General features: G+C 55.9%; 4 protein-coding genes, 1 long non-coding RNA gene and 1 other non-coding gene across 17 annotated transcripts; 2 read left to right on the top strand and 4 right to left on the bottom strand.

The window, feature by feature from the left end:
- Positions 1-24232: 24232 nt before the first annotated feature.
- LOC103561599 (uncharacterized) lies at positions 24233-29857 on the bottom strand. The gene is made up of 3 exons (XR_547478.2): positions 29680-29857; positions 25918-26027; positions 24233-25765 (listed from the first exon to the last, which is right to left on the bottom strand). It is a non-coding gene; the product is annotated as an uncharacterized lncRNA (long non-coding RNA).
- Positions 29858-30115: 258 nt separating this feature from the next.
- On the top strand, positions 30116-30241 carry LOC139079785 (U6atac minor spliceosomal RNA). Its single transcript, XR_011533719.1, has one exon. It is a non-coding gene; the product is annotated as a U6atac minor spliceosomal RNA (small nuclear RNA).
- Positions 30242-32267: 2026 nt separating this feature from the next.
- WDR5 (WD repeat domain 5) lies at positions 32268-59732 on the bottom strand. Of its 5 annotated transcripts, XM_070596009.1 has the most exons (18): positions 58399-58707; positions 57896-57983; positions 54757-56824; positions 54160-54451; positions 53480-53557; positions 51099-51281; positions 50251-50359; positions 49818-49891; positions 49147-49236; positions 48829-48918; positions 48527-48610; positions 44279-44334; positions 40269-40315; positions 37770-37845; positions 36678-36711; positions 36272-36346; positions 35446-35533; positions 32268-34231 (listed from the first exon to the last, which is right to left on the bottom strand). In XM_070596009.1, exons 6-18 carry the CDS (start codon positions 51177-51179, stop codon positions 34131-34133), a joined length of 1005 nt encoding a protein of 334 aa, XP_070452110.1. In that variant the 5' UTR covers positions 51180-51281; positions 53480-53557; positions 54160-54451; positions 54757-56824; positions 57896-57983; positions 58399-58707; the 3' UTR covers positions 32268-34130. The 5 variants fall into 5 exon arrangements, with proteins under 5 accessions (XP_070452110.1, XP_070452112.1, XP_070452109.1 ...); XM_070596011.1 differs by lacking the exon at positions 58399-58707 and adding an exon at positions 59611-59732 and having other exon boundaries at positions 54160-56824; XM_070596008.1 differs by having other exon boundaries at positions 54160-56824.
- On the top strand, positions 57536-126207 carry BRD3 (bromodomain containing 3). Of its 4 annotated transcripts, XR_011533480.1 has the most exons (13): positions 86091-86319; positions 101695-102020; positions 102870-103007; positions 104433-104580; positions 105512-105726; positions 107713-108084; positions 111309-111437; positions 113615-113806; positions 115132-115373; positions 119062-119354; positions 120503-120631; positions 122800-124924; positions 125033-126207. XR_011533480.1 is itself a non-coding variant. In XM_070596007.1 (12 exons), exons 2-12 carry the CDS (start codon positions 101808-101810, stop codon positions 122913-122915), a joined length of 2187 nt encoding a protein of 728 aa, XP_070452108.1. In that variant the 5' UTR covers positions 57536-57709; positions 101695-101807; the 3' UTR covers positions 122916-126207. The 4 variants fall into 4 exon arrangements, 3 of the variants coding, with proteins under 3 accessions (XP_070452108.1, XP_070452106.1, XP_070452107.1); XM_070596007.1 differs by lacking the exon at positions 86091-86319 and adding an exon at positions 57536-57709 and having other exon boundaries at positions 122800-126207; XM_070596005.1 differs by having other exon boundaries at positions 122800-126207.
- LOC139079651 (skin secretory protein xP2-like) lies at positions 85740-86866 on the bottom strand. The gene is made up of 2 exons (XM_070595808.1): positions 85987-86866; positions 85740-85927 (listed from the first exon to the last, which is right to left on the bottom strand). The coding sequence occupies exons 1-2, from the start codon at positions 86864-86866 to the stop codon at positions 85740-85742; spliced, it is 1068 nt and encodes a 355-aa protein (XP_070451909.1).
- Positions 126208-127949: 1742 nt separating the features above from the next.
- On the bottom strand, positions 127950-131315 carry BRD3OS (BRD3 opposite strand). 5 transcript variants are annotated; one of them, XR_011533481.1, is made up of 5 exons: positions 131185-131268; positions 130716-131037; positions 130112-130156; positions 129879-129974; positions 127950-129766 (listed from the first exon to the last, which is right to left on the bottom strand). XR_011533481.1 is itself a non-coding variant. In XM_070596013.1 (4 exons), the coding sequence occupies exon 4, from the start codon at positions 129151-129153 to the stop codon at positions 128899-128901; it is 255 nt and encodes an 84-aa protein (XP_070452114.1). In that variant the 5' UTR covers positions 129154-129766; positions 129879-129974; positions 130112-130156; positions 130716-130807; the 3' UTR covers positions 127950-128898. The 5 variants fall into 5 exon arrangements, 1 of the variants encoding a protein (XP_070452114.1); XR_011533484.1 differs by lacking the exon at positions 130716-131037 and having other exon boundaries at positions 131185-131315; XR_011533482.1 differs by lacking the exon at positions 131185-131268 and having other exon boundaries at positions 130639-130763.
- Positions 131316-137290: the final 5975 nt, after the last annotated feature.

The following is a 137290-nucleotide window of genomic DNA, read 5'->3' as shown; positions in this document are numbered from 1 at the left end:
GGTAACACACGGGTAATTAGTGCGTATGGCACCCGGTGTTAACACAGAGCCGGTCGGCTCCCAGTCAGCGCGGATTACGACGCGTTATGACTGGAGTAATTACCTGCAGTAACACGCAAATTGAGCTAAATGGTCAATTGAAGGAAAGTGAATGGCTTTTTATTCTAGTCCCTAAATAATGTGTCTGCTTGGCTGAGTAGTTCAAGGTAAATAAAACTCTCAAATTGATGGCCTCTCCCACCCACCCCCCCTGGGTTGGGGGTGGGCTTCCTTCCAGACAGGTATCCCAGGCACCGTCTGCTGCTCCCCCAGCTTCCCCACCCCTATAAGGGGCAACCCTGTGAGAGGGGGACGCCCGGCCCCCTGTCTCTGCAGAGAGACCCCCGGCCCCGTGTCACTGCAGAGGGGATCCCTGGCCCCGTGTCACTGCAGAGGGGATCCCTGGCCTTGTGTCACTGCAGAGGGACCCCGGGCCCCGTGTCTCTGCACAGGGGACCCCCGGTCCCATATTTATACAGAGCTCTGGCCCTTAGTTAAAAGTCCCGAGGCCTCGCACAGCTGTCTTGCTCATCCCCCAGGGAAGAGGGCACAGAACATTCCAGATAGAGGACAGGGTGAAAAGGCAACAGCCTTCCTCCCAGGGACGTTTCCTTGCCCCTCTGGTAGGTGGGGCAGAATTGCTGGCTTCCTGCTACAGGATGTAAGGGGGGAGGGGGGTCAAAGGTTCCTTCTGCCTTTATTAACAGAGCGTTTCTCACATTCCACAAACTTAGAAGGTCCTCGAACAGGAAGTGGCTGGGCCTCTCGAAGAGCCCTTCCGGGCGCACATTCCAAGTGGGAGCTGTGCTTGCCTTCCCTTCAGAGAGGGGCAGAGAGGGCAGGCGAGAGATGTTCCGAGTCAGCGGGAACGAGGCTTGTGCGGCCAGGTGCCCAGGGTGGAGAGAAAGGGCACAGAATCAGTCTTGTTCCAGTCCCCCAACCCGCCCCCCGTAGACGCAGCGTCGGGGAATGGCGAGGCTTGGCGAGTCTGGGCTCCGATCGCCGAGTGCTGCATTTGATGGATGCGGAGTGGCTCCTCCAGCAGGCCTGGCGCCCAGCGCTGGCCTTCAGGACGATGACCACTGCCCTTCGGGCTGACCGCCCAAGCGCACCAAACGCCACGAAGCCAAAGGACAGGACGCCAGGGGAGCACGCTGGGGCCGACCTGGCTGGGGGCTTGTCTCAGGAGCCACCTTTCTGCTGAAACTGGCAGGGTGAGGGAGGCGAGGGAGGAAGGCCGCGGTCAGGGAGCCCGCGCGGGCCCTGAGTCTCAGAGAAACCGAAAGAAGTCCACTCGATCTTATCAGTATCCTGACATGCCACACACGCAGAGATGCACAAAGACAAATATGCGTAGAGGGAAGAACAGCGCGACAGAAACCCACAGCTGCGTCACGCTGCAGGCTAGCGGGGCGGCCGAGTCTCTGGGGACAGTCGTTCTGATTTCCGGGAAACACTCCACAGGGCTGAGGGTTTCAGGGCGAAGCCACCTCGTCCGCTCTGGACCGGACAAGCCGAGACAGGCGAGGGGGCAAACAGCTCTCCAAAACAAAGGGGTTTTGGGGCCCAAACAGCTTGTGGGCGCATGCTTCCTCACACCCCACTGCTCCAGCCCAAGGCAGGGACAAATGCAACCTAAGAGAGGGGACCCAAAACATACAGCGTGGCTAAAAACAGGACAAAGCTCTCCAGAGATGAGAAACTGAAGGCAGAGGGGGTGGGCCCTGTAGCCTGCTGGGCCGGCGGAGGAGTGGTGGGGGGCGTCTGGCCTCTCGGCACTCTCTCTGGTAAATGGGGACCTGAGTCCAGGTCGGGCCAGGACACAGGTTTGCAAAAGGAGGCAGGAAAAGAGCAGGGTAGCCCGGCCATCAAGGTTGTCATTTAGAAGAGCTGCAACCTATGGGGGTGGGGGCGGAGGTGGCAGAGGAAGGCCAAGGCCACGAGCTCAAAATGCGAAGCCCGGCCAGGCTGGCTTGGGCCTCCAGGACCAGATCTGCTTTCTCCCTGGCGTCGCAACACAGCAGAAACACCACCTCACGATCTGATTCTGGACTAGGGGCCCAGGGGCTGGTACACAAACACAAAACCGGTCAGGGCTGGTCAGGGAGGGAGAAGGGGAGAAAGGCACGTAAACCCAGCAAAACGCTGAGTCCGCCCATTCAGAATGAGCTCGCAAACCAACATTTTAAAATCATAAGGAGAAATGGGAGAAAGAAGACATGAAGTTTGTGTAGCAGTCTGACGAAGATCAAATAAGAGCATGTAGGTTCTGCAAAGACATAAACGAAAACCTAAAATGTACGAAGAATGAACAAGACACCAACACTTTTGAAAATTGTATGAAATGAGACGAAATGGGCAAATCGTTAAGAATAAATAAAATAATTCATTGAAACAAACTCAAGAAGAAATAGAAAACTAACAGAAATAGAAAAACTAAGTAGTCCTATAGCCATTACATGAATTTAATCAGTAAAAACCAAAACAAACAGAAAACTTCCCAGTGAACATCAGGTCTAAATGACGTCACCGGTTTTAGTTCTACCAAATGCTGCAGTAAGAAATATCGCAATTCCAACTTTGCATAAACTCTCCCTGAAAATAAAGAGGGTGCTCCTCAGTTCATTTCGTGAGGGTGGCATAAATTTAAAACCGAACTCCAACAAAGCCATGGGAGAAAGCAAAGGCCAGGACTAGAGCGAGGTGAGTGAGCTGCCAGGGGGCACAAAATTCAAGGATGCGAGTTCAGGGTGAGAGTGGGTGTCCCTGACATTCTTCACCACTGGTGCCTTGCTGACCCCACCCCAGTCCCAGCCTTGGAGAAAGGAGACCATCACTCAAAAATAGAGGCCAAAATAGAACAAGATATTAGCAAATTGAATTCAGCAATAAAAAGGATAGTGCCTAAGGAAAGAGTTGCGTTCATATCAGAAATGCAGATTTGGTTATCACTAGGAAAGCAATCAATATAATTCACCATATTGATACATTAAGGAGAAAAATCAGAAGAGAATCTTACTGCACGTAGCAAAAACATTTGAGAAAAATTAACATCCATTCATGAATAAAACTGAAACGACTCTTAGCAAACCGAGAATTAAGGAAACTTACTTAATCCGTGTGAGGGCATCTAGGGAGGGTCTTGGCAATCATCGGACTTGATGGCAACGCTCTGAAAGCTTTCCCTCTGAAATGAAAAGCAAAGCAAGGATTTCTCCTCTCACCATTTCTGTTCAACACTATACTAGCAGCCCTCACCAGTGCAATGAGGTAAGGAGAAAAAAAGGGTGAAAAGATTGGAAAGGAAGAAACAAAAATGTCATTTTTCACGGATAGCGTGATTGTGGGCGTAGAAGAGCCAAGGCAAACTGTAGATCAAGAATTAGAACTGCTAAGGGTCTAACAAGGCTGTTGGATATAATGTCAACGTATGAAATCAGATTCATTTCTATATAATGAAAGCAAATGAATAGAAAATGAAAAATTTTAAACAATACCACCTACAACAACATCAAAAGGTATCAGGCACCCAGAAATAAATCTAGTATAATATGCACTGGAGCTCTAAAGAAAAAAATAATGTAACTGCATTAATAGACATTAATAAAGACCTATACAAATGGGGGACACATAGTGTGGTTTTTTCTGTTTTGTTTCTGTTTTTTATTTTTTTTAATTATTATTATTTTTTTTTTGGTGAGAAGGATTTGCCCTGACCTAACGTGTGTCACCAATCTTCCTCTACTTTATATGTGGGTCACCACCACAGCGTGGCTGTTGAGTGGCGCAGGTCCATGCCTGGGATCCAAAGCCCGTGAACCCTGGGCCACTGAAGCAGAGCGCACCAAAATTAACCACTACACCATGGCGTGGGCCCTACACAGGGTGTTTATGGTTTAGAAAAGTCAACATTATAAAGATGTTAATTCTCCCAAATTGATTATTTTAAAGTCAGGTTTATTGAGGTATAATTATCTATAGTAAAATTCACCCTTTTTTAGTGTCCAGTTCTGTAAATTTTGACAAATTTAAACAGTCTTGGAACTGCCACCACAATCAACACACAGAGCAGATCCATCGTCTCTCAGAATTTCCCAGGTCCCTTTGCAGTAAAACCATCCCCCACCCTCAGTCCCTGGCAACCATGGTCTATTGTTTGTCTCTATATTTGTGCCTTTTCTAGAATGGAATTTAAATGGCATCAAGCGGTATCCAGCATTTTGAGTCCGACTTCTTTTACTTAGTATAATTCATTTGAAATGCGTCCACGTTCTTGCATGTATCAAGAGCTCATTCATTTTTATTGATGAAAAGTACGTCATTAGAGGGCTGTACCATGGTTTGAAGAATACTTGAGCTGCTTCCAGTTTGGGACAATTAAAAATCGAGCTGTTATAAACATTCATGCACAGATATTTGTGTGGTTTCTCTTGGGTAAATACCTAAGAGAGGAATTGCCAGATCAGATCATAAGCATATGTTTCACATTGTAAGACACTGCCAAACCATTTCCCAGAGTGGCTGTACCATTTTGCATTCCCGCCAGTAATGTGTGAGAGTTGCAGCTGCTCTGCGCCCTTGCCAACACTTGGTATTGTCAGTTTTTAAAAAGCCATTGTAATAGTCGGATGGTGGTATTTCATTCAGAACTGACATAAGGACTAATTATATTGAGTATCTTTTTCTGTACTTATTTGGCATCAATATATATTCTTTTGATGAAGTGTCAAAATCTTTTGTCTGTTTTTAAATTGTTTACTTATTATTGAGTTTTGAGAATGTTTTATATATTCTGGCTACAAACTCTTTAACAGACTTGTGGGTGGTTGTTTTTCTTTTTTAAAGATTGGCACCTGAGCTAACATCTGTTGCCAATCTTCTTTTTTCTTCTTCTTCTCCCCAAAGCCCCCAAGTACATAGTTATATATTCTAGTTGTAGATTCTTCTGGTTGTACCATTGGGACGCCACCTCAGCATGGCCTGATGAGTGGTGCTAGGTCCAAGCCCAGGATCTGAACTGGTGAAACCCTGGGCCACTGAAGCAGAGTGTGCAAACTTAACCACTCGGCCACAGGGCCAGCTCCCAGACTTGTGTTTTGAAAATATCTTCTCTGAGTATGTGAATTATATTTCCATTTAATTTTTTAAATTTTTATAAAGTCTAATTTATCAAATTTTAATGGATTATGCTTGTGTTGTCAGATATAAGAAATCTTTGCCAAAACTGAGGTAGCAAAGATTTTTTTCCCTATGTTTTCTTCTAGAAGTTTTATAGTTTTAGATTTAAAGTTAGTTCTATATTCTGCTTTGAGTTTTTAATTTTTCTATGTGGTGCAAGGTATATGTCACTTAATGTTTTTGCATATGAATATCCAACTGTTCCAGAATCGTTTGTTTAAAAGACTACCCTTTCTAAACTGAATTATTTTGCAGCTTTGGTGAAAACCAATTAACCATATACATGGGGGTTCTATTTCTGTGTTCCATATCCTCTTCCACTAATCTATGTATACATTCTTTGGCCAATACCACGCTGTCTTGCTTACTGTAGCTTTAAAGTAAGTCTTAAAATCAGACAGTGGGAGTCCTACAAGTTTGTTCTTTTTTTCAAAGCTATTTTGACTTTCCAGGTTCACTGCCTTTCCACACGAATTTTAGAATCAGCATGTTGATTTCTACAAACACTTCTGCTGAGATTTTGATTGGGATTATATTAAACCTCAAATTTGGAGAGAATTGACATGCTAACCATCTTGAGTCCCCCAGTCCGTGCATATAGTACATCCTTCCATTTATTTAGGTCTTTGATTTCTCTCATTAGTGTCTTACAGCTTCAGCATATAGACCTTGTACATGTTTTGTTAGATTTACATGCTGGTATATATTTTTTTGATGCTATTGTAAATGTGTGGGTTTTTTTTTTCTAATTTCAATTTCTAGTTATTCATTTCAGGCACATAAAGTTACAATTAATTTTTTTCTATATTGACTTTGTATCCTGTGACTTTACTAAACCGACTTGTTAGTTCTAGCAACTTTTTCATAGATTCTTTGAGATTTTCTGTATGGATGACCATGTTAAAAGCAAATAAAATCAGTTTTACTTCTTTCTAATCTGTCTATCTTTTCTTTCTTTTATCTTGCTTACTCCATTGGTCACACTCTCCAGTACAGTACTGAGTGAGGGTAATGATACTTCGTCCCCTTGCTTGGGTCCTGATCTTAGAGGGAAAGCATTCAGTGTTTCACCATTAATTATGATGTTAGCTATGGGGTTTTTGTAGATGCCTTTGTGACATTGAGGAAGTTCCTTTCTCTGATTTGCCGAAAGATTTTTTTTTTCATGAATAGATGTTGAATTTTATCAAATGCTTTTTTTGTTTTTTTACATTTTTTGATGTTTCTTTTGTGTTTCTTCTTTAATTTGTTGATATGGTGAATTATATTGATTCGTTTTTGAATGTTGAACTAGACTTGCATTCATAGGATAAACCCAATTGTTCTTGATGTATTATCCTTTTTAGATATTGTTGGATTTCGTTTGCTAACATTTCACTGAGGATTTTTGTGTCTATGTTCATGAGGAATATTGATCTATAGTTTTCTTTTCTTGTAATGTCTTTGTCAGGTTTTGGTATCAGGATAACGCTGACTTCATAAAATGAGTTGGTAATTGTTCCCTTCCCTTCTATTTTTTGGAAGAGATTGTGTATGGTCAGTATTACTTCTTTCTTAAGTGTTTGGTAGAATTTTCCAGGAAAGTCATCTGGACCTGGGGTTTGTCTGTTTTTGTTGCAGGATTTTTTAACAACAAATTCAATTTCTTTAACATAAATGGAATTACCTATTTCTTCTCGAGTGAGCGTTGGTACCTTGTGTCTGTCAAGGAATTTGGCTATTTCATCTAAGTTGTAGAATATGTGGGCATGAAATTTTTTGTAATATTCTTTATTATCCTTTTAATGTCTATAGGAGCTGTGGTGATGTCTCCTCTTTTGTTCCTGATATTGATCATTTGTGTCTTCTGTCTTTTTTTCTTGGTCAGTCTGATTAGAGATTTGTCCATTACACATAGTCTTTTCATAGAAGCAGCTTTGGTTTCATTGATAATTTTTTCCTGTTGCCTTTTGGTTTTCTATTTCATTGATTTCTGCTCATTACTATTTCCTCCCTTCTGTTTGCTTTGAATTTAATTTGTTTATTATTCTAGTTTTCTAGGGTGGAAGCTTAGATCACTGATTTTCTTTTTAATGTAAATATTTAATGCTATAAATTTTCCTTTAAACATTGTCTTAGCTGCATCACACCAAGTTGATGTGTTGTGTTTTAATTTTCATTCAATCAAAATGTTTTGTCATTTTCTTTGTTCTTAACCACTCCCTTTACTAGCTGTGTGGCCCTGGGCAAATGGGGCAACCAGGGATTGGGGAGCATCTAAGGAGGGGCACATCACATGTGGATCCTGGCTGAGATGCCACACTGCCCCAGGCCAATCCCAAAATTGCTGTGCAAAGGAGAGGAAATGAGTCAGGAGCCGTCAGGCCATCCTGGATGTCCCATTCCAGCTTAGTCCTTCTCAGACCATCCTGCCCAGTGCAGCATCCAGCCCTCAGCCTTCCTGATGCTCGGGCAGCTCTTGGTACCCAAGGGCCACTTACCCCGTGCTCCAAGGTGAGGGACATCTCACCTCTGCATCTCTGTGCCCACTGGCTCAAGCAGATAATAGTGACAGCAGTCAAGAAGCCCTCACTACACGCCAGGGACAGTGGGCTAGTGCTTCCTGGTCTCTGTCTGCCCAGTCTCCAGGACCCCTCTCCAGGTAAGGAGTACCATGATCCCTCTGCCATATTCCCTCTGATCACCAGGCCAGGAGGGTCTTATGTCAGAGTGGAAGCTGCAGGGCAGGGGTCTTGCCTGCTTGATTCACGGAGTTCTCCCGAGAGCCCAGGGCAGATTGTTGCAAGAAGGGATTATGTGGGGAGCCGGGATCGGAGCCCAGCTTTCTGGCTCCCCGGGGAAAGCTCAGAATCACCCTGCCCACTGGTCCCCTCTTTCTTTCCTTCCCCTCTAGAAGCTAGGTGAGTGTTTGTGCTTCTGAACTTAGGGCATGGAAGCTTTTGAGGAGAAACGGTAAGTCCTAAACCAGCAGCTTCACCCTGCAGCCGGGTGTGACCCAGACACGGGTGCAGACACCCAACCCGGGGGACCGGCTCTGTCCCCCAGCCAAGCCCATCCCAGGCTGAGGCAAGGGGATGACCCCCATGTTCCATGGTGTCCCTGCCAGGCCTCTCACACTATGCTCGCCCCCAGGACCCTCCTGTTCCTCCCCATGCAAGGGAGGGGAGCAAGGGGGAGAGAGCTAGCATGTGGGGACCTGCTCAGGGTGCCAAGGTGGGCCCGGGGTGGACAGCTCACAGGGGCCCCTGGCAGACAGAGTCCTGGAGCTCTGCCTGCCTCTGACCTGTCAGCATGCTGGAGCAAGTCTGCCCTGTCCTCTGGCTGCAGGAGCCCTTCCCCAGCACCCCGGGGCGGATGTGGCTGGCGGGGCCTGGGCCTCCGTCCTCTGCACACACACACCAGACCCCTCGCACAGCACCTGCCCAGTCCCACTTCTTGCTGCGTCTGGAACAGGCCTCATACTGTTCCCTGTTTTCTCCAAGATGCAGAAATTGCATGTGGCATCCGTGTTCTTGTACCAAATTAGCCACACTTCACTCAAGTGCCCGCTGCCTGCCCACGTGCCTGCCCGCCCGAGCCCGTGGAGGGCCTGACTCACTCGCTTGATGCCACTGAAAGTTCACCAGCAGTCTCGCCCTCGGCCCTTGGCCCTCACCCACTCCCATGACTCCTGGGCTCCAGGCCCAGGTTGGCTTAGCTGCTGTGTGACTTGGGGCAACATGCTTCCCTTGTCTGGGCCTTGCTTCCCCGTCCCTGAAACAGGAGTTTGGGTAAACCAGACGTCTGTGCTCCCGTTGAGCCCACCTGTTGAGGAGGAGACAGGGACAGCCATGACCCAACAGCCGAGACGCAGCAGCCAAGAGCCCCGCTGCCTCTCCCGCGCCCAGCCCACCTCGCAGCGAGACCCCTGCCCACCCGACCCACAGCTTCTTCTCTGGAGCGCCCACTGAGGACCGCACTGAAGAGGGGCTGTGTGCCCCCCCACCCCAGAGAACCCCCGATGTCACTGAAAAGGTGGCCAAAGGCTTCCTGGTTGGGGCCAAGCCACTGAGGGGGTGGATGTTTAAGAAAATGGGTTTGGGGTGAGACCTGCCGGAGTCCAGGGCTCCACTCCACCACTCTCTGGCTGTGTGACCTTGAGCAAATCTCTTACCCTCTCTGAGCTCTGGTGTCCTCTTCTACAACACGGGGACCATGATCCCTACATCACTGGGTATCGAAGAAGCTACCACTTAAAGGTTTTAGCACAGTGCCCGGCGCACAGCACAGGCTTTGGGCATTTGTTGAAGCACTGAATGAAAGAATGAATGCATCGTGCATGCCAGCTGACAGCACAAGGTGTGCTCCATGCAACAGGGCTGGTGGCCTCCTCAGTCCTTGGGACGCTCCATGGGGAAGGACCCAAGATGCAGTGCATGGCTGTACCAAGGGCACTGGATTGAGAGTCTGGAGACCCGAGTCTGAGCCCAGCTTGGTCTCCTCCCACCTGTGACTCCTGCCTGTTCCCTCACCTGTCACCCCAGCTAATAACCCAGGTGAGGACAGCTGGGCGGGGGAGCAGCCGGGTTCTCAGCCCAGGAGGCTGGTCCGGGGCGTTCTCTCCTTTCTTCCTGGCACAGGGCAGGTGGTTCAAGAAGACGCTTCTGGAACCTACATTTTGTGACATTTTAAATATTATACTTGAAAAGTCTGTAAAATCTCCTGGAGCTGTAGGCTTACAATCGGCGCACTTGACTGCATGTAAGCTAAACCTAAATTTTTGAAAAGATAGTTTTTATATAAAAATACCAATACAGCTCATTGGACAAAAACCCACTCGAAAGCTGGACAGTGCAGCAGGGTGCCGGGGAGAAATGGCGTGGAGGAGAGGTCTGCGGACCCCCGACCGCCAGACAGACGAGCAAGCGGGTCCTAGAGCAACTTAAGGCAAAAATGGTAAAACTGTCCTGCTTTGGGCACGTCATGGGAAGGCAGGATTCCTTGGAAAAGACAAAACTGCTGGGGAAAGTGGAAAGCAGCAGGAAAAGAGGAAGAGAAAATGTGAGCTGGGCTGAGGCCAGAGAGGCAGCCAGAGGCGTGAGGACCCGGGGCGGGGGCTGCTGAGGATGGGACATGGTGACATCGCTCATCCACCGAGTGGCCCGGAGTCGGCGCCGACTTGATGTCTCGTAACAACAAATGATACGGTTATGCCCACCCAAATCCCATTTCCCAGGGGGAACCTGCGTCAGAGAGACAATAGGGGACCCAAAACTGGGGGCGAGGGGTGGTCCTTGAGGGGCTGGAGGCAGCAGAGACACACTCTGTCACCCTGTTTTTTTTCCACTGCACACTTTTCCCTGTTGGGACATTAGGGACCTTCAAATACCGCTTGGGGAGGAAGCTCAGGAGAGAGAAAGCCCCAGCGATGGGCTGGGTGGGCAGAGCGGGAGCGGCCAGCTGGGCTTGGAAAGGACAGGCCCGGGGGCCTGCCGTCTATTGCTGTGAGCGTGTTCCTTGTACACAACATCAACGTCGAGAGAAAGACCCCACACCCAGGCAGCCCCGAGGGGCCGAGGGGAGATGATGTGGCTCCCGCCAAGGACGCCCAGGACCCTCCGCTCTCTGCTGCAGGATTCCAGGAAGCCCTCAGAAGCCCGCTGCTGAGAGCGAAGTGTGTCAGCCACAGGCACTGAGCCCTCCGCCAGGGACCCTCGAGAGCCAATTAACCTGGGACTGTCACGGAGAGCGGGCAGCAGAGTCGCGCCGGGCCGTAAGGGCTGGACCCTCCGTCCTGGATCCTCTCCATCCCCGGCCCTTCTCCTCAATCAAGAGCAGAGCGGGGACTTCAAGGTGCCGCGGGAGGAGAACAGCCATGTGGGAAACGGCTGGGGCGAACTGGCCTCCGCTGGCCTGCTTTCCGGAAGCTTCCGTGCAATGCCACAGCAAAGGACAAGGGAGAGTCTCTGAAGGGTAGAAACAGCACAGGCCTGAGCCCTGACTTCACCCATCATGACCCACTCCTTTGCCTCTGAGTGTCCCTCCAACCCATCTTCTTCCTGCTCCCTCGGCCCTCCTGGTCCAGGCCATCACCCCTGGTGCCCACCGTCCCAGCCTCAACCCCTCGCCCACAGCCAGCCTGCAGCTCCAGCCCCTTCACCTCTCACCTGAGAGTTTCTGTGCCTGGTTCCTTCCCCCAGGTAATGCCCACTCAACCTTCAGGAGCCACCTCCTCCTGGAAGCCTGCCTGGATGCCCCAGCTGGGCTGGGAGGTGCCTCTATGCTCTGCAGACCCTGCACTTGTGCCTGCTCAGCCCCCTCACTCGGTCCTGTCATTGCATGCTCTCTCATCTGTCCCGACGGCTAGCTCAGGCATGGCGGACACGTGTGGCCCCTCCACGTAGGTCAGGGTGGCTCCAGTCGGTGCTCAGGTGAGCAAGAGTGCGAGGGTGGTGATGGGAAGGCGTCTGGAGAGGCAGACCCCGCGATGGTAAGCCCTATACTCCCTCTCACACGTCCTGACACGGAGCCTAAGATTCATGGATTCTCAGAGGGCTTCCGAGTCCCTTGTGCCCCCACCGTGTGCCCCCACTGTGTGCCAGGCTCACCGAGCCCCCGGGGCCCCACAGCACCCAACACGCACATAGAGCCTGTGGGAACCCCGGGGAGGGCCCCACCACCCTGTCGGCGGATGCAAAAGGCACCTCCGGGGGAAGACAGGGTCCCCCCACTTCAAGCTCTGCGGTCAGGGCCCCGCCTGGGCATCCCCAGTGCCAGCGCATGGCGAGCCCTGGTGAATGTGCGCCAAATTGTGAGGAAGCCAGGTCCTAAGGGAACAGCAGCAGACAGACTTGCGAAGGGCAATAAACAGCCCTCATGGAGGCACAGAGGTGAGGTGGAGTGGGTGCCATCTTTTGGGGTCTGGAGGGCAGAGGGGAGACACTTGAGCTTGGCTGTGAGGGCACTGGGGGTCCACGGAGGGCTGGAAGCAGCAGAGGGCCACAGCCCAGGCAGCTGCTGCTCCTGCAGAAAATAAATAACGAATTAGCACGTCCCTCTCCGAAACCCCCTGACCCCGTGGCCCACCTCCGTCTCTCTGCTTCTTTCCTCTCCCCTGACCTCCTTCTGCCTGTGTGTCTGTCTGTCTTTCTGCCTCCCTCCCTCCTTCCCTCCTTCCTTTTCTCCTGCTCTCCCCCTACCCGCCCAATAGCACCGGTGGAGAGGGAAATGGAGCAGCCGCTGTGCATGGTAACAAATCTTCCACATTATTCCCGCTCCTTTATTTACACCGGGCGCACAGTAGCAATTCAATCTGAAAAAGTGCCGTGTTTTCGGAGGCGTGCAGCCCGAGAAATTGATGTTTGTGTTAATCAATCTTGTAGGAGCCTGTGGCGCTCAGAGAGGTGTGACACGAGAGATTTCTTCTATTGATTAATTGGATCCTCGCGGGAGGGACAGGAGAGAAGCGAATACGCCACGTGCCTGGAAGCTTGGGAGATGGCCGGCGTTCTGTCCCCACCCCTGCCGGCCCGGGGTGTGTTTGGGGGTCCCCTGGGCTCTGGGCCCCCATAACGTCCTCCTTCCTCAGTGTCCAGTGACCCCCTTCTGGGGGTCAAGATTCCCGGCTCCAGGACCAGCTCTGCCTGAGCCCTCGTGGCAGTGTGGGGTCACCTCTCTCCTGTCGGAAGGAGCCGCCTGTCCGCTGGCTGGGCTGGTGGAAGCGAGGCAGGCCCTGGGGCATCAGAGCCAGCCTCCGTTCCCCGAGACAGGCTGGCAGTAAACGTGGAGGGCAGCCTCTCATCTCAGGACCCCGAGGCCCAGACTCCACAGAATGTTTTAGGAGCATCGGTTGACCTCGGTCCAGGGCCTGGGAGAACCAGGAAGGAAGGGGCAGGTGAGAAAGACAGAGAAAGTGTAGAAATATTCTGCACTTGCATATGCTTACGGGGCTAACCCGCAAATGGACCCTGCCCCAGGGTTCTCGCTGAGGGGGTGGGACGGGCAGACCCATCTCACAGACCAGACGAGAACACTGAGGCTCCAGCTGGAGAAACACAGAGCCAGGACCTGAAACCAGGCCTTAGGCTCCCAGGGCCAACACTCTGTTCCAAGGTGCCTGGTCCCCAGGCATCCAAGGACCTGGTGCCTGGACGCGGTCCTTGCCTCCCAGGGAGGCGGTGGGGACGTGCGAGGTGGGCCCCGGTCCCGGGCACCCCTGGGAGGTTGGTCCTCTGACTACTTCTCGGTTGGCTGAAGTTTCACACATTTTCGGGGAGAGGTGGGTACTTGCCCCAATGAGCTCATATGAGATCCGTTAAATTATTCCTTCCTCCCCAGGCCAAGAGCTTAGGGAATCATTAATGTAAAAAAAATCACAACATGACATGAATTCAACCCTTTTCTATTCTATCATCATCATTGATTGAGTGCCTACAGTATGCCAGCGACTATGTTCTCATTATTTAATGCCATCCTTGCCATCGTTTCCCTATCCTGGAGGCCCCTTCCCCATCCCATGGAGGGGGGAATTGGGGACGAGACTGACCACAGCTGAGCAACGAGAGGGGTCTGTTTTCCCCGCAGGCCGGGGTGGCGGGGCAGAGACCAACCCCCCCACACCCCCCCCACACCCCACACCCCCCCACACCCCCCCACTCCCCCACCCCCCCACACCCCCCATCCCCCCACACACCCCCCACACCCCCTTCCCCCGACCCCCAGCAGGAGCAGCATTCCAGGCCCCCCCGAGGCCTTTCACTCGCTCTGTGATGGTGGGCCCCTTGGCCCCATCGCCTGGTCTCAGCTTCCCCCTCTATAAACGGGCCTGAGAAAGACCGCAGCAGTGGCTACTGCCCCCGCCATCGGTGCTGGGCAGCTGTCGGCCCAGCGGGGCGTGTCCTGAGCAAAGGAGACCTCCATCCAGATTGACAGAATGTGCTGGAAACGGATCAAGGACCCCCACCCCTGCCTGCCTTTGGGGCCCCAGGGGGCAGAGTGGGCCTGGGCGCCCCCAGGGTCCTGTCCGCCATGGACACTGGCGTGACGCCCTCCATCAGCGCTCCTCGTGCTCGCGGTGTCCCCTCGGGAGGGACTCTCCAAGACGCCCGGAGAGCTGAGCCCTCGGGGAGCCCAGGCCCTCCGCTCTGGGAAGGAAGTGGATTGTTCAGGAGAATCAAAGGCTTTTTTTAAACTGCTAATTGGATGTCTTGCCCCATTTCCCTACACTCGCTCGCACGCACGCACGCACACACCCGCTCACAGATCTTCATTTCCAACAAACAAACAAACGTAATCTCTGTGACTGCACAGAACGTCCTGTTTAGGTTGACAAGAGCCGCCAGGCATGACCCCAAACCGTCCCCCCACGAAATGCACTTCCAGGAAGGGGTCAACGGCACAGGAGCGGGAGCCTGCAGGAAAGCCCCTCGCCACCCAGCGCCCCCACCCAGCCTGCAGTGAGACCACCACCGTGGAGGACAGAGCAACTGGGTGTGGAAAACAATTAACGTTCAAACGTGAACCTCAGTTACAGACAAAGCGGAAAGACAAAAGACAAGCTCGGAAAAATATTTGCAACTTATACGGCTGGGAAAGATTTTATGTGGGTTCCGGCAAAAGCACAAAAAAGATGGTTATCCCATTAGGGGAAAAAATGAGCAAAGGACGTGAACGCCAATTCGCAATGTAATCAATAAGCATCTCGAAATGTTTTTAACCTCACAAAATCCAAAGTGAACAGTCAAGAGAACAAAGACAACTCTGCACCCCTACCACATTGGCAGAGGCTTTTGTTAACACCTAAAATTAACGAGACGAGGGGACAGACACTCAGGTTCCCCGTGTATCCTTCTGGAAGGAAGTGTGCAGTCTGCACACCAAGAGTCACCCGTGGGCACACCAGGAGCTTCACTCCAGGCTTCCTCCACCAAGGATGTCCGATTGTCTGTCCGTTTGTTACGGCGGAAACAGTGAAAACAGTCCACGGCGGGGTGAGTGAATTCTGGCATTTCGTACAGTGTGGTGTGGTGCCTCCTGGTTGCTTAAAGTCGTGTGTGGATCTCACGATGCATTACAGGAAAAAGTAAGACAGAGGCAGGAGTACAGGACCATCCCAGCGACCTGTGAATACAGATTTACGCCGCACACACACGCGCGCACACGCACATGGAGAGTGGCACTAAGATAAAAAGGAGAATGTTGACCGGGGCTCTCTGGGTGGTTAAACTGATTTTCTCTATTTCACTTTCTGTTCTTTCTATCTCTTGTACGCTGAATCTGTTGGATGCTTTTTCACAACTGAACTCTACACCGACTGCCTCTCCGAAGTTCTCCTCGGGGCCCGGACAGGGCTGGAGAAGGCCCCGCCGCTCTGTGACCGGCTGCGGGATCCTGGCAGGCGGCTCCAGCCGGGGCCTCCCGCCTGTGAAGGGGCGGTGACACCTGACCCCCGCCGCCCTGGGGTCTCTGAGGGTGAAATCGGAGCACGGCTGCAGCCTGGCCCCCCAGGGCTGGTGCTGTGTCACCGGCTCAGTTACAGGCAGTGGCCTTTGAAACCGCCAGGTGACCTCCCTCTACTCAGCCTTCAGGACGCGGCGCCGGATGCTCAGCCACCACCCCCGGCACACGAGCCGGACCCTGGGGGAGCTGCTCCCACATCGCAGCTGGGAAGGGAAAGGAGGACCCGCCAAGGCCCGCCCCTCTCGGGGGGCCCCCCGCCACTGCAAGAGGAAGTCAACCCCCAGTGCCACCCGCCAGGCCCTGAGACCCTCCAGTGACCCCAAAGCGACATGAGTCCTGGGGAGACATTGCCGCGGAGAGGAGCTCACTGAGGTCGCACCGCGTCCCTCTGGTGCCTCGGACGCCTGTTCTCCCTCAGGTCCTCGGTCCAGAGCAGCAAGGGGACAGGCTTTCTCCCCCTGCCCTGTTTGCTCACATCTATCTGAGACAGGGAAGCCGGGAGCTGGTTGGGGGCGGCAGGCGGGGGGCGTCAAGACCTCAGCACTGGCCACGCTGAGCTGGAGGAGCCCACAGGCACGCAGGGGCAGGAGCGGAGGTGGCCGGTGCTGGAGACGGAGGTGTGGCGTCGTGGGCCCATGGAAGGAACTAGAAGTGTGGCCTGGAAGAAGCCTCTCAGAGTGAAGACAGCTGCAGAAGGGCCGGGTCCGCCGGTGCTCGGAGGCCAGGGAGGGCATGGGCAGCCTGAGCAGGAGTGGGGTCCCGGGGGGGAGGGCCCCGGGAGCCACAGGGAAGACAAAGCGGAGGGGCCCTGCGAGGTCCTGGCGGAGGCCTGGGGACACTTGCCAGCCGCGGCCAAGCAGAGGCCACAGGCCACCTTGGGGGAGCTCGAGTTGGGGGTTCCTGGGCTAACAGGGACGAGAGACGGGGTGGCTGCGAGGGACACAGCTCTCAAGGGTCTCTCTGTAAAGGGAGTGGTGAAGTGGGGTGATGACCAGTGCGGCATGGGGTCCAGGGGTTCCAGGTGTGGATGGGAGCTATGACAGCAGAGGACCCCATGAGAGGGAGGCGGCATGATGGGGGGCACCACAGAGGCAACGGACAGAGTCCAGGGCCCAGGGGACGGTCACAGTGTCACAGAAGGGAGCCAGGCCCGTTGGGTGCATCTCCCCTTCACCCTTGGCATTGAAGCTGTGCAGGGGGACAAAAGGCACCAGATGTGAGGAATGATGAGAAGTCAGGGGCCGAGGACAGGGCCACATTGCAGATACCAGGAGCCCAGGGCCAGGAAGGTCAGAGGTGGCCCACTTGGTGTGGGATGAGAGAGGGGCTGTGACCCAAAGAGGTCCACAACAGGAGGCACCGATGCCCTCCCTGAGCCCCCCTCTCTGGCCTCGTCCAGTTCCTGGATTCACTACCAAGCTAATTCCACCTCAGGGGCTTTGCAAAAGCTGGCCCCGGGATCTGGAATTCCCTTTCTCCAGATCGTTGCATGGCTGCCTCCTTCTGGGCCTTCAGATGGAAGCCAAATTGTCACCTCAGGAAAGGGCTTCCCTGACTGCCCACCCAAAATCTGCCCCCAGCCTCTCCGTCCCAGAACTGTCCTCATCTGTCCACATGTCATCGTCAGCCTCCTCCTTCTAGAAGGTGCTGCCCATCAATACCACATGTGCACTCACCTTCCTGCCGTGAGTGTCCCTGTGGGAGGGCTTGCTCACCTCCCTAGAACCCGGAGATGTGCCCTTCACTCAGACAAAACCCCCGCAGCCATGCAGGGGCATGGCTCACCATCTCCTCGAGCACCTACTGTGCCCCGGGCATCCCTCTGACTGCGCACACCTCATCTCATCAAGCACCTACTGTGTGCCGGACCCCCTCTGACTGCACCACCCCTCTGACTGCACACACCTCATCTCATCAAGCACCTACTGTGTGCCGGACCCCCTCTGACTGCACACACCTCATCTCATCAAGCACCTACTGTGTGCCGGGCCTCCTCTGACTGCGCACACCTCGTCTCATCAAGCACCTACTGTGTGCCGGACCCCCTCTGACTGCACACACCTCATCTCATCAAGCACCTACTGTGTGCCGGACCCCCTCTGACTGCACACACCTCATCTCATCAAGCACCTACTGTGTGCCGGGCCTCCTCTGACTGCGCACACCTCATCTCATCAAGCACCTACTGTGTGCCAGACCCCCTCTGACTGCGCACACCTCATTTCATCGAGCACCTACTGTGCACCAGACCCCCTCTGACTGGGCACACCTCGTCTCCTCAACTCCTGCCAGGCCCCTCGTGGCGGGCAGGGTCACCCCAATCTTAAAGAGGAGGAGATGGTACAGAGGAGGGTCTGGCTCCCCTCGCAGCGCCCGGCCACGCTTGTCCACGCTTGCAGCCTGGGGCGGTCAACGCAGAGCCTCGTGGACAGCTCCCTCGGGCCCACCCTGGACACCAGCCTAGAAGGGAAGAGGAGCTCGCCAACCAGAATCCCGGGTCGCAGGGCCAAGTGCGGAGGACACTGGCTCCCAGCTGAGCAGAGGCAACGGCAGGGGTTACTTCGGGCTAAATAAATAAGAGAGCCAGGCAGGAAGAGAGCAGAGGACACAGCACGTCAGTTAGCCAGTCTGTGAGCCGGCCCTGCAGGGAGCCTGGGAGCGCCGGGGGCTGGCTGCTGCTGAGGGTGGGCGCTGCTGGCCCGGGGGCAGGTGGGGGCTGCTGGCCAGAGGGGACTGCTGGCCTGTTTGGCCGAGGAGCCTTGGGGAGAGCTGCAGCCTAGCCACAAGCCCCTCCTCCTCCCTCAGACCCGAAGATCAAAGCCTGGGCAGTGTCCGTCCCCATCTCAAGGAGCGGCCCTCAGGGCTGGTCCAGTGGCATAGCAGTTAAGTTCGCACACCCCGCTTCAGCGGCCCGGGGTTCACCGGTTCATATCCTGGGGGCAGAGCTACGCACCACTTGTCAAGCCACACTGTGGCGGTGTCCCACATATAAAATAGAGGAAGATGGGCACAGATGTTAACTTAGGGCCAGTCTTCCTCAAAAAAAAAAAAAGTGCAGCCTTAGGCTGGGGCTGGGGGCCATGTCTGCCTCCCAACAGGCCTGGGGCACAGTGGGCCTGGGGGGCCCTGGCAGGAAGGATGCTTGTCCCACTCACGCGGCACTGAGGACTCCGCTGCGCTCTCAGCCTGGGCCCAAGTGGACACAGAGCCCACGTGGGCAACACCTGTGGCTCGCAGAGGCATCCCGTCCCACCACCCAGGGTCAGGCCTCCCTCTCCGGACTCCTGGAGCCCCTCCTCCCTGCCTGCACTTGGCAGGCAGCCGCTGGTTGTGCCCCCTCCGGCCAGGAGCAGGGACTCAACAGTGGGCCCTGCCCAGGGCTCAGGGAGGGGAGGCTGCAAACCCGCAGGCACAGTGTGGCCACCCAGAAGGGGACAGCGCAGGGATGAGGGTGTCCTGGAGGGAGAGAAGGCACCGGCGGGGGAGAGGGGGTGCAGGCAGAGGGAGCAGCGCGCGCAGATGGACGCAGACCCCGAGGGTGAGGGTCGGGGTGCTGCAGGGGCGGCGGTGCGGGCATGTGGTCGGGAGGGCTGACCCCCCGCAGAGCCTTCCCGGCCTCCACATTTCCTTCTGGGCCCGATGGAGAGGTTGATGGTGCATTTTAAGCCCGAAATGAGTCCAGATTCTCAGGTCTATGAGCCCCTGGAATCGTGTGTGTGCACGCACCATACTTGCATCTTTCTGGAGACAGAACAGGCTTCTGTCAGAATTTAAAAGGCCCATGATCTCTCCCCAGCAAGAATCTTCTTGTTTTGGAGGCTGGCCCCTTGGCGCGGCGGTTAAGTTTACACGTTCCATTTCGCCAGCCCGGGGTTCAGATTCCGGGTGCAGACACGGCACCGCTTGTCAAGCCATGCTGTGGTAGGTGTCCCACATATAAAGTAGAGGAAGATGGGAACGATGTTAGCTCAGGGGCAATCTTCCTCAGCAAAAAGAGGAGGACTGGAAGCAGATGTTAGCTCAGGGCTAATCTTCTTCAAAAAAAAAAAAAAAAGAAAGAAACTTCCCATTTCACAGATGCAGGAGCAGCTTCTCCAAGGTTGACAGAGAGGGTCCCAAATCCAGTGCTGACCCCCAGGGAGGGGCTGCTTCACCTGGGAGGGACCCAGCTCCCCATGGGTCGGGCGGAGATGTCAGGGCTCGGGCACAGGAAAAAAACAGCCACTGCTTGCTCTCCCCAGGCCCATGCAGCTTTCACGACATCCCCATTTCACAGATGTGGAAACCAAGGCTTGGAGAGTGCAGTGGGATGAGTGGTGACCCCAAAAAGACACGTCCCCTGGAATCCGGGAATGTGATCTTATTGGGAAAAAGGGTCTTTGGAGATGTAATTAAGTTAAGGGTCTCAAGATGAGATCAACCTGGATTAGGGTGGGCCTTAAATCCAACGACAAGTGTCCTTATAAGAGACACACAGAGAAGAGACACAGGGAGAAGAGAGGCAGAGACTGGAGCGATGCGGCCACAAACCCAGGAGTACTGGGGTCCCCAGGAGCGGGGAGAGGCAGGAGGGCTCCCCCGTGATGCCTCCAGAGGGAGCTGGGCCCTCCTGACAGCCTGATTCTGGACTTAGGGCCTCAGCCGCTGGCAGAGAAGAGATCCCTGTTGTTTTCAGCCGTCCAGTCTGGGGTCCCTCGTTACAGCAGCCGCAGGGACCTCACGCGGAGTATCACCTGCCCCAGGGACAGGCAGGGATTCAGCCTGAGTCTGAGCTGCAGACGACCCTGCCCCGTGGATGGAGAGCAGACCGGCCCCTTCCTGCCTTTCTTTTAAGTTCCAGCTGCGCCCACCCCCAGCCCCAGTGTCTGGGCCGCAGGAGGTGCCCGGTCCACTCTGCCTTTGCCGCGTACCCAGGGGCTGGCGTGGCCCTTCTCCCCTCTGCGGGCAGCGGCTGAGCGTGAAGCGGCAGGGAGCTGGGGACGCAATCAGGCCCAGGCTCAGCAGGGCCGGAAATAGCAGAGGCTGCCGGGGCCTTGGGCCACACCAGGGTCACGGGGTCAGGGGCAGGGCACTGGGGGAGCCTGAACGGGCTGGCCGGCAGCACCCAGGGCTCCTCCTGTGCCCACCCCCCCAACCCTGTCCCCATGAGACCTTCTCAGCCACGCCTGCCTCAGGGCAGTGCCCCCGCTGTCCACAGAGAGTCCAGGCCGGGGCCCAGGCTCGCGACCTGGAAGATGACCCCCACCCCCATCTGCCGTGACCCCACCCTTCGCCTGCTTCCTCTCCTGAAGCAGGAGACCACCCCCTGCCTGTGGCTCCAGGGAAGCCCGAGCCAGCACAGAGCTGGACCCAGGAGCGGACGCTGCTGCCTCTCGACACCAGCACGGTCGGAGGGAGACAAGCGAAGCAAGGCAGTGGGACACACCAGTGACCTCTGGCCTCCCTCTCTCAGGGTGGCCCTAGGGAGGTGCCTCCTGCTCAGTGGTCCCCAGGCTCTCTCATGGCCCCCTCCAGGCCTGGCACAGGGTGGTTCACGTCTGGGCCACTGGAGTCCGGCTTGTGTACCCACAGCTGCACCCCCAAATCTCTGACACACACTGCACTTCTCGCTGCTCCCGGGGCAGCATCGGCCAGGCCGGGCCGGCGGGGTCGGCTGGGGAGGTCAGGCTGCTTGGAGAGGGCTGGGGGATGCACCCCTCGAGGAGACGCACGGGTGGAGCACGCTCCGACCTCCTGAACCGCAGCACCCGGGCCCTGGACAAGATGGACGGGCAGGGCAGGGGCTGCTGGACACCTGGAGGGGCGTCACGGTGCTGCATCCACCCCTCCCAATGCAGGCCAGCCCCGCATCCCACCTGGACAACCACAGCAACACACTGGGCCACCTCCTCCGTGCTGCCCATCTTTGCCCTGTGGACTCTGATCCTATCGCCTGCCCCCTCCCCCACTCCCTCCCCCCGCTCACCTCTGCAGCCTCCCAGACCCCCACCAGTCTTGCAGCCTCCAGGCCTTCCTATGCTTCTCTCCTTCCTTCCAGTCCTGGGAGAGTGCTGCTCTTTCTTGTCCCAGGGCCTTTGCACAGGCTGTGTCTTCTTCCCAGAGCCCTCTCCTTCCCCTCTTTCCCAGGCAAACTCGGCCTCCAGGCCTTGTCCTTTCCTGCCCACCTCCAGATGAGTTCCCTCGGCCCCTGGAACTCCCAGAATCTAATCCAGGAATCATTTCTTCACCGTCAGCTTCTCTCGGGGCCTGAAGCTCCAAGAGGGTAGAGCCATGTGCCTTCTGGGGATGGCCAGATCCCAGAAACACTGTGTGCCAGCACCTGGTTCTGGCCTGTGCACAGTAGGCACTCAGAAGGTGGGGGCAACTTTGACGGGGCCCACCTGGGAGGGGGGCAGAGAGCCACGCCTCCCACTTCCTCCTGGCTCAGCCACGCTCTGTCCAGCAACGTTTTTGAAACTAAATTCTTTCCAGTCACATTTTTAAGGGTGAGTTTTGGTGCCATGAAAGGGTCTGTAAAGGCTTCATCATTTGAGTCCCCTGCCAGCCCTGCCAAACTGGGCCCATCAGGGCCAAGAGCTGGGGGGCTGTACTCCCCACCAGGCCCCAAGTGGGGCAAGCTGCTGGGAGACGGGCAAGGAGAATGAGGCAAACACTGGTGTGGCCATTATTCACAACAGGCTATTTGGGTGCTTTTAACGGGACTGGGGACACCCGGTTCCTCCTCCAGCAGGAGGGCCTCCCAAGTCCAGCTGGAAGGACCAGCATCCATGGCCCCGGGTGCCATCCCTGTAGCCTTCTGGGAACAGCCCGAACATGCAGGCAGGGACCATGGGGCGGTTTATCCCAGTGCCACTCCTCGCTGGCTATGTGGCCCTTGGTGGGCCGTGTGTGCCCGTGTCCCTCTGCGGGACATGTGTGGACTGTGTGTAGACGAATGGGGCAGAGCACCCAGCACAGGGCCCGGACACAGTGCGGGCCATGCCGGGCGTCCTCCTGCTGGACAGTCTGTCCCCGTAATGCCTTGTTCAGTCATCTGTCTCCCCCTCCTGGCACCCCGAGGACGGAGGCCCAGAGGACCGCACAGCGATGCAGGTAACACAGACCATGAACCCCGCTCATCGCGCTCATCAGGCCCTGCCTGGCTCTCCGGGCAGCGCTCCTGGAAGGTGGGGGGATGGCAGGCCCTCCCCTGCCCCAGCCCACATCCACAAACATCTGAATGAGAAGACAAAAGAAGCAGAACCCCATGCCAGGCTGCCACCGGGGCCGATAAACAGAGCCAGACGTGGGGGCAGCCTGAGAAGGTCCTGGAACAGCCAGGGATGACCTGTGTCTGCGTCCTGCCTGGTCCCGCAGGCCCCAAGCTCCCTCCCTCCCTCGGGCCCTCGGGACTCTGGCTGGGAGCCCGCCCGGGATGTTTATATCCCGGAGGACGGGGAGCCCCCGAGATGGATCCACACGGCGCTTCCGCTCCCTCGGGGCCGTGGGGGCCAGGGCAGAACCGGAGTGGCCCGGAGGCCGGCCGGTCACGCAAGAAGGCCTCCGGTCAAACGGCAACCCTGGGAACACTCCGTCCCCACCTCCCTCCGCACGTCCGGGGTCAGCGGTCACTTTATAAATAGCGGCCCCTGAGGAGAGGCCTCACCCCCTGCAGGCTCTGCCGAGTGACCTGGGGGTGTCCCTTGGAGGGATGCGCGGAGCACCCGGGGTGACGGCCGGGGACACCGCCAGAGGCTCCGTGGACTCTGCAGACGAAAAGGAAGCAGGTTCCGCAGATGGCATTTTCTCCCTCCGGCCGGCAGCTGGGAGACGCCCCAACAATTTCATCACAGCTCAGGGGGCCAAGGAGAAATGGCACCGACTTTCTACTTCGACAGAGCACCATGCCTTGGCCCCAGAAACCTGGACAGAGAGGGAATGGTGTCTGCGCCACAAGGAATAACCCGTCTTAAACCATCAGGGCTCCTTAATACACAGAGAAAAATCTGGAAAGTCACTCACCCAAAGGCCTTATCTAGACCCCCCTCCCTCCCCTGGACCCCAAACCTCTTGACAGAGTCATCTGCTGCCGGGAACCACTGTAGAGACTTTGAGACAGGCAAAGAAGGTTGCTAGGAGTCCCCTCTAGGGCACCCCTCCAGGTCACGTCAAAGCTCTCCCGCTACTGGGTATTTATCCAAAGAACTTGAAATCAACAATTCAAACAGATCTATGCACCCCTGTGTTCATGGCAGCATTACTCACAGCAGCCAAGATGTGGAAGCAACCCAAGCGTCCATCCACTGAGGACTGGGTAAAGAAGATGTGGTGTATACATACAATGGAATACTACTCAGCCATAAAAAAGACAAAAATCATCCCATTTGCAACAACACAGATGGACCTTGAGGATATTGTTAAGCAAAATAAGTCAAACAGAGAAAGACAAACCCCGCATGATTTCACTCATATGTGGAAGATAAACTAACACATGGACAAAGAGAACAGATTAGTGGTTACCAGAGGGGAAGCGGGGGTGGGTGACAGGGACAAAGGGGCACATAAGTATGGTGATGGACAAAAATCAGACAACTGGGGGTGAGCACAACGAAGTGTATTCAGAAACTGATAAACAACATACACCTGAAATTACACAATGTCATAAACCATCACGACCTCAATAAAATTACTTGGGGAAAAAAAAGGCTATTTTACAACTCTGCAAATTAGAGGAAACAGGAAGCTGGTAACAATGCCGATGACCCTGGTCTGCAGAAACGCAAGAACTGTGCCCTCGAAAGGCTTGGCGGTCAGATGGGGGCAACCCCGCTCCGCGTGGTTCTAAGCGCACGTGTCATGAGCAGGAATTCCGCACAGGACAGACAAATTGACCTCTGCAAGAACTAACGCCGGGAGAGGGGTCCAGGCTACACTTGGATGGCGACTTTGCATGTGGGGAACACCAGGAACCCCACAAGTCTGCACCTCCCTGCACAGCCAGCAGCCCGCGGCAGCTCCCAGCATCTCCCGGTGCCTCTGGGGCCCGAGAGCCTGGGCTCCAGACCCCACCGCCTGCCACTCCCGGGGCATTGCCGGCTGGAGTCCTGTGATGTCAGGGTCCAGCTCCTTTACCTGGAAACATGACAAAAACAGCCGGCCTCCACTGAGCCCCCCGTGAGCCAAGCCCTGAGCTTCAGTCCCATCGGGGGAGGAAACTGAGGCACAGGGAGGTTAAGCGACTCACCCAGGGCCAGAGAAGCCAGACTCTGAGCTCGCCCCAGGGTCTGAGGCTTGCGGAGCGCCAGGCGCAGGGCCCGGAGCCAAGCTGGTTCCTCAGGGCCCCTCCCGGGACCCTGAGAGGTGAGGCCCCGCCCCCTGGTGGAGGCTCCTGGAATCGCCCCGCGTGGACCAGGAGGCCTGGGTTCCCCACTGCGGAGCCTTGCACCCCCGGAGGAGCGGCTGGCTGGGGCGGACGCCCAAGTTCAGGGCACCCCCTCCCACAGAGAGCAAAGCGCAGGGGAGGGCCAGGAACCCCCGGCCACTCCAGGGCCAACAGGACGGGCTGGAGGACAGGGGCACCCACAGGCCGGGCCTGCCGACTCCAGAAGCCCCGGTCTGCGTGGGAGCCATTAGACGTGGCCGTGAAGCTGAACTTCTGGCCCCCGCAGTCACTCCGAAAGGCTTGTGATGGCCCCAGGGGGGTCCTGGATCCCCGCGGCCTTCCCCTCCTAAAGGCAATGAGTCCACAGGGCCTGTCGCTGACCCTGGGAATGTCCCTGCTCTCCCCTCCCAGCTGGGCCCCTGGAAAGGCCGTGGGGGCCGGCTGGCCAGCAGGCAGAGATCTGGAAGCCAGAGGTGAGCTGGGCAGGGGGGGTGGGAGGGATGAGGGGGAGTGAAGCCGCCCCACCCCCATCCCCACTCCACTCCACCCCACCCACGCATGCTCCCAGTAAGACGTCTCCAAGACACTCCCCGAATTCCACCACCAAACCCCTCATTCTGCGGAACTGTGCTGGGGTGGGAGGAGTGCTTCCGTCGTGCTCCCGTCTCTGGCTCTGCCCTTCCCTGCGGGTACCAAGGACTCAGTTGTGAAGGAGCGGGCAGCCCCGGGGCCATCCATGCAGCTGGGTTTCTGGAGAGGGAAAACGGCTCCATTTGGAGGCCCAACCTGGCCTCAGACCTCCCTCCAAGCTGCCTGAGTCCTGACTCTGACACTTCTCCAGATCCAGGGCAGAGATGTTGCCAGAGGTCTGGAAAGCCCAAGCTCTCCCCAGCCGCTCATACCTGGAGATAAGCCCTGGATTCGGGGCTGAAGCAGGCTTTCTGCTCTGAATAATCTTGGTCTCTGCCTGAAGCCGTCCATTCAGTGCAGGTTTGTTGAGTGCTTCCTGGGCCTGGCAGGGACATGGACGGACGGACTGGAGCGGGTCTGGGTCTGCAGAAGGGCCTTCCCAAAGCTCTGTGCCTGCAAATCCAGCAGCTGCCACCAGGGGGTACCCCAGCGAGAGTACCGGCTGGTCTGGATTAACCCAAGGAACTGGGCTGCCCTTCCACATCCCTCCCCCGTCTCTGGCCTTCCTCTCCTTCTTCCTCCCCTGGGCCCTCGTTTCTCCCTCCTGCAGACTTCCAGCCCACCAGCCCATTAGCCAAGACAGATGCCTAAAGGACCCTCACCCCCTGGGGTCATTTCCACCGGCTCCATGGCCCAAGAGTAGACTCTGCTTTCAAAAAGGGGGTGGATTTTTCAAATTTTTCAAAAAGAGGATTCTGCAATTTTGTTTAACATAGAATTTCCCAAACGAGTTTCTCCTCTTTTCTCCGTAGGGCATCTCAAGGGACAACTTGAGTCGTCCAGGGGAGCACACTTCGGGAAATGCTGCTTCGTGGGCAAACGACAAAAGTCCCTCCTCCCTGTTACCACAGTTGCCAAATTTAGCAAATAAAGATTCAGGGCTGGCCCAGTGGTGCAGCGGTTAAGTTCCCACGTTCCACTTCTCAGCAGCCCAGGGTTCACCAGTTTAGATCCCGGGTGTGGACATGGCACCGCTTGGCAAAAGCCATGCTGTGGTAGGCGTCCCACATATAAAGTAAAGGAAGATGGGCATGGATATTAGCTCAGGGCCAGTCTTCCTCAGCAAAAAAAAAAAAGTGGAGGATTGGCAGTAGTTAGCTCAGGGCTAATCTTCCTCAAAAAAAAAAAAATTCAAGACAGTTAAATGTGAATTCCAAGTAAACACAGAATAAGTTTGAGCATCTGTGTCCCATAAAGTATTCGGGACCTACACTTTTTTGTGCTTGCTGTTTATCTGAGATTCCAGTTGAACTGGGCATCCCACGCTGGATCCAGCAACTCCACCATGAAACTTGAGGGGAAAGCTGACTTGGGCTGGGGCTCACCCGGGCTGCAAGGGAACGGCCCCACTACTGCCAGCATCTGGGAGCAGGGGGCTGGTCCTCACCCCAACCACTCCAGCAACAATTTGCCTGATGCCCTTGGGCAAGACCCTTCCCGCCTCAGCTTCTGCATGTGCCAAATGGGCAGGTCAGCATGGAGATCGCACCTTCTCTTACTTCTGGAACTTTCTCTGGCTATAGCCCCTGATTTCATGCAGGAGCCTTTGGGGACACCCCTGGGGATGGAGACTCAGGGTCCAAGGAACTCAGGGGGAGCCAGGGAGTCCCCCTGTAGGCGATCACTCTGCCTGCCTGGCCAGCCTCCTGCCCAGGGAGCGAGGCACACAGCTGACTCTTCCTCTGGCCCAGAGCAACTTCCTAGCGGAGGAGGATTTCCCTGCCATCTTGCTACTTGGGATGGATGTGAGAACGCGCCAGAACCAGGGCTGAAGGCATGGGTTTCACGGCAATAATACCAATCCTGACCACACATTCATTCAACAGACACTTGGAGACGCACTGCATGCAGGCACTGGGCTCACCCCTAGGTGTGACGGTGAACGGGCAGAAGGCGTCTTCTGGCGTTTGCATCCAGAAGACCCAGCAGATGCCCAGAAAAGCAACCTCAGTAAATGCAGCCTCCAAACCCAGGTCAGCTGCTGCGCACCAGTTCTGCACCAAGCCCAGGGAGGAGCTGCTGCCTCCCGGGTCCTTCCCACCTGGTCCTCCGGACCCTGCGAGGCCACCCTGGCCTTATTCTACGGCCCGCTCCCACACCTTGCGTCATTACTGCGAAGTCCTCCGGAAGAGATGCAGTCGTCCACACTGCACCCAGAGCAGCGACAGGCTGCCAAGATTGTGGGGGGCAGGAGGGGGAAAGGCATCACGAATGCAGATTCCTGGGCCTGGCCAGACCCCAGATGCAGGCTCTGGGGGTGGCCCAGGAATCTGCATTTTAACCCCAGGTGGTTCGGACTCCCCCTGAAGCTTGAGAGGCCTGGTCTGAGGTTCCTGAGGAGCCAGCTGCCCTTCTTCCCAAGCCCACAGGGACCAGGAGCTTGCAGACCGAAGGGAAGGGCGAGGCCCCACATGACCAGGCCATGGGCAGGGGGAGACATTGCTGGGACCCAAGCCACTTCAGATGGAGCCCCCCATGTGCCCAGACCCGAGGGGCCCAGTAGGTCCGGGCACACAGTCCGGGCCTTGGCACACAGTAGGTGCCCGGTAAGGACAGCAGCTCCCTCTGTGTCACAGCCTCACCCCTGCCCTGCAGCACCTCTCCTCGCAGGCACCCAGGCCAGGCAGGGGGTGAGGGCAGGGACCGCAGAAGCTGAGAGTGCAAAACAAACAGGTTTCCCTGAACGTCAAGGGCACTGCCATCCCAAAAATGAGGCCAGGTTTGGAGATTTGGCCCACGGCCCTTCGGGTAAAAGATGGCAGAGTTCTGGGTCTAGAATGGAAAATGCTAAGGCCAGGGGCGTCTGTGGACCAGAGCTGTGGGAAGTCGCCTGGCACAGCTCTGCCCCAGCTCGCCCTGAGTGAGGGATCACAGCCCCCGAATGTCTGAGACCACGGAGGCCCCGGGCTGCTGGGAGCGCGCAGGCACGTGGACACCGCCCTGACTGCCGGCAGGGCCGATGCCCCGTGGAGCGGGCTCAGCAACGAAGCCGGCCCTGCCCCGCGGTCCCCACTGCACAGTGACACCCAGGCCTCACGCTGCACCTGGGAGGGCCCGCTCAGGCCAGCTGATGCTGCCGCCTCCCCCAGGCGCCTGGACCGAGTCCCGACCTCCATACCCGCCTGTCCCCTGGTCACGCCCCGCTCTTCTCTCCCACACCTGCTCTGCAAAGGTGCGGGTTAGCTCTCTACCTGTAACTCAAGGGCTCAGCCCCAAACTTCTCAAAAGAGGACGGATGCGGGCGAAGCTGGCTTCCTGTAGGCAGTGCCCACCCCTGCCCTCCCGCTCCTGGCTGGACCCATCGGCCACCCTCTCTGTCCACTGCCCTTCTGTGCTCTCTGCACACACATACACGTATGTGGACACACAGGCGTATATGGATACTCTGAACACGCAGGTGTGTCTGCACGCGTATTCAGGAGCACGAGTGCACAGTGCACGCACACATGCACACGCGCACACATACATACGCACAGTGCACGCATACATGCACGCATGCATACACGCGCACACACACGTCTTCGCAGCAGCGGCGCCCCGGCCGTGGCCCCGCAACGTGGGTCACGCCGGGGACACCTGCGCCCGCAGCCGTGGGGAGGCGCTGCGTCACCGCCGGGCCCGGGCCGGGCTAGGCTCGGGACCGCGGGGCGTGCGAGAAAGACAGGCGGGAGCTGCCTCAATCCACTGTCTACACTGCAGGGACTGCCAGCCCCGAAACATCGATTTAAATCTTAAAACCCCGAGGAAAAGGCGGAAGGGAGAAGCAGAAGCCGGCTCCGCGGAGACTAAGGCCCGCGCTGGGGCTCGAACCCCAGGCCCATAGACGGCATACCCCCCCCGCCCCCCCCCCCACGAGGGTCGGAGCATGCGCAGAAGCCGAGCGGAGCGAGCGCAAGCATGCGCAGAACACGCGTAGAGCGGGCTCGGAGCATGCGCGGGTCGGCCCCACGCGCCCCAGGGCCCCCAGCACCCACAGTTCCACGCGCAGGGCCGCGTCCGGAAGTCCGTGGAGCGAATCTTCCTTCCTCGTCCTCTGATTCGCTGCCAACCACTTCCATTTCCGCAGAAAGTTCCCAGCCGTTTCCCGACCGCCCGCGAGGCGCGTCGCCGGAGGAAGTGCGCGCCGACCCTGTTTTGTTTCCGGGGGAATCTAGTTTTCCGAAGGACGCTCGGGACTTCCGGGTGTTCCTTTCAGCCTCTGATTGGCTGGTTTTATGAATATATTAGAGCATTGAAAAGATAGGTTTTTCCCGCGCAGTGAAATGAATCCCGCGATTCCCCCTGGATGCTGCGGCTCCCGTGGACGCGGCCGCTTTCCTGCGTGCGTCTGAGGAGTAAGCGCGAAGTCGCCGTAAGCGTAAGGCGGCGCGCGCGCGGGCCCTTAAATGGCGCGCGGGCGGAGGCCCAGACGTGTTGTATGAAAGGAGAGAAGGTTAGCACTCCCCTTGACAAGGATGGAAGAGGCCCTCAGGCCTGACAACACGCATACGGTTAAGGCATTGCCACCTACTTCGTGGCATCTAACCACTGTTTTTTTGGTTTTTTTTTTCCCCCTTCCGGTGGGTGTGTGACTATGTACAGGGTTGACACACGACCGCGACACACGTGGGTGCATATACACGGGTGTGTATGCAAGTGAGTATGTGGTACATTATACAGGGGCGTGTGACACATGGGTGCACATACACGGGTGTGTGTCTAGATACACGGTGCGTGATGCAGGTGGGTGTATACTTGTGATTATGTACGGGGGTGTGTGACACATGGATGCACATACACGGGTGTGTGCGTAGATATATGGTGCGTGCTGCAGGTGGGTGTATACTTGTGATTATGTACGAGTGTGTATGACATGTGGGTGCATATACACGGGTGTGTATGCAGGTGAGTATGTGGTACGTGATTATATACAGGGTTGTGTAACACGTGGGTGCGTATACACGAGTTCGTGCAGAGGTATGCAGGTGTGATACACCCGTGTGCAGTGTGCACAGACACACATGCGACTGTACCTTGGCTGTTCTTTGAGCCGCCTGGCATTTTTCATGATCAAGAGTCTCTCCACACCGGGGCAGGTGTGCCTTCATCTGCTCGTTGGCTGGGCAGGCAGTGGGTGCAGGGTTGGCGAAGGGACCCCCAGGAGGCCAGTTGGCCTACTCTACTGCGGGGCGGGCCAGGCGGGGCAGCCCAAAGGCAGGCAGACCAGATCCCGCGGGCAGCTTAAGAACTTTCCCGCTGGTCTGAAGCATCGGAGGCGTAAAGGGTTCCATCTGCTCCTCTTCAGCATCCCAGACATTCCAGACCGCTTTAAAAACCCAAAGACTTTCCGTTCAACTCACTTCGACCGTGCCCCCGAGGCTCCCACTCTACCATTCCAGAACCTCGGCCGACAAGTCGCCAGAGACGACCTCTGTGGGGTGGGCAGAGCAGGCAGCAGGCAGGGGGCTAGCATCACATCAAGGGGTCGAGGGGGCGCAGACGAAGATGCCGTCTGAGTCAGGCCCAGAGGTGGGGGATCGGCCACGTGGACATCTGGGAGAACATTCCAGACACAGGAGGAGGCAAGTGCAAAGGGGCTGAGGCCGATGCCACCAGTGTGGCCCAGAGTGGGGAGGGAGAGGTGGGGGTCAGAAGACAAGTCACTGGGCCGACGGGGACATTTGCAAGGACTTGACCTTCAGCTCCCAGTGAGGGGGGACAGGATTTCCCACCAGGGAAGGCCAGGCCGGGTGGGCTTCCAAGGCATCCCCCTGGCCGCCAGGCCTACCGCACTCCAGCTCTCAGTGCCAGCGCAGAGGGAACAAGGAAACGGGAGGATGGTCAACACCTCCTCAGAGACGCCCCAGCAAACCCAGATCGGGGGAGCCCACAGGACAGACGACTCGGTTCCCACAGACACACGGTGAGGGAAACAGGGGGCTTGGAGATTACAAAGGCCTGGGGCCAACGAGCCAGATGCAGGTGGGGGCCTTGCTGGGCCCCCAGTTCAAACCGACCGTGTGTGCACACATGCGTACATACGCATACGTGTGTATAGGTACACTTGTTAAAAGATACTTAGACAACTGGGGGAGTCTGGACATCAGATGTTTGATTCTAAGAATATTTTAGGTGTGGAAATGGTATTGTGGTAGCGCTTTTGCAGAAGCATCTATTAGAGAGACTGTGTGTTCACTTCTTGAATAATAAAATGACTGATTTATACTAAAATAACCGGGGAGGGGCATATGAAATAAGATGTTAGAAGTTTTTGAAGTTGGATGATAGGGACACGAGGGTTTTCTCCACTTTCTGTTTGAGATTTTCCATAATGGAAAGTTTCTGTTTTTAACGAACATGCCAGAAGATACTAATGAGTGGTAGGAGGAATGTGGGTGACTCCCTGTCTCTGCCTGTTTGTTTTACCTCACCGACAACTAGCACAAATACGTGACCGGACTCCCTGCCAGCGCACGCTGGCCTCCGGGGCAGTGCGACCCCTGAGCTGTCAAAGGCCACGGGAGATGCTCCCCTCAAGGTAACAGCTACACGTTAAGGAAGGTAAAAAATTCTTACGGGACAGTTACAAGACATGAAAATCTTTATTTTCAAAAAGAGAATGTACCTTTACACAAATCTACAACAGAGAATTCAAATGTAGAAAAAATAAACTCTATTCAAAGACTCGGCTCGGCACACACGGCGCCCCGTCCCGGGCGAGCTGTAACCCTGAACCAACGCGCTGCCAGCCCCTCGGCAGCCGTGAGCGGAGCCGGGCCAGCCCTGACGCCGGCACGTGGCACGGCGTTTTCCACTGATGCGCTGCGCCCCGGCCCCGGCCCGAGTGTTAGCGCTTCTAGAACGGAGACCCCACTGGTACGTCTGCTTCCACAGGAGGGGCCGGGCTGCAGGAGGCTCCTTTCCACATGCCTTTCTAACTGTCATTCTCCCCGTGAGCCGCGGGCAGCCCCTGCTTCCTCCGCCGGCCCCATCCACCTGAAGGCCGCACAGGCTTCGTCCCCTGGCTCGGCACTGTCCAGATGCCCGGCACCCGGGACCCCCGGAAGGCAGCAAGGGCTGAGCTCCAGGCTGGGCCTCGGACTACAGCCACGTGCTACCTGCAAAGCCAGAGCCGTGCCTGCCCGGCCGCAGGCAGGGAACACACCTACTCCACCACAAAGGTCTCGGTGCTGGCAGATCGGGCTTGAACCCCAGGTGGCCCTCCTGCACGGAGGGGTCCCCGGGGCCTGGCAGCAGTCTAGCCCCACCCCCGCGCCCCCCTCGGAGGCCACACTGCTGAAGAGGCCCCTCTTGCAGCAGGCAGGGCTGGCCGGGTGGGCAGGGCTAGCCAGGTGGGCAGGGCCGGGGGACGACACCCACGTCCCAGACCCTCCGAAGGCTCCAAGAAGCCGCCAGCCCTGAGGTCGGCAACGGGGACGGGCACCAGCCTGTGCCCCTCAGACCGGAGCCCACCACCGGGGGCCCTCCCGCACCCCAGCCTTCACGGGCACAGGAAACAGCTGTCTGCAACATGGCGCAGGACACTCCAGGGCCGCTGGCTCCTTTTCAGCTAAGAAGGGCCACCTTGTTCCCCTAGAGTCCCCTCCTGGCCCGCAGGTACACACCGTGACCCACGGGGTCTCGTCCTCCTTGGGCTCCGGGCCTCTCGGCACAAGGAGGGAGGCAGACCATCATTCCGAGAATCTGTCTGAGAAAAAGCCTTTCAACCTGCTGCCAATTGTGAGACTTTCCATACAAATGCCAAGAACAGACAAGCTCTGCGTGAGCACCAGTGGCCACGACTGTGCAAATCCCACCTTTATTACGGCCCGGCTGCTGCCGTGCGAACACCGCGACACAGACAGGAACTAGCGCGCGCCACCACCAGCCCTCAGCACGGGGGCTGTGGACTCCCACACGCGAGGAGCCTTTTACACGGAACCACCTTACAGACACACCAGGAAACACCACCGGCAAGAACTGGCGACAGTGGGAGCCACGTCGCTAGAGCATCTACAGGCAGACAAGGGGCCCGACCACGGAGGCCGGTGGGAGAGGCCGTGTGGCCACTGGTCACAGCACTTGCACTGGGGAATAAAATAGCAAAAAAGGTACAGAACGTTTACTGGAAAAAAACACGACTCATGATAAATTGAACTTCACCCTTTGTAATAGAAAATTAAAAATTCTTGTTGACTCAGTTTGAACACAATACAGACTAGGAACTCTCCTCCAGACAGTGTGAGAGGAATTGGCAAGAAATGTCACCAGCAACTTCTAGAACTTTCTGGTGGTCGACACTCCCCTCAGCCAAATCGTCTTCAGAGGCGGCTCAAATGCAGCCCCTCCCCGACCCCCAGGGCCCGGACCGAGGGGAGCCCTCCGAGACGCCTCCCGCTTGCCAATCTGCGCCGCCCTCCTGACAGTCCTCCACGGCTCCCGCGGCCTAGCAGTCGCTCTTCCAGAGCTTAATCGTCTTGTCGTTTTCCAGCGCGGCTGAGGCGATGATGTTCTCTGTCGGGTGGCACGCCGTCGAGATCACGACATCTGAAAACACAGCCAAGAAAGTTCTCTCCTGTCAGGGGCCCTCACCTCCATCCAGGGCTGCTGCCCTGCACAGCCTGCTGGCCTGGAGGGAGGACGAGGCCTCACCCCAGCGGCCGACACCGACACTCACGGCCTTTCACCGCAACAAGGGTTCAGGGCAACTAACAGTGGCAAGTACTGTGCTGCCCGCGTGTAGAGGGCACACGGAGCCCCGGGGACACAGCAGGACGGCAGGCTGACATGACAGGGGCGTCTGGCCTGGGCTGCAAGGCCGCTCTGAGAGCATCGGTCTGTCCACACAGGGGACAGCAGCACACCCTTGCAGGCCAGCAGCGGGGTCTCCATGGAGCCACAGGAGGGGGAAGTGACCAGCGAGGTTCCCCAGCAAGGCACTGTGCGGTGCAGACGCCGCGCCCATGGCATCAGTGGCAGGGGGTCTCACTGCGTCAACACCTCACCCTCTTACACCTGGACCCAGAGCGGACGCTCCCAGCATCTCCCACCACCGAGGGGCTGGCTCTGTCACTGTGAGGCAAGTCCATCCCCCAGGCAGGACTCAGATCTCATGAGCTGGCATCTGGGGTCAGCCAGGTTAATGCATTTACACCTTTTAAATAAACTGAACCCCAGAACTTCACCTCTTCCCCATGTGGCTTCAAATAAGCACTGAAGGTCCCAGCCACACAATAGGGGACGAGGAGCAAATGAGGCCCAGGGCTGCCTGCTCCGGGTGTTAAGCCAGGCGGGCAGAAAGAGGAGCAACCATGGGGGTGGAGCGCATTCCCAGGGTGGGGAGTTCTTTTCCCGGGGCTCTCTACCGACCACAGGAGACGAGCAGGGCAGGGGGGACACGAGCAGCCTCGAGGGCAGCCAGGGCAGGGGTGGGAGGCAGCCAGTCGTGGAGGAACGGGCCGTGGCAGCCCTCAGAGCTGAGAGGCGGCAGGGAGCCGGGCCTGCCGGAGACGGGGCCTCTCGAGGGGACGGCAGACAGCCCCCTGCCTGCATGAACAGAGGTTAAAGGCACCACCGGGCCCGGCCCGCTGGGAGCTCGGACAAACCACTCAGCAGCCGCTCCCACCCGGGCAGCAACCCCCAGGCCACCAGTGGGCCGAGGAAGAAGAGGCAGAAGAGGCGGCAAACACACTGTCGGTCTGTGTCCTTCCAGAAACCGGCTGCGTGAGCCAGCAGCACGCGACCACAGGACCCGAGCTCACCTGTGTGGCCCTGCAGCTTCTGTACAATCTCCTTTGTCTGAAGGTTCCAGATGTACACCAGGTTGTCTTCGGAGCCAGACACGATCCACTAGGTAGCGATGAGGAGGGGAGACGAGGTGAGGAAAGCCAGGTCAGAGCGGCTTCGTGTGGAAGGGATGGATGGACTTAGCGCCCCACTAGCACCCGCCCTCCCGGGAGCTGCCGTGTTGAAGGGAACACACTAAGCTTCGGCCCCTCTCCGGGAAGGCCGTGTCGTCTCGCCCACCTAAGGCCCGCTCTGCCCTCCCGCCCACCAACTCAGACACGCCAGAAGCCACGCAAGTCACCAGGGAGGCTTCCGGGATGTACAATGCCGTCCTAGTCAGCATTTCCTAAGTTTTTGTGTCACTCACACTTCGGCCGAATGTCATCACCTACTCTGGTCACACCCACCTGGATGGAGTGGCTAAGATGCTCGAGTGAAGATCCAGGCAGCAGGGGACGCACGCCCCTCACCGTTGGGGTGGAACGGCCTCGGGGGACCCCAACCCAGGAGGAACAGGCTCTGAGCGGCCAGTCCCTCGGGGGAAAGCTGCGGCCCGACTTAAAGGAAGCCGACCGGTCGTCACACCCCCAGTGCGGAATCCTCGCTCCGTTAGGGAAGGGGCGGGTCAGAAGCAGACGTGAAAACATGTCCCATAACTGAGAGTCACCAAGACTTTGCGTGGTGTGACTGCATTTGGTTAAAACCCAGAAAACTGACTAGTTCACTGGGCACAGACACGTCTCTAAGCAGAGAGCCGCTGGAACGCGCGCCGCCTCTCGGGGAAGCTGGGCGGGCACTCACCTTCCCCCCAGTGACGGAGAAGTTAGCGAATATGCAGTACTTCTCGTTCTTGTGGCCGGTGTACGTCTTCAGGCACTGCAAAGGCGAGGAACAGCCTCTGTGCACAGGCACAACGTGCCTGCACCCGGACCGTCCCCGAGCTGAGTGCAGGCATCTTACAGCCAATTAAACTCAGTTCTCAAAGGCCCCTAAGAACTGACCGCACACACCCAGGCAGTCAACGCTGTAACGTGAGCCTGGCCAGCTGCAAAACCCCAGGCCTTTAAGAAATCTGCACCAAATGAACTCGACGAAGACGGCTTTCTCCGTCCTCTCTCGCCTCAGCTCCCGGCTCCGCTCTACCGCCACCACAGCCAGAGCCCAGGAGCTCCGCCCGACCCGCCCGAGCCAGCCGCCCCAGGCTCACCTTCCCCTTGCTGTAGTCCCAGAGCTTCAGCGTGCTGGAAGGCAGAGAGAGCGGTGAGTCAACAGCACCTCCGAGCCTCTCCAGGGAGGCGTGTCTGCTGTCACTGCACACCCCACTCTGCTGCGCCCACATCTGGAGCAAAACCAGGGAGCCGGAACGCCCTCACCCTCCCCAAGTGCGGGGGCCAAGCACAGCGGGGGCTCAGAGTCCACTCACTGATCTGAGGACACCCAAGAGCCCTGCATGAGAACCCCAAATGTTTGTGGTTCAAGGACAGACTCTTTCTTTTTTTTTGTTGAAGAAGATGCACCCTGAGCTAACACCTGTTGCCAATCTTCCTTTACTTCATACGTGGGTTGCTGCCACATCATGGCCGCCAACGAGAGGTATAGGTCCATGCCCAGAAACGGAACCCAGACCACTAGGCCACGGGGCCAGCCCCAAAGACAGATTCTTTTAAAGGAAGCTGCTGGGTGATCCCTAAATCAATAGCGGTCACCTCATTCCCACTAGAAAGGAACGTGGGAAGTCTCAGTTCCAGAAATATCTAGAAGAGATCTCAGTGGCAACACTCCTTCCTCCTCCTTGGGCAGGAATTTTCTCGTCCCACAGGGGGCTGATGGTGGAAAGGGCTGACCATGCAGCCCTCTGACAAGCTCGGGACCCAGGCGAGGCCCCAAAGGGCTGCCTGAAGCGGGCACGGGGAAGCCGAGCTCACACGAGCTCCCAAAGGAGTCCCCAGTCTGCGCGACGGTGAACTCTGCTCTGAAGTCTGCAGGGGGAAATCGAGGTGCCCAGGGCAGAACCAGAAAGCACCTGAGGCCCCAGGAGGACGGGGGCAACGGCTGCCCTGGCCACACAGTCACCATGGAGAAAACTAGAAAATCTTCAGACCCAAGATCTGGCCCCCAGCAAAGACAGGGGCCCCCCCGTCCAACATGGTGTCTACATTCCGGAAGCCTAAACCCAGCAGGAGTCTGGATCGCGTACTGGGCATAAACATCTTTCAGGAAGTTTCCTACTGGCAGGAAATGGGCGTCCCAGCAGCTCAGCGAGGCAGCAGGACCCCCCATGGGAGGTAAGAGGGCTTACTTGTCCAAGGTGGCGGCCAGGATGTACTTGCCATTCGGAGAGAACTTCACAAAGGACACGGGAGGGTTGTCGTCATCTGCATTGGAAACAGAGATGGGCTGAGACACGGGGTGCTTGGGCCTCTTGCCCAAGGACGGAGGAGAGAACAGACCCCATCACCACGCAGGACTATCCGAGTGAGGCCACTGCCACCGGTGCCAACACCACCACCCTCAGACGGAGTCCCCAAGGAGCCCGGACAGCTCCCTTCACCCGTCACGAGAGCTGGTTCTCCACGATGCTTCTCAAGCCCAGGGCTTCGTGGGCCCTTGACAGCGGCTCAGCGACGGCCCCCCAAATGACACAAGGGCTACGTTTAGGAGAAAAGGGCCTGCAGCCACTCACTCAAGCTGCCCGGCCTCCGCCAGCACGGGGTGTGTGAGAGACTCAGGACCGCCTCCCTCACATGAAACCAAGTTTGCAAATACCCAGCTGAACCGAGAAACTACTACCACTACGAGAAGAGTGACTGGGGTGAATAATCTCATGTTTTCTTGTTACCCAGTTACAACAAAAGTTCCTAAGTTCTCTCTAGAAACAAACGTTATGACACTGAGATTCCGGGTCTGAACGCTTCCCCCGGCAGCCCTGGGAGTGCAGGTGAGAGGCGCCGTCGCGGTTAAGGAGAAAAGGAGCCGCACTCCCAGAAGGCGCCCACAGAGGTCACTCTGGGACGGTCCCAGGAGGCTCACGGTCCCAGGAGGCTCACATCGGGAGGAGTGCGCTTCCCTGGCCCGGGCGGGAAGGAGAGTCGGGTGGGCGTGCACCTCGGTGTGGGAGCAGGGGGCCAGTGTGTCAGGAGCACCGGGGAGGGCGGCACCCCGCATTACCACCGCGAGGGACCTGGGCCTGGCCACTGCGCACTGGGGGCCTCCGCACCCTCCGACTGGTCCCAAACACTGCAAAGGCACGAGAAGGCGTGAGGCCGCGCAGGGCCCTCCGCGGGTCCCAGCCCACAGCAGGAAGGCAGGCACCCGAACAAGGTGAGGGAGTGCCGACAGAGTGCCAAGCCAGCTCCGTTAGACAGCGTCCCTGGGCCCTGTCTCCCGGAGCCCAGCAAGTTCTAGTCCCCCAGACCTGAAATTAGAAACGATGGGAACACCGCCACCCACCACCCTTCCTTCCGGGAGCCGCTCAGGTCCTGGCCCAGCGTGTGCTTGCTGCCGGCCTTGGGCTCGTTAATGAACCTCTCGGGGTCTCAGTCTCCCACCCAGCTGCCGGGTGGCAGTGTTGGCGTGAGTGACTTTCCCGCCAGCAGAGGTGGCTGCACCAGGCCTCTGGGGAGAGATGCTGTGACACAGTGCAATGTCACTGTCTGAAGTAAGGACGCACCTCAAAGGGTGGCCTCGTAAAACAAGACCAGGAAAGCCACTGTGAGGGGCTGCCCTGCATTCCACGGGACCGGCGTCATTTGTAAGGAGAAGAGACGTGGACAGCGGGGCGCGGGCAGGGGAGTGACCGTGTGAGGACACCTGAGGGCCGAGGGGAGGCCTCAGGAGGAAGCAGCCCTGAGGCACCTGCCCCGGGACCTCCAGCCTCCAGCCTGCAGGGAGCACGCTTCTGAGGCTAAAGCGCCGGCCTGCGGCGGCATCGTGGCAGCCGAGCAGACCGCGCTCCCAGGACAGCAGAGAAGAGAGACTCAGGAGGGACGCCTCCTCAGGCGTGCCAGCTCCCACCCACAGCCCCACTCCCCTATTCCCTTCTCACATCCAGGCACGGGCTGGACGTGACCCAGGCGGCTACAGCGACCCCACATTCAACCCAAAACTACCAAGGACCTTCCAGGCTGGCTCGGTCCAGGCCGACAGGAGGCGGGCAGCCCTCTCCAGCAGCAATGCCCCCGATTCAAACCTTCCAGGGCTCCCGCCCTCCCCATCGCCTGCCCCGGTCCGAGGCCCTGCAGGCCCATCGCCCACCCTCTGGCCACCCACCCTGCACGCCCGGCGGCACCACCCGCCTGCCCAGGCCATGCTAAGTCTTTCTGCTCCATCACACCCCCTGCCCAGAAACGCCCTCCCCTGCTCATCCCCAAGGCACAAGCCAGATTCCGCCTGCCAGGCCTTCCCCCCGGGCCCCTCCACACCCACGTCCAGGGCACCCCCAGCAGACATCTGCTCAAGGAATGATCTGAGGGGAGAGCCCCGAGGCCGGGCAGGAGGACCGAGGGTCAGCCCAGCGCAGGCGGAGACTCCAAGGGGCTCAGAGTCCTTGAGAGGACGCTGGGGGTGGATGGCCAGGGGCCCCACCAGCCCCCAGCAGGAAGCAGCTGGTGGGCAATGGGAAGGGTCAGGAGAGGAGGAGGGCTCCTCCCAGAATTGAGGACAACAGGGAAAGGGAGGCTTCCAGAAAACCTCCGAAGATGGAGGGCTGGAAAGAGCACAGGAGGAGCCCTCCAGAGCCCACGGAGCGACTGCGACTTGGAGGAGACATCACCCTGGAAGCAAGAGCCGGCACACTCACCGATGAGCGTCTTCAAGCACTGGCCTGAGGCCGTGTCCCAGATGCGACTGCAAAGCAAATAAGAAGGGGTGTTCAGAAAGCGAGTGACTGCGAGGGGCTGGGCGTGTGCTCCCTGAACGCAAGCTTTCGGGCTGACACACGTCTTCTCAGTTCATTTGTTTCACTGTTACGCTTCACTCATTTATTCCACAATTATTCTGACATTCCAGGACCAGCATGGGCACCATACATGCATGTGCGCGCGCGCGCACACACACACACACACACACACACACACACACACACACACACACACACACAAGCACGGGGCACGCTTTAGCTCCTCTTCCACGAGGAACACACACACACACACACACACACAAGCACGGGGCACGCTTTAGCTCCTCTTCCACAAGGAACACGTCCCCCACACAGATGAAACAGGAACAGAGACACAGCTCGCCCCCCTGCCTTGGCCACAGTGGAGGGTGCTGGCCAGCTCGCGGTCCCCTTGCAGGTCCCTCCACGTGCACACAAACATTCCAAGCACGTGGTCACTCAGGGGGTATGTTCTTCCAAAGAGCGGAACGTCACACGCAGTTTTCTGGACATTCCTCTGGTTCAGCTGCAAGAGAACCTACTCCCGTCTTCGGATCACAGCCGCTGACCAGGGCCCACCCTCCACAGCAGATCCCAGCAGTGCGGGCACCGGGGCGAAGGCTGTGCAAATCGTGATGGCAGCAGAACCAACAGATGATTCTCCAAGTGTCATCGCCACGTTGCCACATCTGTTCCTACGCGTCTTTACTCGGGATGGGATCCCCTATCACTGGCCAGTGCGATGGACCTCTTAACTCCCTGACTACCAGGAGGGGTCTTTTCGTGCCTGCTCTGGGAACAGCTTCTCCGGCCAGCCAGCTCCCACCTCGGGGAGGGACTCCAGGTGCCGGGCACCTCACCCCGTCTCTCCTCCACAACTGCGTGCTGGGTCTGCAGAGTGGCTGTACCCCAGGTGTGGACACCGAGGGACAGCCCCTGTCCTTGTGCTGTTCGTCTTCTCGGTTCCCCGGCACACAGCTCAGTTACCCTCCTCCGTGAGTTGACTTTCCTTCTATGCAGGTGCAGAAACGCCGGGAGGGCTTCTAACGGAACTGCCGACAGTCTGCCAGCCTCGCAGACCGACCGCCGCCACCAGCACGCCACATGTGCCCGCCACACGCGCCCGCCGCGGCCCTGCCGTCGCTGCTGCGGCCCTGCGGCTGCACTGCACCACTTTCTCCCCGGGGTCCCGCTCCTGGTACACTTGTCCCTAGGTACCCGAGCCTTCCGTCCCTGTTACGTGGGGAACTTCTTTCCCATCCCTAACTGTAACTCCTGGTAAAGAGAAAACTGTCTGTTTTCAAGCACCTGGCCAAATGCCAAGTCACACTGTGACCAGCAGGCCCGGGGTTCAGAGCCCGGACTCTGGAGCTTGAAGTCACTTCCCGCCGACGGACAAGGGCCAGTGCTTATCCCTCCCTCAGTGTCCCAGCTGAAAGTGGGGTTGACAGCAGACCACCCACATCACAGGGCTGTTACGGGGGCTAACGAGTGGATATTTGTAAAGCACGTATCAGTGGTTTTAAATTTTGAAAACATACAAATATATCACCTACAAAGAGAGAAACCTCTATCCAGTCTCTACATAATTACTTCTGCTTCATCAAATTAACTAGAAACTCCAAACACTGAACAGAGGCAACGGCACGCCCTGCTCCCGATTCTCGTAGAAGCGGTCCCAGTGTGACTTCACTCACGATAGAGGTCGTTTCCGGTAAACAGTCCGCAGCGCTGGCCCGTTTTGCTAGCGCTGTTATTAGGAATGGCTGCTGGGTTTGATCAGGCGCCTGCCTGGCCTCCACTGGGAAGAAAGAGCCCGGACGCTTGCCTTTAACTTGCTGGTGCGGGTCATGAGATTGCGGCTCCACTGGGGCTCCTTGTGTCAGCACAGTCCTCTCACTGGTCAGGAGACCCACCTGTCACGGAACACTGCTGGCCGGTGCACTGCTGGCCTCACTTTGCTCACAGCTTCTCTGGAATTCTGACATCGCTAGCCACGGGTGACGGCTCCTCTGTGGGCCTCCTCTCAGACCAGCCACCAAGCTTGGGGAGGACGGTCACGCTAGACCCGTTAAAGGAACTGGGGGCTCCCTCCCCGTCTTGTTCTGTGGTCGCAAGAGTCTCACCAGCCCTAGCACTTTGTTATTTAACTGAATTCCAGCGTGGAATCCTCAGGCCTGGTATTTCAGACCTCCATCACCTTTTCCCACCCCTCCCCTGGTGACTGGTCCTTCAGGCTGCCCGTCCTCAGCCCATTCCGGAAACAGGGACCAGCCCGCTGGTGCAGGCAGGCTGCTCCTCGTCCTCCCCTGGAACCCGCCGCTCCCAAGCCCTCTCTCTATCGCCGTCCTGCTCATTCCTGTTCTTCATCCTCATTTGGGCTTATAAAGGCTAACCTCTTTATTGGCCTTACTGAGAACACAGCTCACTTTAACTTTGCTATTATTTTCCCCTTTCTCCATCTTTTAACTTTATGAATTTCCTCCTCCTCCTTTATTCAGTATGCTTTTTCTTTCTCTAATTTCTTTAGGAAGCTTCGGAGCCAGTCCACAAGCAACTCTGAGACCTCGTGCTCCTAGGAGAACGCCCAGTCTCTGCATACACAACACGCTCTCCATACGCAGCAAACACACGCCTGGGGTGGCACTCAGACCCGCTAAGGCCCAAGTCCTCTTCCGTCACTTTTCTAAGGGCAATGCACCGAATCGCTCACAGGAAATGTCAGTTCTTCTATTTCCAGTTTCACTCGGTATCTCTGGCCTGCTATGTTGCTTGGTGCACGAAGATTTCCAATTCTCAGTCTTTTCATCAAATCTGCCTGGTTCATTACATGTAACTCTCTCCCTGGTTAATGCTCTGTCTTTCACATTCCACTTAAGCTCACACTGCTCTCTGCTTTGTATGGACCGACATCGTCTGCCCGTCCTTCTATGTCAAACCTTTACTAACCACTTAGTTTAACATCTTTCCTGAAAACAAGAGTCAGAAGAATTTTTTAACCCAAACCTGACAGCCTTTATAAGGGTATCAGCCAATGTGGCTACGACCGTGATACCTAAGACAGTATGCTCCATTTATTCCATAGCATTTTTACAGGGAGTATTTATGGCACTCTATTTCCGCTTTCTTATACTTTTGCTAAGCACGGACCCATTTCTAGTCGCACTTCCCTTCTCCCTGGAACAGGAAAGTCCTCCTCGGGTCAGTTCAGCCGGGGGCCGTGCCAGACCCTCTCCTCCCAGGAACCGAATGGGGCGCGGAGCCAACCCCGCCAAACCCAAACCCAACCCAACGCTTCCCACCCACGCCCACCCACCACAGGTCCTGTGAGTTCAGACCAAGACATTACTTCTGCATTTCCCGTACGCCTCGTAGCGAATCCTGAACACTTACGCCACAAACGCAGGCTTTCGAGAATCTTCCATTTAGACTAAACTGGATGTTCTGCACAAGACCGTGTGCCCTCTTCCTCCTCACCGTCCCCAGGAGGGGATTTGCTTTGCTTCACCTGCTCAGGATGCTGACATTTCCTCAACAGGACCCGAGGCTGGTACACTCAGAATCCTCACGTGTCAGTACCGCCGCCGTGAGCTTGTGAAGAGAGCCTGAGCACTTCCGGGCCGCAAGGAGCTAAGTCCAGCACAGAAGCGCCTCGCTGGGCCCCGCCTGGGGGCCTCCCTGTGACAGGAGCCCAGCCTCCCAGCCACACTAAGCCACTACCCTGCTCTGTCCTCCTTCCTAACATTGTCACCACCTGACGTTGTGCTGTGTGTCTGTCGATCTGCCCGCAGCCCCTGCTGCAGTGGAAGCTTCTTGAGGATAGAGACTTCTGTCCCTTTTCCCACTGCTATAGCCCAGGAGGCCCAAATAACAGAACGCGGGGCCTTTAATAAATATTTGCTGACCTAACGCAGCAAATTTTTTTCACTTACCAGAGACCATCGTAGCTACTTGAAACTATCAAGGATCCATCACGATTAAAATGAACCTGAGAATGAAGAGGGGGAAGAAACTTACTTTTAAATCATCAACACAGATTGCTTCCTACCTGAGCGGCCCTCCTGTTCACGCACACTCACGACAAGACGTGTGGCACATCTTGCTTGCATCCTGAGCATGCAACAGAACCATCATTTGCTTTAAATTCTACTGATTTCCTGAAGACACTGATAGACACACACAAGCAACAGGGGTAAAATGATCATTTCCACCTGGCATTTCAAGCAAGTCACTTTGTTTTATGACGGATGATGGAACCATAAAAAGAAAACAACCTTGAAACGCGCCTTGGGTAGGTAAAGCACTGACTATGACATGTATTTTCGAGAGGAAAACACAACCAACCAACCCATACACCCATACACCCAGACCCACCAGCTTCCGAGAGCCTCTCTGAATCTGCCGCTGCTGTGACGGCAGCCTGCCCAGGGCAACGTGGCTAAAATACCTCCGACTTCACATGAAAAAGGAAATAAAAATCAGGAGATAAGAACCCATGTATTTAGTGACTTCTATAAGAATGGACTGCGATGCCTTCTCACTCAGGTGTCCCTGCCCGCTGACAGCCAAGAGCCGCTCCAAGCGCACAGCCACTCATCACTGGCAAGGTTCACTCTGGGAAGCTCGAGCTTCCCAGAGGGACAGAAACAAGATCTGGGCTGCTCCACATTCATGCCTCGCAACAGCAGTGACCCCTAATCTGCTGCTGGTCCCAGAAGCTGACCTACGATGTTTCCCCACAGCTCCTTTCATCTGGAGGCTGGCCGCTGCCCGCCGTGGGGAAAGGCGACATACGCCCGATGAAGACCCAAGCTGACAAGCCCTCTCGTACTGCGGCATCTTTGGGTTTTTCTTTCGTCCAGTTGAGTCTCGGTGGGAATAACAAGAACCGCCGTCAGGAGCTAGAGTCCATCGCAGATTCCGATCATTTCTATTTGAGTCCGGGCAGATTCTACCAGGGAGGAGCCTTTCCATGACAAGGAACACCTGTAGAAATGCTCTTGTTTCCCGCTACGTGTGATGCATCTCTTCTATGAACCTGAGCCACACAGAGGAGCCCCTGGGTCAATCACTTGGGGACAGGGCGGAGGCCGTCTGTCTGTCTCGGCCGTTCAAACCAGCGTCTCCACCTCGGCACTACTGACATTGCAGTCACGGTTTTCTTTGCGATGAGGCTGTCCTGTGTAGCAGCACCCTTGTCCTCGACTCAAGAGACGCCAGTAGCACCTAGTTGTGACAACCAGACACTGCCAGACATCCCTGGGGGCAAATCCACCCGCACCAGAAGCCCGAGGGCTGGTGAGACTGGCTGCCAGATGCCGAGAACCTGCACTTCTCGCACCCCAGCGGGTGCTGATGCTCTGGTCCGGGGCCCAGGGCCAGAGATCCACTGGTCTAGACTCTCAAGGAGCACTGTGAGACACATAGCTAACTGTAAATTTTCTGGCAGCTGCCACAGAAAAGTAACAGGTGAAACTAACAACAGATTTTATTTAACTCAATAGATCTGAAATACTATTTCAATATGTAGTCAACGTTAGAAATTATTAGCAAGATATTTTACCTTCTTTTTTGTTGAACTGAATCTCTGAAACCTGAAAGCGTATTTTACACCAGCAGCTTGTCTCAATCAGGCTGCACTCAAGTGCTCGCTGCCACACGCGGCCAGTGGCCTACAGGCTGGACAGCGAGGCCCCAGAAGATCCAGGGGCTCTCCAGCAGACATGAGAGGTTTCTGTAGTTTTATTCTGTTCCCACCAGCTGTACTGACAGGAGGCTCTTGCAGTGCCAGCTACTTCTCTGTAGCCACGTCTTCATTAGCCTCTCAAAGCAATTTTCCTTATAACTCACAGCAATCAACCTAACCACATTCATCTCCTTCTTTGAATTTGCAGAATATTCTTTTATCAAGGGCACTATGCTAGACGACAACGAATCAATATGGGTCCCCAACACCTGCCACAACACCCTGCAATGCACACTACGATGCTCTCCTCTGTGCCACAGCCCAGTATCACAAACGCAGCACGACTTCTCCATTCGACCAATGCTCAGGCGTGAGAGGGGCAACATGGCCCAGACAGTACATCCTAGAAGACAGCCAGAAATGTAAGTGCTGCGAAGAAACAAAACAGGTGACGAGACAGAACCTCACGTGGATGCTGAGACTCCACTCAGGTGAGCAGGCACTCGGAGCTCGCAGCGGGGGTGACACCTGGTGGCCAGATGAGCTCACGCAAAAGCACTGAGGCAGGAAGCAGGGGTGAATAAGGAAAACCAGAGGCCGTGAGGCGGTGGCCAGGGAGCGAGGGGTGCGGGATGAGACGGACAGGACTTCAGGTAAGAAGCTGACATGGGAGGAACAGGACAATGGCTGGATAAAGTGGGAGGAAGGACAGAGATGGGAGGAAATCAGCAGAGTACTGACAGACCTTGAGGCTTCTAGCTCCAAGACATATCCATGAGAAAGCTCCACGTGCATACCCTGACAACAGTCCCCTTCCAGAATTCATGCTGCAGAAACCATCACAAGTAGGCAAAGCTGTCCCCATGAACATGTTCACGGCACTCCTTTTAGTAAAAGCGAAAGTTACAAACAAGCATCAGGGGGACAGGCAAACAGCGTCAAGCACCACACGGGGCACCAGCGCGAGAGGTCCCGGCACCGCGGTGGCGTTATGCGCACTGACCCGGCAGGCGCACGACAAGCAGCTGCACAACGGTGGCTGGTGCAGCGTGAGCACCACCACTTAAGAGGAGGGAGGGAGGCTGGAGAACCCGTCTTTCCAGACCGAGCGCACCGGCGGGGAGGCTCCAGCTGCACAGTCGACCCTGCAGGGAGGCGGCTCAGGAGACTCCGCTTCTCTACTTGCAACATCTGCTCACCTTTTTTTAATGAGCACACGCTACTTTTTTTTTGTTTTTTTTAGATTTTTTTTTATTTTTTCCTTTTTCTCCCCAAAGCCCCCTGGTACATAGTTGTATATTCTTCATTGTGGGTCCTTCTAGTTGTAGCATGTGGGACGCTGCCTCAGCGTGGTTTGATGAGCAGTGCCATGTCCATGCCCAGGATTCGAACCAACGAAACACTGGGCCGCCTGCAGCGGAGCACACAGACTTAACCACTCGGCCACGGGGCCAGCCCCAAGCACACGCTACTTTTGTAAGAAACAAAGACTAAGCTGCCACCTCCAGAGATCCCTGACCACTGTAACTCAGACAGAACTGTCAACTCACGGCCGTCACTTCAATTCCTTTCCTGGTCACTGCACGCGTGTCCATCTGCATGCCTGTTTGAAAGCGCCTCTCTGAGTGTAACTCCACCCTGGAGGGCAGCCGAGCGACAGCACGGGGTCAGGCCAGCCCGTGAGCACACCACCGCGGAGTGCCAAGCGCCCTATCCACAGCAAACCACCCCCTCCGAGCCCCGAGCACTGGCGGGGACGCTGGCTCAATGATGGCTGTGCCCAAGGGCCAGAACTCCATGAGCCACTTGAACCAGCACATAGTACGTGTCCTCTATGTATCAGGGCTCTGCGTACGGTCTCAGCCGGGCAAAAACGGCCTTGTGAGGCTGAGGATGCTTAAAACTACTCTCCTACACGATCTTAGAAAGGGAAAGGACCGTCTGCTCTGTAACAATCAACAAGCTGTTTACACACGATTTCTCCTACTTTTCAAAAGGCAAACTTGGCTAAGAAACAACCTCAGGCTCTTTACTTAACAAAGAGAGGAATATTCTGGCCATTTTTTAATGGAGCAATTTAGGATACTGTGTATTGTTTATCCCTTATACGTTGATTTTGCACACTGACCACATCCGCGAAATGGCAGGACGCGGAACACAGGTGCAGCACGCTCCCAGGGCTCCACCTCACCCATGACCGGTCGTTCCGACCTCCTCTACCCCCGACCCCACCAATCAAGGTTAATGCCACTCAGAACTTACACCGCACCGCAGCCACACTCCCTATGCACGGCTCCCTCTTCCAGGCCTGGCCTCCCTACCTGTCCGGTAACATTCGGTTCGGGGACGCCTCCCCTGGCGCCGCACCCACCTGTGCTTCCACGAGCACAGTGCTGTGAGATCTCTCGGGGTCCCCGTGCCCACTCTAGACTGTCGCGTGAGCATCAAGAGCTCGGCTGGACGCCGGCCACGCGGACAGGTGGGAGGGACTTACAGCTGAGACTGGATCCGAGTGCGCAGGTAGCGTCTTGAGGCACTTCCCCGTCTTCACGTCCCATATCCTCACACTTTCATCAAACTGAAGACAGAAAAAGAGATCAGAGCACTTCCACGGGGAGGAGATGAAACGGCAGACCCTCCGGAACCCAAACTGGCTACCACCACCCCGCGATCCCCCATGAACAGCGCTGAACGACCGGCAGCTCATCAACCACGCCCGACGGTGCTGCACAGCGAGAGCGACGGCCACTCCCACGCCCCCACCGCTCCCCATGGGAGCGCGGTCGGCGCCCTTACCGAGCCTGAGACGATGAGGTTGGACTGGGGGTTGAAGTTACAGCAGAAGACGTAATTACTGTGGCCCTTCAGGGTTTTCAGACACTTTCCCTAAAATAAAGAAAGGTCAGAGTCATTCCCAGTGATTTCCCCAAATACCGCATCAGGCTAAACGCATCGAGACCTAACCCACAATAGCCTCAAAACACGTCTGACATCAAGCGAGGCCGTCCAGTGACCTGCTGGTCCCCAAGCTCAACTCAGTCTCACTCTGTGTCCCTTCTCCACCCGTGTCCCTCCTCCTCCTTCCCCGGGAGGGAGACCCGTAGCGTGGCTTACCGAGCTCACATCCCAAATCTTTAGGGTTTTATCATCTGAGGCAGAAACAAGGAGGTTAGAATCAGACGACCAGGCCACATCTGATATTCCCTGAGGAGAAAACACAGTCACCACCTTGATGGGACAAAATAAGACTAACCAGCAAATCCCCAACATCCTCTAAAGATACATCAGCATGTCAGTCTACTCTCTAGCTCACTCGTGCTGACCACACAGAGGACATGCCACATGCTCCCCAGAGGACAAGCTTCTCTGTGGGGCCTTGCAGTTGGGCAGAAACTCATCTATGGAGGTCAAAAGTGTTTGCTTAAGACACAAGAGGCAAATAACCACCAAAAGATTGTAGGGAAGGGGGCTGGCCCAGTGGCGTGGCAGCTAAGTGCATGCACTCTGCTTCAGCAGCCCAAGGTTTGCAGGTTCGATCAGGGGTGCGGACCTACACACTGCTCATCAAGCCACACTGTGGCAGCATCCCACACACAAAACGGAAAGTTTGGCACAGATGTTAGCTCAGGGACAATCTTCCTCACCAAAAGAAAAAGATTCGGGGGTTGGAGGAGGGACAGACTTACTTCCATCTTAACCTGACAAGCCCTGGAGATGGGCCCTGACCCCCCAGATTACTGGAGCTGCACTCTCCAGCATCTTCAGTGCTCAGGGCAGAAACCTACCAGCTTGTGACCAGATATGGTTTTCTCAAATTTTCCGTCATATGCTCCCCAAATTTTAATGAGTTTATCTGCAGCTGAAACAAAGAAGAAGGAACTGAGGTTGTCCAGTCATCCAGAGTCCAAGATCTGGGCCTTCCCACAACCTGAGCCCCGGGAACTGTGTGACTCACTCAGGAACCCTAAACACATGTCACCACAGGGAACAGCCAGTCCCCAGGCATCGGCCACCAGAACCTGCCCCTCTCCCCCAGGGCCCCGTCATTTCAGTGGCGATGGGCACAACTTCAACAGGCAGTGACTTCCGTACAGTCAGACACTCGCCCGCCGCAGCGACCCCGCAGCAGCGTCAGAAGGCAAGCCCTCCCGCTGTCCCGGGCCTCCTGTCGCAGCTCAGACTGCCGCCTGCAGCAGCCGAGGTCCCAGCGGTACCTACACGAACTTGCCAGCCACTCCCCGTTCGGGCTGAATTTCACGGAGGACACAGCTTTCGTGTGGCCAGCCAAGGTGAATTTTAGAGCATAGTTTGGTTTAACAGGTGTAGGCTGTTGAAGAGATAGTACAAGTCAGCAAAAAGTAACCCCCACTGTCCACGTCAACCGATGACCAGTTTGGATTTGAATGCAAGTTCAGCCCTGTCTCATGCGCCCCAGATCCCAATTTCAGGTGCCGGCCAGAACTTTCAGTCTGTGTGTCACCTTTCAAACCGAACAAATCTAAACGTGAGTTCATTATTTCCCCTCAAAACCCTGCTTCTCCCGTAGCCCCCACCTCAGCGTCACAGCTCCACCATCCTAGCTGGAAACACCAAGGACCCGCCGGGTGATGCCGGAAGGATCATCTGACCCAGCCACCTCACAGAATACCCACCAGCGCTAGCCCTGGTTCCGCACCCCCCCACCCCACACCCCCAGGGCAGCCTCCCCCAGAGCGAACCTGCACCCTGCTATCTCCAGGCGGGGCTGCAAACCCACCCCAGCATCGGAACTGTGGGCTAGGGTGGGGGGGTGGGGGCTGCTTAATACATGATGTCTCTGGGTCCCACAGAGACTCCTACGGTCAGCACGGAGGATCTACATTGCCGATAAGCCCCGCCCCAGGGGACAGGTCTGAGGATCCCCGACATGCCACATAACAAGCATTGGTGTGGGATATGGTCAATGAATAAACAATGGCAATGTTTAACTGAGGAGGGAAAACAGACCCATGGACTTCAAATGATATTTCTAAGACTCTCCCAGCCTGTGTGCCCCGGCTGTTCCCCAGGAGGCCTCAGGGCTGCACCTTGCTCTGCGTGGCCGAGGAGGAAGGCGTGGGCTGTGCTCTGGCGGCCTCGGTCTCTGGCTTCTTCTCCTCCGTTGCCATGGCTCACAAGTCCACGGGCAGGGAGACAGGGAGACGCCGATGGAGGAGTCCACAGCTCCGAGTGGAAGGCTCACAGTGGAAGAGCTGTCTGGGAATCGAAACCTACAGCGGGGGACCGAGGCCAATAAACAAACCATGTTTGAAAAAGTAATTTCCAGGAAAAGGATTGAGAAACACTTGACTGCCTTGCTGAGCTCTGTAGCAGACACACTGTTCCAAACTGAGGCACCTATTAACCTACCGCCACGCTGGTACTGCTCAGATGCTAGGATCCCCTGCTCTTTCGTCATCTCAATCAAAGACCCCACCTTCAAGGGTGCTTCCTATTCTTCTACCCACGTGTCTGAGGAATGCAGCGCAGTCCAGGCAAACAATATGCCATTTTCTTCGAAGAACCCTTGATGCATTAAAACAAACAAAGCAACCAAAGGCTTCTAATCAGGAAGCGAACACGCCAATTACAGGAGACCGAGCTGCAGAGTGTAGAAGTTTGGGAACCCATCCAAATCCTCAAGAGCACCCCAAGTGATACAACAGTGCTAGCAGCCACGTCGGAAAATACAAGAGCTTGCCCCGGAGGCCCACACCTCCTGGGGGCTCCGCTGTCACCATGTACAGGCTGCAGGCACAAGGCTGCTTCCAGAATTCAAACAGCTCGAAGGGCTCTCTGTCCCTGGTGAGAAAACTACAAGACACAGCTGAAAAGCACAAACCCGAGGCCGCCCTGCCTGCAGGAGTGCCCCAGTGTCGCCGTCCGTAGCAGCAGCCTGAGGATGCACGGATGCTCTGCAAACAACACTCACGCAGAGGGGAAAGACGCGGCTCACGGGCTTCAGTGTGGCAGTGGGAACGAGCCCAAAGCTGCACAGTAAGTGACCAGCTTCCTCATCACAGGAACAGAGAATACATTCCTCCGATATATCTCACAGAAGCACACCAGGTGATTCTGAACCCAGGGAAGCGTTATTCAAGAGGAGAGCCACCAAGCCATTCTCGCAAATATCATTGGCCACCCAACTCCTGGAAACGAGCGCACAACCCGTAATCTAACCAGTTTACACACTGTAAACCCTAGTTGGAGCTTAAAACTGAAAGCTTGCACAGGCTCCTTGTCACACCAAGGTGAAATGGAAGCCGTCAAAATACAGCACCTCTCAAAGTCTTAATCCAAGAGGAAGGAAGAGAAACTACAATGCAACAGTCTGTGCAGAGCACACGTGCAGCCACAGCTGACTACCTGCAGCAAGGATGCTGGGCCCAGGGATGGATCCTGCTGCACCCAAAGGCCGAGTCCTGAAGTGGGGGAGGGGAGGGAAAGGCCGGGTAAACCTGCCAGGGACGAAGTGCCGGCACAACGCTGATGTTCAGAAAACGCTAGCCACTTGGTGATTATCTTTAATACAACCAGGCTGTGCCAATTAACCCAAGTGCTGCCTGCCCCTGGGTGGGCTGGATGAGCAGAGGGAGAGAGGAGCTGGAAAGTCCATTTCACAGAACCTAAGGTGTGAGGAAGCCAGGCCACGGCAGAGGCTGAGAGAAGAGTGGCCCGTGGCCGCCAAGCGGAACACCAGTGGGAACAGAAAAGGCCTCTGCAGGAGTCAAAAGAACAGCTCAGGGGGCCCAGAGCAGCTCCTTTTAACATAAAAATTGAGACCCAGCAGGAGGTGAGGTGTGACTCCTGCAAACAACTGGCTGCCCCAGATGCTGCCCCAGGTGAAGACCACAGGATACAAGATGGTCCAGCAGAAAAGGTGCCCGACCCCTCCCAGCTCAAGCGCCATCCCAGGCGAACAAACAGGAACATGCAGAAAGAGGCTGGACTTTTAAGAACACAACCTCTCAACTCAGCGGCCCAAGATTCTACTTAAGAGAGAAGGGGGGCTTGGCATTTTTCATCAACACTCATGATTCCGTGGAACAACCGTTTGTGAGACAAGTGGGAAGCTGGTTAGGGACCAGCTCCTTAGGAAGGAGAACTGGAGAAGGTAAACGCAATCAGGCTGCGGGAAAGGCGACCTGGAGTCGGCCCCCAAGGCACGTGCTACCTGGCCCCTCTTGGCACCCACAGGCTCTCACCCAGGTGAGCCTGACCACCTAAGGCCGAGCCTCCCAAACCTCGGAGTGCTCTCCTGGACTGCTTGCAAAATGCAGAGTCCTCGGCTCCAGCCCCGAGACTGAGCCCAGTGTGGGAAGACAGGAGGCAACGGTGACTCACAGGAGGCAGCCCCACAGAGACTGGGGGAACCCGGGTCTCCCCACCTCGTTCTGGGACACGCAGACACGCCTCCGTTCCAGCTTACCTGTCTGCCTTCTAGACGGCCGGACCAACCTCAGAGGTAGTGTGGACACAGCACCTGCCGGAGCGTCGGTGAACAGACCTGGGGGGCAGAAACGGGATGAGAAGGCTAGGAGGGAGGCAGGCTCCTTCATATCCCCTAAAATGGCTCTCGCACACCAGACTGGAGGTGACGTCTCCCTTCGCGACGGCGGACCGGCACCCGGGGACCCCGGACTCCCGGCAGCGACGGGGCCTGGCTGCCTCGGGCCGAGGGTGGGCAGCAGGTCGGTGGGGGCGTCTTTGCAGAGGAGGCGGGCAGGCAGGGGTCCGGGCAGGGGTGGTCTGGGGCGGGTCTGGGGTCTTTCTCCGGAGGAGCGGCGGAGGCACAGGGGAGATGGACGCCGGCTGCAGCACCAAGCCGCCGTCCGGCCTCGGGCGTGTCACCCACGACGGGGAGGCGCAGCCGGGGGCGGCCGCGCGTCCGGGCGGGCTCCGGGGCAGGGGCGGGGCCGGGAGCGGCGGGGAGGAGGCGGCGCGGCGGCGGGCAGCGGCCGTCTACACGGGGGCCGGGGCCGGGCCGGCTTGGGGCCGGGGCCAGGCCCGCGAACACGTGCGGCGGTGGGGCGACGAGGGGTGCAGCGGCGCCGGCCCGCCCCGCGCCCCGCGCCCCGGGCGTGCCTACCGGCCAGGCGGCCACCTTACCTCCGGGCGCTCGGTCGTCTCGTCGGCCGCCGCCTGGGCGGGAGCCGGGCCGAGCTCGACGAGACGGCGCGGGGCTGGCAGTGCGCGTGCGCGTGCGCGAGGGGCGGGGCGGCGTCGGGGCGGAGCGAAAGCACAAAGCCGGCCTCTCGGAGGGGCGCTACGGGGAGCGGCGAGGAGCAGAATGCCTCGGGCAGGCCCAACGCCTTAAAGGGACTGTGTGCTGCGCGCGCTTCCTGCTTAAAAGCGTGAACCCCCAAGGTGGCCGGTGCGGGCTCTTCTTCTCCTGCAAGTCCTAAAAACGGAAGTAGGATGATATCTACAGGAAAGGGCTAGTGTGCCCGTCGGACGTTCACAGCCTGAGCTCGCCCTGCGATGCGCTCCCAGGGAGGAGCAGCGCTCCCCTCCAGGATTTGAGGGGCGGCGGGGCCCTAACGTTTTTTCTGGAATCGGGCACGTCTGGGATCGCGTCTCTCTTTCCTCGTCGCGCACCCTGATGGGACGGCAGCTAACGCGTGCTGAGCGTCCGGCCGGCCCTGGCCGTGCTCTCCGCGTCGTATCTCAATTAATGCTCAGACACCTCTGCAGAGGGGTCCTTACCTTCCACTTTGAAGCGAGGAACTTGAGCTCCGAAAAGTTCAGAATCCCTGCGCTGCTCCCCGCTGCTCTCCCGCAGGGCCGGCTACCCGGTTGGTGCTCTTCCCGCCTCTCCACGCAGAGAGCCCGCGGGGAGCACCTGCTTCTCTCCTGCGCCCCCCAACAAGGAGATTCAATACTCACAGTCACTGCATGCAGGCTGCTCTGCTGTCTGCAAGGGGATGTCACAGACAGGTAGGATCACCTCCCGTTACTAACCGGGAAGGGGACCCCCAGAGAGGAGAGTTCAGGGCCCTTAGGAGAACCTGGAGCCGCTGTTCTGGCCCTGAGTCCCGCGCCTTCTCACCCCGCTGCCCCACTTCTGCTGCCCACATGGGGAAGTGGTCATGGTCACCGGAGCTCCATGGCCCCAACCCAGGCCTGTGGGTAGAATAACGTGCAGTCTATTTCCCAATTAAAAATGGGAACCCCGAATATGACACAGGAACCTGTGCAAACAAAAGGACAGAGTATTTGAAATGGAAATGCCCAGGGAACGTGCAGGAGGTGTGTGGTTGTCATAGATATAGGAGCCCCTCCTCCCAAGGAGGAAGCAGGGGCCCCAAAGGCCGGTCTGGCCCTAGCATGGCTCCGTGTGCATCTCGGCCCGGGGGAGACCTAGTTACCCTGGGCCGGGTGCCCTGGAGCAGGAGCCAGTGACTGTCGAAGGTAGTCACAAAACCAGCTTAGGATGAAGAGAGACATCTCCATCCACCTGGTTGCCTGGGCCGGGAACAGAGCCATCACAGATACCCCTCTATCACTCCTCGGATAGCTCTCGTAATCACCCACTTCTCTCCAACCCCACCCTGGTCCCATCTCCCAGCTGGCCTTGCCCAAACTTCTCCAAAGCACAGTTGGAAGAACTTCTTTTTTTTTTTAAAGATTTTATTTTTCCTTTTTCTCCCCAAAGCCCCCCAGTACATAGTTGTATATTCTTCGTGTGGGTCCTTCTAGTTGTGGCATGTGGGCTGCCGCCGCAACGTGGTTTGATGAGCAGTGCCATGTCCACGCCCAGGATTCGAACCAACGAAACACTGGGCCGCCTGCAGCGGAGCGCGCGAACTTAACCACTCGGCCACGGGGCCAGCCCCTGGAAGAACTTCTAAAACCCTAGCTCTGATCTGTCACCCCCTAGTTTAAGGCTCGGATCTGGTTTCCCATCGCCCTCGGGTCCAAATCCAAACTCTGCTGACGGAGTTTACCAGACCAGCCTCCCCCTCTAGCCTAACGCCACCCCCAAACCACGCACCCCAGGTTGTGGCCCCAAACCGCAAGTACTTCCAGTCCTGCAAGCCTCCAGGTGGGGCAGGATAAGGGTCCTGACCCCAGAACTCAGACTCAAGCCAGGTTCCCGTGTAAATTGGTCTGGCCTCCCTCTTCCCGGGAGATGGAGCCTCCTGGTGTAAGTGAGAAGGTCCTCTGAGTTAGTGCTTTTGTAATCCACCCTCAGCAGTCATAGCTAAAAGCCGGAAACCAAATAACATGGCAGGTAAAGCAACTTAACAAAAGCAGGCGTTTGCTCTATTGTCTAGGTTTTAGATCCTTTTATATCCCTCCCAAAATGTCCTCGGGCTCAGAAAAATCACAAGTGGAAATGGAAAAGAGAATAAAAACTACAGAAAAGGGGAAAACATTCTGGAGATTTGTTTTTTCTGAACATTAACTGTGCTTTGGCCAACGGGAGCTAATTGGTAAAGGAACGTGTTTCCGTGAACAACTTTTATAAACACAACATTTCTCAAGGCTGTCCCATCCACCAGACAACACACACCGGCCTGGGCACCCTCCCCACTTGCCCAGGTCCCTCCAGCGGGCTCCCCTCCTCAGCGCACCCCTCCTCCTCCCCAGCCAACGTCCACTTAGGCTTCCTCCGCTGACTCCCAACCAGGTGAGTCTCCCCAACTACATTTCCACGGCCCCTTGCCCCTGCCCAGTGGAAACACTCATCTTTCATTTGTAACAACTGGTTCAGTGTCCGGCTGAGCTGGGTTACGCTCCTCATCACAACACTCTTGGCAGGTGGCACGGGCTGAAGAAGAGGCGAAAGAGGGGCACCTGTGTGCTCGATTCTCTGCTGAGTTTGTTACATGTGTTATCCCCTTGCACCTTCACAACAAGCCGGTGAAGTGGGTGCCTTTATTCCTTCTCACAAAGAGAAAGCTGAAACTCAGAGGTTGAGACCCACAGGCAGTCGGCACGACAATGGAAGTAAGGTCTGGCTAAGGCAGAGCCTACACTCCCAACCACCAGACTATACAATACGTGCTCAGGGTATTATTGGATGGATGGATGGTGGATGGATGCAGGGATAGATGAGGGATGAATGGAGAGGTGGGTGGAGGGTGGATGGATGGACGAATGATGGATGGATTGATGATGGATCGGCAGATGGGTGGAGGGTGGGTGGATGGATGGATGGTGACTGGATGGACGGATGAGTGAATGAGTGAAAAGCAGTGCTGAGAGTCTGGAAAGAAGAGAGCAGCTATGCAAATAGGAACAGTCCACGAGCGTCTAAGGCAGTGGCAGAGCTGAAATTAAGAACATCACCTTATAGGACTCGAAGCTCTTGCAAAACCATATTTTGCCATGTAGTGATAAATATTTCATCAAGAACAGTGGACTGCCAAACTAGAGCGCTTGCTGGGAGGTGGCAGAGGAACAGACCACGTGGCAGGAATGCTGAGATGCTCTGTGAAGCAGACAGGGGCTGGGTGGGGAGCACTGGCCCTTTAATGACAAGCCCAGAGCTTTGGGTTCCGATGGCAGTTGATGAGGGACACGGGGGTGCCCAGGACCCAGGGCTTCCAGGTGCTGCTCACCAGATCTCCAGACTGGACGGCCCCCTTGCTGGGCCACCATTCCAGGGAGCTGCTGACGCTACCCGGAGACCCCAAGGCTCTTGCCAGCCCAGGTCAGGGGGTTTTGTGTTAAATTCCTTTTCCCCTGGCGCCTGTGCCAGGGCAGCTGGTTGGGAAGTTTCCAGCCCCATTTCCCCTCCCTCAGGCTCTGCTCCCCTTGCCCCGACCCGCCCCTCCCTGCGGTCCACCAGGACCACGTTTGGTTCACCTGCCCTGGGTCCTAGTGGGCCGCCACCTACCTGAGTCAGGTGGGCTGCTCTCAACCCTGGCATCCGGAAGGCCTTTCCAGTCCTGGCTGAGCCGCCGGCCTCCTCTTCCTCCCCCGGCCTCAGTGTCCCAGGTACAGAAAGAGCAGGTTAGACAGGAAGGTGGCCTTAGCTCTTGACATGGGCTGTGGTGTTTCTCCTACAGCGGAATTCTGGTGCACTGGCCTTTGCCCCCTTCCCCTGGCACCCTTCCTTGGCTCCCTTCTCCCTCCCACCAGCGAGGAAGCTCCCCGGCGCCACCTCCCCTCCTGGTGCCATGCTAAGGTGACCCCTCTAGCTGTTCCATCCTCCCTAGGGTGAGCGATCGCCCCCAGTTTGCATGGCACAAACTGGTTTTAGAACTGAAAACCCTTATCCCCAGCAACCCCTCCGTCCCAGGGAAGCTGGCACAGTCACCTGGACTATCTCTGCCTCAAGGATCCTAGGCTGCCCCTGCTTCTGTCCCTTCCCAGCCCTGCCAGCACCCTGGCCCTCACCAGGGTCCGTTCATGTGTCCACCTCCCTCACGACTGTGGGCTGGAGCGGGGACAGCGCGTCAGGGCCGCAGTGCCTGCTGGGAGGGGTGCTCAGGATAGTCCCCTGGGAGGAATGAACCCTGGAATGTTTGCGCTCTCTTCCTGTTGGACTTAAACCTATCCTAACTTGCTTCAGAGTCCCCACAACTAAATCCGTCTGCCCTCAGGCCCCGCCGACTCCAGGCCTGGGCGACTACAGGGACGGCCCTCCAGGTGGTGCTGGGCGCCCCAGGCGCCGGCCCACCGAGGGGGAGGGGGCCCAGGCCGGGCGGGTCGCCGAGCAGGAATCCCTGGAATGTGGCCGCCCCTTCCAAAGCCGGGCCCCACCTGTTCCGGTCTGCAGCTCTCCCCACCTCGACCTGGATGCAATCCCCCTGGTTAGAGAGGGGTCCCACCAAGTGAGGAAGAAAGGGCTCCCGGGACAGGCCAGATGGGAATCAGGTCCAGAAAGCCAGGGGGATTCTGCAAAGGCTGTAGGTTTTCTGCGGGGTGGGGCTGTGCAGCGGTGGCTCACAGGGTCATCTTTAAAGAATATAAATTTGGCTGCTAACATTCCACCTGTGTTTCTCTGTCACGTCAAACTATTTCCACTTGTGTCGGTGTTATTAAAAACCACAGCAGCTGTTCCTTCTGAGCGCCTACTGTGTGCTTCCACTCCCCTACGGACTTTAAATACAATCTTAAGTCCCAAACCTAGTTGTGAACTATTCTAACCTTTACAGATGAGGAAAATGGAGGTTCAGAGAGTCTCAGTGATTTGCCCAAGGCCACACAGCCAGTAAATGACAGAGCGCGTGGCTTGAGCCCGCTCTTTCAGCCCCCAGAGTCTCTGTGTGTCCCTCGAACCACATGGGCCCTTTGCAGGTGCCGTTTCCACAAACGGGTCACGGCGGCTTGGCAGCCTGCCTTTCCCGGCTACAGCTGATGGCGAGTGTGTCCCCACGTCGCCCCCGTGCAGCCCTCTCCATCCCCCGCCCCCCCATGGCTGCTTGTGAGCCCTCCATTGCACGTCTGGTCATTTCCAGAGTTTCGTGACTATGAATTCTTTCTGTGGGATAAGATCCAGGAGCCCCAACTGGGTCACGAGGCTGGGACATTCTCAACAGGGACATGTAACCCAGGAGAGAGGTGACCTTCGTGTGAGTGTGTGCCAGGCTGGTGTGTACCCCTCACCTGGGCACTGGAGGGGAAGCCCACGGGGCCAGGCAGACCCAGCACTCACGGCCTTTCTGGGTTTCCCACGGCTCGCTGAGAATTCCCTGCCGGAGGAGCAGCCGGCCTAAAATAGAAAAGCTGACACAGGGGAAACACAGGGGCCGAAGTCCAGGCCTGTGCCCAAGCGCTCTCCCTGCCAGCTGCAGGCCAGCTCCCTCAAGGAGCCTGGCGGCACCTCTGCCTGCCTCCCTGCCTCCCTCCATCCTCTGGGTCTTTAAATTCCCCACCCCCCAAAGCAGCGAAGGGCTGACGTTTGCAGGGAATGTGGACACGGACAGACGAGGCTTCTGCGAGGCTGGCCAGCAGCCTGGGCTCCCTCGCAGCTGTCTTCCTGTGAGAGCCCGACCTTGGCGGATGGAAGTGCAGTCAGCAAGGGGCAGCCCCACCACGCCCAGCCCTGTGGCCAGAGCCTCTAGCCCACAGGCAGATGGGGCAGGCGCTCCCCGATGCAGGCCTGCTTTGGGAAGTGGGGGCGGGCTTGAAGTTGGCACCCTTTGGTTTTATCTGGGGCAGAGGAGGTGGGATCTGGATAGTTCTAACCCCAAACATCGCTTCCCCATCAATCCCGGGGTCTTATGTTAAAGCCGTCGGGGACCAAGGAGGAGGGACTGTGAGGGCACAGAGGCTATATAAATAATAGAAACAGCGGTCCCTAAAACGGAGATGACAGGTGGACCTCAGCGCCTGCTGAGAACACACAGACCCGCTGACAATCCCCTTCCCGGAATCTTTCCCTCAGAAGCAGCGGCCGAAGGCTCGAGGCTGCCAAAGGGTGTTCACGACAACATCATTTATAATGGTGAAATAATTGGAGACAACTTAAATGTCCATCGCTAGAGCAAGAGACAAATCACTCGTGGTCCATGGGATCCTGGAACCCTCTGCAGCCGCCAAATCAAGGAGGCGGCTGGAGAAGCCGTGCTGGAGGAGCCGTGCCACGGAGGGACGGCCAGGGCATGCTGAGAGGGAGAACCAGCGATGGAAGAATGTGCACAGAACGATAGGAGTTCTGTAAAGCAAAGCTGGATGTGGGGAGAAAGAGAGACTGCAGCAGCAGAGGCTCCGGAGGGTACCTAGACTGTCACGCCCAGGGGGAGGGAGACAGGATTGCAGGGGAGACTGTCAATTTTCCTTTTATACCACTGATATTCTCCCGATCGGAGGTCCTGCTTTTGTGATTAAAGAAAATAATAATGTCTCGTTCATTTCCACAATAGGAGAATGACACGTGATTCACAAATATGTCTCTCTCCCATCAAGCCCATTCCCAGACCTCACTCATCCCCCAGCGTCTTCATAACGATCCTAGGTACCCAGTGCTGCCAGGAGCCATGGATGCGAAGCTGGCCCCACGTGGCCCCTGCCCCAGGGAGCTCTCGTCTAACAGGAGTCAGAGCCACAGGCCGTGGTCACAGGCTGTGGTGCCAGGTTCTAGGATGGGCTGCTGGCACGGGCAGCCGTGCTGGTGGGTTGGTGGAGAGTCAAGGAGGCTTTCCCAGATGGTGTTTGACCAGAGGCACTGGAAGAGCAGGGGCTGCCCCCAGGCAGGACACAGGCCTTTGGAGGGAAGAACGGGCCACATATACAAAGGCCAGCGGCGTGGGGGAAGCGAAGGGGCTGAGGCTGGAGGAACGAGGAAGATGGGGCTGCAGAGCCGTGTAGGGCTCCACCAGCAAGGCTCGGGAGAGAGTGGGCTGAAGATGCAGGGGAGGGAGAAGGAGATGCCCAGGGCCTCCTGCAGCTCGAGGCCTGGAGTCAGCTCCGCAGGCAGGGAGGCGAGCCTGCAGCCCCCCATGCCCAGGGGTCCCACCGAGCTTGCGGAAGGTCAGGAAGGCCCAGGGATGAGAGCATCCACGCCTTCTGGGGTGGCGGTAGAAAGGGGCTTGAGAGCAGGGCTCTGGGCCCAGACTGTGGCACCCAGAGACTGGCTGGGTCTCTCAGAGTGGCCTGGACACTCTGCCGGCTCGGCTTCCTCCCCTGAAAAGTGCGAGTGGCCTGGAGACAGACCTGCGTATAGGGCCGTTTGTGAGAGCAAAGACATCGTGAGTCTGAAGCATTTAGCCTGGCTCTCGTTAGGAATGCTGGCAGAAGGAGGTGGGCCTCGTCCCGGGGGATTGGGCAGCCTTTCCCAGGTCCTGGGCAAGAGGTCACTATTGCTGTCTGTGTCACTCAAAGCCTGCTGAGAGCAGAGACCCCACGGCCCCCGGGGTAACACCAGTGGGTAGTGGAGAAGTGCTACGGCAGAGGGGACCCCAGTGAGAGCTGCCCCAGGAAGACAAGGCCACCGGGGACCTTGGCTCCTGGCTCCTCCCCGGGCCAAGAGCCTGTCAGACTTCGGGGTGCAGCAGAATCATAGGGCCCCCAGTGTGTCTGGGCTGGAGCCCAGGAATCTGCGACTCTAACTAGCCGCCTGCGGGGTCCTGGCCACATTTGGAGAAACACTGTTCCGTGTCCAGTCCCAGCGTGATTTGTCACCTGGACCGGTCCATCCCCACCATCTCTCCTCCTTGGCCAGGCCTGGTGTCCCCCCTGCATTCCCAGCTTCTGTTCCCTCTGTTGCCGGCTGCCCCCGGCCTGTGAGGTCACCCTGCCCGCACAACCTCTCGCCCCGACCCTGCTCAGCCTCAGCTCATCCTTCTAAGGGCCTCAGTCTCTCCAGAGTTTCCAGATCCCCTTCCGCATCGCAAGCCTGGAGGAGGCCGCCTTTGGCCAGGGCCCCGCTCATCTATGCTGTGGAAGGTGGGAAGTGTCCTCGCTCAGGCCTGCCCCTTTGGCAGGACCTGGGGTGGCCAAGCAGAGCTTTGAAGCAGCTGTGATGTGACCAGCTGCCTTGGCCTGCCTGACACAGCATCCAGACAGCTCTGGCCGTCCTGGAATTCTCGTCTGTCCATCCACCCGGCTGATTCTGCTTTGGCCCTCTGTCTCCATCCCCCTCCTTCTGGATGGTCTGTCTGGTGTCAGAGTCCAGATTTGTCCCTGATGAGACCACGGGCGTCTTCCCGATCTCCACAAAGCCTCCATAAAGCAAGCCTGCTGCCCATGTTCAGCTCTCAACCCTAGGAGTCAGGACCTGAACGTGGAGCTTGATTTTTACAAGGCTCTGAACTGCACAGTGGTTATAAAAGCGTGAGTTTTGGAATCAGACATACCCAGGCACCTCCCCGCACCTCAGTTTCCTCATCTGTAAAATGGGAATGGTCACACCAACTCGTCTGGTGTTTCAAGGATTCTTCTGCAATCACGTGGAACGCAGTGCAGGGCCTAGAACCCAGTAAGCACTCAAAAGGTACAGTTGTTTATGAATCTTGTTTTCTTTTTAAACTAATATATCATAAAATTGCATTGGGGGGGGCAATACAGTTCTGTGACTTTTGCACATGTATAGCTTTGTGTAGCCACCACTGTAATCAGGAGTGCAGCATTCCAAACCCCCGAACTCCTTCTGCTGCCCCTTCGCGCTCCCGTCCTCCCCGTCCCTGACCGCTGGCGATCGCTGAGCTGCTCCACACCCCTACAGTTCTGTCTTTGCCAGGATGACAGATACATGGAATTCTGTAGCGCGGAAGCTTTGAGACTGGCTTCTTCCTCTCAGCATAAAGCCTCTGAGGTCCACCCATGGTGTTGCCGCATCAAGTCTGTCCTTTCCATCGCGGAGCAGCCTCCATTGCACGGATAGACCATCACTAGGTTGACCGTTTACTCCCTGAGGACGTTTGAGTGGTTTCGGTTTTGGGCCATCGTGAATAGAGCTGCTGTGAACTCTCGCGTAGAGACGTGTGTGTGAACATAAATTTTCATTTCTCCTGAGTCGGTACAGAGGAGTGCGCTTCCTGGATCTTTGGATGAGTATCTCTTTAACGTTTTAAGAATCTGTCAAACTGTTTTCCAGAGCGGCTGTACCGTTTTGCATTCCCACCAGCGATGTTAGGAGTTCTAGACATTCTGAATCCTCACCAGAGCTCAATGTGGTCAGATTCTCGTGAATTTCCCCCCATTTTAATGGATGTGTAGTGGATTCTCGTCGTGGATTTTTTGCAAATAGGTTTTTATTGTGGTAAAATACACGTAACATAAAATTTGCCACATTAGCCATTTTTAAGTGTATAATTCAACGGCATTAAGGACATTCACATTGTTGTGCAACCATCACCTCTACGCATTTCCAGAGCTTCTGAATCATCCTAGAGAGAAACCCTGTCCCCAATATACTGAAACTCCCTCTTCCCACCTCTCCCACCCCAGCCACTGATAGTCTCCAGTCTTCTTTCTGTCTCTATAAATCTGCCTGTTCCGGGTACTTCATATAAGTGGAATCGTATAATCTGTGTCCTTTTGTGTCTGGTTTATTTCACTGAGCATGATGTCCTCAAGGTTCACCTGTGTTTCGGCATAGGTCAGTACTTCATTCCTTTTTATGGATGGACAGTATTCCAGTGAATGGATATACTACAGTTTTTTAAAAAATCCGCTCCTCTGGGTTGTTTCCGTCTGTCGGCTATTGCGAATACTGCTGCTCTGAACGTGGGTGTGCAAGCATCTGTCTGAGTCCCTGCTTCCAGTTCTTTCAGGTGTCTCCCTGTGGTTCTAATTTGCGTTTCTCCAGGGCTCATGAGGTTCTTATTATTTTTCATCTCTGTATCTTCTTTGGTGGAGTGTCTGTTTAAATATTTTCCTTATTCTTTTATTTGGGTCATTTGTTTTCTTATTTTTGAGTAGTGACAGTTATTTCTGTATTATGGATGCAGTCCTTTGTAGGACATGTAATTTATGAATATTTTCTCCCGGTCTGTGTCTTATGTGCCTTCTTTTAGCAATGCCTATCACAAAGCAAAGGTTTTTTTTATTTTGATGAAGTCTAATTTAGCATTTTTTTTCTTTTATGAATTGTGTTTCTGGCATCACATACACTCTGCCTAATCTATGGCCACAAAGGTTTTTTTTCCAAAAGAGTTATAATTTTACACCTTACATTTAGATCTATGATCTCGATTGAGTTAATTTTTGTTTTAAGGGTGAGATATGGGTTAAGGTTCATTTTCAATGCAACGAATATGCAATTATTCCAGCATCATTTGTTGAAAAGAGTACCCTTTATCTATTGAGTTGCCTCTGTACTTGTGTCAAAAATCAATTGAAAGAGATTCAGTTTACATCTAAGGATACACATAGGTTGAAAGTGAAAGGACGGAAAAAGATAGTAACCAAAGGAGAGCAGGGTTGGCTACATTCATGTCAGACAAAACAGACTTTCAGTCAAAAACTGTTAAGCGAGACAGAGACATTATATATCAATAAAAGGGTCAGTTTGCCAAGAAGATGCAACAGTTATAAACATATATGCACCAAACATCAGAGCTCCAAAGTATACAAAGCAAACTATAAACCAACTGAACCTAACAGATGCATACAGAACACTCGACTCAACAGCTGCAGAATACACGTTTTTCTCAAGTGCTCATGGAACATTCTGCAAGACAGACCATGGGTTAGCCCACAAAACAATATTTTAAAATGTTTGAATATTGAAATCATTCAAAGTCTGTTTTCTTATCACAATAGAATAAAATTAGAAATCAATAGCAGAAGGAAAATGTGAAAATTTTTTAAATATGTGTTAAATAGCACGCTATTAAACAACCAATGGGTCAAAGAAGAAATCACAAGGGAAATTAGAAAGTATCTTAAGATAAGTGGAATCAAAAACACAACATGCCAAACTTATGGATGCAGCAAAAGCAGTGCTAAGAGGGAAATTTATAGGTGTAAAGACTTACATTAAAAAGAAAGAAGAAGAGGAAGAAGAAAGACCTCAAATCAACAACCTAACTTTACAGCTCAAGGAACTAGAAAAAGAACAAGCTGAACCCAAAGCTGGCAGAAGGAAGAAACTGATAAAACTAGAATAGAGATAAATAAAACAGAGAATAGAAAAACAGTCAAGAAAAAATCAATGAAACCGGAAGCTGGTTCTTTGAAAGGATGCCCTTTGTTTCTTTTTCTTGACTTATTGCAAGAAGCCTCCAGCAGAATGTTGGAAAGTGAGAGTGGGCTACCTTGCCTTATTCCTGATTTTAGGGGGAACGCATCCAGTCTTTGACTATTCAGTGTGAAACTGGCTATAGGTTTTTTGTGGATGCCCTTCCTTAGGTTAAGGAAGTTTCTATCTATTCTTAGTTTTCAAGGATTTTTGTCATGAATCAGTGTCAAATTTTGTCAAATGCTTTTTTCTTCAACAATTGATATGATCATGTAGTTTTTCTTCTTTAGTCTGTTAACATGCTGGGTTACATTAACTGATTTAAAAATGTTGAACCAGCCTTGAATAAGCCCCACTTGATCATGATGTGTATTTTTTTGATATATGTCTGAGATTGATTTGCTAATATTATATTTAGGATTGTTGCATGTGTGTTCATGATGGATATAGGTCTATAATTTTCTTATCTTGAATTGTCTTTGTCACGTTTTCTATCAGGTTAATGCGGATTTCATAAAATGAATTAGGATTTCTTCCTCTTCTACAAAAAAGATTATGTAGAACTGGTGTTATTTCTTCTTTGTATTTGAGTAGAATTTCCAGTGAAACTATCTGGGCCTAGAGTACTTTCTTTCTTTCTTTCTTTCTTTTATTTTGGAGGAAGATTAGCCCTGAACTAACTGCTGCCAATCCTCCTCTTTTTGCTGAGGAAGGCTGGCCCTAAGCTAACATCCATGCCCATCTTCCTCTACTTTATGTGTGGGATGCCTACCACAGCATGGCTTGCCAAGCGGTGCCATGTCCACACCAAACCATCAAACCCCAGGCCGCCAAAGCAGAATGTGCACACTTAACCACTGAGCCACCAGGCCGGTCCCTAGAGTACTTTCTTTTTTTAATAAAATTTTAAGCAGAAAATTCAATTTTTTTAATAGATATGAGACTGTTCATGTTATCTATTTCTTCTCAGGTGAGCTTGGGTAAGTTTGCGCTTTTCAAGGAATTGGTTCATTTCATTGAAGTTTTTGAACTTATGTGCATAGACTTGTTCACAGTATTCTCTTATTAGCCTATTAATGTCTGTGGGGTCTGTAGTGATAGCTTTTCTTTCATTCCTGATATTGGTCATTTTTATTTTCTTTCTTTATCCCTGATCATTTTCCTTGCTCTGAAGTCTACTTTGTCTGATATTAATTTAGCCACTCCAGCCTCCTTGATCAGTGTTTGTATAGTATATCATTTTCTATGCTTTGGTTTTTCACCCATCTATATCATAGTTGAAGGAAGTTTGTTACAGACAGCCTATGGTTGGGTTATGGATTTTAATCCATTTTGACATTTTATTTTATTTTTGTGGTGTGTTTAGACCATTTATGTTTTATTTTATTTTATTGTGTAGAGAACACTTAACATGATATCTACCCTCTTAACAAATTTTTAAGTGTACAATACATTATTGTTGACTATAGGGAAGCCATTTACATTTAATGTAATTATTGATATGTTTGGATTGGGGTCTACCCTTTTATTATTTATTTTCTATTTGTCTTCTGGTTTTTTTTCTTCCTCCATTTCTCTTCTCATGCCTTTTAAACAATTATCTGAATACCTTTTAGTTTTCCATTTTAATTTACCAATTGGGTTTTTTGCCTGTGTGTTTTGTGTGCATAGTTTTTTAGTAGATTATCTAGGGATTAAAATAATCATATTTCTAACATTACTTCACAGTCTACATCAAAGTAATATTTCCCACTTCAAGTGGAATGTGGAAACCTCACCAGCATGTTGACCCCTTTTACCCTCCTGCCTTTCTGTTGTGGTTGTCTATGTATTTAGATCTAAATACACTGAAAATCCCACTAGACAATGTAATATTTTTCTTTCAACCATCATGCATATTTTTTAAAACTTAAAAGGAAAAGAATAGTCTGTTTACCTAGATATTTACAATTTCTGTTGCTCTTCATTCCTGACATTCCAAATTTCCCTCTTGCTTCATATCCCTCTCGCCCAAGAACTTCTTTAGGGCAGGTCTGCTGGTCATGAATTCTTTGTTTTCCTGCGTCTGAGAATGCGTCTATCCTTCCTGAAGGGTATTTTGGCTGGGTTGACAGTTCTTTTCTTCCAGTGCTTTTAAAATGTCGTTCCACTCCCTTCTGGCCTCCATAGTTTCCAATGAGAAATCTGCTGTCATTCCATATTTTCCCCAATATTTTTTGATAAAGCTTGTTTCTCACCTCTCTCCAGACTTTTTCTCTGTCTTTAATATTTGTCAGTTTGACTATGATGTGAATTAGAGTGGAATTTCTTTAAGTTTAATCTGCTTGAGGTTCACTCAGCTTCTTGAAACTGTAGGTAGGTTTGTGTCTTTTGCCAGATTTGGGGAGTTTTCAGCCGTTTTTTCTTTGAATACTTTTTAAGCTCTGTCCCCTCTCTCCTCTCCTTCCAGGCCTCCAGTGTCATGACTTTTTGATCTTTCGTTATAGTCTCAAGGTCCCTGAGGTTCTGTTCCTTTTTTAAAAAAAAAATTCAGTCCATTTTCTCTCTGTTGTTCAGAATGGGCAATTTCTACTGCTCTATTTTCCAGCCCATTATTCTTTCTTCTCTCCTCTCCATTCTGATGTTGAGTCTGAGCCCATCCTTTGAGATTTTTTGGTTTCAGTATTTCACAGTTTTGAAATTTCCATTTGGTTCTTCTTTATATAGTCTCCTTCTTTGCTGAGACTTTCAATTCTTTCACTTGCTTTGAGTGTGTTCACAATTGCTCACTAAAGCCTTTTTATGATTTACAATCTTTATCAAAGAATTCTACGATCTCTGTCACTTCAGCATCAGCATCTATCAATTGTCTTTTTTCATTCAGTCTGAGATCTTCCTGGCTCTAGGTATGACCAGTGATTTTTCATTGGAACCTGGACATTTTGGGTATTACATTATGAGGCTCTGGATCTTATTTGAACTTGTTTTAGCTGGTTTCCCCTGACACTGCTCCAGCAAGGGAAGGGGGTGAGGGGTACCATGTCATTGTTGCTGAGAAGTGGGGGTGGAAGTGCAGCCCCCTCTGAAGGAGGTGCTCCTGTGTTGGTGGGTAGGAGTTCCAGCTCCCCAGTGAGTCTCCACTGACACCTCCCTGGTTGGGAGGGGTAAGAGTACCTCCTTACTGTGCTCACATGGCCTCCAGGGCACTGCAGCAGTGGGGGCGGGGGGGATTACCACCCACCAGGGATGAAATTCCTGGGCCCCTGCCTGTCCTTCTTTGACACCACCCTGGCAGCATGTGTGACAGGGTGAGGTGCCCCAGTAGAGCCTGGCGAGGGTGGAAGTCAGCTCCCCGGCTGCCCTTTGCCGACCTGGGTGGGTGGTGCCACAGTTTTCTGTGGTGTGGGCTGTAGAGGAGCAGGTGTTGTCTACCAGTTTTCTGTCCTGCTAGGCTGCCCCTTTTCTGGTCCTTTGGCTCGAGAGAGCAGGCTTTTGTCGGGCTTTTGTGTCTGCGCCCAGTGTTCGTTTCCAGGTTGCTGGCTTTCCAACTACAATATAGGAGGAAAAAGGAAAACCCGGGGAACTCACCACCATGGCATTCCTGGGCCCTGGGCTCCCCAGCTGCCTTCTCTCCACTTTTCAGGGTCTCCTTACGTGTGTTTATATATAGTGTGCAGGGTTCTTAGTTGTTCTTAGACGAAGGAATAGAGAGGAGGATGTCTCTACTCCATCTTCCCAGAAGCAGAAGTCATTTAAATTTTATGAATCCCACCCAGCAGCCCTCCAAAATGGTTGCTTGTTCATCTTGAACTAGGGAAGGAATACCTCGAACTTGCTTTAGAAAGATAAATGTAGAAATGGGCTGAGGACTTACTCACATCCCAGTGCCTGCAGGTTGTAGTCAATCAATGTTGGATGGATGGCTGGATGGATGGACAGATTAGAGAAAAGGCTATCAGGAGGCCAGTGCACATCTAGGTGAGACATCCCAGCATTGGTGATGGCCGTGATACAAATAGCAATTACTGACCTCTTCCAATTTGCCAGGCACCATGGTAAACATTTCTCCCACGTGATCTCATTTAATCCACACACAAGGTATCATCCCTGTTTGAGAGAAGAGGAAACCACGGGCAGAGAGAGATGGTGCTGAGCTGGGAACCAAGCCCAGAGACCCCTGGCTTGTGGACCCAAGATATCCCCACTGTTGTGTCCCACTCAGCTGCCCAGCAGGGCTGGTTGAAGCTTTGAGAAGGAATTTCCAAGGAAAAGGAGATGCCAAAGTCAGATCATCCTGCTGATGATCAGAGGTTTTCCTGCCCAAGGAAATTGCGGGTTCTAGCATGTTCCAGAATCTTCTGCTCAAGATGGAGATCCAGGCTGCGGTAGATTCATGCATTCAATAAGTATCAATCAAGTGCTTGATCCGTGCGGAGCCCCGTGCCAGGTGCTGGGGATACACTGTAAGCAACGGGACAAACGCCGTCTTTGCCCCAGGGATGTCAGAGGGTCTGAAGTCATATTCCACCACCCTGGGCCTGATGCCCGCCAGATGCCCTGCCCCACGCTCAGCCCTTCTGTCCTAAAGATTCTGTAAGAAGCAACAAACATCGGCAGTGGGCAGCCAGGCCACGGGAAGGAAAGCAAGCCGGGGGGAGTAAGCCCAGGGTTTGCAGGACGCTCAGCTCTGGCTGCAGTTCTGGGTCGGGGGGAGAAAGCCCACCCAGTCTGTGTGTTTGTGGGGTAGACTCATACCATTTGCACAAACTCAGCTGCCAACCAAGCCAGGCAGCCAGGTTTCCGGGGGGTCCTCAGGCCCGCCTGCAGGTCCTCTCTGCCTCAGTTTCCCCAACTATTGATAAACAAGTGCACACATTCCTCCCTCTTTTCCCCTCTTTCCTCCATTCTCCGTGGCACAGTGAAGATAGAGGCAGCACTACCTCTAACACCTGAGGCTCCAGAGTCTTCCATTCATTTCCAGGGAGTCAGCATCTTACCTCGTGCTAATCCAGGATTCCCCCTGTGTGTTGACATCCCAGGTGCTGAGGCTTGGTCTCCTGAAGGAGCGCAGATCACCAGCCTGCCTTGCGTGTGGCTTCACTAGCCAGCCCCTGCTCCCTACTCTGGCGGCTGCTGCGCCCGCAGGCCAGTGCTGCCAGGGGCAGGGGTGCAGGTTGCCATGGTGATGCCCATCCACCAGCATTGCCTTCCCGCATCCAGGCCATTCAGGCACACCTGTGTGCAGGTCCCCTCCACCTCCACGTCCAAGGAGCCCTCTGTGGAATGAGAGAGGGTTCTGGAAAGGTGCTTTGTACACTGCCAGGAGCCCCGTGGTTGCTGAGGGGATCGTGATGGTGGCTGGCTCCAAAGAGTCAGTGTAGACCTGAGATTTACCGTCGCCATCTACCTCGAGGGGCTCCAAACTTTGCCGACTTCCTCTTTCGTAGACCTCCCCACTGTCCTAATTACATAGTTATTGCTGGGATTATAGTTTTAGGTCTGTTTGCCCCGCTCGAGTGCGTGTCCTGTGAGGGCAGGAGCCTGTCGTGTTCTCCAGAACCCCCCGAGCCGGGGACAGCCCTGGAGACAGAGCAGCGGCTTGACGCACTGCTTCATGAATGCCGACTGTATCCCTGGTGCCCTTAGAGCAGCAGGTATACAGCAGGTGCTTAATAAAGACCCACCAAAAGTTTAAGTTAACCAGCTGGAGAGTTGGTGTGACAGCTTTTGATCCAAGCCTGGAGCATCTTGTAGTGCCGGAAAGCAAGGAAGTTGCTCAAAAAACAGAAGGATGGGGGCATGTCACAGGGACACTGGAAGTCGCCAATGGCCAAAGCTGGAGCAACTTGAGCAAAAAAAATAAATAACATAGTATTGGATTATGACCCAAAGTATGAAACAGAGATGCATGAGTCCACGCTGATAAAAAGAAGTGATTGAATAAATCCTTCCTCACAGAAGAATCCCAAACCATATATGTAGTTACCACCCCCTCCCGGGAGCCCACCTCCAGGAGGGTGGAGCCTGCTCCAGGACTCACAACACAGCCGCAGGTGGCTGTGAAGGTGCCGTGACCTACGATGCTTCTGGACAGCATCTCTCAGCTTCTGTGGGCTTCTTCCCAAAACCCATAGCCCAGGCTCATCTTCAGAAAACACCAGACAACCCCCAATTGGAGGACATTCTTCAAAATACCTCGCCAGTGCTTCTCCAGACCGTCTGGGTCATGAGAAACAAGGAAAGATTGAAAAACTGTCGCAGATGAGAGGAGACTAACAGCTGAAAGCCAAGTGGCCGGACACGCTGGCGACATCAGGATACAGCCTGCACCAAGGTCGCTCTCTTAGTTGCGGGATGCATGTGCTGATGTGGGAACCGTGGGGAGCCCAGGAGAAGGGTCTGCGGGAACTCTCTGCGCTGTCTGAAACTCTTCTATAAATCTAAAATCTAAAAATTTAATCCCCAAATTAAAAGTTATTTAAAAAAAGAATGAGGGGTCCACCCAGTGGCAGTGTGGTTTAAGTTTGCGTGTTCTCCTTCAGTGGCCCGGGGTTCAGCGGTTCGGATCCAGGGCACAGACCTATGCACTGCTTATTGAGCCATGCCGTGGCAGTGTCCCACATACAAAATAGAATATGGACACAGATGTTAGCTCAGGGCCACTCTTCCTCAGCAAAAGGAGGAGGATTGGCTGTGGATGTTGGCTCAGGGTGAATCTTCCTCACCCCCCCAAAAAAAAGTGGGGCATGACCCTTGTCTGATCTGGAGAGCATGTGGGGGGCCTTGGCTTGGTGCAGTGTGGTGGTGCTCCAGAGGAGAGGCAGGTGGCCGTCCTTCTCTGTTTCTTTGTCTGCCACAGGTGGCGTTGCTGCCCTGGATGGCCCTGGGCACCCTCCATGGTGTGACCCCAGCCCTGCAAAGCTCTGGGGGTCATCATGATTGTGCACTGTGTCCACGCCCTGCTCTGCTCTCTGCCCTGTTTCCTGACCTGGAGTCCCTGCACCCCGACTGCCTCTCTGGACCCCTGATGTTGTGTGCAGAACTTTGCATATATGGGCGCGAGGCAGGACAGGCTCATGGTTAAGCCCTTGGGCGTCAGCCAATCCTGGCTCTGGCAACTGCTGACGGAGATGTCCTCTTAGCCCCAGTTTCCTTATCTATAAGGCAGGTCACTAACAGCTCCCGCCGCAGGGGTTTCGGATGCAGTGGTCTGGGGATGGTGCAGGGCTGGAGCAGGGCAGTGCATCGTGGGGGGCGCTCTGGTCCTGCGTGTAATGTGCTTCAGGAAGGGCACCCAGCTGGGAAGAGGAAGGAGCCCCAGGAAGGAGGGGCGGGTGTGAGGCCCCGCCTCCCCATTCACCTCCCTCCCCCCACAGCTCCTTTCTCCTCTGTCCCAAGGCTTTTAGGAAGACGACTCCTCCAGTGCACCCCGCACCATCTCCTCCCCTTGCTCACTGCAGAGCAGGTTCCACTGGGCATCACTCCCCCGCCCCCCAGGTGCAGAGGCACATGCTGGGGACGCAGCGGCCTTGAACCGTGATCTCCTCTCCTCCTTAGGGAAAGGTATGGATCTAGGGTTTGGTCCAGACTTAAAGCATCGATTCAAAGAATTTTAAAAATCTTCTTTCTAAAATGAGCAGCTATTCCAATGAAGGCAGCCACACACCGAGTCCCACCTGGTGACATTGTTTGCCCCTGGTGCCCCCGCTTCGCTGCTTGGCAGACGCTGTGTGTGGAGCCCGGGCCAGCACTCACACCCCGCAAGCTGAGGGCATACCCAACCAACCAGTTCAAACCTCCTCTGTCGAACCATCCGTGCCAAGCACGGGGGGAGGTACAGGTGGACTAGCAGCCACAGAGCCACAGCCCTGGGGTGCAACACAGCCACACGGTTGTGCTCCACAGTGGAGCCGAGTCCTGAGACTGGTGGGGTGCGAGGTGGATGTGGGAGCTGCGAAGAGTGGGGTATGCTCAGCACAGACTCCTCCAGGGGACACAGGGAAGGCAGGCAGCAGGAGCCAGGGAGAGCAAGGAGGACAGCAGGAAGAGTGTTCCCAGCACAGAGGACAGCTTCTGCAAAGGCCCTGTGGCAGGAAGGAGCTTGGGAGTGAGACAGCCAGCATGGCCAGACGTGGTGGGCAGTCAGGTGGGTGGGCTAGAGCGTGTGGGAGCTACAGGCCCTGGGCTGGGGACACTGTACAACCCTGATGGTCTGTCGGTAACAATAATGTGTTCCCTCCAGCCTGGGGAAGTGGGAGGTCGCTGTGGTTGTACAGGAGAAGAGGAGTGCATGTACTGGAGTGATGCTTAGGAGGTAGAATCCACAAGACTTGGAGGCCAACTGGGTGTGGAGAGTGGGGTGGTGGGAGTCAAGGGTGACAGCAGCTCCTAATGGGGCATTCGAGGGACGAGGAGCCATGCCCAAGGCAGGGAGCCCCAGCATGCCCTGCATCTGCCACCTCCAGGACTCCCACAGCTGTCAGGCCTAACGCCTGTTGCTCGGTCCTCCCAGGGCAGTGGCTGGGGCCCTCCTGGCCTTGTGGCCCCATCTCACTCATTCATCCATCTCGTTCCTCACAGGCACCTTCTCATATATCCCCTGGAACCCCTGTGATGTAGGTTCTGTTATCATCTCCACTTCACAGGTGAGAAGACTGAGGCTCAGAGAGGTTTAGCAACTGGCTGAAGGTCACACGACAAGGGGGCACTTAGGATTTGAACCCAGATCTGTGTGACACCAAAACTCACACCCTCCTCAGTTGTATGAACTGCCTTTCAATAGCCAATGTCTGGGGAACGCCGTTCCGAGCCCTGGCTGACCTCCCCAGGCAGCCTGCAGTGTGTGTGTGTGTGATGGAGAACGACTTATTTTCTCGTGTCCTTTCAATGGCTTGGAAGTTACCCTTTCCATTGCTATTATCTTAGCGATCACCCCTAACATTTTAAAGGCATGCCTCCTTGATGACAAAAGTGGCTCTCGGTCCCCCTGAGCGTGGAGAAGTCAGGATGCCCCGCTCGCCTCCCCGCCCCCGTCTCTCTTGTTAGATCAGTGGGGGTTCCTGTCAGTTGGAGGGTAGAAGCCCAAATCGACACCCGGTAAACAGAACCACACTGTATTTCCCTCCCGTGGAAACAAGGTCCAGGGGCCATGCCAGGGCTGGTGGGGTGGGGGGTCCCCCTCTCCTGCAGAGGGCAGAGCAAGCGCAACGGGTGGCTTCTAGTCACGTCAAGATGGCGGCCACCTGGGCCATTCCGGCAGCTGGAGGGCCCCTCTCCGGGTCTACTCCTGTCCCGCCGACCGCGCCCAGCGCCAGGGAGGCTGGGAAACGTCTTCACGTGGGGAGACCTCGCGCCCAGCATCTGGGGGGTTCAGTGCCTGAGGCAGGGGGAGCCTGGGCCGTGGGGTCAGCCCGCGTCTCTCCCCGCCGTCTCCCGTGCTTTTAGTCCCTGCTCGTCTGCGGTGACCCACAAGTTCTCCGACGTCCTCGCTCCTCATTCCTTCTCGTGGCCCTCAGTCCTTCGGGCTCAATGTCCTTCCGTGGAAGTGTACATTTTAGTGGTCCTGAGCGAGGGCTGCTCGTGCTAAGGGCTCCCAGGTTCGTCTGAACGAGCCTTTCTTTTGCCCTTGTCCCCGAGCCATAGGGAATTCGAGGCTGACAGCCTCTCTCTGAGCCTCCTTACCCAATGTCTTCCCTCACTGAGCCCTGCTGCTCTTCTCTCATTCCCTGAAGGTGACTGCTTTCCCTTCCATTGGTTGTTGTCTCTTTTATTTAACTTCTCTCCAGCCCTCCTCCTCCTCCTCATGAAAACCAGCTTCTCCAGGGCCCCATTGCTCCCGACGAGCCCCGCCCCAACCCAGAGGCATCTCCCAAGGGGGAAACCATCCCCTCCCCTTCCTGCATTCTCCCCGTCAACCAGCCAGCAAAAAGAGGGTTAGGTGGTAGCTTTCAAACATTCTTATCATTGAGGGAAAAATCACATAACATAAAATTCACCGTCTTAACCATTTTACAGTGCACAATTCAGTGACTTCCAGGACGTGCACGATGTTGGTGAACCATTGCCACTACCTAACTCCAGCACATTTTTATCGCCCCCAAAAGAAACTTCATACCCATTAAGCAGTCACTCCCCACACCCCCTCCCACCAGCCCCTGACAACCAGCCATCTGCTTCTGACTCTACGGACTTGCCTACCATGGATATTTCATATACATGGAACCATGTACCATGTCATCTTTTGTTTCTGACCTCTTTCACTCAGCACACTATCTTCCAAGTTCATCCATGTTGTAGCATGTACTAGTGTTTCATTCCTTTTTACGGCTGAATAATAGTCCATTGTATGGACATACCGTCTTTTATTTATCATTCCTCACTTGATGGACATTTGGGTTGTTTCCACTTGTTGGCTATTATGAATAATACTCATGAACATCTGTGTACAGTCTTTGGAGCACTTGTTTTCACTTGTCATGGGCGCATAGCTAGAGCAGGATTGCTGGGTCATATGGTAATTCTACGTTTAACTTCTTCAGGAACGGCCAAACTGTTTTCCAAAGGGACTGCTCCATTTTACATTCCCACTAGCAGTGTATTGGAACCCACTAGGGATCCAGTTTCTCCACATCCTTGCCAACACTAGTTATTTTCCTTTTTAAAAAAAATTATAAGGGCCAGCCTCATGGCCTAGTGGGTAAGTTTGGCACATGCCGCTTCAGTGGCCTGGGTTTACTGGTTCAGATCCCAGGCATGGACCTGTATCACTTGTCAGCCATGCTGGGGTGGCGACCCATGTATAAAATAGAGGAAGATTGGCAACAGATGTTAGCTCGGGGCTAATCTTCCTCAGCAAAAACAACAACCGAATATATGTATAGCCATCCTTCTGGGTGTGAAGTGACATCTCATTGTGGCTTCATTTTTACAACCTGATGACTAATGGTGTTGAGCATCTTTTCATGTGCTTATTGGCTATTTTTATATCTTCTTTGGAGATACCAAAAGTCTATTAAGTCTTATTAAGGTCTTAAGAATTAAGATCTATTGAAGGCCTTTGCCCATTTTTAAATTGGGTTGCTTGCCTTTGGCTGTTAAGTTGTAAGAGTTCTTTATATATTTTGGATACTAGACCCTTATGAAATATATGATTTGCAAATATTTTCTCCCATTCTGTGAGTTGTCTTTTCACTTTCTTGATAATGTCCTTCGATGCACATGAGTTTTTAATTTTGATGAAGACCAATTTATTGATTTTCTCTTATTGTTTGGGCTTTTGCCCTAAGATCTAAGAATTCATTGCCAAATCCAAGGTCCTGTAGATTTATCCTCATGTGTTCTTCTGAGAGTTTTATAGTTTTAGCTCTTACCTTTAGGTCTTTGATCCGTTTTGAGTTAGTTTTTGTATACGGTGTGAGGTAGGGGTCCACTTTGATTCTTTTGCATGTGGGTATCCAGTCATGCAAGCACCATTAGTTGGAAAGATTATTCTTTCTATACATGTCCGTGTCCACATTTTCCCTTCTTATAAGCACATTCATCATATTGGATAAGGGCTTACCCTAATGACCTCATTTTAACTGAATTACCTCTTTAAAGGCCCTACTTTGAAAACAGTCACATTTTGAGGTAATGGCAGTTATGACGTCAACAGATGAATTTTGGGGGGACACAATTCAGCCCATAATGTGATCATGTGGTTTTTTCCCTTCATCCTTCTAATGTGGTGTATCACACTAATTGATTTTCATATGTTGAACCACTCTTTCATGCCTGGAATAAATCTCATTGGCCATGCTATATAATCCTTTTAATATGCCATTTGATAGCATTTTTGTCGAGAGTCTTTGTGCCTATATCCAGAAGGGATGCTGGTCTGTAGTTTTCCTGTGGTATCTTTGTCTGGCTTTGGTATGCAGGCAACAATGGCCTCATAAATTATAAGGAAGTGTTCCCCCCCCTCCATTTTTTCAGAAGAATTGGGGTTAGTTCTTCTTTAAATGTTTGATAGCATTCACTGGTGAAGCATTTGGCTTTACTTTCTTGGAAGTTTTTGATTAGAAATCAGAGTCAATCTCTTTGCTCATTATAGGTTTATTCAGGTTTTGTGTTTCTTCTCAGGTCAGTTTGGTAGTTTGTGTGTTCCTAGGGATTTGTCCATCTCATCTAGGTTATCTAATTTGTTGGCATACAATCGTGCATAGTTTTCTCTTACCATCCTGTTTATTTCTGTAAGGTTACGTGCACCCCACTTACGTAACACCCCACTTTCATTCCTGATTCTAGTAATATGAATCTTCTCTCTTTCGTCGTAGGTCAATCTAGCTAAAGGCTTGTCAGTTTTGTTGACTTTTTTTTTTCAAAAAACTAACTTTTAGTTTCTGTTGATTCTATTGTTTTTCTATTTTTATTTCATTTATCTCCACTCTAATCTTTATTACTTCCTTCCTTTTGCTTGCTTTGAGTTTAATTTGTTCCTTCAGGTGGAAGTTTAGGTTATTGATTTGAGATAGTTCCTCCTTTTTCTTTTGTTTTTTTAGTGAGAAGACTATTCCTGAGCTAACATCTGTACCAGTCTTCCTCTATTTTGCATGTGGGATGCCACCACAGCGTGGCTTGATGAGTGGTGTCTAGGTCTGCGAATCCAGAGGTCTGAACCTGTGAACCCCGGGCCACTGAAGCAGAGAGTGCAAACTTAACCACTATACCACCAGCCCAGCCCCAAGATATTTCTTCTTTAATACAGGCATTTACAGCTATAAACTTCTCTCTGAGCACTGCTTTTGCCACACCCCCAAAATTTTGGTAAATTTGGATTTTTTTATTTGTCTAGTATTTTCTAATTTCCCTTGTGATTTCTTCTTTGATCCATTGATTGTTTAAGAGCATGTTGTCTAATTTCCACAGATTTGTGAATTTTCAAATTTTCTTTCCGGTATTGATTTCTCGCTTCATCCACTGTAGTCAGAGGAGATACTTTGTATGATTGTCACCCTTTAAAATTATTGAGATTTGTTTTCTGGTCTAACATATGGTCTGTCCTGGAGAATGTTCCATGTGCACTTGAGAAGAATATGTATTCTGTCATTGTTGGGTAGAGTGATCTTTGCATGTCTTTTAGATCTACTTGGTTTATAGTGTTAACGAAGCCATCTGTTACCTTGCTGGTCTTCTGTCTAGTTGTTCAGTCCATTATTGAAAGCGAGGTGTTAAAGTTGCCAACTATTAGTGTTGAAATGTTATTTCTCCCTTCGATTCTGTTAGTTTTTGCTTCAGATGTTTTGGGGCTCTGTTTTTATGTACACACATGTTTATTATTGTTATATGTTCTTGATGCATTGAGCCCTTTGTTATGATATAATGTGTTTCTTTGTCTCTTGTAACGATTTTTGTCTTAAGTCTATTGTGGTTGATGTTAGCATAGCCACTCTAGCTATCTTTTGGCTACTGTTTAAATGGAATATCCTTTTCTATTCTTTTGCTTTTAACTTATTTGTTTCCTTGGTTCTAAAGTGAGTCTCTTGCAGACAGCATACAGTTAGATTGTGTTGTTTTCTTTTATCCATTCTGTCAACCGCTGCCTTTTAATTGGGTAATTTAATCCATTTACATTTAATGTAATTGCTTATACAGAAGCTCTTACTTCTGCCATTTTACCATTTGTTTTCTATATGTCTTATACCTTTTCTGTGCCCCAGGTCTCCCAGTACTGTCTTTTTTGTTGTTGTTTTTAGATAGATATTTGCTACTGTACCATTTTCTCCTCTTTCACTATATATTTTTTAGTTATTTTCTTATTGGTTGCCCTGGGGATTACAATTAACATCTTAATTTATAATAAACTACTTTGGACTAGTTTCAATAGTATACAAAAATTTTGTTCCTGTATTGGGGCATTCCTCCCTCATGTTGTTATTGTTACAAATTACATCTTTATATATTGTATGCCTATTCACATAGATTTATAATTATTGTTCTACGTAGTTGTCTTTTAAATCATTTAGGAGAAAAAGAGGTGTTGCTAACCAAAAATATATTAATGCTGACTTTTATATTTACCTTCATTGTTGTTTTTTATTTCTTCACATGGATTTGAGTTACTGTCTAATGTCCATTCATTTCACCTGGAAGGACTCCATTTAGCATTTCATAAAGGTCAGATCCACTAGCAACAAACTCTCTCAGTTTTTTTCTTAAATCTGGGAATGTCTTGATTTCTCCTTCTTTTTTAAAAGATCGTTTTGCCAGATACAGAATTCTTGGTTGACAGGCTTTTTTTCTTTTAGCACTTCACATATGTCGTCCTGCTGCTTTCTGTCCTCCGTGGTTTCTGATGACAAATAAGATGTTATCTTATTGAGGACCCTTGTACCTGATGGGCCACTTCTCTCCTTCTGCTTTCAGGAGTCTCTCTTCATCTTCGTCTGTCAACATTTTGATTATAACATAGAGAGCTCTTTGAGTTTATCCCACCTTGGGTAAACTTTTTGAGCTTCTTGGATATGCAGACTCATGTCTTTAATCAAATTTGGGAAGTTTGGGGCCATTATTTCTTAAAATATTCTTACTTCCTATCCTCTCTCTCCTCTTCTCCTGTGACTCCCATTGTACATATATTGGTTTTCTTGCTGGTGTCCCACAGGTCTCAGGCTCTGTTCACTTTTCTTTATTCTTTTTGCTTTGTGTTCCTCAGATTGGAAATTCTCAATGGACTTATCTTCAAGTTCTCTGATTGTTTCTTCTGCTTGCTCAAATGTGCTCTGGAACCCCTCTAGTGAATTTCTTATTTCATTTATTGTTCTTTTCCACTCCATAATTTCTGTTTGGTTCCTCTTTATAATTTCTCTCTCTTTATTGCTATTCTCTATTTGGTGAGACATCATGCTCATGTTCCTTTAGTTATTTGTACGTAGTTTCCTTTGCTTTTTGAGCATATTAACAGAATTGATTTAAAGCCTTTGTCTAGTAAGTCCAATGTTTGGGCTTCCTAGGAGAGACTTTCTATTTTTTTTTCCCGTGTATAGGCCATGCATTCTTGTTTCTTTGCATGCCTCATAATTTTTTGTCAACAACTGGACATCTTTATAATGTGGCAACTCTGGAAATCAGATTCTCCCCACTCCCAAGGTTTGTGGATGCTGCATCTATGTGTGGTTGCTGTTGTTTGTTTGGTGACTTTTCTGAACTAATTTTGTAAAGAAGGTATTCTCTGTTGTGTGTGGCCCCTGAAGTGTCTCTTTCATTAGCTTAGTGGTCATCTGGTGATTCAACAGAGATTTCGTTAAACACTGAGATTAAACCACCTTTTTCTTGACTGTTTCCCGGTTTATGTAAACCTTCGACTAGTTCCCAGAGTTCAGATAAAGTTTATTCTGACAGTTTCTGCCAGTTTATTTGCCGTTTCTGTGAAGTTACAGACCCTTGGAGTTCTCTACTCTGCTTTACTGACATCACCTCAGCCAATTGCTTTTCAGATCGCTTTGTCTTTGATGTTTTTTCAGTTTCTCTGTGATACATTTAGATGTGGACTTACTCTTGCTCATCCTACTGTGATTTGTGCTTCCTGAATCCAAGGACTCATTTCTTCTGTCTATAGTCATGTGCCATGTAACAACGTTTCAGTCGATGACAGAACACATATACAATGGTGGTCCCATAAGCTTAGTACCATAGGGCCCAGGTGTGTAGTAGGCTATATCATCCAGATTTGTGTAAGTACGCTCTATGATGTTTGCACAACAAAGTTGCCTAATGACACATCTCAGAATGTATCCCTGCTGTTAAGTGATGCATGACTGTATTTTGTTAAGAACAGTATTTCTTTTCCCTCTTTTTAGATTAGCCCTGAGCTCACATCTGTGCCACTCTTCCTCTGTTTTCTGTGTGGGACACCTCCACGGCATGCCTGATGAGTGGAGTGGGTCCTCACTGGGATCCAAACCCGTGAACCTGGGCCGCCAAAGTGGAGTGTGTGGAACTTTAACCACTTGGCCACAGGGCCGGCCCCTTCTCCCTCTTTTCTTAATTCTATCTGTCTGGAGTTCCTCTTAGAAAGATGATCTAACACCTCTTCTTTGTTTCTTGACTGAATTTTCCAATTTTTATATTGTACATCTCTGTTTCTCTATGCTTCATCCTGATTGATTTCCTCCGATCTATCTTTTGGGGAACTAATTCTCTCTCCAACTTTATCTAATATGCTATTTATCCCCTCCTCTGAGTTTTACATTTCTGTGTAGCCTATATTTTTGATTTCTAGAAGTTCCAGGATTTTTTTTTCAAAACTTCCATATTTTTTTATTAATCTTTTTAAAAAATATTATTTATTTCATGTCTTCAATCATTTTAAACACATTTATTTTACCGTCTTGGGGTTCTTTCTTGGAGGCAGGGGATATGGGAAGGGGACACAGACAGGACCACAATGTCACAGGACATCAGTGCAGAAAGTTTTCCCATGGGTGGCATCGTCTTTTAAGCCACCAGGGGCACCTAAACTTCGAGCAAGGATCCCAGGAGACCCAGAGACTGGAGCACTTCCCAGGCTATTCTCTCCATTAGATCACAATGCTTCTTCAAACAAAACTCAACTGTCCTTCATAGTAATACTTGTTTGCCATGGAAAAAACCACCGAATGCTCAAGAAGAAATATAAACTAAAGTCAGCCACAATCCCCGTTCCCGTATTTAGCAGCCATGGCCACACTAACCCTGCTCCCCGCCTCCCTTCCTGGCTTGATTCTTGTCCACAGCACTGAGCACCATCAGGCACACTGCCTATATTACTTATTTGTGATAGTCTGCGGGTCCCCAGGAGCATGTCGGCTCCACAACAGCTGGCACTGTGGCTTGTCCCCTGTTGTATCTGCCATGCCAGGAAGCAGGAGTGGAGGGCACTACACCCTCCATCAGTACCTCTAGAGGGAATGAATGAATGAATGAATGCACGTGCTATCTTATGAATGAGTACTTCCACCTCATTTGTCCTCACAGCAATCCTATGAGGCAAGTATTCATTATCCCCATTTTACAGATGTGTAGACTGAGACTCCAGGGGGCCACCACCTGTCTTCCCGCCCCGCCTCCTGCCTACCATCTTTCTGTGACCGTGTTTATGCAGCTGCAGCACAGCCCACTCTCTCTGTTTACCTGAGCCCCCAGGTCACACCCAAGACCTTTCCACTCTGCGCTTTTAAGGACTTTCCTATTCCTTTTGTGCAAATGACCTGCTACTTTGTGGGTAGAGAAAACAGGGAAGCGAGAAGCCTCGCCTCCAAGTTCCACCCCGTCACTGGGGGTCCCCACCCCTTTCTAAGAGAACCAATGAATGAACCTGGACCGGCGTTTGCTTCCTCACATACACACCTCATCTCCCCGATCAAAATGCGGGCTCCGGGAAGGTGTCTTGCAGGGGAAATGGGAACCCACACTTGGGTTCAAACCACCGTCCAGGCTAGTAATTTAACCTCCCTGTGCCTCCCTTGCCATCTGTAACGTGGGCATGATGACCCCTACCTCATAGAACCGTTCGGGGAGGCAGTGACATTGTGTGACGCTCTTGGCACGGTGCCTGGCCACTTAGTAAGTGGTCAGTCACTGCTTGGATAACTAGAAACCTCCGCTCCCACCCTCCAGGGCTTTCTGTAGCCCAGCCTTTGCTTGGCGGGGACAGAACTCCTTTTATTTTTTTGGTTCTGAAAGCTGATCGGTCTCCTGGGGAAGGACTGAAGACTCTCCATAGCTAAACTTTAAGAGACTTATGCATAAACTATAATGCGATAACATAACCGCTCCGTGCCCCAAGGGCATGGCGGGAGAAGACTGCATGAGGGAGGAGGAGGCGGCTGAGGCCCTGGGCCCCGTCCTGGCCTGAGAATGGCGTCAAGGTTCCGTGCAAGCTTTAATGCCCTGGCTCTAAGGCCCCCTTGGTGGGGCTCGCTTGGGGGGTGAGCAGAGCAGCTGCCTTTGCTGGCGGAGACCCGGCTGCACTGAGGTTTACAGATGCAGGCTGGAGGGCAGGACAGGTGACAGGAGAGAATATTTATTCATTCAGCAAATATTTATTGAGCACTCACAAGGTGCTAGACCTGCTGTAGGCCCTGGGGATATAGAGCCCTGTTCTCATGGAGCTGGAGGGAAGACAGCCACTAAACAGGCCCAGTAAGTTAGAGATCAGGGCAGCGAGGTGAGCCATGACCACAGTGCAGCCACATGCCTGGCCTTTTGCACAAGCCCCCTTTCCCCCCCGACAGCCGGGGGATCAGGTCCTATTTTTGTCCCCCTTTGACAGATGAGGAAACCTGGGCTGGGGAGATTAAGAGGCTCCACTCCGGGCACTCAGCAGGCCCTGGAGGCCCGACCTCAGTGGTGTTGAAACTCCAGGAACCGGAGCCCGGGAAGGGACGGGACAGTGGCTGCTGGCAGCGGGGACAGTCAGGGCCACCCCAAGTCTCTTCGCAAGGCAGCCCTGCTTCCCAAGAGGCCCCAGGGAGTGACCCCTGCACTAGGCCTGAGGAGGAGTTAGCCCAGGGGCTGCGAGGCACCAAGGGGAGTTTCTGTCACATTCCTTTTACAGGTTCTGCTTCCCCGACTTCCCCAGCCGCGGGGAAGGTCAGTTCGCTGAGCTGCGTGGGCCACGTGTGAGTGGGCGAGCAGGACCCCTGGGCCTGTGGAAGTGGGGGTGGGACTGGGTCTTCCCATCAGAGCCAGGGCCCCAAGGAGGGCCCAAGGTCCTGCCATACTGCAGGGACTTCTTGGGTCAGTGGGAGGCCCAAGGAGGGTCATCAGGGTCCTGGGCATTTGGTCAGCAGCCGTGGACAGCCTGGCGGGTCAGGGGCGGCTTTGGGGTGTGCTCCCTCCGGGCCCTGCAAAGTGGACAGCAGGCGGAGCGGCTCTTTGTTTTGGGCTCAGCGGGAGTGAGGCAGGGTCTTTTTAATAGTGAGGTGGCCCATCCTGGTGGCCAGAGTGCCTAGGATGTCCAAGGGGAGGAGACCCAGATGGCAGGAAGGGGAGGTAGCCTGGGAGGTGACTGAAATAGAAGACTGTAAACCGGGTAGCAAACCTGGGCTCTGGGGGGGCGGCATCCAGCACCACGTTTCTGAGGAATCAGTCTGCAGATTCTCACGTTCCACACTCGCCTTCCCCGACTTTCTCCCACTTGGTCAGCCAAAAAGGCAAAGGTCATCCCCAGCCAGAGCCTGGCCCCGGGATGTAACAGCGTCCTGGGCTCCCAGCAAAGGGATGGTGGCGAGGGTGGGGAAGGGTTTGGCCTCTCCTCTGAACTGTCCTTCCCTGAACCCAGGGCTTTGGCATCTGAGCTCTCTGACATATCGGCTCTGTGACCCAGGGCAAGTCACTCCACCTCCCAGAGCCTCAGTCACTTGAAAGCCTTAGACAGAACGCCCGTCCCCACTGCATGTGCAGCCGAATGGGCTCGGTGGAGCCGGCCCTCACTTGAATATTCTAGAGACATGTGCATTTCCAGCAGTAGAGCTCCTGCTTGAACTGTAATAAACCCAATGACCCCAGGGGCTTGAGGTGGGTCTAGCCCACACAAGGAAACTCGACCTTGCATTGGCAGGTTCAGCGAGCACCGAGGAAAACTTGTTTGTTTTGTTTTTGACGTTTTTATGGGAGTCTAACATACACAACGTGGGCCCACCTCCAAGTTACAGCCAGATAAAAATGTACTTATGTGTACACCCGAGGATTTGCCACCAAAACAAAGACCCGAAACGTGTCCACGAGCTGGGCCTTCAAAATACAGGAAAAGGGCCAGGAAGCCTTGTTTTTACCTTTGTGGCACACTCCTGGAACCTCAGGCTAGGGACCGTTGATCTCATTCCTGCCCCTCACTGGGCAGATGGGGAAACTGAGGCTGGGGCGAGGTCTCCAGGCAGAGCCGGGAACATCCCTTGCTCCTCGCCAGCTCTGGGAACTTGGAGCCCTCTCCCACAACAGCAAACTTGGACGCCCGGGCCTCCGCGCGCGGTGGGGCGGGAGGGAGGCGGAGGGCCGGAGGTGGTGGGTAGACGGGGGCGCGGCCGAGCGCGGCTCCTCCCCGGGCGGGGCCACCCCAGCGCGCGCGCCGACGCCCCGCCCCCGCCTCCCGCGCGCGCCCCCGCCACGCTAATTAGGCGCGCGGTTTGTTTACAAACACAGGCGCCGGGCAGGTGCGCGCCGCCCCGACGGAGCGCGGCCGGGGTTCGAGGGCGGCCTCCTCGGGCTCCGGGGTCTCCGGGCGGGCGGGCGCTGGCCGCGCTCCCGCCTTTTCCACGCCTCCCAGGGCCACCAGGAAATTCGCCCAGAGGCGCACGTCCCCTGCGCGGGAGGGAGGGAGGGCCGCGCGGGCCCGGGCTGGGGGCGGCCCCTCGGGGTACCCGCGTCGCCGCCGGGCGCCGCGCCCCGCCCCCGCGCGCCCCCCGGGCCGGGCCCGCTCGCGGCCGGGTCGGCGGGGCGGGCGGCGGGCGGGGGCGCGCGGGGCGGGGCGCGGCGCCGGCGGGGCCGGGACTTGTAGTCCGCGCGCCGCGGCCTCCCCTGGGCGGCCCCTGCGCGGGCCCGGCCGCGGACTACGACTCCCGCCAGGCGCCGCGGCGCAGCGCATGAGCCCTGCTCGGCTCCGGCGCGTCTATTATGCTGCCGGGGCCGGCGAGCCAAAGAGGAGCCGGCCGCGCGGGCCGGGAGGGGACGGCCGCCGGAGCCGCCGAGGCCAAGTACGCCTTTCTTTTGCTTCCTTGCGCTCGAGGGGCGGCGGGCGGCGCGGGCGGCGGCGGGCCTGGCGGGCCGGGGAGCGCGGCCCCGTGCGCCCCGCGCAGGCCGCCGCCGCGTCCGGGGAGCCGGGCGCCCGGGCTGCCGCCGCCGCCGCCTTTGTGCGCGGCCACGATGCAACAAAGCGCGGGGGCCGCCCGGGGTCGCGGCGGCTGGGCGGGCTCCCTCCCCTCCGCCCTCTGCCCGCGCTCTCTCTCGGCCGCCCGCGTCCCGGGCTCGGGGGCGTCGCCGCGGCCGGGGCGCGCAGCCCGGAGTTGGCACGGCCCGCGCGCCCCGCGCCAGCCGGCCTCCCTCGCGCCCTCCCTCACGGAAGGGATTTTTTTCCCCCTTTCCTCTGCCCGCCATCTTTCGAAGGGGGAAAATCGAGGAGGACGCGGAGGGGAAGGTGCGCGGCGGCGTCCCGGGCCGCGCCGTGCGCTCCGGCGCCACTTTACCCGCGCGCCCCCGCCCGTCCTGGCTCCTGGCCGCCGCGGGGGCTCGCGCTGGGGCCATCGCCGCGGCCGGGGCGGGGGGCGAGGCCGGGCCCGGGCCCCGGCCCTGCGCGGCCGCCCCAGGAGCCGGCGGCGTGGCGTGGGGGCCGCTTCCTCCCAGAGTTCGGGGCCCGGAGCTGACTTTGAGCCCCTTTGAGTTGTTGGGTCGTTGCAGCTAGGCCAGGAGGAGACCCAGTTCCCGTTTTGAAATCAGCCTGAAAAGCGCTTAATCCGGGCGAGGTCGAGTTGGAGCTGGCGGAGCGGGGGTGCTTCACCTCTTTCCCTCTCGGGTGGGCACTGGCGTGACAGCATGGCACAAGCCCACCCGGGGAGAAATGCTCACCACAAACTCGCACGTCCTCATGGCCCTACTGTACTGTACTGGGGACTCGAGGGACGTCGCCTGTCTCTCTCCACTGGTTGCTCCTACGGGGTCAGGGCCGGGCTGGAGGCCTTGCGAGGCGTCCTTCCCCTCGGGGCCCGGGGGCAGTTTTGGAAAGATGAAAGTGGACGCACAGAACGGGGTCTGCTAGAAAACCCACCTCGCTCGGGTCCCCTGTCCCTGTTGTGCGTTCCCTACGTTGGGCCGAGTCCCTGAATGTCCTGCGACACCTCGTTTTAGTTGAAAGCTTTCTCCCTATAAGTGCGTAACTGCTGTCCCTCCCCCTCGTTAGCTGGGTTCCTGACTGCAGAGGTAAGGGGGGGTATTTGCATCAGTGGGCTAACCAGGGCTGGAGGGGCGGGAGGAAGGCCAGCGAAGGAATCGCTCTGGCCCCTCCTCTTCATGCACCCCCGCCCCCCTAGTGAGGACGGAGAGGAAAGTTTCTTTTTACTCTGCTGTTTTGTAGGCTTTCTCTCTTACTTTTTCCTGTAAAATGGGGGTTGTTTTCCTTGGTTCATGGAGTAGCCCTGGGGAGACGCTGAAATCCACGCAAAGTTGTGGTTGTGGCATTTTCCCCGGGGAGTATTTGTGGCTTTCAAGGGGGTCAAGTAAAGGTCTGAACCCCTGCAAGGGTCAGTCCTCGGGTTAGGGACCTCCTTCCCCGGCCCTCCCTCCCGGCCCTTCCTTGGCAGCCCTGAATGCAGCCTCTCACTTGCAAATAAAGCTCTGTGTTTGCCCTTTTCTGTCTTGAGGCCTTGATGTGTGCTGGTGGTTACAGATCAGGAAGGATAGGGCACGCGGCGTTCCTGGACGGGCGGACTCCAGGTTGGGGCATTCTCTCTGACCTTTCTAGTAACCTCGGGGGGCCCGGTGCCTCGGCCGATGTCTGGAGACCCGCCCCGCAGCGGAGCAGCTCCTCAGAGGCTCAGATCCAGCCCCAGCCCTGCCACGGGGCATCCAGGGTGGAGGGATTGAAAACGCTTTCCCGGGCAGGCGCACAGTCGGGACCGCTCTGATTTTTGTTTTGTTTTTAGAGAGTAGAGTAATTGCTTTCCTTCGACAACAGCTCACACATGCTTCGGAAGTGAGCTTTGGATAAAGGACGGGATTTGTAAACACTCTGCTCCCGCCTTTGACTCAGGAGCAGTCACGGGCGGAAAGTGAAAGTGTGTGTGGGGCGGGGGGGAACACATAAAACAGTGAACCGCCCAGTTTGCTGCCGCGGCCGGAGGCTTCTTCCTGTGCCCTCTTCCTCCAGCTTGGTGAGTTGCCAGCTGCCGGAGCCCTGTGCCCGGCAAGTGCTGAGGTGCACAGCTACTTCCTGGTTCTCAGTGGCAGAGCTTTCCCTCGGGAACGCTGGCCCGCTGGCTGGCGGCCCCCAGAGTGGAGCAGTTGGTACAAACTAAAGGACGCCGCCTCAGTGCCTAGGCGTGGTGCCTGTCTGGCTTTCTGTCCACCACTGCTCGACCCTGTTGTCTGTTGGTCCATGGGGAGCTGGGGTTGGGTCAGGGGTGGGGGCCTGTGCAGAGCCACAGCCCACTGTCCCCAACGGCTGCTGCTGGGGACCTGCCTGAAGCTGCTCTTCAGGTCACTTGATTTTCGGGGCAGTTGAAGCGGCTGGGTCAGTATGGATCAGCGAATAGCCTGGTCTTCCCCTTTTGTCTCCCCCACTGATTGTTGGGCTGTAACCGATGAGACCCTGCAGGCAAACCCTCATACCTGGCATCTGCAGGCTGGTATCTAGTTGAAGTGTTCCTTGCTTTAAGAAGAGACTGCAGGGGTCAGCCCAGTGGTGTAGTGGTTAGGTTTGTGTGCTCCGTTTCGGCAGCCTGGGGTTCACAGGTTTGGATCCTGGGTGTGGACTCATCGAGCCACGCTGTGGCAACGTCCCACGTACAAAATAGAAAAGGATTGGCACAGATATTAGCTCAAAGCCAACCTTCCTCACCAAAAGACAAAAGAGAGACTGTAGTGATTTATGGCAGAGAGCGGTGCTCTGCTTGCTGCATACTTGCCTTCTGTTGCCTTCTGCGAACTTGGGGGCCCCCGGTGACTCAGGTCTGCTTGGGAGCCCTCCCTCCCACCCACCCTAGGCTCTACCCACTTGTTTCAGCAAAGGAGATCAACAGGTGTCAGCAGCGCTGGGCTGCCTGGTGTGTTTGGTTAGGGCTACTGGTCACTGCCCAGGTGGTGCCAGGCGTGTCGAGCCTTCTCAACATCTGCGTGCCCGTGAAGCCCTTCGGTGCCCACCCCCTGGCCCTGGGTACCTGTGTCTCCTGTCATCTGAGCAGCTTGGGGGCTCTTAAAGGCAAAGTGTCACATTTTGGGATCATTCACAAGTACGTGTCTGGCTGAAGCCTGGCTCCTCTCAACGCGCGTCCAAAGTAGAAATAACAGGCACCGGCGTGTGTGCGACCAGGGTCCCCGGCTGTGCTGTGTCAGGGTTGTGGGTGAGAGTTTATTTCCTTCGCCAGCTTTTAAGTGTCTATAAGAGAATCCTTTCTCAGTTACCCTCTCTTTCAGGCCTTTGTGGTCTCGAGTTAGAGCCAGCCGAGAGACGCATTGGCGAGGAAGATCCTCCTCCTTGCCACGGTCCCTGAAGTCCTGGAAAGTTTGTCAGAAGTTAATGGGGTGTTTGGGAAAGTACTTTTCCTGCTCCTTGGAAAGTGTCGCACTGGAGCACAGAGACATTTGGGGTGTCTCCAAGTCTGTTTTCTGTGTGTGGCTGGAACTTGGGCTTGGTAGCTGGTGTGACAGCATTTCCAGCTGAGGAGCGTGTTCAGGAGGGTGCCAGTGGGGCTGGAGTGGGGCGCCCATCACAGGTCCTAAATGTCACGAGGAGCTGGGGCTCGAGCGTCCCTGCTGAGGTCTGCCGTCCCTCGGACAAGCCTCGGACTTGGGGGCAGGAGTGTCTGCACCTCCCGTGAGGGCTGACGCAGCGCCTGGCCCTCAGGTGGTGATGTCTGGGTCAGGACTGCCCGCTGCGTGAGCTCGTGCCGCACAGAGCACAGTCACATACTGAGCAGCTGCACCCTGGTCATGCGGTACCAGAAGGAGGACGACTTGGGGAGACCCTCCCTGTGGAACGTGGCGTTCCAGCGCTGGCATGACAGTGTCACGGGGTGGGGTGGGGGGCATGTGGGTGCACACGGAGAGAAGGGGCAGTATGGTCTACAGGATGGGGTGCTCCCCAGCTGACTGCTGTCTCTCGCACCATCAGACGGAGCCCTGAGAACATCGATGGTGCTCGTGGTGCCAGCCCAGTGCCAGGGGTGGGGCGTGAAGAGCTCCGGCCCTGCTGGCTGTGGACTGACAGATAAAGCACACACCCTCTCTGTGCTCTGTTGTCCTAGCTGCCTCTGGGCTGTGGCCGTTTGTGGCGGTGGGGTGGGGAGACACAGATGGCTGAGTGACTGTCTCCTGGGATGACAGCAGTCCCCCTGCAGGCTGGTCAGAGGGCCAGAAGGGGCGATGTCGAGTCGAGCTTGCAGGAAGTGCTTGGGCCATAGTGACATCCCCCTACTGGTGGTTGGTATTCCCAGAAACGGTAAGATGGGTGCCCAACCTCTGGGAGCCTGTGGGTGCACACAATCCCTCCCACCCAGGGGGAGGCTAACCTCAGTGGTGGGCAGCAGGGCAGGGCCACCTGGCTGCACTCCCTGTGCTCGGAGCCATTGCCGGTCCCTGTCCAGGGCTTCCAGGCCCTGGACAGCCTTCCCCAGGGCCGGAGAGGATGTTCACCTACTGCTCTGGAAAGCTGTGGGCCCCTGGGAGCATGTGTGCACACACACGGGGTTGGGGGTGGGCAACAGAGCCTAACACAGATCCTGGTTACCGCGGGCTGGACCCTCCTGGGTCTTGCTCTGGGCTTGCGCCCCATGGTACCCGTCATGCTGTTGATCTTGAGAGGCAGCCGGAGTGAGGAGTGGGCAAAGCCAGCTGCCCCTCACCATTGGGAGGGGGCTGTGGCCCTGGGCTCCTACATCTCAGCTCCGGGCCTCGCAGCCATGGGCCTCTGCTCTCTTGGCCTCGTTTTCCATCTGTGAAGTGGGACGATAGGGTAGGAGGCCTCCTGAAGGCCACTGCTGGGGGTCTGAGGATGAGACCCAGCAGGAGGAGAGACCTGTGGGGACAGCCAGGTTTGGAATACAGTGACTCAGTGTTTATCTCTGGCTTGGTTGCTGATGCACCTGTGTCGGGCCATAAACGGGAGGATGTTCTGTTCAGACAAGCAACAATGGGACAAGGGCTGGGCCTGGGTGCATCTGGACCCCACCGCTGAGCGGGTGGATGGTGGGCAGATGCTACGACGAGGGGTGGCCGGGTGCTCAGGAGGTGCCTCAACCCCCACCCCCAGCCATGCGATCCTGAGGGGACCAGTTTGGAGAGCAAGGACGAGGCCGTGCCAGGCAGACGTCTGGGCCGGGGGGAGGGAAGGGGGGGGCGAGTGGGTTCTGGGCGCTGTCGTGGGCGGCAGTGACCGCCCAGACTCCTGTTTGTGTGTCTGTGGAGCGCGGCTCCGGGTGGCGGTGGTGTGTAAAGTGGCGCACGGTAAAGACGTTGGTTTGGTTCTCCTCGGGCGGCTCAGAGGAGAGAGGCCCAGGAGCGCTCCCGTCTCACTTCCTGCGCTGTAGCAGAGCAGCACCTGTGGGCAGCACCCGGCCCCAGGTCGACTCCACCCCGACTTTGTTCTAGAAACTGCGGAGTTGGTGGAGCCACAGGCACGCGGAGCCTTGCTGCTCACAGGACCGCCCCCGTAAGTGTGCGTGACCACCTGACCTCCAGCGTCCTCTGCAGGACCCACTGACCCGGAGAGGACGGTCCTCCTCTTGCCTTTCTAGGACGAAGTATCACACTGGTCACACCGCTCTTCTCACTTACCGTGTCCCCTGAACTCATTCCCCTTTGAGCTGTAGGTCTCTTGCTCCTCCTAGCTCTGTGGAAGGGTCATTCAGTGCAGGGGGTGGCCTGACCTGGGGGGGCTGCCCTGCCTACTTGTATGTGGGGATCGCTGGGGCTCCCCAGAAGAATGACCCCACGTCCTGGCTTCCCGGGTATCTGGGCCAGAACTCAGCATTTCTGAAAGTGTGTGTGTGGAGCGTGTCTCCCCAAAGCCTCTTGGGGCTTTATTCCTGAGAGACACTGCCAGTGTAGAGTCTGTGCTCTTTCTGTTGGTTTTCTTGGGGGTAGGTCACAAGGCGTGGGGACAGAGCCTCGTAGAGGTGAGGAGTGCAGCTGGCCTGGCCCCCCCCCACCCCCCGGGGGAGCATGAGCCCTATTCAGCAGGGCCAGAGGCGCCCCCCATAGACGGTGTGTTGGGGTCCATGTCGAGGCTAACGTTCCAGCAGGAAGGGGGACCTTCAGAGGCCGCTTCCCCGAGGGGGGCTAGGAACAAGCGGGAGGACAAACTGGAATGAGAAAGCGTGGGGAGCGTTAGGTGCTTGGGTCCCCAGGGTGCATGGGGGCAAAGCCGAGAAGACGTGGTGAGTGTCAGGAAGGGGACCGCAGCTGCAGGTCCACCTGCAGGCCCGCCCGGTGCCTTAGGACAGCCCTGGGGGAGTGCCCCGCATGTTTGATGGGGCTGGGCTGCTGTGGTCGGGCCCCTGCTGTGGGAGCACGGGTGGGATCCAGACCCAAGGCAAGCTCAGGGCTGCGGTGCTCCAGGCACAGGCCCCTCGGGTGGCAGCACTAGTGGCACCGCTCCCTCCCCGGACAGGGTGTGCATGGGCTCAGAGTATGCTTGGTGAGAGGGAGGCGGCAGCCAGCAGGTCCCAGTGGGTGGTGGGCCCCCCCGCCCCTCCGCCCATCCCTAGGTCCCCTTGCAGGTCTGCCCCGGGCCCCCTTCCCCTGGCCCCACGACAGGAGGCAGTTGGCTCCATCTGTCACTGAAGCTGGCCCTGCCCTCACGGATCTGGTTTCTGGGAGGGCCAGCCCTGGGGTGGCCGCTGGTCAGCGTGTATGCCGCAGAGGCTGGCCTGGCCACCCGGGGAGAGGAGCTAGAGTGGCCCCTGTGAGATGGCCCTGGAGGGCGGCCCGGCCCCTTACTGCGGGTCAGCCCCCATCTCTGCGGGCTGTGGTGGGGGTTCCGAGAGGCAGGGGTGGGGAGCCTTTGCTGGGGGTGGACAGCCTTGTTCAAGGCCTGGCCCTGCCTCTTTCTGGCCGGGTGACCTTGTGCCCCTTCACCTCTGAGCCTCCCTCCCCCCTTGGAGAATGGAGCTCATGTGACTGCTGCCAGTGCTGTGCCAGGACCGGCCACAGGAGGTGGGACTGGAGTGTCGCAGCGGGGCCCCCAGGGGCATGGAGACCCTCTCAGGGAGTGGAGAGCAAGCCTACCCCCACCTGCTCAGGAGGCTGATGTTTGAAGGCCATTCTCGTTGCTGGCGTGGACGGTCGACCTGAGTGGGGCGAGAGGGAAGGCCAGGATGAGCGTGATCCGGCCCCTCACCTCCTTCCCGGCTCTCCGACTGAGATGGGGGGACTCACTCCCTGGCTTTCTTCCGACCTCTGAGCACCCTCAATGTCGGTGCCCCCACATGCCTCCTCTCCTCCCTGCACATGCTTTGGGATTCCCCCAGACCCTCAGACGCCCCAAGCTGAGAGCCTTCTGAGGATCCCCGCCCCTCAGCCTGTGTCCTCAGACCCCTGCCCTCAGTAGCCCAGGCCTCTCCCCGCCTTCCAACCTGGTCCTCCTCCGTGACTGGAGGCGCTTGCTGTGCGCTCGTGAGTGAGCATCCATCTGCCCCTCCATCCCGCGCCTGGAGGCCCACATCCCCCCACCTCTCTGGTCCCAGCTGCCCGGGAGGCCCTGATCTGCCAGCCTGTGGGCCTACCTGTGGCTCGGCACCATGGTGGGAAGGCCAGTGTGGCTACTGCTGAATTTTCTGGGTGTTTTTCCATAGTGGCGGCTGGGCGGAGGTCCCCACTCCCTCCCCGATTGTCCAGGGCCCCTGAGTAGCCCTGGACCAGGGCGTCTTCTCCCCGTGTCCCTCTGGGCTGAGTGACCTGCAGGGGGCTGGATTTCTGTGTTTTCTGCAGGATTCCAGTTCCCCACAGAGGAAGGAGGCCCGTCTTGGAGGCTGCGCCCAGGGACCGGGGGAAGCAGCAGGAGAGATGGCCACAGTGCCCCCCCCCCCCCAGCTGGGGAGCCTCGAGCCCCCTCCCCTGTCCATTGGCGTGTGGGAACCGGGCTGGGTGTGCTCGCGGCCCTCCTGGCAGGCTGGCCTCTCCTGTCCCTCAAAGTCCAGCACAGAGCTCCTCGTGGAGTGGAGTGGGTGTGCCCCTGGAGGGTAGGGTGGCCGGTCAGTGTCCCCTGCCCTCCCTGCTGGCCGCCTGTGTCTTTCCTCAGGATCCTGCCAGAACCCCAGATGTCTGGGCTTTCGCCCGGTGTCGAGGGCTTTTGTGGTTTGTCTGAGTTTCCGTTCCGCGCAGTTTCAGGATCCTCTCATGTCGAGGGCAGGTTGTGTCTGACTTTCACCTAGCTGTGCATGTGCTGCCTCCCTGTCCCAGCAGGCTGGCAGCCCCCAGGAAGTGGTGGAGGGTCTCGGAGCCTCAGTTTCCCCCGCTGGGAGACCAGGCTCTGTCTTTGCCCTGCTGTGTGCAGCCTGAGTGGGCGCTTGGTGCAGGCTTCCCAGCCGTCCTCAGAGGGAGCACCATATCCCTGCAGGGCCGCCATGAGGCAGGAGTGCCAGTGGCGCCGTGACCTGAGGGCCACCACACAAGGGAAGTGTTGTCTGTGCAGTAAACGGCCTTCTGGAGTGAAGCGGCTGCCAGCGGGCGCGTGGTGGGCACCGGGTGCTGACGGCTTGGGAGCAGGTTCGGCAGGCTCCTTTCCTGTGGGGTGGCTCCGCGGTGAAGTGGACTGCTCCTGCGTCACCTGTCCTTACAGACCTCAGGCCGTGCTCTGAAGACTGCTTCCCAGCCCGGCCGGTTAGGTGCGCCTGCAGGCTCTGATGCCCTGCAGTTCGAGCTGCACGTTTGCCCTGGTGTGTTCACTCCAGAAGACGAGACCCAGGCAGGTGCAGGTGAGGGGCAGGCTTTCCAGCTACTAGAGTTTTATATCTTGTGCCTCGTCTTAAGGTGCTGGGGCCTCTCTGGTACCTGTACTTCCCCATCCAGTCCTGGGTTATTGCAGATGAACCCCCCCACCCCCACCACGGGGGTCCTCTTCCCTGCCAGGCGAGGGGGATGGAGCAAGGTCCTGTCCCCCGGCTCTCACAGCTGCTGTGGGGGTGTGGGATGCAGGGTCCTGAGCACCGGAGGAAAAGGGGGCGTTGCCCTCTTCCTTTTGGTGGCATAGAAGCTTCCCAATGCAGACAGGTCGGGGGGCAGTAGGTAGCCCTCAGGGTGCTCGGCTTCAGCCCTGAGTGCTCCTGGTCCTGGCTCCTCCAGACCCCTGTCCACTTTCAACCCCCTCCCCCATCGCTGTGAAGCAAATGCCAGATGTAGTTCACGCGTAAGACTTTCAGTGCCTTTCTCTAAAATGTAAGGGTTTTTAAAAAGTTGTAACTGCAATCCCACTGTCCCCCCACAGTATTAACATCGAGTCCGAAAACTCATCAAGTAGTATTGAAGTGAGCGCCCCCCAGTTCCCTTTCCAGCAAGCGTTTCTTGCAAACTGGCTCAGGGCACTGGTGCTGGAGTCCAGGTGCCGCCTGCCAGCCTCACCTCCCCGCCCCACCCGCCAATTGCTGGCCCATGAAATGGGGCCGGCGCCGCCCTGTCCCCCTTCCAAGCACGTGGGGGGCCGTGTGAGGGGGTTCCCAGGCTGGGCACAGAGGCCATACACAGTAACCCGGCCCTTGTCACAGGGCTGCCATCTTCCTTTCCAACTCCAACCCCAGAAAGCTCTGAGGATGGAGTGTTTTTCCTAATTCTCTTGCAGGTGATCAGAGGCTGCCTGTGGTCCTTGTTTATCCTCAGGGTGAACATAGGGTGTTTTCCTGAAGAATATGGTATTTGGCTTGGGACATTCTCTCAGAGCCTGGGAGTGGGGGTGGGGGTGAGAGACCCCCTACCCCGGAATGGTTTCTGAAACTCGCTGGGTTCTGAAATCCAAAAGGCTCTCCGGGTCGGCACGCCCAGCTCCGAGGAGAGACGGACGATGAGCTGCAGGCCTGAGGGTGATGGTGATTGCTCCCAGCCCTTTTGCTGCCGGACACTAGCTGGCTGCTCGAGTCCTGAGTGGGGTGGGTGCTGGGGCCTCGGGGAAGTCAGGTGTCCCCAGCTCATGGCTGTCTGCAGCAGAGTGGGTGTCCGCGGGGGAGCCCTGGAGGCCGAACGGCCACGGCATCCGCTAGAGAAGAGCGCCTGTCCCCGAGAGACAGTGGGGCACCGTGGTGAGAGCTCTGAGTGCCCTGGGCCTCAGTTTCCCCATCTCTGCCCAGCACCCAGGAAGTGCTGCCATGGGCTGACCGGAGACCCTAGGAAATGGGGTCCCAGCCGGGCTTTCTCTTTTGTGACCCTCTCTTGGTGTCCCCAACCAACCACGACTGGGTTCGACCACGGTATGGGACCGGACCCTCTGGCGCCCCCACTCTGAATTTGCCTTTACTTCTTTCAAGGAGAAGGTGCTGCGGGTCCCCCGGCAGTGGATGCAGGAGCAGGGCCAACTGGCCCCCTTGGCACCTTCCTGCTTTTTCCACTACCAGCTGGAGAGGCCAGGCGGGCAGGGCAGCTGGGCCACTCTCCCCGGGTGGGACCTGGGCGTTTCTCTTCAGCCTGGCAGGGCCGGAGGAAGGGGCTGGGGTGTCCTGCGTTCCCTCAGAGCCTGGGCCCGGTGGGGGACGTGGAGGCTGGGAGAGGTGGAAGGCTGTGTTTGTTTTGGGCAGACGTTATTTAAGTATCTACATGTTCTGGGTCCATTCCCAAGTGTGACCTCGTTTTGTCCACATGGCACCCAGACGAGGGTGACCTTAGGGCTCTGGTCCCTGTCCTTTTGATGTGCTGCATCCCCTCCCTAGGTGGCTTCAGAACCAGGGGCACCTCCTTTTCTTCCAGCTCAAGGGGCCAGCGTCCCCCATCTCTCCAGCCATTGGCCCGGATGTCCCTGGGCCCCCCACATCCGTGTGGATGGCAAGCCGTGGCGCCGTGTCTGTGGTGGGGCTGGGGCAGGGCTGGGAGCACTCCATAGGTGGTGGCTGTGCCGGGCACTCTTCATTTTACAGTTGGGACCCTGGGCTCAGGGAAGTCAGCCGGTGAGGGGGAGCTGGGCTTTGAGCCCTGGCGTGGCAGACGCCCATGGGTGCTCCTCGCTGCCCTCTGCGCAGCCCTCTTCACGGCTCCAGCCCGAGGTTAGACTCAGGCCTGGGCCTCCGGGAGGGGTGCTGCTGGCCCGGGCGCCTCTTCCTAGGCTCCCCGCTTGGTGTCCTTGCTGGCAGGTGGCAGCAGGCCATCTTGTCCTTAAGTCACTAGGACCTCTCGGCCTGTGGCTGCCTGTGATGCCAGGAGCCAGGTCGGGGAGGCACAGGGTCCTGGGCTTATGTCCCTGAGTCCCCACGTGGGTCGGCCCAGGAGACCCCTGCAAGATGGAGGAGCCTCAGCCTCACGGTCTGTGCAGTGGGCACGATCACTCTGACCTCCGGATTACGTGGGTGCCTCACCCTCAGCAGAGGTGAAGGGCTGTGGCCGTGGCTGACCACCCACGTATTTCTTGGTGTTTTCTCCACTGTCTCATCCAGGGGGACAGCCAGCAAGGTCTGGGCCAGAGGGTGGTGGGGCGCAGCGAGCAGGTGGGTGCTGGCTGATGGTGTCAGCCCTGCTCCTGGACTCGTCACAGAGAGAAGCTGTTCCTGAGAACGCAGGGGCATCGCCAGGCGCTCCGGGCATCTGGGAGACTGCCGGGCACCCTGGGTGTTCGTGAGGCCACAGGCGCTCCAGGGGATCGCTGGGCGCCCTGGGGGCTGGAGTTGAGTTTTTTCAAGGCATCTTGCCCGCTTGTTGTTTTAAACCTCCATGTCGCCTTGTGGCTTTTTCCGTTACTGATTTTGGTTCAGGCCTGAACCCTGTGAGAGGGTCAGCTAGCAGTCTAAGTTTTCATTTCATTCTGGAAGCAGCATTTGCCTTCCTGGTCTCGGAATGTGGCCCTGATCCCCCACCCAGACGGGGAGGCTGACAGGCAGCACAGCTGCGCTGTGTGTCGCCAGCCTGAGCAGCGGGAACTGCGCCTGTGGTTTCCATCCCTGGGCTTTGACAAGTAGGCTCTGTCGGGATTCCTTGGGCCATCCAAGCCATGTGGGTGTGGCCGACTGGATCCCGAGGTCTGCTGTGGGCCGGCCCAGACTTTGGGGTTGTTGCAGCCCTGAGATGGCAGGCTGTCTTTGGGCAGCCGTCTTTGGTTTGTGTTTGAGCAATGTTTCGAAATAGAAATTCCTTTACCCTGTTTTCTTGTTGCAAAAGTAACGTGTTCTTAAAAAAACCTGCCCATTCAGAAATGCAAGCAGGAAATGACAATCCTGTCCTCCTGGGGGCCAGGAGGTGCTTCTCCATCACCTCTCTGCCTTCCAGCGGGAACTTCCCAAGTCGGTGTGGGTGTCCTTCCTTCTTGTTGGCGTCTGTAGTGTCAGTGCACAGATGTCTTCTGGTTTATTCGGTGTCTGTCTGGTTGGAGAAGCGACGAGGGAAGGGCAGGCCAGGTGCTGGCTGTGGCTCTGCTTGGCCTGGCTGTGATGGTGTGCATGCTCCAGTAGGGAGCGACGCAACCTCTTGCTCTGCCAGCCACCCCAGAGGGGACAGCTCGGGGTGGCCTCTGCAGTCTTATGGCCTGGGAGTCCCTCTCTTAGTCCTCCTCCCTCCCGGGGTGGCTCTGGGAGCCGGAGGTGTTTTCCCACTGGAGAGGGGTCCTGCCTGAGCTGCCCATCCAGAGCCAGCACGACCCTTCCTGGGAGGTGGGTCCTGGCGCCCAGGATGGAAGGGGCTTGTGGGGGCCCCCAACCTCTCGCGCTCTGGCTGCCCTTCCTTCCTCCCTGTTGAACTGGTGCCCAGGTTGCCGGGGACAGAGGACAAGTCAGGAGGGAGGTGTGTGTGGCTGGGGGAGGGCAGCACCCCCTGCCTCTGCTGTGGGGGAGGGCTGTGCACCGCCAGACCCCCCTGGTCATCCTCACGTTCTTGTAGGCATCTGAGAGCGTGAGGTACCCCCTGCCTCATTTCACTGGAGGTGTTCGGGGTGACGTTCTTGTTTGCAAGAAAGGGGGCTCCCGTTGCCATGTGCAACTCCCTGCAGATTAGGGGGCACCTGCCTGCAGGACATGTGCCTGGCACTTTTAGCTCAAGTCCCCGCTAAGCCTCACAGACCCTGCTGGGGTTGGCCATGTTTCCCCTGGGTCGTGGGCAGCTGCGTCATCTACGTCATCTGGGTCCCACTGAAAGTGCGAAGGGGACGCCTGTGCTGGTGGGCAGGACCCAGGAAGCCTCTCTGGCCCTGCTGGCCTCAGGCTCCTGGCTCCTGCTGGGCCACAACGGGGATAGGGGATGCGTTTCCGTGTTTGTGGCTGGAGCTGGCTTCCTGTTCGGCAGCAGGTTGGAGCAGTGTGGTCTGGCGGTCAGAAGAGGGAGGGAGGCAGAGGGCTCAGCCTTGGGTCCTGAGGGCAGTGAGCCGTGCCTGTGCATCCTTGTGTGTGGAGGAGGCCAGCCTGCGCTTGGCTGGTAGTTGTGGGCCCTATGTCCCCACAGGTCAGTTTCAGCCTGTAGCTGCCTTCTGCCCATTCCCTGGCTCCCTGGGCTGTGCAGGAGCACCAGGTACTGGGCACCCGCCCACTGTCCCATACCTGGGGGCCAACGGTGCCCCAGCCGTCTTCTAGGCACTGGGAGGCGCAGGGACACAGCACATCCTCCCTCCCCTCTGGAGCTCCAGGGTCCCGCCGCAGTGGTCACAGCAGGGCTGTGGGTGCTCAGTGTGTGTCCAGCACCGGCCTGAGTGCGTTGTGTGTTTGACTCTTTGCATCTCACAGAACCCCGTGGGGACAAGGGGACCGGATCCCGTGGCTGGCGAGGGGCAGAGCTGGGATTGGGCTGGGGAGGCTGGCCCTGGCATCTGCTCTGCAGCCCTGAACTGTCCAGGGTCCGGGACGTTCCAGGAGGCCCTGGTAGGTGGTGGCGTTGGAGCAGAAAGGCCTGAAGGAGGTGAGGGAATGAGCCTGTCCCTCTGGTGAGGGAGTTCCCAGCAGCCCTGGCAGGGGACGAGTCATGGGTCACGTTGGGTCCTGCAGGCCGGAGCAGGGACGGTGCTTTCACGCTGAGCCGGATGGAGCCACTGCAGGGTTTGAGCTGATCTGCAGCTTGATCCGACTTGGGTTGGTTGAAGCAGGACCACCGCTGCTGTGCAGGCCTGGACCATCCATCAAGGGAAGGGCAGACCCACAGGGGCTTCACAGAGACCCCTGCAGGAGTCAGCAGTGCTCGGGCCAGGCGCAGGCAGACCCTGGCCCTGCTGGACTTCGCTGACCTGCTAGGGGTGGGGCGGGGCAGTGAGGCGTTAGGGTGACCCAGGTTTGCGCCTGGCTCAGGCGGCTGCCGCCCAGCCTCCCATCTGACATCGTGACAAGAACATGTAAAAGGCTATCGTGTAGCAGAGTGCACGCCTGCCCCCCAGATGGAGGGTTCCGCGCGCAGCCCTCAGTCTGTTATGTGCCCTACACGTAGAAGTGGGGCCATTGGCTTTCCCCTGAGAGATCCGGGGACTTTGGCGTTGGGGTGGCCTGTTCATTCTGTTACTGCACACTGTTCCTCCGGGCCCTAGTTGGTCATCTTCTGATGACCTGCAGGCCCACAGTGTTCTCTTCCTCTCCAGCTCTGCGCTTGGAGAGCGTCTCCACAAGCAGGTGGGGGCCGGGGCGAGGCCTGCAGCAGCCTCCCCCCACTTACGAGCGTGCAGGGTCCGACCCGCCTTCTCTCGCCCTCCCACTTAGCCGAGGGCCGGCCGTGTCACAGGCTGGTCGTCATCACAAACCCAGAGCAGGTTCTCATGGTTACGTTAGAACTTCGCTTGGCGGGCGGACTCGCTCGAGAGGGGCTCGGCTCCGCGCCCCGAGTGTGGTTCTGCCACCGTTCTGCCTGCCTGGCTCGGCTCTTTCAGGTCGCTGTTGTAGCTGTCTGCATGTGAACCATTCCCTAAAAAACTGCCAAGGTCAACAACGGTGTAGAGTCAGTCCCAGCAGGCAGGCGGTTGGTGGGCCGTGAGCGGAGTGGCCTTGTGTGCAGCCCTCACCCGGACGGCTGCCTTCCTGCCGGTGCGCTTCCCCACCTGCCCAGGTGGCAGGTGCTCACGTTATCCCCCCTCACCAGTGTCTCCTCCCCTCGTCTGAGAGCAGTAGTCAGAGAGCGGTTCTGTGACAGGTGAGGGTTGCCTTGATCAAGGTGAGCGGCTTGAGCGGGCTGAACTGGCCTTGCAGTGACCACGGGTGTGCTCAGGGGAGCCAGCCAAGGCTGGGGCTCCAGCTGACCAGCCTGTCCCTGCCGTCCCTTCTCCCCCATAGGTGCTGCCTGGTTGGGCCCAGAAATGGGACGTCGTGCCTCCAGGGGCAGCACAGAGGAACTGAGGGCCTCCCCGAGCCGCTGCTGTGACGGCCAGTGAGCGAGCAGCCGGAGGATGTCCACCACCACGACGGTCGCCCCCGCGGGGATCCCGGTGGCCCCGGGCCCCGTGAACCCGCCACCGCCCGAGGTCTCCAACCCCGCCAAGCCCGGCCGCAAGACCAACCAGCTGCAGTACATGCAGAACGTGGTGGTGAAGACGCTCTGGAAACACCAGTTCGCCTGGCCCTTCTACCAGCCCGTGGACGCAATCAAGCTGAACCTGCCAGTGAGTCCCCCGTCCCCGCCGCCGTCCCCAGCCCCTCTGTTGCCCCGACTCCTCTGGCTTTGGCAAAGGTGGTGCCCATGATGTGGCTGGTGCTGGTAAGCCAGGTACAGCCTGTGCCTCAGGAGCCTGTCCTCCGGTGCAGGGACAGCCTAGGGCCCACTGTGACCAAGGAGCAGAGGGTGTGGGAGAATGGAGGGCGGCGGCCCCCTGAGTGCCGGGAGCGGGGAGAACCGTGCCTCGAAGGGGCCGGCGGCGATAGGGCTCCAGAGCAGAGGCTCAGCCGTGTCTTCGTTCTGTCCCCGTGCATCCTCCTGTGCTCGAGGTCAGATGCTCAGTGCGGGCTGAGGTGCGTTTTGGGGGACGGCACCCCAGCTGCACATTTCAGTGCTGACTGTCTAGTAGCTTTCTTCTTTGGACTCAAATGGAGAACCCCGAGTGACACGAGGGGAGCCCTGGGCTGGCACTTGGTGGCCTGGGTCTGGGCCCAGCTTGGCCCCTGCACACCCATGGGCCCTCGAGCAAGGTTTGGAATCCATGAGGGGGCTTGGGTCCATCCCCAGAGTGGACTCCGCTCTGGGGTATGCCCCGCTCCGCGGTGCTGGGCATCTCGGAACCTCCCCTGCACGTAGGACCCTGGTGAGGCGAGAGGTTTGGCAGGAGCCTGGAGCTGGCCGAGTGCTCGCCCCAGACCGCATGCCCAACTGCCCTCGATGACCAGAAGCTGCCTTTGGCCAGGCCCCGGGACCCGGCTTCTCTTTGAAGACCACTCTGTACAGTCTGTGTGCTTGGGAATTGCAGAAATAGGGATGCCGAATCCGTTAGTAACGCCTCTGAAAATCTCTTTCCTAGGATTATCATAAGATAATAAAAAACCCAATGGATATGGGGACGATTAAGAAGAGACTAGAAAATAACTATTATTGGAGCGCGAGTGAATGTATGCAGGACTTCAACACCATGTTTACAAATTGTTACATTTATAACAAGGTAAGAAGACCCTGCGGCATGGACCCCAGGTGCCATTGCAAGCTGCCCACTGGCCTCGGGGAGAACTGGGGGGGGGGTGAAGTGCCAACCCGGGGGCAGCCCTGGCTGGGGTGGCACGCTGGGGACCCTTGTCAGGACTGCATTGCTCCAGGCAGAGGTGCCAGCTGGGCCGGGCACTTTGCAGCAGTTCTCGGACGGGCTCAGAGTGTGTCACAGCCCTGCGCTCAGCCCTTCTCTGGCCCCAGTCCCCACCTGCGAGTCCCACTCATGGCCCATCTCAGGTGTCACTGCTTGGCGTGGGCCCACATCCCCCGCTGCAAAGAGGGAAATTGGAATGGCCTTTTCAGAGGGAGCCGATACACACCAAACACTTTAAAACATCCGTACCCCCGGACCTAGAAACCCTGCCTCTAGAAATGCGGGAAGAACCCGTCTAGGCTCCTGTCGTGGACACTCGCCCCACTGCATGCACAGCCATTGGAGGTTGGCTAAATGCGCTGTGATGTCCACGTGCAGCTGCCCGAAATGACTAGAGCGCTCCACGACAAGGGGGAACATTCACAGGATGGTTCCAGTGAGAGGAGCCAATTCGGGAGGCTCCCTACAACCCAGTCCTGTGGGTTTCTGGGTATTTTTTTTTATTTTTTTTTTTTTCCTTTTTCTCCCCAAAGCCCCCTGGTACATAGTTGTGTATTCTTCGTTGTGGGTTCTTCTAGTTGTGGCATGTGGGACGCTGCCTCAGCGTGGTTTGATGAGCAGTGCCATGTCCACGCCCAGGATTCGAACCAACGAAACACTGGGCCGCCTGCAGTGGAGCGCGCGAACTTAACCACTCGGCCACAGGGCCAGCCCCTGGTTGTTTTTTAATAGCAACGTGGTGGAGTAAAGATGAGCGGAAATCCTGAGCCGAAGGCTCTCTGCTTCCCCACGTGATGGGATGAAGGGTGGTTTTTATTCCTCGTGCTTTTCTGAACTCTTTCAAGAGTTTCCACGTTAAAGGATATTCCTTTTGCCTTCTTCCTGCCCCACCAAATCTCTTAGCAGATTTAAAAAAAATTTTTTTTTCTAAAGATTGGCACCTGAGCTAACATCTGTTGCCAATCTTCTTTTTTCTTCTTCTTCTTCTTCTCCCCAAAGCCCCCCAGCACATAGCTGTATATTCTGGTTGTGAGTCCTTCTAGTTCTACTATGTGGGACGCCGCCTCAGCGTGGGCTGATGCGCAGTGCTGGGTCCGCACAGAGGATCCAAACCTGCGAGACCCTGGGCCACCAAAGCGGACAGCACGAACTTAACCACTCAGCCACGGGCTGGCCCCTCTTAGCAGATTTTTGAATGATGTTTTCTTGAGCTGCACCCGGTGATGTCTTTTGCAAATGCACAGCTCCTTTCCCTGCATGTAACCTGGGCTCGCCCTGTATCTCCAGCCCACAGATGACATAGTGCTCATGGCGCAAGCCCTCGAGAAAATTTTTCTGCAGAAAGTGGCCCAGATGCCCCAGGAGGAAGTTGAATTGTTACCCCCTGCTCCAAAGGGCAAAGGCCGGAAACCAGCTGCGGGAACCCAGAGTGCAGGTAAGAGGGTGGACAGGCGTGGCGTCCTGTCCTGGGCCCCCGGGTGGATGGGCTGGGTTGCCAACGACATGGTCTCTTCTTTGGGGCCCTGGCCCGTCTGAGCTCAGTTTCCACGTCCATGCAGTTGGGGCAGTGATGAGATATGAGCTCCAGAAGCTGGGTCTCAGCTGTGCGTGGCCTGGAGGCAGTTGGAGCCATGGCCAGCCCTTGACATTGTTGCTGTCTGCCTTTGAGCCCGCTCTGGGAAGGAGATGGTCGTCTCGCCATGTCCCGGGGCTCCTCCTCCCAGCCCTGGCTCTGAGGCCCCCTCTGCCGGAAGCCTGGACAGAAGCTGGGCTGTCCCTTTGTCCCCTCCCTAGGACTTTGCCTCTTGAGCATGTGTTGTATGCCCTGTGACGGGAGAGGAGCTGTGTCACCTGTCAGGGAGGGGGTGGGGATTAGGGTTAGCACCGGGAGCCCCGGGGTCTTACCTGGTCCAGGAAGCTGGAACAAGGTGCGTCCCAGTGGACTGACTGGGTGGCCCAGCCCTCGAGACAGGCCAGGCTGGATCACCAACACTGCCACTGTCCTGCTTTGCAGGCAGGGCCTGTGGGTGGTCACGCCTCTGGTTCCTGATGGAGTCTGAATTAACCCTCGCTTCCTGGGGTATGGGCCCAGCTCTCACCCCCCAGACTGTGCGGCTCCTCTTGGCTTTCTCATTCAGACCTTGGTCTCTGGCCAGTGGGGAGAGGCTTCCCATTTGTTCGGTGAGCACCCATGGCGGCAGGCCTTGTGGCAGCAGCTAGATCAGGGCCAGGAGTCTCAGGAGGATGGGCTCCCTGGCGCCTGGTGTGCTCTGGCTAGAGGGGATGGTCCAGGAAGCTTCCAGAACTATGGCGTATGTCTGGCCGGTGGAGCCTGGAATGCTCAACTTCCTCTCCTTGTCTTCAAGGTACGCAGCAAGTGGCGGCCGTGTCCTCTGTTTCCCCAGCGACCCCCTTTCAGAACGTCCCCCCCACTGTCTCCCAGACGCCCGTCATTGCTGCCACCCCTGTGCCAACCATCACTGCAAACGTCACTTCGGTCCCCGTCACCCCAGCTGCCGCCCCACCTCCTCCCGCGACGCCCATCATCCCCGTAGTCCCTCCCACGCCGCCCGTTGTCAAGGTGAGCGTCCCTGGGGCGTGAGGTTGGCCAGTTGGCTGGGGTCTGAGCGCGGCCGGGGGTCCTGGATTCGGGCGGGCGCAGGGTTGGGCGGTGAGAAGCTCTGCCGCCTTTCCCCGGGTGCTGGCCGCCCATTGGGTGTTTGGTTTGTGTGACTCTGGAGGGGTTCTCTCCATGCCAACGAGGCCAGGCCGCTGCTCCTGACACAGACGAGGAGACCGAGGCTCGGGGGGCTGCAGGTCACACAGCTGGTGAGGGCGGGCTGTGCTTGAACCCCGGCGTCTCCAGCCTGAGCCCCGGCCTTTGCAGTCCACGGTCGTGTGGGGAAGGCGCAGGGGACGACAGGGTGGGAGGGCCCTGCTGGACCCCACTCACACTTGGATTTACGGTTGGCATGGGGAGGTGACGGCCAGGGCCACGTGAGGAGCCAGCCCGCAGTGTGCGGTGGCCTCCACCTTGTGCCCCTCTTAGCGTGACCACCAGCACGTGTGTCTCCCCTGCTTGGCTGGGAGCTTTTCATGGCAGGGGCTGTCCTGGCCGGGTCCGGGCTCCGAGTGGGTGCTCCCTGTGAGGACGGCCAAGTCCCCCACTCCTAGCCGGCCCCATGCTGGGCACTGACGTGTGTCATCTTCTCCAATTTGACCCTCACAGCGACCCTCTGGGCAGGCAGTATTTCCCCCATCTTACAGATGAGGAAGCAGGCGCTCAGGGGTTAAATGGCTCCCCCAAGGTAAAACGCCACCTCCGCCGCTTCCCCCTCCCCCGTGGCCTTCACTGCCTGCACTTCCGGGCGGCGCCTGGCCGGGCCGCCCCACACAGTGCCCGGCTGTTTTGGAGCATGTCCCGTTTGCCATGGCCAGATGAGCCCCTCGGGCCCTGTGCGGCACGCGCTTGGCATCCCGTGGGCCGTTAAGTGTTGGTGGGTAGCAAGCTCGTGCCCCTGCCAGCCTGGGCGCGATGGCTTGGCTGGGGCAGCGACAGTGACCATGGTGGCGCTCTAGACAGCAGAGCCCAGTGCGGCCGTTGGCCAGGGCGCTTGTGGCCCCGAGGGGCTCCTCTGCCTGAGCTGAGGTGAGGGGAGCCTGCTAAGCTGGTCTCGGGGTCGTGGTCTGGATGCCCGCGGGCCCTGGGGCTGGTCGTCGTGCCTGGGGAGACCCGCACAGCCTGGGCCACCGGGTATCGAACATGCTCTCCCGTCCCACATGAGTGTCTGCTCTGGACACGCCCCGAAGGCTCTGTTAATCATTTCGACATTTCCTCCCCTTGCGGAAAATAGTTCTCTGTGACTCCTGCTGCCTTCCAGGTTCAGTCCAGACCCGCCCACTCACTCAGCCCCCTGGAGTCCTTGGTCCCACACCTGCTGCTGCTGCTGCTTGTGTCTCCTGGCCGGGCTGCTGCCCCCGCCTCCGCCCAGCATGCTCTTCCCGCCTCCCCCCTCGTCCTACTCAGCTGCCATTGTCCTTGGAGTGCCAGCTTGGAAGCCCTCATCTGGGACTTTCCCGCTGGCATTTACAAGCAGGAATTCATTCTCTTGTCCCTGCTGTCCCTGAGCTTGGTGATGATCCCGCTCACAGTGCTGTCTCGGTCATGCTTGTCTCTGGAGACCCCGGTGTGGCCCAGCCTGGGGTGCTGGTTAGGTGCAGGTGAATTGCATGCTGCGCCTCACGCTGCTCAGGGGTGCTGAGCAAGCCCACCGTGACCACGGAGCCCTGGGGGCACAAGGAGGGGGCCCTCAGGTGCCTCCGGGTAGGTTCGGAGTTCAGCCTCACCACTACCAGCTGTGTGACCTTGGGCCGGCGACGTGGCCCCTCTGAGCCTCGGCGTCCGCCGTTCCGCGGGGGCAGCTGGGAGGATGGACGCGGCCGTGCATGTCATCGCTTCGCTCGGTGCCTGGCAGATAGTCAGCGCTCCAGAAGTGCAGCTGTGGCGGTTCATGCTCTCATGGCTGGTGTGTGTCCCTGGTGCTCACTGGGTCTTTCACTGTCACAGAAGAAGGGCGTGAAGCGGAAAGCAGACACGACCACGCCCACGACGTCTGCCATCACCGCCAGCCGCAGCGAGTCACCCCCGCCACTGTCGGACCCCAAGCAGGCCAAGGTGGTGGCGCGGCGGGAGAGCGGGGGCCGCCCCATCAAGCCGCCCAAGAAGGACCTGGAGGACGGCGAGGTGCCCCAGCACGCGGGCAAGAAGGGCAAGCTGTCAGAGCACCTGCGACACTGCGACAGCATTCTCAAGGAGATGCTGTCCAAGAAGCACGCGGCCTACGCCTGGCCCTTCTACAAGCCGGTGGACGCGGAGGCCCTGGAGCTGCACGACTACCATGACATCATCAAGCACCCAATGGACCTCAGCACCGTCAAGGTACCTCGTGGCGGGCGGGCTCCAGGCAGGGGGCGGCAGGCGGCTGGGACCCTCTTTCCCTGTCTGGGCAGCCCCTGGCGCCTGGCCAACTGCCTGCTGTGTCGAGGTCCCCATGTCTTGGGCCGTCTCAGAGGGGGCCCCAGTGCTGGGGCCTGGCCCAGCTCTGTTGGTCTGCCCACTGGTGGCCGACATGCGCCCGACAGTGTGGTCTGGCAGGCTCGGGGAGGAAGGCGTGTTGTCTGTTAGTCACTGAATTTGCAGGTTCTTGTCATCTCTTCTGCTTGAACTCAGTTTCATTGTTTCACTTCTTTCCTTCCCGTCTCCCACCCCAGTCTGCCTGCAGGCTTCTGTCACGTCAGGCAAGGAGGCCCTTTCAGGTGACCCACCCCTCACCGGACAGAAGTGGGTCCTGGAGGGGTGGGTGGCAGAGCTGAGACCAGGAGCCCAGCCTCCCAGTTCGCATGCCAGGGTTTCCCTCACCAGGGGCCTCCCTGGGCTTTTGTGGGTTTTCCTCCAGGTCAGGCCAGTTGAGTACAAGCAGAGAGCAGCCTTGTGCTGGGTCACGATGGAGAAAGTGCCCAGGCGACAGCAGTGGCCCAAGGGCAGCAGGCCTCGGCCTGGGGTAACTCCCGTGGGGTCTTCTCTGAGTGCACGCAGGAGGGGTCCTGAGCCCCGCACACCTACCCTCCCTTGGAGAGCTCACAGCCAGCCTGGCGTTGGTCCCTGATGTCCTGAGCAGCGCCCCGGCAGTTGGGCACGTGTAGCCCACCTGCTCCGTGAGCCTCCCTCGTGGCCCTGGAACAGTGCCCCCCACCGTGGAGCGGTTATTTCCTCTATCAACGGGGCCTGGGCCTTGAACGGCTGGTGTCAGATGTTCTGCCTCATTTCCCAGTAACGCCAGCCTGGGGCAGAGTCTCCTTGGTGAGGCCTTCCCCCGGCGAGCATGGATTCCAGGGGTGGGACAGAGCAGGCTGTCCAGGTGGCGGTGCTCGGTGACCCGGCTCAAGTCACGCTGGCCCGGCTGGGTGACCGAGCAGCTTCCTCACCCTCTCTGAGCCTCTTCCTGATCTGCAGGGCAGGCACCTGCTTCCTCAGACATGTTCCTGCTGCAGTGGTCCTGCCCCTACTGGAAGCCCAGTAGCATCTGCGTTTCTTTGGGCAATTTTTTCCCCTGTGAGTAGGATACGGAGAGAGTCCTTGTAAAAATTCAGGCAAACTAGAGGCGGGTGGAGAGTGGGCCTCCTCCCTTCTGCCGTTGCCCCTCATTCCAGCGAATATTCCCGGTAATGGTTCGGTTCCATTTTCTGGATCAGCTCCTGGCTCAGGCTGGTGCTCTCGTGGCAGGCTTGACGGTGAGGCAGCAGGGAGACGCTCCCCAATGTGCCATCTCTGAGCCGAGCGCCCATGTCTCGAAGGCTCTTTCTCCCTGTTTCGGTGTGCGGAGTCCTGGCTCTAGGCTGCCGGCTGTCGGCTGGCCCCCCTCAGCCCTGGTGAGGGCTGTGCTCCGTCTGGTTGTGCCCACACTGCAGCTGTGCCCATCTTGGGACCTGGGGAGCCGGGGGTGCAGGCGCTGGGCCTTCAGGATGGAGAGGGCCCTCCGGGGGCTGCTTGCACCTTGCTGTTTACAGCTGGGAACCTGCGGCTGGAGAGGGAGTGGCCCCGCCCAGAGACAGTCCTGGGGTCCAGGCCTTTGACTCTTTTAAGCTGAGCTGGGCTGGTAGAGCTCCTGTTGTCCCGAGAGAGGGGCGTTGCTGGCTGTAGTGATGCTCGTCCATCCTTCCTAACCCCACAGAACTCTCAGGAGAGTTGTGTCCCTGCCCCGTATACAGTGGAGGAAAATGAGGCTTGAGGAGGAAGCGGCTTGCCCAAGGCCATATGGCCAGTGGGAGGCAGGGCCGGAAGTGTGCCTGCCTGGCCCAGGGGTGCTGGGGCTCCCCCAGGCGCTTCTCTCTGATGCCTGCGGTGGCCCTGGGGACACTGAGGGGGGCGTGTCACGCTGGCGCCATGGCAGTCCACCCCAGTGTTGGGGACCCAGAAGGGACGTTGCGTGCACGTGACCTGCTTGCTCGGTGCTCCATTTCAGAAACATCCCCTCATCCAGGAAACGGCAAGGAGCGACACACAGAGCTGTGACTGTCCTTGGTCACCCTGTGTACACTTGCCTTTGGTTTGTTTGTTCCCAAGCCCCAGGACAGTGGCCAGTGGTCAAATTAAGACTGGAGCCTGAAGATCTCTCAGAAATTGAAAGGGTCTCAGCTGCCCATTTGTCCTCTCTGGCTGGGCCACCCTGGAGTGGGGAGGCTGTGCTGAGGACCGGAGCCCTGCAGCTCCGGAGCTGCCGGAAGCTCTCCAGGGGACAGGGAAAGAGGGGTGTGCCTAAGGCTGGAGAGGCTGCAGGTCCTGGAATCTGACCGCAGTCAACCTCTTCAGGGTCTAGAATTTTGTCATATACAAATTATATATATATAATTTTTAGGTGCAAATGGGACAGGTGGTCGGACTGTAACCCTCGGTGGCCTGCTGTAGCAGAGCATGGGCCCCAGGAAACCCAACAAGAGGTCCCTGACTAATGACCTCTACTTGAACCCATCCAGGCATGGGGAGCTCGTTCCTCACCAAGCGGTCGCCCCTCCATCTGCTCCGACTGTCAGCTCATTCTTAGCTGCCGCCTTGTGGGGTCCCTCACTGCTCACACTTCTGTCCTCCACATGCAGTGTGCCTGTTGTCTTGCCCCCACCAACCCATCCTGTCCCACTGGGGCGGCCTGGATGACCGGTGCTTCTGTGAGGGGCGGGCTGCTAACAGCGCCTGGATTCTCACGGAGAAAAAACTCCGAGTCTCACTCCGTGAGTGAGCAAAACCCCAGAGCTGCAGAAAGCAGCTTTGGACTGAAGTTCCTCGGTACCCCCCGAGCTCCTATCGTCATGACGTCAGTGTGTGAAAAATTACCCAGTGTGTAGAGTGGGAGACGGGCGAGGAAGGATGAGTGGGGGCTGCAGGAGCTGGGAGGTCTCGCTGAGCACCTTTTCCCTGCAGCCAGGGCGTCTGCCTCTCGGCGGCCTCCCAGACCCTCCCTCCAAGCCCTCAAGCCCCACTTCCACCCTCTCTCTGGGCTCCCACGTACGAGGTCCTGGGGTTTGTCCGTGGACGTGCAGAGGGTCTGGTGTCCGTTTGGCTGAGGTCTGGAATGCCAGACCTCACGCCCTGTCCCCCGTGTGTTACAGAAGAAGATGGACAGTCGCGAGTACCCAGACGCACAGGGTTTTGCAGCTGACATCCGGTTAATGTTCTCCAACTGTTACAAATACAACCCCCCAGACCACGAGGTGGTGGCCATGGCCAGGAAGCTCCAGGTAACCTGAGGCGCTCTCGGGGGCGGGCCTTCTGGGCGCAGGTGGGATCAGAGCTCAGGGTGGGCCCCCAGGGAAGATGCAGGCGTCCCAGAGAGCATCCAGTTGGGGAAGGGGACTCCGCTTCCAGGGAAGTGAACAGGCCGGCCTCTGCCTTTCGGGAGCCGCGCACTCAGGCTGCGGCAGGGAGCCCTCCGGGGGCCGGCGCGCATTCTAGCTGGGACAGGGAAAGAAGCAGCGTCTGTGCTCTGCAGCTGCACTGGCTGACGGCTCCAGCACGAGCCCGTCGGCGAGGCCTGTGGATGCCATGTCAGATGACAGTTGTTTGTGCAACCTTATGCTTTCCTGACAATAGAACAGACGGCATGCTGGGGAGAATGTGGGGCCAGAGGGAAGCCCGGGCTGGCCTCCAGTGCAGGCACCCGCACACATGCACACGTTTCTCATACAGAGATGCGCACGCACTCATGCGATGTCCTGCCCCAGTCTGGGTGCTGCCCGGGTGTTCCTGCATGGTCAGTACTCAGAATCCATTCTTACTCCTCCTTATGATCACCTGGGTGGGCTGTCGCTTTTATAAATAACAGCTCCAAGATTATGGATGTAATGTAACCAGAAGATTTTCTTTTTGGAAAAAAGAGCAAAAATTGAGGAGCTATATCCTCTTCTAGTAGTTTTTCTTTTTGCTGGACCCAGCATGTTTGTTCTGTAAGGCATTCCTAGTCCCCTGCTCAGAATCCCTTTGAAGACCCTGGGAAGTAGCTTGTGGTGTCGTCCTTGATGATGCAGGACCCAGACGAGGAATGAGGGGGACGCCTTTTTCCATGCTGCTGGGTCCTGCTGACATTCCTACCGTCCTCCTGCCTGCGGGTCCCCCCGAAGGCCTGTCCCAGGCTCTGGCTGCTGCACGCGGCCCTCTGTGTTCCCCGGGGGAACATGGCAGAGTGGTCCTAGTGGTCCCAGTACGCCCAGAGGAAGCCACCAAGGCCTGTGGTTTTGTACTGAGACCATGAGACCGTACCCACTGTGTCTTGAAGCCAAAAGACTTCTTGTGAAAGGCCACGCTGCCTTTGCTCCATGACGGTCCTGAGCCTGGTAACTTCCTTACTGGGCGGGCCGGGCAGCGCTGGCAGCAGACCGGGCGAGCGAGCAGAGCCAAGGCCCAGCGGCCCTGACTGTTCCTGCAAAAAGTGGTTCTGAGCAGTCTGGCCACAGAGGCTGAGAATCTTGGTCACCAATGGCTGTTTAGTACTGCACTGTTCTTGTGTATAAATGGAGCTCTGGGTTGGAGCCCAACACTGAAGCAGCCTGAAGTAAGTGCCCCTCGAGGCTGTTTACTGAGAGCAGGCCAATCGGTGGCTCTGTGTGTGAGCATCCCTCTGAGGGTGTCTTCACCCCAGGAGGAGAGTCTGGGGGACTAGAACCCAGAAGGGGTGCTTCCAGGAGCTGGACCCCTGATCAGTGGGGTCGCACCTTATATGTGTGAGCCGCTGTGGATTCCGGTGTGTGAGCTTGGCAAAGAGAAGTCTGCCCTTCTGGCCTCATGGCCACTCATCCCCATCTGAAATGAACCTGGATCCCAGGGGGAGGGGACGTTTGTTGAGAGTGCTCCTGAGGGCTTAGGTCCTGCTGGGAGCAGCTGGCAAGGGTGTTCCAAAGCCACTTTTGACGGGACAAGACTTCTGGCTTTTGAGTCAACTTTGGGACCTAACTCGGACTGAGAGGTAAAGCTACAGTAAAGTCACAGAGGGGAGACGGGAGACTGAACCGGCTCCCAACCCGGTGTCTGGGGGCCCCTGTGAGGGGTCAGAGCTCAAAGGAAGATGCTCCAGCTGTTTCACAGTAGGTGGCAGCCTCGCAGAGCCTCAGACCCGGAGGCTGAGAGGACAACAGATTTGTGGCAGGATGCTTGCGTGTTTAATAAAGGGAACTTGCATGCCAGTTCCGAGGAGGCTGCATCTGTGGCTGTTGGTCCCATGTCCCCTGCCCCACACTCAATGCCTGGAGCAGGAGAGACTGAGAGCAGGCTGGGGGGCGACCCAGGCCCCTGAGGAGACTGGCCGCAGTCTCCTTGCAGGGCCTGACCTTCCGAGCCGCCGGGCATCCCAGGGATGCTGGGACCACTCCAAGGGGACTGCCCCATGGGCGTCAGGACCTCAGGCGCCCCTCCCCTCCCGCAGGACGTGTTTGAGATGCGGTTTGCCAAGATGCCGGATGAGCCCGTGGAGGCGCCCGCGCTGCCCGCCCCCGCGGCCCCCGTGGTGAGCAAGGGCACCGAGAGCAGCCGCAGCAGCGAGGAGAGCTCCTCGGACTCGGGCAGCTCGGACTCGGAGGAGGAGCGGGCCACCAGGCTGGCGGAGCTGCAGGAGCAGGTGAGCGGCCAGGGTCGGGCCCGCGGACTACAGGGGCTGACGGGGGGCTGAGGCAGGACCACGGCCCAGCTCTGGCCTGGTGCTAGGCCCGCCCTGTTGACCCAAGGTCTGCCCTGTTCCTTCCTCTCCACGAGCTGCAGTGACCCTGACTGCAGTGTCGCTGGGTGGAGACCCAGGGAAGGCGTCAGCTCCAAGCCCCCCTTGGTGGTGCTGCAGGCCTGGGGTCACGATAGCCTGCCTTGTGTCTGGATGTTCCTGGAGCCCTGATGGGCCCTGAGGGCCTCACCTTCTCTAGAAAAGTCAGGGAGGCTCGTGCAGTCTGTTGCAGTGGGGCGGGCGCAGGCTCCACGGTTCCCACCTCAGCCTCTGACCACCTGTAAGCCTGCTGGGCCCGGCTTCTCTACTTCTCTCTCTTCTCTACTTCTCTCTCTTCGTTTGCAAAATGGGACTAATGCTCCCTCCACTTAGAGTTGTTTTACGATGAATTAAGAAAAACATCAATTGTTTTCCCTAGTGTCTGGCAGCCAGCAGGTACCCATTTCTGGGGCCTCCGAGCAGGGAGAACAAGCAGAGCAGACTGGCCCCGCAGGCCCCAAAGTGGGGCTGGGTGTTTGACCCTGAGCTGAGCCTCGCTATAGGGGGCGCTGCAGGGTGGATGCTTTTGAGAAGCGGCCGCCAGGCTCTGAGCGCAGTGCTCGCTCAACTCCTCTGCCTACTGGAGGCTGGAGACGCGATTCCTCACCGGACGGTGTGCTCATGATGGCCCCTGCGCCTGGGGTTGGGGGGGGGGTGGGTTGCAGAAACGAGCGGTGTGTGAGCACTCACCACGCCACCAGGTGCGTTTTGGATAAACTCAATAAACCGTAGTTGCTGGCACTGGATCCTTTTGATCCTGTGGGCCTGCCGCGTCTGATCCACACGGCTTCCCCAGAGCAGCTGTTGCCAGTTTGCTTCGTGCAGGCGCTTAAACTTCCTCATCTAGAGAGTCTTTCTCGTCTGAAAAGTAAAAACTAATCAGGAGAGCAGTAGCTCCCGTTTACCGAGTCCTTACCGTGCCCTGCCCGGGCCGCGCATCTCCCCAGGCCCATCTCGTCGTCTCCGCCACCTGTGAGCTGCGCACCTTCCACTCCCTCTGCCCAAGGAAACCGAGGCCCAGCAGACCCAGCAACCTCCCTGCGGCACAGGGGTGGGGAGGGGCGGGGCCCAGGGGCCCCAGGCGCACCTCCCGCCCAGTCGAGGCAGCGCCAAGGGCGCCCCGTGCCCATCCCCACCGTTTCCCCCTTGGGCCAGCCCCGGGCAGGCCACTCATGTCTGCTCTTTTCCAGCTGAAGGCCGTGCACGAGCAGCTGGCCGCCCTGTCTCAGGCCCCGGTGAACAAACCAAAGAGGAAGAAGGAGAAGAAGGAGAAGGAGAAGAAGAGGAAGGACAAGGACAAGGACAAGGACAAGGACAGGCACAAGGCCAAGTCCGAGGACGAGAAGAAGGCCAAGGCGGCCCCGCCCAGCAAGCAGGCCCAGCAGAAGAAGGCTCCCGCCAAGAAGGCCAACAGCACGACCACAGCCAGCAGGTGGGCTCCGGCGCCGGCCTGGCCCTCCACGAGCCCAGTGCTGCTCGCCGTGGGTGCTCGTGTGGCCGAAGGGGTGCTGCGCGTGGGACTCTGCGCTGGGGCTGCGAGTCCTGGTGGCTCAGAGACGGCTTTCACGTGGAAAACAGGGTGGGGGTGGTGGTCCTTGTCTCATCCGCCTCATGGGGCGACCGCGGGGACCAGACGAGCGAGATCTCTGCCGGGAAGATATGGGCTCCAGAGGGTGCTGCTCAGCTGTCCGTGGGGCTGGCCCTGTATCACAGCCATTGGAGTGGTCACACTGCCTGGCAGAGACCTCTGCTTCTCGAAGCTTTGGGGACATTTTCCAGATCTGGGCCCAGGAGTTTTATTTTGGGGGCATTGGGCCTTGGTGGCGTGGGCTCCTGGCACCCCATTCCTGGCTCGCCTGGTAGGCAGAGGGTTGCTGGTAGACTCGTGTCTTGGCACAGATCCAGCGCCCTGGTCCATCCACCTTCTGACTTAGCTCCTGCCGTGGCCGGCACTGCCCTCAGGAATGCCTGCCGTAGACAAGCAGGGACCATGGGAAGATGAGGACGGTGGGGAGGGCGTTTAGGGCCAGGGTGCCTCTCCCGGCAAGGTAGGGGGAAGGCTTCCCAGGAGCAAGCTGGAGAGCAGAGGGTGGGGACAGGTTCCAGGAATCAGGCACAGCAGGTACAAAGCCATGGAGGCCAGTGGACACGTTCCTTGTGGGGATTAGGACAAGACTAGCACCCCTGAAGAGCAGAGATGGGGTTGGGAGGAGCGGGGGTGGGTTGAGGCTGCTAAGGTTGGCTGGCTTTGTGGGGGTGTTTCGGTTTTATTCTCCGAGCAAATGGAGGGGAGTCAGGAAGTATTTAAATGTGGAGAGTGGGGGCTGGCCCAGTGGCGTAGTGGTGAAGTGCACACTTTCCGCTTCTCGGTGGCCCGGGGTTCGCCAGTTTGGATCCTGGGTGCGGACATGGCATGGTTTGGCAAGCCATGCTGTGGTAGGCATCCCACATATAAAGTAGAGGAAGATGGGCACGGATGTTAGCTCAGGACCAGTCTTCCTCAGCAAAAAGAGGAGGATTGGCAGATGTTAGCTCAGGGCTAATCTTCTTCCGGGCGGGGGGGGGGGGGCAAAATGTGGAGAGTGGATTAGCGGGAGGCAGGAATGGGAGAAAGGAGGCCCCTTTGGAGGCGGTTGGGGTTATGCAGGCAGAAGAGGTCGGCAAGGCGTGGAGGTGGCAGTGGGTGGCTGTGAGAGCCGTTTGGGAGGCAGAAGGGACCAGTCTGTGCCTGGAAGGAGGAGGAGGGAGGGGCACGCGGAGCCAGGGGCTCTGGCTTTGGCAGCTGGGCAGACAGTGGTGCCATCAACATAGGGCAGTGGGCATGGACAGGGGTGCCCGTCCCCCCTTTCTTCCTGCTTTTGGAGGAGGAGGCAGAAGTCAGTTTTTCTTGTACTGTCTCTGTCTGGTTTGGGTATCAGTATAATGCTGGCCTCAAAAATGAGTTGGGAGGGGCTGGCCCAGTGGCACAAGGGTTAAGTTGGCGTGCTCCAGCTTTGGTGGCCTGGGGTTCACTGGTTTGGATCCCAGGCGTAGACCTATGCACTGCTTGGCAAGCCATGCTGTGTGGTAGGTGTCCCACATGTAAAATAGAGGAAGATGGGCACGGCTGTTAGCTCAGGGCCAGTTTTCCTGAGCAAAAAGAGGAGGATTGGTGGCAGATGTTAGCTCTGGGCTGATCTTCCTCAAAGAAAAAAGAAAAAAAATGAGTTGGGAAGTGTTTCCTCCTCTTCTGTTTTCTGGGGTAGATTTATAGAATTTATATTAATTCTTAAATGTTTGATAGAATTCACCAGTGATACCATCTGGGTGTGGAGTTTTCATTGTTGGGAAGCTTTTAACCATGAATTCAGTTCTTTTGATACACATGGGACTAATCAGGTTGTCAGTTGAGTTTTGGTGGTTTGTGCCTTTCAAGACGTTGCTGCATTTCATCTAAATCATGGTGGGCACGAGTTGTTGGTGGTTTTCCCTTCTCCTTTGATGTCTGTAGGGCCTGTAGTGATGTGTCCTTTCTTTCCTTCCTGATTTTGGTAATTTGTGTCTTTTTCTTGGTGAATATGGAGAGAGACTGATCAGCATTCAACGAACCAGCATTTGATTTCACTGCTTTTCCTCTGTTTTCACTTTCTTTCATTTCTGATCTTATTTTTACTGTTTCCTTTTGCCTACTTTGGACTTAATTTGCTGTCCTTTTTCTAGCTTCCTGAAGTAGAAGTTCAGATTATTGATTTGAGACCTTCTTTTCTAATCTAAGCTTTCTGCTTTAGCTGCACCCTACTAATCTGATATGTGGTGATTTCATTGAGTTCAAAATCTTTTCTAATTCCCCTTCAGACTTATTCTCTGACCATGGGTTATTTAGAAGTATGTTGTTTAATTTCTAAATATTTGGAGATTTTTTTCAGATATTTTTCAGTTATTGATTTCTAGTTTAATCCCAGTAGGGTCAGAGAACGTACTTTATATGATTTCAGTACTTTTAAATTTGTTAACATTTATTTTATGACCCAGAATATGGTCTATGTTGATGAGTGTTCCATGTGTGCTTGAAAAGAATGTGTGTTCTCCTGTGGTTGAGGGGAGTGTTGTGTATGTCGGTTGGGGAAAAAATCTTAAAAGCAGACAAAAAACATGTAATTTGGGTTAATTTGGTTGATGGTGTTGTTGGGGTCTTTTCTTTGCTTGCCAGTTTGTTTTGTTAATTACTGAGAGAGAATCACTGAATTCTCAAACTTTGTGGGTTTTTCTGTTTCCCTTTGTTCTATCAGATTTTGCTTCGTATCTTTTAGAGCTTGGTTTTTAGATGCGCACACATTTAGGGTTGTGATGTTTTCTTGGTCAGTTGACCCTTTTATCATTTGCAGCAGCCCTCCTTTTCCTGATAATAGTCCTTTTGCTGGAGTCTACTTTGTCTGAAATTAGTGTAGCTACTGCCGTTTTCTTTGATTGGTGTTTGCATGGTGTGTTTCCCCCATCTTTTAACCTACCTCTGTCATTATATTTAAAGTAGAGTTCGTGTAGACAACATGTAAGTTGGGTCTTGTTTCTTATCCAACTTGACCATCTCTTTCTTTTACCTGGTGTGTTTAAACTGTTTCTATTCAATGTAATTCTGCTACAGTTAGATTTCGGTCTCTCATCTTCTTGTTTTCTGTCTGTTTTTTCTTCCTCTGTCCCCTTTCCTGCCTTCTTTTGGATTATTTGAATGGGGAGATCAGTTTTTGACCGGTTGAGTTTGAGATGCCTCTAGGGCGTTGAGGGGAGCTGACCCTGAAGGTTGTTTCCTGGCCGAGGCCTGGAAACCTGCTGGTGGGAGCAGCCTCTGCTCTGACCTCTGGAGCAGGGTCTTCCCTGTCTCTGGAGACACATGTGCCGTCCTCAGGCAGTTGACCTGGCTTCTTTACATGAGACATCACTTTGGGCCTGCCTGTAAGAGAGCCTGGTGGTCCTGGAGAGGAAGGGGGCCAGACAGAACAAGGGGTCAAGGGGTGGGGGCTCCATGGCGTGGGGACCGGCCCTCCACAGGAGGCAGGAGCTCAAGCTCAGCGGGTGTGGCGTAGGGGCTCCATAGGAGTGGGGGCAGGGCTCCATGCCACGATGCTCTTTGCCTTCTGCCTCAGACAGCCGAAGAAGGGTGGCAAGCAGGCCTCGGCCTCCTACGACTCGGAGGAGGAGGAGGAGGGCCTGCCCATGAGCTACGATGAGAAGCGCCAGCTCAGCCTGGACATCAACCGGCTGCCCGGGGAGAAGCTGGGCCGGGTGGTACACATCATCCAGTCCCGGGAGCCCTCGCTCAGGGACTCCAACCCCGACGAGATAGAGATTGACTTTGAGACTCTGAAACCCACCACTTTGCGGGAACTAGAGAGATACGTCAAGTCTTGTTTACAGAAAAAGCAGAGGAAGCCGTTCTGTAAGTTGTCGGGGCCCCGCCCACCCTGTCCTCTTCGCTCCTTCAGTAACAGGTGGAAAGCCGGGCAGCCCCCAGGGGTGGGAGTGGGTCGCTGCCTGCTGCCTTGCTCCCCGCCCATCCTCCCGCCTTGAGCTCTGAGGATACCTGTCTGCTCAGCGGGCGCAGCCCCCCTCCAGCCGGAGTGCTCCTTCCCCCTCTCTCGGGCAGGGGGTAGTGCTGTGCACCTTGGCCTCTGCTGGGCCAGGCAGGCACCCTGGGTTGGCCTGAGCCTCATTCATTCAGGTGCTAATTAAGGCCCTCGCCACTCGCCTTGCTGAGGCTGCAGGAGGGCCTGGGCCACAGGTGACCTCTGGTGGTCCCCTGCCAGCTGTTTTTTCCTGGGGAAGAGGGTCGAGAGTCCTCCCAGGACAGACCCCGGCACTGGGCCAGGCCCTCCCTGGAAGTCAGTGACTTCTCCAGATGGGAACAAGGCACTGCCTGGTCAGCAGGTCCTGGGGAGTGAGAGCAAGGGCAGGCCCGAGGTGGCCCTGTGGTGGCAGGAGAGCAGGGCCGCAGCCCCGGCCCTGAGGACTATGAGGCATGCCTGTGCCTGTGTGTGGCCTCTCGGGTGCTTGGTCCTCACTCACTCTGTGGGGCAGCGCCTTCTCCTGGATGGAGTGCTGCACGACCCCCTGCAGTCGCATCACGTTTGACCCTTGGTAAGTTGCCCGTGGACTCAGAGGTGGCAGCACAGATGTGCCAGGCAGCGGAGGCCGTGTGCGGGGCCGGCTCTGGGCTCACTGCTGAGGCCAAGAGTGAGGCTCAGCTCTGGTGAAGCAGGACCGGGAGTCAGAGGGTCAGGGTTCAGTCACGGCTCTGCCCTTCACCAGGGAGTGCGGGGGTCCCCAAGCCACACATGTCCCGTCCGTGCACCCGTCTGCTAGGGAGAAGGGTGTGTGTCACCTCAGGTTAGAGAAGGCTTTGCGTCTAGTGAGGGCTCAGCACGTGCCGGTGGGGCCTCCGTGTCATCCGGCTCGCTTTACCCCTCGGGGAGCTCGGTGTCCACCCTGCGGTCAGGGCCAGGGCCGGGCACGTCCAGGGGGCTGGGGCCGTGCTGCCCGGAGCTGCCCCTGTGTGGGCCGCCGGCTGAGCCCCGCCTTCCTCTGCAGCGACAGGCGGGAAGAAGCAGGCGGCCAAGTCGAAGGAGGAGCTAGCTCAGGAGAAGAAGAAGGAATTGGAGAAGCGGCTGCAGGACGTCAGCGGGCAGCTGAGCAACAACAAGAAGCCGGCCAAGAAAGGTATTTGCTCCAGGTCCACGATGGGCGGGCGGCAGGCCGGGCTCCCCACTCCCTGTGCACGGTTCCTTCCCTGAGGCTCTTCACCTCCTGAGACCCCGATTTCCTTCTGTACCTGTGAACGGGGCTGGAACCCTGGCCCTGAAGGGGCTGAGCAGACGGAAGGCGTGTGGGAGGGCACCCTCTGCCAGAAGCCCCTGGAGAGGCTCTTGGGAATGGCCCACCTGGAGTCCTGCCCTGCAGCCTCCGTGGGTCCTGGCCCCTGCAGCGAGCTTTCTGGCTGCCCCCGGGCGGTCACACGAGTTCCCAGCCTGTTACCGACACCACAGGAGGGAGGCTCTGACTCCCAGCCCCCAGGCCCCTTTGTGGAGTGTAGGGTCTTATTTTAGGTGACAGGTGGTTTGAGTCCTTGCCTCCTTTCTCTGGACCCTGTAAGAAAGGGCAAATACCTTTTTCCTGGCCCCAGGGATGGGGGACACAGGTGGTAGTCAGCATTGGGATCCCGTGTCAGTGGTCACGTAGCGGCCGGGTGCCACAGCCTTGCCAGCTCCTGCTTGCCCAGTGCCGAAACGGGGCTTGTGACCCTGCCCACTCCCACCGAAGGCTCGGAGGGTCCCCTGACATCACCCCTGGGAGGGGCAGAGCAGGTGGCTCCATGGTCACTGCTCAGCACCACCTGAGTGCTGGATGTCTTTCTAAGTCAGCCCCCCCACGCACACAGCCGGTCAGCCCCTCTGAGTCAGCCCCTCTGAGTAGGGCACACTCGTGTCTTCCCGTCTCTGGGATACTCACCTAGTCTTGGTGATCTCTGAGCTTTTACTCACACTTGTGACACTGAGTGTCTGGGGTTTCTCACACCAGCTCTCCGATCTCTGATACCAGCTGGGTGTCCAACAATTCTGTTCAGTTCTGACACTCTCTCCTCAGAGTTAGCGCAGACCCTGCAGGTGAAGGGCCCAGCCCCACAAGACCACCCCGACCTGGGACGCCAGGTGCAAGTCCCGGCCGCCCGAACCTCTGACCCACGGGCTATAAGCCGGGGGTTCCCACGACCCCCTCCTCAGGTTCGATAGTTTCCTAGAACAGCTCACAGAACTCAGGAAAGCACTTTACTTGCTATTATGGTTTATCGTAAAGGATAGAAATCAGGAACTGGGGCCGGCCCGGTGGCGCAGCAGTTAAGTGCGCACGTTCCGCTTCTTGGCGGCCTGGGGTTCGCCGGTTCGGATCCCGAGTGTAGACATGACACCGCTTGGCACGCCATGCTGTGGTAGGCATCCCACATATAAAGTAGAGGAAGATGGGCACAATGTTAGCTCAGGGCCAGGCTTCCTCAGCAAAAAGAGGAGGACTGGCAGTAGTTAGCTCAGAGCTAATCTTCCTCAAAAAACAAAAAAAAAAGAAATCAGGAACTGCCGAATGGAAGAGACACATGGGGCCAGAGGTGGGGGCGCAGAGCGTCGCGCTCCCAGCCCTGCACGTGCTCATCCGCCAGAAGCTCTCCAATCAGGTTATTAGAGTGCCCCATCTCCAGTACCCTCCCTTCCGCGGAGTTGGGAGTGGAGGGGCTGAAGTTCCCCCTCCAGTCACTCCGTCTTCCTGGGGGCTCTGGGGCCTCCACCCCGAGTCACTCATTTGCATAAACTCAGGTGTGATCCACAGGGGCTCCTTATAGATGACAGAAGACATCCTCATCACTCCGGGATTTAGGGGTTCTGTGCCAGGAACCGGGGCAAAGACCCAGTAGATTTCTTATAATGCCACAACCTCGTTAATGCAGTAATTCATTTCAACAAACATTTGTTAATATTTATTAAACAACGGAGCCAAGAAACGAGTGCGTTGTGGCCTGTGATGTGGTGGTGTGAAGCCAGTGGCTGTTCTGGAAAAGCCTGTGTTGATGAGGGCGTTGCCAGGCGAAGGGGGGCGAGTGGAGTGGGCGCTCACCTGCTGTGTCTCCCGCAGAGAGACCGGGCTCGGCGCCCGCGGGAGGGCCTGTGTTGATGAGGGCGTTGCCAGGCGAAGGGGGGCGAGTGGAGTGGGCGCTCACCTGCTGTGTCTCCCGCAGAGAGACCGGGCTCGGCGCCCGCGGGAGGGCCTGTGTTGATGAGGGCGTTGCCAGGCGAAGGGGGGCGAGTGGAGTGGGCGCTCACCTGCTGTGTCTCCCGCAGAGAGACCGGGCTCGGCGCCCGCGGGAGGGCCATCCCGGCTCAGCAGCAGTAGCTCCTCCGAGTCCGGGAGCAGCAGCTCCAGCGGGTCCAGCTCCGACAGCAGCGACTCGGAATGAACCCCGGCCTCACACAGGACAGAACAAAGCCAGTGGCTGTCGCACGCGGAGACTCTGCAGTGTTCCCTCGATGGTTAATATACTACTTTTGTCCCATGGTGTGCAGGTTTTCTTTTTAACTCAGTGTTACGGTATCTTCCAGTTTTTGCTTTCATAGGTCAAAGGTCTTTTCGTGTGTCCATTAGACTTTATGAGACGGGGGGGATCTGCATAAAGTCTGCTCTTCGTAACTGAATCCAGTGTTTGGGGATGACAACTTCAAATGCTAATAACCTGATAACCATAGAAAAACACGTCAGACGTGATCGGAAGGCTCTTGCAGTCTCTCTTTTCTTACGCCCAGCCTGGTCTGTAGCTGCAGGGAGAATTTTCTCAAAGGGAGTTTCTCTGAAATGGTACTGCATCGGAGAGCTGTTGGCTCGGCAGACAGGTGTTGTCTTTGTCATTCGGGCCGAGCTCTGACTCTAGTGTCGAGGGGTCACCTCTTTCTGCGGGGGCTGAAGACATACGTGCCTGCTGTGGGGACCAGGGCTGGGCTAAGCGAGGGGTCCTCGTGGCCCCCGTGAGAGCTTGTGCGGGTGGGCGACAGGCGGGGGTGGAGTGCAGCGGGGTGCTGAGTTCCTCTGATGTGTGCGATGTCGGGAGCTCCTGGGAGGGAACACAGTGGCTGCGTGTGCAGCGCGCAGGTTTCCATACACTGAAACTTTTACCTCAACTTAAAAAAAAAAAGAAAAGATAAAAAAAAAAGGAGACTTTTTTGTAAGGTTCAGCAATTTTCTACGAAAGTCCAGCCCAATGTGTGCCCCTAACTTGTTAGCGCTGCCGCTCACTCCGGAACCACTTCCCAGTTTCATGTATATATGAATACTTTATTTATTAACATCATTGGTCATTTTTTTAAAAAAAGAAAAGAAAAACAAAACTGCAAAAGAGATGCATTAACAAAACTAGCAGATGCAGGCCCCTGAGGCGGTTTGCAGGGAGCCCGCCCGCCGGCCCTGCCTCCAGGTGCTAGCCTCGCTCCTGCCGGTGCTCAGTCCTGTCCGCGTGCACTCGCCCTGCGCTGGGCTTCGTGCAGGTTTGCGTTTTTTGTTCTTGTGTGTGTATGAAATTTGGAGATTTACAGGTATAGACAACTTCCAGCTGCAGCACATTCTAATTTTTTTATTTTCTTGGTTTAATTCTTTTGTATTCACTTCTGGTCTCTTTAGGACTGTTTTAAAAGAAATCAATTTAGGGAACCCCGGTTATATAATATAAACTTTGTAATCTGAGAGAAAAGAATGTATAGTAAATCTAAGTCTTGATTTTTAACTTTCTATTGTAAAAAAATAATAATAATAATATACAGAGTTTAACAGAAGGGTATGTTCTGGGTCTGTTTCCTGAGGCCGCCCTCTGGCCTTTGGGCACAGGGCTGCCCCACGCTGCCTGCCTAAGCCCTGAGCACGGTGACTTCGGCCAAGAACGCAAGGGTCAGCCTTCCAGGCCCCCAGACGGGGCGCCCGTCCCCGCCCAGCCTCCAGGCGAGGGGCTGAAGCCCCCGTGGCCCGATATGGTCTTCCAGCCGGCTGGCAGTGGCCGGGCAGGGCTCTCCCTGGCCCATCTTTCTCCAGGGGTGGCAGGGCCTCTGGCCCCCGAGGGTTCCCTCTCTGAAGACTCCACGGGGCTCCCTGCTCGAGCATCTGCCAGTTAGCACAGAAATGGCTGAAGCGCAGGGACTTCTCCCAGACACCCCTGGGAGGACTTCATGGAGGTGGGGGCTGGAGGTGGAGCCAGGGGTGGCCTGGCCTTTTGTCTGGTGGTGAGTTCTTTCTGCCAGCACTTCTGGATGGAGAGATGGACTAGTCATCAGTATCCTGATAGGTGGCAGTTTTTAAAAGAGTCATAAAATCAATTCAGATTCCACCAACCCTATGGCTGTGGAGCCCCTTGATGGATATAGAACTCTGCTGAGGCAAAGGATGGTGGATTACCATTTCTCTTACTGCTGGTGATTCTGACACTTGGTGAGTTTTGAGCCAGTTTGTTAAATTTTTAATTAAGTTTTGTTTGTAATAAAAATATAAATGGATTTTAAACTTGCCATTTTTTAAAGTTACCCTTGTTTTTCAAAGGTGTTTTCTAAACAGATCTTTAATGGAGTATTTAAAGTACGACTTTAAGGAATTAATACACGACAAAATCGACAGGTCTTAAAGCAGGATCTCGTTGGCAGTACGGAGCAAGTGCACATCTGGGGCGTAAGCAGACCTCGAGCAGACGGTGCCTGGAGGCGGGGCTCCGGGGGGCTCCTCTCCAGCTGCAGAGAGTCAGGGGCACCTGTGTGAGCCGACAGGCGGGGTGACGTCTGGCCCTAGAGTTTAGCCCAGCGGGAGCTTTCCAGAGCATTCCATCACCCGCTGGTCCTGTGTGAGCTGTGGCTTCTTGAACCGCCTCTGCTCTGTTCATCTGGAGAGAACCCGCCGCTGCGAGGGCGCACGGAGGGCCTGAGTGCGTGCCGGCAGTCGGAGCCGTTGGTGCTGCAGTCTTTAAGGCTTTCTGTCCAGGCTTCGAAACCCATTTCAGAGTTCGGGGCCCCTCGGCCCCTCGCCGTCAGCCTGTGGGCGTTTGCATTTCCTTTTCTCCGCGTCGGGAAGACGAGCAGAGCTGTTCCAGGGCCGCGAACTGGAGGGCGGGCGGCTCTGTGTGCTTCTCGAGAGGGGAAGGGAACCGCGTGCGAAGCAGGTTGGCCTCGCGTACAAAGTGGCTTTGACGGACGACACTCTCCGTGACCCGAGGGGGCCGCGGCGGGTGTGGACTCAGTTCCAGAGACCCTTGCTCGCGCTGGGCAGCGTCATCTTGCTTCCAAACTGTAAGCTGTGTTTTCTTTCTGTTTGTTTGGGTTTGTTCTTTTGCAAGTCTCACCTTCTGCGGCCGCGTGGGAGCGAACACCGCCCGCGGTCGAGAACTTGTTGCGTCCCACGTAGCCTGTGCTTAATACTGGCCTGACGCGTCCGGGAAGGTTTTCTTTTTTATATTTAAAATGTTACTTTTCTGTATGATGTGCATGCAAGTTTACCGTAACTTTTCTTAAACTTTTTAGTGCCGTTTCTAGTATATTCCTGTAAATGTCAGTTACTGAAAATGAGTCCAATGTAAGTAGTTTTAGCTTGTTTATTGCAATGCTGGCCTCAACACAACAGAATAAAAATGGTAGAAAGTACTCTTCGATGTTTCTGGTAATCATGGACCCTTCTCCTGGGGCATTTGTTTTTGTTTTCATAATAAAAGCAAAAAAGAAAAACCAAAAGCGGTGCCTTTTCCCGTGCTTTCTGGGTGGCCCCGCCTCTGGCCTGCGCGTGGGGAGACGCTCTGGAAGCAGCCCGGCTGGAGGCCCTCCCTGCTTGTCCCCCGCCGCTGCCTAACGGGCTGAGCTCCTCGTTCTTCCCGTCCTCAGACTCTTGGCAGGAATATGCAAAGCATCCAGAAGAGGTTCTCAAAAGCTGTGTACGGAGCTGAGGGCCTCATCCTGGGCGGGGAGGGGGGCACCAGGATTTGGGGAGTATCGTTTTTTGCCCCCCTACGAAAGTTAAAATCCCCTTTCTTTTCATTCAGTCGGTTCTCGGGACCCAGCTGCCCTCTTCGTAGAAAGGCAGGTTCTGTCACCTTCTGGTCCCACCTGGTCGTTCCTCCTCTCTGGGCACATCCCTTCCCCCCGCCCCGTGCCTCAGTCTGCGTGGAGGTGGTTTCGAGACAAGAGGCATCACATTCTTGTCCAGCTGGCCCAGTGGTAATTTCTGCAAAGTCACGTCAAACTGGAGTTTACACTGCTAGGCTTTCCACCACTCGGTACCGGACCCGGCCCAGAGCAGAGGCATCAGTGAAGAACGAATGAGGTGTCAAGGCAAACGAGACTTCTGACACTGTTCTCAGAATAGTCACGGCGGCTCCAGCCAGGCCTCACAGAGACATCCTGGGAAAAGGCTCTCGTTGGCCCGAGTCCAGGCCTCATGCCATCCCACCCCCAGCCTGTCAGCGGGCCCCCTCCCCACATTCCCTCTGCACGTGCCACCCTCGTCCAGACTCTCCCCTCTCTCATCCAGACCCGCCTCCCCCAGGACATCCCTAGCCAGCCGCCCAGGCTCCCCTCGGGCAGATGGTGGCTTCCTTCACTCCAGGCAGCTTAGTGCCAGCTGTCCTGCAGGCAGGCGGCCCAGTGCAGACTCCGCCGTGGCCGGTGCTTGTCCTCACAGGTGCTGCCTCAGCCCTTGGGGCTGACCCAACCACAGCGTGTTCTCAGGTTGGTTGAGGTATGGTGAGCGGCAGAGAGACGTTCCAGACAAGTCTCTTAAGTTTGCTTTCTCCCAAGCAGGACTTCCACTGAAGAGCTGCAAGGATGCTAACCAAACCTCTCTACCGGGCAATGCAGGTGTGGGGGCTCCTGGCACAGGCGAGCCCTTACTGCAGACTGTAGTGCTCTGTAGATGGGCTGGCTCCCCGCCAGCGCCGGGAGGCGATTCAGGAACTCTGACTTCAAGCCCCCCGACCTGAGGCAGCAGGCAAGCCGAGGATCCACGGCAAGGACCAGGCCTCTGGCTGGACATCTGGGGAACGCCGTCTGACCCAGCAGTTCCACTTCTAGGATGTCGTTTGCTAATGAACTTGCACAGCTGCAACCAGAACCATGCAGAGGGAAGCCGAGGACGTGCCGTGTGTGTGGCAACAGTAGGAAGCATCTCTGCCCGCTGCGGGCTCCTGGGAGCGCCGCTAGTCAGGCGCCCAAGCCTGATGGAGACGCCGCTCTGTGCAGCTGAGCAAGAAAACCGCAGAGCCAGGTGCACGGTGCCAGGCACCTTGAGAATTACGCGGGATTGCATGTGCATGTGCGCGCAGCCCCAAGCGGGGGTCCCGGGGTGGCAGGGACTTCTGCTTTGCTTTATGCATTTCTGTATTGGGATTTTTAGCAGTCGTTAGATATTACTGTTATAAAAAGAACTGCAAGCCCAATTAAGTTATTATGAACAAACATGAAAATAAGAGGAAGGAAGGAGGGAGAGTCCTAAAGGATGTTTATTTAGAAAAGAAAAATCAGCTTGACAAAAGATACTTCCACATTTGCATAGCCACGCAGACTTTAATGACAGCAGACGGCAGAGCTTTTTAAAATGACTCATAGATGCTGCGTACACAGGTGGCCAAGGCTGCCTGTGCCCAGTAATGACCAACACACATAAAAGCCTGCAGACGGCGGGGTGGGCCGGTCGTGGAGCCCAGAGGCTGCAGGACTCCAATGTCAGTTGAGAACCTGCCATCTTCAGCCACCTGGTAAATCTGAAATTGCTGTAAGCAACTGATGTGGGACTTAAAAGTAATTTTTGGTTCCCTGAATGTTTCTTGGATGCACTTGCCCGCAAGCCTCAAGTACCTGGAAGCTAGCATATAAGCTACCACAGTGCGCTCATTCCACACGATGGTGGCTTTGGGAACTAGACTCAAAATACAAGTGCAGCAAAGTTCCCGTGGAAATGCTGCTGCCTCTGCCGCCGCCCGTTTCAGTTGCATCCACCGCCCGCCCCCCCCGCCCCCGCCTGCAGTGAACTTCCGACCACACACGATGCCGATTCCTCACTTTTTTCTAGATCTGACCCATTCCTTACCAGGCAGGAGTGGATGCCAAAAACAACCTAGAGAAATATGAAAAGGTTGTTTGTAACCAGGGTGTCCCTCTCGCTTGATTTATTTGGAAGCTTGACAGATAAGCAGCATCCAGCAGTGCCCCGGGCCGGGCCGGGCCTGCTATGCTCAGAAGCTGAGGCGGGACCCTCACACGGATGCTGCGAGGCAGGACGCGGGGGGCCCTTTCTGGGATCTCGGGTTCTTAGGCCACAGCTTGGTCTTCACGGTCACTATTCAGACTATCCCACTGAGGCCCAGATAGCAACAAAACAGCGGAATGAGACACAGGCCTGTTTTCCTCAGAGCCCTGGTTTTCATCTTGGAATTACATAATTGTGCAAAACTTGGACTGGCCCGTGTCCCGGGAGACCTCAAGCTTGTTTCTGTCCCGGACTAAGATGGCCTCGTTTCCATACTGTGAGTACCACATGCTTCGGCTCCTGCTCAGATATGTCCCGGGTGGCACGGATTCCAGCTTCTGCTGCTGCTGCTGCCAGATGAGCAGGGAGGTGTCCCTGTACCGGAGCCGGGCATGGCCTTCAGACAGGGCTTTCTCTGCCAGCGGGACGCGGCCACTCATCCCTGGCCGCAACCTGCGCTCTTCTGGGCTCCTGCCCTCGCAGCCTCTCTGAGCCGGTCCTGCCGTGTGGACTGCTGCCCACTGCTTTGCACTAAATTCACTGCTGGACAAGTTTCTCCACCGCTGGGTGTGAGGAGTCCCTGTGTAACTTGAAGGCAGAAATGAGGAATTCAGGCCATTTGCAGGCAACAGCCTTAGGAGAGTTGTATTGCAAGGAGACTTGAGAGGAGTATCCTGAAAAGACACCTAAGAACCACATGGAGACAGCAGGTCAGAGTGGCGCCCTGGCTGCAGTGTTCCCAGGTAACAGCTGTGTGCACTTTACTAGGTGTGGAGTTTGCAGAGATGGGGCGCCCACCTCGGCGGGCCCTTGTCAGGTGTCTGCCTCGATGCTGACACCACAGCTTGGACTGCTTAGCTTCAAAAGATGTGTCCAGTGTCCTGAGTGAAAGGACATTGTACAAGGAGACAGCAGCTCCTAGCTGCCCCAAGCTGTGTGCGTGGGTCAGCTTTCAGCACAGCATGGGGGCTCTTCTGACACACGTCGGGTTTGGAACCAGCACTGTTCAGTTCTCTTTTTGTGGCTTGTCTTCAACTCTTCCCCAAGCTGGTGCTACAAAGAAATGAACGTGCTGTCAGGTGTTGGGGAGAAAAAGGCCGCAGTGGCAAAGGCGGGTTTAGGGCACAGAATCTTAACTCTGGGTCAGAGAGTGAAACCAAGCTACCTGTACGTTTCACTGTTCCAGTCTCTCTCAGTGATCCAGATGGTGAGCCTAATCCTGCTTCTTCTGTTAGCTAAGGGGCTGATCCTGGGGAACCACCTGTTGGAGCGTTAGTGTCTGTATCAGTGAAATAAATCCTAAGAACCCAAAGAGGCACAGGTTGCAGAGGAATGCTCCCAGACAAGCCCCTGCCCTGGGAGGGTGGCTGCCCATGCCGGCGATGGCCTGGTACTCACCCAACTACCAGCGCCTTCTTTCTGCTCCAAGCATCCAGGAGGCCCCTGGACCAGGAAGAAAAATGACGTCAGATGAAAAACGGAACAGGGAACCATCCACACCCCCCAAATGCTTTCCTGGCCATGCAAATTCATTTTTCCTTCTGTATGGCCGGCTGCCACTGAGTCCCTCACCGCCCGGCCTGCGCCCTGGATCCCCCCATGACACGGCCCAATTGTCTCCCCAGCATCCTGGGTTCCCTCCCCCCCGCGCCCGACACCCGTGCCCCCCATCGCCCGCCTGCGCCCTCCATCCCCCCGTGTCGCGTCCCCATGGCCTCCTGAGCATCCTGGGGCCCCCTCCTGCGTTCCCTCATCGCCTGGCCCGCGCCCTGGCTCCTCCGGTGTCACGTCCCCATTTCCTCCCCAGCATCCTGGGTCGCCCTCCTGCCCGATCCACGTCCCTCCATCGCCCGCCGGTACCCTCCATCCCCCCGTGTCACGTTCCCATTTCCTCCCCAGCATCCTGGATCCCCCTCCTGCCCGACCCGTGCCCCCCATTGCTGGTCGGCTCCCTGGGTGCCCCCATCGGCCGCGCCCCCCATCGCCGGCGCGCCCCCGTCACCCGCGCGCGGGGCCTCCGGGACGCGGGGGCGCGGGCGCGGGGCGGGGCGCGCAGGCCGGGGCGGCGCCAGTTGGCCTCGGGGCCGCGTCTCCATGGCAGCGCCGCAGGCCTGCCGAGCCGAGTGCCGAGGCCGGGCAGGCCGGCGCGAGGAGCCGGAGCCATCGATCGCGGCGCGGGGACCGGGAGCCGGGGGAGCGGCGCGGCCTGCGTCCTTGTCCTCGCTCCGCTGTCGTTGCCCCCGGCGTTTTATTGGCAGGAATTCTGGATTGCTGCTCGTGTACTTTCGCCGCTGCTGCTGCGATTGCTATTAGCATTCTTACTCCTAATAATCGATACAATTGCTTTTAATAATTTAATGTTGTCGCGGGCATCCTCTCTCAAAAATAGGTCTGGAATTCACCCACGTCGCCCAACCGGGATGGGTCTCCATCCTGCCATGAAAATTAGGTCTGTGTCCTTGCGCACCCACCTCCAGTCATGCTCCAATCACACTGTCGTGTGGTGGGCGTCCTTTCCCTCCCCGGTTTCCTTTTTACGGTTTCCCCCGGTGCCAGTTAAGAAAATCGACGTGCCGCCCTCCGTGGAACAGTGACCCCACCTGTAGAATGCGCGTGCTGTACGAGGACGCGGAGCACTGACCAGATCTGACTACATGCCGGCCGTGCATCTGTCTCAGCACATTTCAAAGCACTTAGATCACACGTAAACAGGGCCACAGGAGAAATAGTCTATACAGCAATAAAAAGATGTCTGGAAGGAAACCCGTATATTTGATCGTTAAGAAATATATTTCTAGGGGCCGGCCAGTGGAGTAGCTGTTAAGTTCCGGTAAAGGCAGCCCAGTTCGCGGGTTCGGATCCACAGCGGACCTACGCCACTGTCAGCCATGCTGTGACCCGACCCACATATAAAGTGGAGGAAGATCGGCACAGATGTTAGCTCAGGGCTGAACTTCCTCAGCAAAAAAAAAAAAAAGAGAGAGAGAGAGAGAGAAAAGAAAAATATATTTCTAAATTTCTGATATGTCAAAGAGGAACTCACAATACAAATTTAAAAATATTTTAATTGAATGATGATAAAAATAGAGCATATCAAAACTTGTGGGATGCAGTTAAAGTCATGCCCAAGGGGGGAATTTGTACCTTAAAAGCGTATACTAGAAAATGTACACACATATGGTGCGTATGTGGAGTATGTGGAAACTGTCTGTGCTATCTTTGCTATTTTTCCATGTATCTAAAACTGTCTTAAATTAAAATTTAAAAGTTTATTTAAAAATAAGTGAAAAGAGAGTCACAGAGGTGAGAAGAAATTTGCAGTACATATCATTGATAGGGGACAGTGGGAAGACAGAAGTCACACCAATGATTTGATCAGAAAGAAATTAATAGAAGGAATTGTTTACTAGGTACAAAGTTGTTAACTAGGTAACTTTTAGGATAAAATAAGGCCTCTTAAGTGTCTCAGTACTTAAGTATTAAGTAGCAAGTGCAGGAAGCCGCTACCACCTCAAGGGCTAAAACCGAAAAGACAAGGGTGGAATTATGAAAACTTAGAGACGTAGAGGGACACCATGGAGCAGAAACTCAGACTTTTGAGGAGGGGACGCTGGTCGCTGGAGCTGGTGTCTGCCCTAAGAATAGGGTCGCAGACCCTGAGGAGGGGGCGCCTGCCAGCTGCTGCCTCTGAGTGGCTGCAATGTGATAACATGGATTTTGCACTTGTTGGAAAAACTATAGAACGGATTGAGCGGCTGCTTCAGGAAAAAACGTGAAGAATGATTCTTGAGGGAACTGCAAACTGACAGGCAGCCGGCAGGAGGTGCAAGGAGGGCGCCAGCTCCCTCTGCCTCCTCCAGCTCCCGTCTCCCTCCAGCACCCCTGCCCCCGGGCTCCCTCAGAGATGCTGGCAAGGGGAAGGTGAGGTTTGCCGAGTCCGGGGCCCTGCCTCACAAAGCAGAATATGCAGGATGTGTAGATCTGTGTTTAGTGTAAAAGGTTTCGGATGACAGGCAGCAACGTCATAACTGGCACCATCCTCCTGTTTGTTTACTCAGCTTCCATTCATACATTTCTACAGACGTTTGAACTTCCATATAAGAAAAGCAAAACAAAAAGCCCAATTCTACATTTCTGCCTACAAGGTGCAACTACCTTTCCTACAAGAGCCAGGCGGCCTCACCCTCTCCCAACCCGAGGAGCTGCAAGGTCCCACCAGGCGCTGGACCCTCCTCAGGGTGTTCACTGCTCTTCGCATTCCGCCTCTTCTGTCTGAACACTCTTCTACCTGAAACTAAATTGCAAAACGCATTTCCAACAAAACTAGCTGAAACTAATAAGGGGAACCAGGAGATAAAAGAAGGGCTAGATACAAATATAGACACACTTGATGGGCAGGGCATAGGGATCGCTGTCACCCTCCTTGTCTCTGTAACAGGTGCAAGCCTTTCCTTTGCCCTCAGCAGGATGTCAGCTGGCCAAGGTTTTTCTAACCAGCGGGGTGACTTAGTTCATTCCTGAAGGGCGTAACCCCCCATCATCCTGTTTATTTATTTATTTATTTATGGTCGCTGTCGCTTTCCGTTAACTCTGACTATTGGTGGTAGAAACACTAACAGGCACCGGGAGTAATCCCTGGGTTCCAGACACGGTTCTTCCCGCCCGCGCTGTGAAGCAGTGACTCACTTTCTCCTCGGCAGTGGGATCACTCACCTCAGCCAGTACTGGAATCCACTGCTGAGGGTCAGTTGCTGGTATTCTTACTGAAACCGAAGTGGGTTCCCTCCAGGTGAGTTAAATCAGACTCTCCGCCAGAAGCAGTTGTCTCACAAAGTAAGGTGTATTTGCGGCAAATAGGAGACCATGCAGGATCATTTCCAGAGTCATGGCGTCCTGGAACAACGGGAAGCAGGGACATTTATTTCGGATGGGAATGAATATTCGAAAGGGAGGGGTGGGTGTTCGCTTGCACAGGCTCAGTTGGAAAACATGCTCCCACACACACTGCAGGTTATGGTAGTAAGGCCTCAGCTCCTCCTGGAGAGATCTTAGCACTAAAAATAAGGCAAAGGTCACAGGTGTAGCTCTTGTGTCAGGCTTGATCAGGTCCGGGGTGGTTGGTGATGGCATCTCCTTAACATAACAAAAGGAAAAAGAGCAATGTGGAAAAACAGTTAAATGCTTCCAGTCTCTCAGGGCAACTAGTGGTGACAGTAAGAGGAACCCCAGATGTCCAGGTGGCAGTCTGATCTTCCAGATCAAAGGGGCCATTGTTGGATTCCCTGGTGGACCCATTCCTCCCTCGAGAACAGAGACTTCTAAGCCATCAGAGCTCAAAGATGTGGGGTAGGATTAAAACCACTGGGAGATGTTGCCGGAAGTCAGAGGAGCCACGCCCACTTCCACTCTGGTTCCTGGACCCCTGAGGTCTGGCCATGGGGGAGACAGCACCATATATTTGTCTCTGGTTCAAAGCACACACTTGAAGCAGAGACCCCAAATGTTCATGGTGTTGTTCCCAAGTGGTGCTGTACCCACATCCCCAGGAGACCACTCCACTCCTTGGTAGGTGGGCATTCCAGGAGACGGGGCATCTGTAAGACCAGTGACTTCCACATGCACACGCCCGTTGTTTCACTTCTTTTGTGCAGGAATGGGGTCCCTGCTCAGGAGCACTGTGGTGCGGATGCCAACCTTCCCGTCTGCCCAAGGCTTTGGACTCCTTCTGCGCCATGCCGGTGAAGTTCTGCCATTTTGGGCTCATTAAACACAGGCCACTGTGGAGTCCAATGTCAATCACTCAACAAAGCGAACTCGCCATTTCCAGCTGCACAAGCTACACACGAAACCCGGAATCTCTGGGCAGGGCGTTTACCCGAGGCCATTTGGCTGGATCCAGTTTACGTTCTGTCCTCCTTGGTCTGATGCTCTTGGAATCCATTCCCACACACACGGCCCTGGGTTTCTGCCAGTGTATACGAGTACGATCTTTCCGTTCTTCGAGTACACAAGCGATTTCCTCTTGGGTTGGCCTTTCCTCTGGCCTCCCAGGAACATGCTGAGATCTGAACCGACATATGGATCTAGTGGCAACAAGTGTGTGGGGGGTGGGCTTTGAGAACAATAGGCATCTCCTTCCAAGGCAGTTCCCCCAGGTGAGGTTATCACCGTGTTTCGAGTTAATTCTCTTGACGAGAGAGGCTCAGAGTACCTGGAGGACGGAAGATCCTCAGCTTCATCTGAGTCTAACCAGATGCCCCTTTCCGAGTTTCAGGGTCCCACTCCTTCCCAACCAATGCCACACGTTCACAAGACAGACTTGGCGAGGCTGGGGATTCAACTGATGTTGCAATTCTGCAACCCACCAAAATAATTTGCTGTCTGCTATTCAGCGATATTGACCTGGTAGCCAATCGTTTAGGATTGTTGTGGAAACACCCTGGTTTTCTGACCATCACTTGAGCTGAGAGTTCAAAGCCCAGAGCTTTCCTTCCCTGTGCACCTCTTCCAGGGCGCTCAGAACATCCATCCCACACCGCAGACCTTATGTTGATCACTGCTGTCCAGTGGCCAGGTGCATCAGTGTCCCTGAGCCCTCTGCTCTGGAAGCACTCCAACACCATCAACCACGGGGAGCAGTTTGATGAACGCGATGCCAGTGCATGCCTCGGATCTGGAATGCCCGTCTCACTGGCAAGGAGGAGCTCGACCTTTAGTTCAAACCCTTCACATGAGCAAGCTGCTCTCTGAATTCCACATGTGAGCGTCAGCTTCTGGGGACCCCTCCTGGTACCACTTCAGCTATCAGTCAAGATCCCAGGAGGAGACAGAAAATGCACCTGCTACTTGAATAAAGAGAATTTAAAATAAAGAATTGCTAGACAAGTATAAAGCTGTTAGCCAGATGGCTGAAAGCACAGAGCTCTGAGCACCATGGAGGAAGCAGCTGCCCCTCAGGACAGAAGGAACAAAGTGTAATGAAAATGTAGACACTTAGAGATGGCCCCATGGAGCTTTGAGGAGGGGCCCTGCTGGGCATGTGCTGGTTCTCTGGGCTGGAGGAGAGGCCTCCTGGACCCAGACCCAGACGTCTGAGGACAGGGTTGGTGGTGCTGTGCCGAGGGCTGAGTCATGGTGAAGCTACCCTACCAATGTTAGGAAACTGCCAACTGGACTCAGCAGGGGCTGTGGGATGGAACTGCCACTGCCAGGTGGAGAAGCATGGCTGGGGTCACTCACAGGAGCAGGAAACAGGCAGGAAGAAGCCGGTCCCTTCTTCCACCTCCTTTCTCCAGCTTTGCAGCCTCCCAGCAGCTCCCCTACTGGCAGAACCTGAGAGGAGCTGTGGGCAAAGCGCCCCCAGCAGCACAGACCCAGCATCACAGACCCAGCACCACAGACCCAGCATCACAGACCCAGCACCACAGATCTAACATCATAGACCCAGCATCACAGACCCAGCAGCACGGACCCAGCATCACAGATCTAACATCATAGACCCAGCATCACAGACCCAGTATAAAAGGGTGGGTTTGGGGCTCATGGACATAACTTAGAAACTGGTGCAGGTCTCATGTCCAGAATATAAAAAGAATTTCTGTGATTAATAAGAAAAAGAGAGCGACATCAGCAATGTGGCAGAGTGAGTGGTTCCCTTTGTCTCTCCCCCTTTGAACTACAACTAAATGGACATTCATTGATCAGCAAAGGATACTCACACAGCACCCTAGGCTGCCTGAGAGACTCACCCTGCTGTACTTCAGAAGGTGGATGGACTACCCCCAGGGAGGAGATGTCTCTGGCTCCCAGACAGCCCAGTACCCATGAATGACTGCTCTCCTGGCTGAAGTGCTCATAGCATGACCATGGCCCCAAGGGTGGGCATGCACCTCAGTGAGACTGTGGAAACAGGTGACTGCAGCCCTGAGCCCCCTGTGATTGCTCATTGGTGCAGTGGGAAAGCCCACAGTCCCACTGTGGCACCAGGGAGAGACTTGGGCTCAGACCTGGGGGGGAGGCCCCGCCCACCAAGCTCAAAGGCTGGTGCCACCTAGAAACAGACGGCGGTGTATCTGCAGCTCAGGCGAAAGTGCCCCCGGCTACCACAAACATCCACAGTAGCACAGCAGCTGCAAAAGACAGTATGACTGGCAGGACTGTGGGAGGAGGTGGCAGCAGCCCTGAGCTCCTAGGTGATCACTCTCTCCACTGGTGGGAGGATTCACAGTCCCACCATGGTCTCAGGAAGCAGTGCTGACTCACACCCAGCAGGGAGACCCCACCCACCAAGCACAACAGCTGGTACAAACTAGGACCAGACAGTGGTGGACCTGTGAGTCTAGGCGAACAAGCTCCTGGCTGCCTTGAAAGCCCATAACACCACTGCAGTCCCTAAGGAGGGGGCGTGTCTAGGTGGGTCTGTGGGAGCAGGTGACAGCAACCCAGAGCCTCCATGTCGTCGTTCCCACAGTTGGTGGGAGACCCCGCAGGACCACTGTGATCCCAAGAAGTGGCTCAGGCTCGGTCAGAAACAGCTGACAGGGATCCTGGTGGACGCAGATTACACAGCTCCTGTCC

Source organism: Equus przewalskii, chromosome 26 (assembly GCF_037783145.1).
Source record: "Equus przewalskii isolate Varuska chromosome 26, EquPr2, whole genome shotgun sequence".
NCBI lineage: Eukaryota > Metazoa > Chordata > Mammalia > Perissodactyla > Equidae > Equus > Equus przewalskii.
This window is presented reverse-complemented; position numbering and strand designations above follow the sequence as displayed.

What these genes read in the sequence shown, in the direction of transcription:
- WDR5 (XM_070596011.1), bottom strand. Translation starts at nt 51,179, where the DNA reads ATGGCAACGGAGGAGAAGAAGCCAGAGACCGAGGCCGCCAGAGCACAG. An exon ending in ACTCGGATCCAGTCTCAGCT is followed by an intron (nt 44,335 to 48,526) that starts GTAAGTCCCTCC and finishes CTTCATTCTCAG; the next exon opens with GTTCATTTTAATCGTGATGG. An exon ending in GAAGCTGCAGGGCCACACAG is followed by an intron (nt 34,232 to 35,445) that starts GTGAGCTCGGGT and finishes CTGTGTTTTCAG; the next exon opens with ATGTCGTGATCTCGACGGCG.
- LOC139079651 (XM_070595808.1), bottom strand. Translation starts at nt 86,866, where the DNA reads ATGGCCCCAGCGCGAGCCCCCGCGGCGGCCAGGAGCCAGGACGGGCGG. An exon ending in GGCGCCCGGCGGCGACGCGG is followed by an intron (nt 85,928 to 85,986) that starts GTACCCCGAGGG and finishes CCTCCCGCGCAG; the next exon opens with GGGACGTGCGCCTCTGGGCG.
- BRD3 (XM_070596007.1), top strand. Translation starts at nt 101,808, where the DNA reads ATGTCCACCACCACGACGGTCGCCCCCGCGGGGATCCCGGTGGCCCCG. An exon ending in AAAGCAGAGGAAGCCGTTCT is followed by an intron (nt 119,355 to 120,502) that starts GTAAGTTGTCGG and finishes CTTCCTCTGCAG; the next exon opens with CGACAGGCGGGAAGAAGCAG. An exon ending in CAAGAAGCCGGCCAAGAAAG is followed by an intron (nt 120,632 to 122,799) that starts GTATTTGCTCCA and finishes TGTCTCCCGCAG; the next exon opens with AGAGACCGGGCTCGGCGCCC.
- BRD3OS (XM_070596013.1), bottom strand. Translation starts at nt 129,153, where the DNA reads ATGAGTGGCCGCGTCCCGCTGGCAGAGAAAGCCCTGTCTGAAGGCCAT.